The 144,179-nt window shown below is 40.8% G+C and overlaps 1 protein-coding gene across 3 annotated transcripts; it reads right to left on the bottom strand.

The window, feature by feature from the left end:
- Window positions 1-36,829: 36,829 nt before the first annotated feature.
- On the bottom strand, window positions 36,830-140,356 carry igsf11 (immunoglobulin superfamily member 11). Of its 3 annotated transcripts, none has more exons than XM_028573423.1 (8): window positions 139,826-140,356; window positions 108,438-108,467; window positions 52,075-52,238; window positions 43,870-44,077; window positions 43,269-43,424; window positions 41,433-41,555; window positions 39,603-39,750; window positions 36,830-38,729 (listed from the first exon to the last, which is right to left on the bottom strand). In XM_028573423.1, the coding sequence occupies exons 1-8, from the start codon at window positions 139,884-139,886 to the stop codon at window positions 38,177-38,179; spliced, it is 1,443 nt and encodes a 480-aa protein (XP_028429224.1). In that variant the 5' UTR covers window positions 139,887-140,356; the 3' UTR covers window positions 36,830-38,176. The 3 variants fall into 3 exon arrangements, with proteins under 3 accessions (XP_028429224.1, XP_028429225.1, XP_028429223.1); XM_028573424.1 differs by lacking the exon at window positions 139,826-140,356 and adding an exon at window positions 121,505-121,602; XM_028573422.1 differs by lacking the exon at window positions 139,826-140,356 and adding an exon at window positions 114,510-114,621.
- Window positions 140,357-144,179: the final 3,823 nt, after the last annotated feature.

Here is a 144,179-nt window from a genome sequence, read left to right as displayed (position 1 = left end):
ACACCTGGATGTATGGATGTACTTGTACAATGTGTCTGTTGCTGTAATGCAGGGGTGTCAAACTCAGTTTCCCTTAGAGCCACACTGGAAAATGAGAATCATATCAAGGGCCAGACATGTAGTATTTATTGACATGCTTTTATTTAAGAGAAAAAGTCAAATATTTTGACTGTATTATTGCATGTCTCATTTACTTTAGTCAAAAAAGTTTGGCAAAAAAGTTCCTCAACCAGCGACAAATACGTTGAAAAAAGGCCAAAAAAAAGCATCAAAATTGGCTGAAAAAGTGACAATAACATCAGAAAGTGCCAAAAACATCGTAAAAAGCGCCAAGATTTATCGAAAAAGTGGCACCTTGAGTTAAGCGTCAAAAAACGTTAAAACAAAGTGCCTAAAGCATTGAAAAAAACGTCAAAAATGTCGAAAAAAAAGAAACAAAAACTAGGTATGCCTAAATTTATTGTGAACCTAAATTGAAATGCGGGCCGGATCAAAACCTGCGAGGGGCCGGATTTGGCCCTCGGGCCTCGAGTTTGACACGTGCTGTAATGCATGAGGTCCATTGTTTTGTGTTGAGTTGCTTAAAAAAATGGGATGTTTAGTTAACCTTTACAAGTGTAATGTGAGACACTAAATTGTGTTAGTATTACCAAGTAATGTCACATTCAGGTCAATATGCCCACCTGTTGTCGCTTGATGGGCTTGAGTGGTGCCATATTAGGCTTTCAGCATATTTTCTTAGCATACAATACCTTTGAGGTTTGTTTTTAGGGATGCACCGAACCCAGAGTTCGGTTCTGAATTCGGCAAAACTTTGGGCTTTTTGACGGAGTTCAGGTACTGCCGAACGTTAGAATTTTTTTTCGACTGAACCGATCGGTACCAAAGAGAAGTAACGAGAGGCGAAACTCGAGAAAAAGAGGCGAACGTTGTGTTGAGTTTCTGCTCTTGCCAAAGAGTATAGAAGTAACAAGAGGCGAAACTCATTACGTGGTAGACGTAATGACGTAGTTGGAGCTAGACGGAATGCAGTAGCAACCTAGCAACGGCAGTAGGCTGTGAGAAAGTGAAAATGGAACTCGTGAGCAGAAAAAGTGTTGTTTGGCAGTACTTTCAGTCAAGAGAAGGCGATTCAAGTCCAGCTACATGTTCAATTTGCAATGCCGATTAGTCTTGTGGTGACGAGGACCCTAAACAATACACAACATCGCCGCTGTTAAGACATTTGCGTATGAAACATCCGAAAGAATACGAGTTGTGCATGAAGGAATCTCCAGACCGCAGCCAAAATGCAGCAACTTCAGGTACGGCAAAGGAAGGACAGTCACAGCTAAAAACTGGTGTTAACCAGACCGAGCCTCTCCCAGGCTGTCAGCGTTCTCTCTGGAAATGAGTCTTCCTACAGCGGGAGCGGAGCGACCAAACGGCCGGCTGCTGCTCGTTAGCTAACGGTAGCTTTCTAATTTCACCCACCCAACATGTTATAGAGTGTGGTCTAGACCTAATCTATCTGTAAAGTGTCTCGAGATAACTCTGTTATGATTTGATACTATAAATAAAATTGAATTGAACATGCCTTCATCAAACACTGGTTAGCGAAAGTTTGCAAAACAAAATTGTCACTCATCTGGCGATAGCGATGTACTTTCCTACAATGTGAATAGAGCGTGGGGGTAGCCTACTTTATGGGATTATAAATCTAAAAGGCTAATATTTTGGATATTGGTTGGATCTTGAGATAGGGTAAACATAGGCCTTGTCAAAAATAGTTTTTCCCACTTGTGTGCCAGGCATAATGTTGCGTATTCTTTTTATTTTTTACAGTTAAAATACAATGAAAAATGCACTGCTGTGTTTACTGTGTTAAGAATGGGAGTAGGATTCGGTTCGGGGTTCGGCAGAATCTTAACCAGTGGGTTAGGTATTCGGCTGAACCCCAAAAATCGATGTATAGATGTATTGGTGTGGATAACAACGTGTCACACACCGTTCGAACTACTGCCGTCAGGCAGGAGATACAGGTCCATGAAATCAAGAACAAACAGATTACAAAACAGCTTTTATCCAACAGCCATAAGTGCAATGAACAATGCTGCCAAAGTATAGTTCCTACCACTAATCTACCTCAATAGGGCTAAGTGCAATTTTTAAATGTGGATGCCTGTATGAGTGTGTCTCCCATGTGTTTTTAGCATTAATATGTTTGCAGTAGTAGCTTTTTTTCTTCTTTTTTTTTTTTACTATGTATTTATTATTTATTATGGTATATATTACCTCATAGATGTTTGGCACTGACATGGACTGCACTTAATTTTGTTGTATCTGTTACAATGACAATAAAGATATTCTATTCTATTCTAATTTCTGCACTTGTGGTTTTCTGGATTTGGAAGTAGTTGACATCCAAATAAAATAATATTTATTCTGGATGCTGAGGTGGAATTTCAACAGGTGGATGACAGTCTGATTCTCCATGCATTTAATGATTACATACTCAATGTGTAACTGAATCTATAACACAAACACATAAATGTATCTGAATTGTCCTCACATGATGAGAATCCATGCACACGAGCAAAGCTAAGACTAATATAAAATAGCACTTTTATATTTAGCCATATTGAGTAAATTCCTGAGGGTTAATGGTCATTATTTTCATGTTTTTCCTGCAGCATTTTCTCTGTCTGCTTCTTCCCGTGGGAAGGTAGGAGAATATAGATGGCACAGCACTGCTCCTTAATCACAGAGCTAAGGGAATATTCATTAGTGTTCGCAGTAGGTCGTATTCAGATTCCTCACAACCAAAACGATCGCTACAGATGTTTGTCAGACAAATGGCTGAGGGTATGATTCTGCCCCTCTCTCTCCAGCTTTGCTGCACATCACTGGAGAGCCTGGTGCTTAAACACCTGGCTGCTTCCCCTGAAATGTAATCCAAGCTGTAACCGTGAAGCAGCTGCACAGTAGTTTAGGGGAAATTCTCTAGCTTTACACCACTTCGAGAGCTTGTTCTCACCTCATTCTGCTCTATGGTCAAATTTCATTTAACTGTTAACAAAGCCTGTTGTGGAAAGCTCTTTCACAATATTAAAAGTTCTACCAATTACCAAAATACAATTCCATAACACCCTGAAATTGACAAGCAGGATCTAATACAATCTTTTAATCCAGACATAGGATAAGCCCTGATCAGCCAAACACATTTATTCCAGAGACAATTTGATGCTTTGGTTTTGTGTCTCTGTTCTTATTGTGTGATATTGTTCAATTCATGAGTCATGCTAAGTCTGATCTCTGACACACACTGATGCTACTTTACTTTCTGTGTGTGTGTGTGTGTGTGTGTGTGTGTGTGTGTGTGTGTGTGTGTGTGTGTGTGTGTGTGTGTGTGCACTTCCATGTACATCTGCAGTGGATATTGTATGCAAAGTGTGAAATACTTGATGCTGCTGCAGTCCCAAAAGCCAAGAAGCCATTTTCCAGGACGATTTAAGGTTTTACAAAAGACAGTTTATGTCATATCAAAGAGGATGGTCTTCATTAAAGTATTTAGGGAATACATTCATAGCACTTCCCTGTTGTCATTACACAACATATCTCTACTTGGGCTCATGTCTTCCTACACACTAAATCCCTTTTTGATCAACAAAGTGATGGATAAACTAGTGATGGATGAAGGTTTTACATCACATAGGAAACCAACGTTTTACACAGAAACAAATCTAGAAAAAAACAGGACCCATTCAGCTCTGTTGTTAAATTTCACCATGTACCAGTAGCGGCATGTCAATCATTCCAGAAATATTTATGTATACAAAAATGAAATAAAAATAAAAAATAAAATAGTTTACTCATACGATGTGCCAGCTAATGGTAAGCGTCTCAGCATTTAATAAAAATTGGCTATAATCAGTTAACTATTTTCTATGTTTCAATATATTTCATGTGGTTTCATGGGCAGGGACGCCGGACAAATGGATGTCTATCTGAGTCCTTAAACTTTCGGCAAGCATGTGACCTGAAGCTGGTCTCTAATTGGTTTCTTAAAGATTGTCCTCCGGGCGTGCCTCGCTGCGTCCCTGGCGAATCAGAATTGGATACATGTTATTTTATCCAATCTGATTCTCGACACCTGTCAAATTAACTTTACGCTCTTTGCTGCTACTGCGCAGGCGATACCGTCACTCCTCCAAACCTTGCTAGGCTGACATATCACACAGTGACACAGATCACTTTTGTAGATATAATGGCAGCAGTTAAACCAAATTCTGTCATTGATTTACAAAAAACCCTTTCACAAGGTGTTCACTGGAAGAAAAAAAAAGGAGTTGCAAAATGGAGTTGGCTGGCTGGATGTGATGTTAGCAATGCCTTTTTTTGCTTTACCTGTCTTTTTTATTTCTTTTATTTATAAGTGTCGGCACTGAGGTTTTGTGGACAACAACGGGGGTAAGAGTCTACCTAAAACATCTCTCTGAAAAATGCAAACATCATGAAAGTAGGCGCAGACATCTTGATAATAGCATGCACGAACGTTTTTCGGCACAGTTAGCATTGCTGAACAACTAGATGAAGGCTACAGGATTGGCATTAGAACATAGACAATATATAAAATGGACCAACAGGTCCCATTGCTCTGGACCAGTGAAGGATATTAGAAGCACTTTTCCGGTGAGCGCTGAGCGTTACTGCGCAGCCTCCAACTGAGAGAGACGACGTAGATGTGACGTGAGCAACCTGTCTGAAAGTTGTAAGACTTCTGGTAGCTGTGCCAAGAGAAATCGCAATCATTCCCAATCTTGCAGAGACGGAGAGCGTAGGTATATGTAAGGAGATAACATGGGCACACGGTAACTAAAATGCTAGTTATCATTAGTAATTAAACTTAAACAGCTAATGTAAGTTGAAACTGCCTGCGAGCTTCTCCTGTACTATACGGTAATTTCTCTACTGTGCGACAGTAAGTCGCTTGGTTATGATACAATCGTTAGACTATTTTTACAAAAACGCCTACGGAGCAATAACGTGAGATACAAGGTAATGGAGCCTTTTATACATTGTTGTGTTTCTTTAGAAATAAACAATGGACAAAAAAACTATTTAAACGCTTTAGATGTAAAGTTATTTGCTGTCAAAGTGACTTCAAAATGAATGGCAGTCAATGGAATGCTAACGGCGGTTGAGTGATTGTTAGCTTCAAAATGGCGCCATAGGAGCTACGGGTTGTTGACAGACACTTACCCTCTTGCATTAGAAGGCACAATGAAGAGGTGACAAAAAATCAACACATACTGTTCAGGATAATAGACTGTGTGACATTTTGTGGAGCCGAAAAAAACAACGTGCAGGAAAGATTTTTTGAGTTTATCCCTCTGCAGTCAGCTATGCTGAGTCCATTGATACTGCACTATTAATACTGTTTTTGAGCACAGGGAGGATCTCATTCGCTGTTTTGAGAGCATACAAGACTCAAGTGACTTTGAACCCAATACTGTCAGAGAAGCAGGAGCCCTGGCCATGCTACTGGAGGATCAGGATTTTAAGGTCTTTCTGGTCACCACATTATGCCACCAGAGGTGGGTAGTAACGGGTTACATTTACTCCATTACTTTTACTTGAGTAGATTTGTGAAGAAGAAAATATACTCTTACTCCGCTACATTAGGCTACAATGAGCTCATTACTTTTCTTTTTACCTCTGGTATTCTACGCGTCATTGTTTGTATCCCCCCCCCGCGTACGCCTCATTTTAATGTTTTATTTTGACAGAGAGGGAGACTTCCGCTAAAGGCTCTACCACGTGACTGTGTTTCACCAATCAAACGTAGTTGTGCAGTCTCGTCACGTGACCATACTCAATCTCAGCGGCGGGACGGGTTACCTTTACAGTCATAGCAAAACAAAAATGTCAGAATTTTGTCAGATTTATTTCAGTTACCCAGCTTCACCTAACCTAACAACCTAATGTCCCACATAAGATGTGTCATGACGGTGGTTAACAACTAGTTCAATCAACCCATGGTTTCCCAATCCAGCGGCGCGTGTTCACATAAAAGAGGGGATGTTTGCACAATACGACCAATAGCCGCATATTTTACATAAGAAAAGCAAACTATAATTCTACATAAATATGAAGAACACAGACACGGTTTAACAGGCAAAACGCAATACAGTCGCTGCTTCCTAAAACAGGAGGACAGCTGGCAAAAATAAAATAGGCGATGCTGTAGATGCGTAAATCAAAACGCTTATCAATATCACTTCCCCATCAGTCAGGCACAAGATCTGACCATAATTACACTTGTCTTTTCCATAAACTGTCATTGCTTTAGCCTATGATATCAGTTGCAACCCTGGCAGTGGAAGAGATTGTGAGAGCAAATACAAAATATAAAAACATAATTCAAACCGCTGTGCGCACTGGCGACACACGGCTCAAGAAGCCGAGAAATAGCCTATAAGTAATTCCCTCCCATTAAAATCTATATATTTCATAAATATACCCATCAGGGAATGTTAACGGGGTTGTCGGTCTCTAAATGTTTTTTGTATGAGCGCACCCCTCTCCCCCCCCCCTCTCTCTCTCTCCGCGCACCAAGCTCCACTAGATCTTCTAAGAATGGTGACGCCCTTATCAATCGAGTATTGATTGGTCAGTAGGCGGTGCTTTAACACCGGTTGATCTCTAATGTCCAACTTAACCTGCTCCCTACCAGGTTAGGTATTCAGTATAAGTTACCATGGCGATTGAACCCGGTATCAAGTGATCCACCTTTGTGATACAGAAAACCCTGGGTTGAACCTGAAGTTAGCTCGTTAACACCAAATCTTGCTTCGTAGTACAGGCCTCTGGCCTCATATTGAAAGCATGTTTACCTTAGTAAAAGTGCGAAACAGCAGCTCCATTGTTCTAGTTCTGCCTGCAAAGCCTGGTTAAAAAAAAAAAAAAAGTATAAAGGTTTGAAAAAAACTTGTGCTTATTTATTTTTTATGTATTACTATTTAATTTTTTTAAGTAATTGAATTTACCTGGATTATTTTAATTTAAATAACCTAAAGATGATTATTAAGTATTTTTGTCCGTCTGATTGAATTCTTGTGTTAAAAAATAAATCAGACATTACTCAACCGTTACTCAGTACTTGAGTAGTTTTTTCACCAAGTACTTTTTTACTCTTACTCAAGTAATTATTTGGATTACTACTTTTTACTTTTACTTGAGTCATATTATTCTGAAGTAACAGTACTTTTACTTGAGTACAATTTTGGCTACTCTACCCACCTCTGCATGCCACAAGTAGACTTCCATTGATTCAGGATATACAAAAGATCAAGAAACTCTATTCCTGTAATATGATCATTATTTGCTTTCTCTCATTATTAACTCTCTTTCTCTTTTGCCAATATTATAATAAATTATCTTTGTCCATTGCAGAAACTCTCTCCATTCCATTGGCGATCAAAGCAGTGGTTCTCGGCCAACAAAGAGGCACCGGGCGTTCAGTCCAGAAGACCGTGAAAGGATTGCAGCAGAGGTGACTTTGTTATAGAAATCAGTCAAAATACCATTTTACATTATTGTTGTGCTGCAGAGATGTCCTGCCCACATATCATCAAGAAAACATTTTTTGTTTGGTATAAATCCTTACAAAAATCATAAGTTTAATATTATACAACATGCATCCTGAAAAGAATAAATTGGCAACATAAAAATAAATGATCAAATGAAATATGAAGTCATAAACTACCCACCAAAATATATATATTTCTTTTTTCAATTATCTCTATAGGTCTGTGACACCATCCTGGGACACGCTAGGGAGCGTTTCTCCTTCACAGACCATCTTGTCTGTGCCACCTTGTTGTCATTACCACACCCATGACCAGAGGTGCTTCTCAACCTTGAAAAGAATAAAATCTTTTCTCAGAAACACCATGACCCAGGAGAGGCTGAATGCACTGGCCATGCTGTCCATGGAAAAGAGACTTGTTACTGAGATGACTGACTTTAATCAGAGAGTCATTGAGAAATGTGCTGGCCAGAAGGAAAGGAGAGCAAAATGTATGTTCAAGTAGTTAACATGCTTTTTGGTAGTGGGTCGGAGGATATAGTTAAAAAAAACTCAGTCGGAGTCACTATCTTCTTATGTTTGTAACTTGAATCTTGTATCATATTGTCTTGCTCTTCTTAAATACAAAATACATTGTTGTTTAAATAAAGTAGTGCTGGTTGTTTGGCACAGTTTCAAAGTACTGCTTTATATTTATTTGCCCCTCACCCCAAAAGAAAATGTATTATCACCAGCCGCCACTGCCATGTACATCTTTTCATTACAATTTCCAGTACAAAAATATATATCCAACTACAATGTGAGACATTTTTGCTGACATAGTTTTTGTCCCATTCATTGCCCCTACGTTTGCAGTGGGGTCAAATTAAAATTAGCAGAAACTGACTTTAACAGCAGCATTTATTAAGAGACAAGCATAAATGTTATAGTTTCCCTCAAGCTGGAAATAAAGAGTGTTATATCACTCTAGCTGTCTATTCAAATTTCAAAACCTTTTCTTCAATTCATTTATTATGGATTCATCTTCAGAATATGGAAGGAAATAGTCAAAAGAAATGAAAGTCATACTGCAGTGCACAATTATATCAGATACACTCAACATTATCCAAATGCAGCTCATGTTTTAGTCAGTGAAAGCACAAAAGCACAATGCAGACAAAGATGTCCTCAAATGTGCAGGTTTATATTGTCAAATGCCCTCAGAGGTTGAATCCCTGACAGCAAAAATATGTCAGACTCACTGAAGCACAACCTATACAGCACTTCACCGGTTTAAAGCTGCAGCCAGAAAGAAGAAGAAGACAAGGACACTTTGATCCTCCACCTTGGGATGTAAAAACTAAAGCCTGACATTAAATATCATTTAGCTCCTCACCTCAGAGGACCGTAGTAGTTAAAATACATGCTAAGTCTGATCCAGTAGCGGAGTGGCAATCGGGAGAGTCGGGACTTTTCCCGGGAGGCCGGTAGTGTTTGGAGGCTGCGAGGGCCAGTCTGATAATAGTTATACATACATAGCAAGTTCTTAGCAACACCAGCTGGTGGCCTGGTGTGCGGCCGCTGTATGGCAGACAGCAGAAGCCTCTTATTTCAATACAAACGCAGGTTAATCAGAAAGCACTAACACAGTGCAGGTCACAACCATCTAGGATTTTCAGAAATATAGGGGGATCAGTGAACGGCCCCTCCCCAAATGGCATAGCCCTGGTCGGCCTATGACGTAAAGCCATCGAACACCTCTTTTTTTCCTCGTTTGGAAGTCTATTGGTACAGTGTTGCCAACTCAGCAACTTTTCAGACCCCCGTAGCGTAAATCTGCTGACCTTCTGTAGAAAAGACAGCAACTTTCTGTAACAAAAAGTTGCCAGTATTGTCCAGCAAGCACTCAAGGTATTGCTGCTTTCATAGACACCGGAAAAAGAAATTTCCGAGTGAAAATGTCATCATTCACATCTCTTCCTGTGGGAATCAGAGGTGGGAAACTTTTGCTAACCGAATTTCCCAGTTGGTGCCGCGTTTGATGTAGGCGACGTTGGTTCACTGAAAATATTTCAATGACAATAAACTGTTTATTGTGGAGAAATGCCTCTGCCAAGAAACATACACAGACATAATATGTTTCAAATTATTCATAAATAGGCCTATGTATAAAAAAACAACACATTATCCGTGTCCTTTCCCGTTGGTTGTCCTGCAGATAACACAAAAAAACACCTGTCCATGAGCTGTTTGGATGCTCGTATAAGAAAACAGCAGCAAATCTTTTGTTATTGTGGCCTCCATGTTTTCACACACCTGATGCTCTAGGCTATGACCAACCGTTGGTGGCAGTCATGCAACAAGTTGTTATGTCAAACGCCAATATAACAGAAGAAGAAGAACACGCATCCCAACCATGTTGGCAGTCGGAAAAACCAACGTAATCACGGGGGCGGTCCCTGTTATTCCCAGGTGGCATGAACGCAGCATATTTCTCTCCTGTGGCCGCCAAAACAGTCACCACTCTCTTCTGTTCTGTGAATGAGGAGCAGAGGAGCAGCCCCTCCCCTCTGTGCTCTCTCCTCATGTGCAGCAGCACTGTGCGCAGGCAGGTAGAAAGGGGAGAAGGGACAGGGTGCGGGGGCCGGTGTAGGTAGGAGATACAGCAGAACGCGACGGGAGAAAGACACCGCTGAGCTGGCCTTGCCCTAGGCAAGCCAGCCTTCTTTATCGATCTTTTTCCCTCCCTTTGTAGAATTAATTTTTTTACTTCAAAGATAGGCTACCTAAGTAATAATTCTAAAAAGGTAAAATAAATTCCTGTATTGAATTTGTGATTATTTGGCTAAAGATTTACATTCCTATCTACCTTGCTGACACAACCACTAAGCTTTATGCAAATTATTGCGAAATGATGTCACACATATGCAAATGAGCATATGACATCATCTAGCTACTTTTAGCGACTTTTTGAGCTGGTGCTAGCTACTTTCATTGGAAAATAGTTGGCAACACTGTATCGGTAATGTTAACAGACAGTGTGTGAGTCTAATGATGGAAAGAAAAGAAAAGGGAAAGGTGGCGCTGAGAAGGTCAGACTCAAAAGGAAAATAATTATGGAGGAGGAGGCAGCGAAATGCTCCAAAATAGCAGACATGTTTCGGGCATCAACGAGTAAAGGTACTACAGGTGAAATAAGCCAACTTTTCTAAGCACCTCATGTCACAGCTAGGCACAGATGGGAATTAGCACCAGTTACCAGCGAGCCAAAAGCTTGTGGAATTTGAAAGTAGCTTGTGTTAAATATGAGACAAATTAATGATGCCACATGTCTACCACTTCAAAAGTTTGTTTAGATCCTGTGAAACTACCATTTCGATACTCTATTCAAAATTCCAAAATAAAAAAAATTATTAACAGGTAGTGGAAGGAAGGACTTAGGTTGTTTGTTTTGGTCAAATCCGTAGCTGTGTGTAGCCTACTGTCTTGAGCAACGAAAGCTAGAAGTACACATTAGGTTATGAAAACATTACACCTAAATCAGTTTAAAACTCGGACCCTCCACTCGCCTTTTCTGGAACCTGTAAGGTAGGTCATACCCCTTTTCCACCAGGGCAGAGCTGGTGCTAGTTCGGAGCCAGAGCCTAGTTTCAAATCGTTCTGTTTTTCGACCACCAAAGCACCAGCTCCGGACCAGTAAAAGTGGTTCTTAAGTAGCACCAAATCATTGCTGGGCCAGAAGTAAGAACCGTTTATGTCAGCGGCTGGGGGCGGGGTTACCGTGACCAACAAGACGAACAGAAACTTGTGACCGCCATTTTTGAATTAGCTGATAAACACGATGGAAGCAATCAAACAAAAACAGCAGTGGGCAGAGGAGGAAACAAGCTGCTTTCTTGCACTATAAAGGCGAGCCGCGCGAACACATTGGATCCGCCGAGTTTGGATGCCGATATAGGTCCGCAAAGCCATGAACATCAATAGCATAGCAACGTCCGCCATTGTTGATGGTGTGTTTGTGTTCGGTGCCGCCCCGCTAACGTTGCTGGGAAAGACGAGACGTATACAGTGACGTAAGACCTGGCTCTGTGCTGGCTCTTTAGCCTGTGGAAAAGCAAACCGGTACTTTGGAGGCTTGTCAGTCAAACCAACTCCGAACCGGCACTAACTCTGGCTCTGAACCAGCACCTGGTTCTTGTTGGTGGAAAAGGGGTATCAGTGGCTTTCCTTTTCTCAATTTGGCCGGCTGTGGCATACGTTAGCTTGGCAGTCGGTTCCAATACAGTCAGTCCTGTCCCTGTCCCCAGAGGGCCGGTGGTCAACGACATTTCCCAGTAGATTTTTTTGGTCCCACTCTGCCCCTGGTCTGGTCTCTGCACACACTAATGCCACTTTACTTCCTAGGTGTGTGTGTGTGTGTGTGTGTGTGTGTGTGTGTGTGTGTGTGTGTGTGTGTGTGTGTGTGTGCGTGCGTGCCAGCCTGCCAGGGTCTCACCTGAAATATGCAACAACCAGAAAAGTAACAGTTACCAGTTACCAGTAAACTGATGGAGGAGATCCTCTTTCCCATAGAGCTCACAGTAGCTGCAGTGTTACTCAGTGTTATAAGCATGCAGACACGCAGTGTCATATAATAGGACTATAAAATACCAGCCACTAAATGACAGTAGCCAGTTGCCAGGAGAGACACCGGCCCTCAAAGCTCTCCTCCTCACAGGATGAGAACCAGAACCTGCTGCTGTAGACTACATGAGGCACTCACACAAAATGCAACAGATTATTGTCTAGCTGTCACAGGTAAGTGCACATCATAGCTTTGATCTTACCATTTTGGAAATTGCCTCAATGTATTTGAGTCTCCCTACAAAACAAAGGCAGAGTTGATGTGTATGTGCCACTCCTCCAGCCCTTACACATATCAAGTTTACAAATGAGTGCGTCTCCACCTTGCTGAGCACCGGCGGTTTGTAACACACACACACAAGTCATTTTGACATTTCAAGCACGCACAAAACGCAGATACAATATCAGAGATGCGCAACAGCCAGAGAGCCAGGCATTATTAGCATGAGCCTGGTGAACCACCACAGGCACTAGAACAGTCAATCAAGACTGCCCCAAACAATCCCCAAAGACTCCAAACTGCGCCATACCACATTACTACACATCAATTGCAATCTATATTAAAAAAAATATACTGGTAACTACAAAAGTAAAGAATGAAAGAGCAGAGTAATTGCCTTGAAATCCGAAGAGAAAAGCGGCGCCGGGGATCCAAACGCTGTATATCCAGAAGTAATGCATGGCGTCCTTTAATCGGGTCCTACGCTCCTCCAGACGAAACTTGATGTCCTGACGAGGGTCGGTGTCCACGGGTAATGTCTTGACCACGAAGGTAAAGCGTTGTCCTCGGGGAATAATGCCTTCAAAGTGACACAGCTAAGCAGCAGCAGCCGATGCGAACCGCACAAGTGCTGGAGAACTAAACACTGGACTCTGTTTCACTCCTGCGGGCTGCTGTGCGCTCATAGCCTGGCCTGTCCTGCCATCTAGTGCTTTTAGAGAAAAGGAGCATTTGTTCCGAGGCAGAACTCAAGCTTGCCGTTCATTATTAGCTGAGCTCAATGAGCCACTGCACACATTATATCAGTCTGTTGTCTCAGGACGGGTTTGAAGAGCGTGTCTCGAATAAAGCAAGGTTAATTGAGGTTACCATGGAGATATCTTTTTAAGGAGCCTATGCTGATTAATATTGTTAATATGTTACATAAAGTTGATAACAATGTCTAATATATAACCATAAATTTAAAAAAAACAACAACAATATAATCGGGTTATTATCTTAATTAATGTAATAAGAGACAACAGGATATTCAATAGTTTGTTTAGAACAAGCACAGCCTGTGCCGTCCACATAATGATGACAGAACACCACATATGTATAACACAATTCATATAATTAAAAATGTACGTTCACATTTATTATTAATATGTTTTTAAAATCTGTTCAAAGCATTTGTCTTGGTTTATTCCGAATATCTTAGTAATATTTTGCATAACCAAGTTCAACGTTTTCAAAAAAGGCCTCCATTATCAAATATTCATAAATAACTACCAAATGATTTGTGAAGCATGAATAATTAAAGTGGGCCCCTGTTGTTAAACAGTGTTTGGCGTTGTGTAAGGGACTTTGGCGGGTTCTGCTTCTTGCTGATGATCTCTTGGGCTGATCCACTGCATTACAAAAGGCATCACGGTTACAGTCAGCAGCAACCTGGAAATTGTAAATAACAACTCCGCTTTTGTCAGCAGCATCTATGCAGGAAGCATTTCATCACCCTCAGGTCACCAGCCATTGTGTGCTGATCTCTTCCATCCTTAACAACGGGCCTGGTACTCACTTGACCTGGATCAAAAGATTTCCTGTCTTTTAAGTAGGAAGTCATCAACCAAAAGCTCTGGAAAGTCATTGTGTATATTATATCATGCAATCAAACATTCACATTAGTAAATAGTGTCAAATGTTAGGAGGATTGGGATCCTTATTACAAGCCCTTAGTTTTTTTATTCCACCTCTGCATTGTATTGTTATTGTATATTTCTGTATTGTATATTTCATTTTATTGTATATGCACAAAGACAGAAAGCTAAATACAGCAACTGTTAGCTTTTGTTGTCAGTCTATGTCTCTCTACACTGTATGTATCTGTTTTATTTTGTCATTGTTTTGATAGTTAGTCAGTCTCGAGTTTTTTTAAGGACAACAGTTGGTACAGATTGATAAATGCAGAAATCTGCACAGTCGGTATAGTCCCAAAAATGTAATGTAAAATTCCAATTAATGTTTGCTGCGAGCTTGCCAGCCATATGGACATGCCCTTGCTTTTACCAAGTAGAAATGTTGAAAAGTAATTACAAGCATTAGAGATGGACATATTTTTAACATTTTTGACGCACTTTGTACCTGAATCTCAACTTCTGTCCCATGAAATTAAACATCCCTGTGGACTAGAATCTTCTGGGTGATGTATAGTAAGGTCTTGAGGCAGCTTCTCTGCCTCTTCAAACAACTCCACCATGAGGTATCTACAGTGATTTAAATCTGTGAATGAAGCAGCAATGAAGAAAAGTAACATTGAATAGTAGGCTGAAAGGAAAAGTTAGCCTTAAGGCCAATTTATGCTTCTGCATCGTAGCTCGACGCGCATCTCCAAAACATTGTAACTTCGCGTCGAGGCTACGCAGACCGCAAGGACTGTGATTGGTCAACTCGTCCTGTGTGTTGATAGTCGGTGTTTCAAGCAGCCTACTGTGGGGAGTAGCAACATGCTAGTTCACTGACATAAGATTTGCAAATAAACGTGTTTTGGTTACAATGACGGAGTTAACCTTTTGTAAAGTGTCTAGATGTCAGTAACGTTTTGAAATTAGCACTTCGCCAGCAAGCAGTACTTTGTGGGCAGTTGTGCTAAAGTTTGCTTGTTAACATAACAAACTGGCTAGACGCAGAATTCCAAAAGGGTGCCATAGGAGCGACGCTGTAGCTACGGCGTGGAGTTGGCGCAGAAGCATAAAACAGCCTTTAGCCTTTAAACATTAGCCTTGGTCATGAGGCATGGTTTCCACATGTGATTTTACATTTGGGCTTTTGAAGAGCTCTGCAATAAGCCTTCAGAATATCTCCATGTTGTGGTTATGGACATTTCTGTTGCCTGTTTGTATATATTCCCTTGTATGTATTTATCCTGTTTTGTATATTTCTGTTTACCCTGTTTTAACCGTGTTGTATTTTGTGTGTTTGTTTCCCGTTTTTGTTATTCTGCATTGTGTTCCTGTCGTCTCTGTTATCCCTGGTGTTGTCTAGTGTTGTGTCAAGTGTCTGTATTTAGGTTACGTCATGTCTGTTTGTCCTGCTTCCTGTTTTATTTTGATGGTCTGGTCTTCTGTCTTGTCATGTCTAGCTTTGCTTTCTGTTTCCTGCCTTTGTTGATTGTCCTGCCCCGCCCTGATGTGCTTCACCTGTTGTCTCACCTGTTTCTGATTTACCCATCACCTCATGTATTTAGCCTCTGTGTTCCCCTAGTCTTGTGTCAGATCGTTTTGTAGTCATGCCCTTGTGTTTCCTCCCTGTGCCTTGTGTTTGTATCTGCGTCAGTTTGCTCCTGCCTATGTTTTTCCCGTCAGTTTATTTTTTGTGAGTTTTCCAGTCTTTGTACTGCCGCTTTTTGTTTTCAGTAAATCCTCCACTTCAACGTTTGCCTGCCTGCCTGCTCTCTCTGCACTTTGGGTCCGCCATTCCCTACTCCTCCCTGCTACACGTAACACTCCAAGTCATTTTCAGTGATTTTCAGTTTCCATGTCAGTATCCATGCAGCTGAGGGTGCCTCAAGTTAAACACTGACACTACCAGCTACAAGGGAGCTTTTGTGTAATAATGAGCTCTGACATTTCCAACATTTTACTATCCTTCGGGGCCATGCAGTGTTTTTCAGGGGCTTTGATCTGATGTTTTCTACAGGCATTTGGATCACAGTCTTCCTTGTGAGTACAGCAATGGGCACTTAAGCTGAGGATGGAATATATCATACACTGTGCATGGGGAACAACCGTGCAACCATGCCATTTAGGAAACATATTGTGGAGTCTAGGGACACCTACCTATGTATCTTGGTTTGGTCCAAGATGATGATCATCAGTAAGTTTGTCAACGGGAGGCATACAACTCTTTTCAGGTTTAGGAAGGAGAATAACAACAAGCAGTTCCAATAACAGAAGCCCTTACATATTGTATGAGTTTTACTGACCTCTTTTGCTGCTGAGAGACAGTTCTGGCTTCTTGGACCCACTTGGGCTGCATTTTAACTCTGTTTGGATGCAATGCAAGATTTCCCTGCAGGATAACTCTCCACACTTTCAATGACAGGGTAAGGAAATGAAGATGGATAGATGGATGGATGGATGGATAGATAGAATTGGTTCTATAGGAAATTTGGCTGGCAGTGTGTCAGTGTTTTTCTTCAGTAGCTCTGCATTTACATTTTAACTTGTGTCTCTTTACACAACGCACATTGGCATAACACCCATTCCAATTTTTTCTTAATCTTTAACAGAATACAAAAGTACACATACAACACTGGACATATATTTGTGTAGGGGTGTCTTTTCCTTGAGGCTTGTTGGGTCTCTTCAGGAGAATACATTGTGGTTTAGAAATGGCAGAATACAGCACAATACATAAATGTATTCTTCAGGCGACAAACACTTGATAATTGAGAGAGCATATAGAGAATGGCACAACACTTCTTCAAGAACACAGAGCACAGTAGCACTGAACATTTGCCATCAGTCAGCTTGTAAATGTCCTGAATTATTTAGCACAGATAAGGGCATGTGTCGCTTTACTGTGAGTAAGTACATATAACTAGCTTTAATAACAGCAACTGTTCTGCTGTGCAAATTAATTAGTGAATATTTGTGCATGTATGTTATTGATTATTGAATCTTTCTTGCATGAAGAATTTTTTTTCTTTGTACCCGGCCTTAGTATGGTAACTGTGAAGAAGCCATCATCAACAATCGCCCATCAAAATACTACTTTACTGTCTCTGCAGTTAGGGTGGTACAAAAGAGACAAAGCAAATATATGCTCACAATAAGGCAGAAAAGGAGGAAATAAAGCAGAGGACAGTAAAAGATGACAGGGGAAAAAACACAATGCAAAGATTGGATGGAATGAATCAATAAATATGTCCCACAAGACAATTGATGGTTTAAGTCTTGTTTCATGTTGGAATCAACAGCCACAGACCAGACAGATCTAAATATCTTCTTCAGCATACACACTGCATGTTTTCATAAATTATTCATGACAATACCACTATTCTGTGTTTCTGTGTGTGTGTGTGTGTGTTTCTGTGTGTGTGTGTGTGTGTGTGTGTGTGTGTGCGCCTGTATGTGCTTGTTATCTTTGCAAATGCTGAGTACCTAAAAGCATAGGAATAAAAACGGGAAATGATCAACAAAATATAATCATTTCACCCAGACTGGATCCTAACTTTCACTTTTAACATGCCTCCTTTATCCACTTTTAGCAATAAATATAAATCCACTGTGACAGCATGGTAACCTCAAGAAATTGCAAAACAGAATTAATTATTTCCTGGTGTGAAATTACTTTTTTAACAAACCTATTAAGGATTAAGAAAAGTGTTTATCACGCAGTTAACATGGTGAATTTACCAGTCCATTCAATGTCACACTTGCCTACAAATCAAAGCAGTCTGAGACATTTAATTAGTGTAGGTGAAATTGCCTTATTGCATTCTGTCAACAGGGTAGAAATGGTAAAAAGTCCAATGGTTTTCATAAGCATTCTGTGTCATCCCCCAAAAAATCTTGCCACTGAGGTGACCTCCTTAGAGATGTCTTTTTACTGTTTATGCAGGATGATGAACTGCTGTGTGAAGGCATTGCCAAAGTGAGCATTCAAATCCAGAAATACTGAACTGAGCTGAACTATTGTAATGGATTAAGGCTGCTGCTCATTCAGCAACACAGTCCTTGGATAGTGAATAGAGAGCAACTACAGTGTATGCTGTTGCAATAACTGTAATAACTATGTTGAAACGCCACAGGAAGTGACTTTCTCCAACCTCCAATTCAGCACCATGGACAGAGACAGTGCAGTGGCAGAGCACAAAGCTCAGCTCTAAAGAAGATTGTATTCATAACAGTATATTTGCAATCAGTACTAGCAATTAATGAATGTACTGATGTATTCACTAATGCTCATTTACAATATATGGAAGAGGATTAGGGCCACATGTGAAACATTTTGGTTTAAAGTCAGATTTCTGAAAATTCTGAGACTTTATTCTCAGAATTCTGACTTTAAACTCAGAATTCAAATTTATTTTTGACATGTGGCCCTGATCCTCTTCTGTAAATATAGCCTCCAGTACATATTCTCATTTAAAATGAAATATTATCAAGAGCTACAGGATCTTGGGCAACACATATTACAGTCATTTGATTTTTCACTCCCCTGTTCTGCTTTGTCTACACTCCTTACACGCTTTATCATACTCTTTAAACAGTCCCCCTGAATTTATGTGGAATTAAATGATCTAATATGAGTAGTGTTACCTGCCAAAAAGGGAGGGATAGTCCCAAGTTGAACAGAGCAGAACATAGAGCTATTCTGAACTTTTCATTGGGTCCATTATTCCCAGCTCGTGGCCAAGCATTCCTCAAGCATTCTTCACACCCACCGAACTTTAAGCGGCAATCATTTTTAGAATAACAATGTATCAAACGACGATGTGAAAACAATGTCACAATGAACAAACAGCAGACAGACACCGTTAGCAACTAGCTAGTGAACATAGTGGGGCTTTTAGCAGCTAAAAATCCATATATTTCCCTCAGCCAGACATGATGAGTAGCCTAATGACATAATCCAATAATATACAGGTGGTGCAATAGACCTGCATCATATCAAAGTCCAGCTGGTAACCAAAACCATTCTTGCATACTTATAGCAATCTGGCTTTCTACCACAACAGCCAATGTATTGTCCAGTCTGCTGAGCAGGTTATTGGCTGTCAACTGTCCTTCAAAGAATAGGTTCACAGCGTCAAAAGGAAGCAAAGCCCAGGTAGAACTGCTACAGACCATGCTCACTCAGGCAACCGAAACCTCCCTTTGGGATATGGAATCACTGCATCAATGGCATGGTGATGCCCGCACCATCTGCCTTCTCACACTCTGGCTCTTTACTTTCCTTGTATCTGTGTGTTCAGTGTTTATTCAACAGGCTCACTGGTTCCGGAGAGCTTCTCTCCTCTCCTCATTATGTGATTAACTGTGTCACCTGCCACCTGCCGGCACAGCTGTCCTGCGTTTGTTTATCAGTGCTCTCAGTACATGGAGAGGTTTTTGTGGCACTTATCAATTGTCTGAGATGCCAAAGTTGTCCATGTTGTCAGGTCTGTGGTTCTCTGCATGGTTCTGTTCAATTGTTCTTTTGACTGTCCAGGACTATATTTATAAAGCATCTTAGAATCATTCCAAGGAGTCATGCTGAAAGATTTAGTGGGGCTGACATTGGAGGTTATTCTGAAGCTTCCAATATTTCTGTAACTAAGGAAGACAACTTGGGAAGTGAAGAGACTGACGTAGTTAAAGTAATCTAAAACTTGAATGTTTTGAATGATGTGAATTTAAGATTGTAGAATAATGTTAGTAATTCAAGTTTTAAGTTTAATTTTTGGGAAACGTTTAAAGGAGAACTACATACTGAATCCAAACAATAACATGATGAAAATAAGTGTAGAACAATGTTTAGGAGGTAGAAGAGGGATAAAGAAAAGAAAAGAAAAAAACCTCTCTGGAGAGTTTCTGTATTCAGATGAAGTCAGAGAGAGTTTGAGCTTTCCGGAAAGACTAAAATGACAAGATTGGAGCTGCCTGGAAGGAGGTGAATGAAAGAATCAGAGCTGCATTTTTTTTACCAGATGAGAACAGCTGGAGGGAAATCAAGGCAGATTGGGACAGCTGCTGGCGCTTTAAAGAGGCGAGAATAGCTACTGATCTGAGAAAAATGCAAGCAAGATGTGGTAGCTGAAAGTTGTGATTGTGAAAAAAAATGAATAGCTGGTCATCACCTTCAGACTTCGGTCCAAGGCAATGAGAGACAATGGCAATGACTGAAACAAGAGTACGAAAGAGAGAGTGGAAACCAGAATGTAAAGACTGCATCTGTATCTGTAGCTGTAGACTTATCACTACGAGCGACCCCTTTTACTTCACATTACGTCACATTGTTTACATATTATCAGTTGATACATTGTTATCATAAAAATATCAGCCATTTTAAGAAGTGAGAAGTAGGAGAGAGAAAAGACTTGGCTCAAAAAGGACTGCTGATTGTTCAAAATATTCAGCTCAGTCTGGTATTTCTTATTCACCTCACCTTCTACTCTATGTACCAGACAGACAAAACATTGTATTCAACAGCAAACAGCTGTCTTGTCTTACTGCCATACATGTATATGCTTCCTCTAGGCAATATTATTAGGAAACACTCAATTAACTTTCACTGTTATGCGGATGACACCCAATTATACTTGTCAATCAAACCAGACGAAACCAGTCAGCTAGCTAAGTTTCAAGCGTGCATTAAAGATATAAAATCCTGGATGACCTATAATTTTCTGATGTTAAACCCTAACAAAACTGAAGTTATTGTACTGGGACCTAAACACCTCAGAACCTCATTATCTAAAGACATAGCTACTCTGGATGGTATTGCCCTGGCCTCCAGCACTACTGTCAGAAATTTAGGAGTTATTTTTGATCAGGATATATCCTTTAATGCCAATCTAAAACAAACCTCAAGAACAGCCTTTTTTCATCTTCGTAACATTGCCAAAATTAGGAATATCCTGTCTCAAAACGACGCTGAAAAACTAGTCCATGCATTTGTTACGTCCAGGCTGGACTATTGTAATTCCCTACTGTCAGGTTGCTCAAAATAAGTCCCTTAAGACTCTCCAGCTGATCCAGAATGCTGCAGCGCGTGTTCTCACAAGAACTAAGAAAAGAGATCATATTTCTCCTGTATTAGCTTCTCTGCACTGGCTCCCTGTTGAATCCAGGATTGAGTTTAAAATCCTTCTCTTGACCTACAAAGCTCTAAATGGTCTAGCACCATCATATCTAGAAGAGCTCCTAATACCCTATTGTCCCACTAGAGCACTGCGCTCCCAGAATGCAAAGTTACTGGTGGTACTTACTGGAGTCTATAAAAGTAGAATGGGAGCAAGAGCCTTCAGTTATCAGGCTCCTCTCCTATGGAACCAGCTCCCGATCTGGGTTCAGGGGGCAGAAACTGTAATCGCTTTCAAGAATGAACTTAAAACTCTTCTATTTGATAAAGCTTATAGTTAGGGAGTGAGGAGTTGCAGTGTTCACATAACTGGCCCACCTGCTTCTCTTCATAATTGTTGGATTAATAATACATAACAAAGTAGAGGGAGGCAGGCCAGCCAAGCCCGATCCGGCAGGGGGAGAGTTCTAAGCCTGAAAAAGCTACCTCTCCTTATGACCTGTCTCTCTTAGTTACGCTGTTATAGTTACGCTGTTATAGTTCTAGACTGCCGGGGGACTTCCTTCCTTTGACACACTGACCTGCTCTCTCCTCTCCCTTTATATTACAATTATTATTACTATTTGTGTGTATCCCGTCCCAGAAATGCTTGTTACTAATCCTAGCTTCTGGGGAGTTTACTCCCGGAGTCTTATATTTTTTCCCCCAGAGTATTTCCTTGGAGAACGTTGGCACCAAGATCCTGGTTCCAGCTGTCGCCGTGGTCCTGCTGCACTCCCTGCTGAGCTCAGCGGTGCCCTGCAATGTCATGCAGCTTCCTGTTGAACCCTGCTGCTTCCTGTTGAACCCTGCAGCTTCCCGCTACATCCAGTCACTGTTCCATTATTAATGTGACTACTTTTGCCACTGTTCATCACACCCCCAACCGGCCCGTCAGACACCGCCTACCAAGAGCCTGGGTCTGTCCGAGGTTTCTTCCCAAGCGGGAGTTTTTCCTCGCCACTGTCGCACTGCTTGCTCTTGAGGGAATTACTGGAATTGTTGGAATTGTTGGGGCTTTGTAAATTATAGAGTGTGGTCTAGACCTACTCTATCTGTAAAGTGTCTCGAGATAACCTATGTTATGATTTGATACTATAAATAAAATTGAATTGAATTGAATGTAAAGTGTTAAAGTGTCCACCACACTTCTTTGTTTCCCTACTTCTCTGGACAAATACAATATGGCTGCAAGTAACATAAGAGAGAGGCAAACAGAGAGCAAAAGGTAGAAATAGATTGGGAACAGACACAGAGGGGGAAGCTGAACAGTTCTTGCCTTGACACAAGGCTTAAATTTGATTTCATCATGCTGTTGCAATATCCTCTCCTCTGTGTAATGCAATCATCCTTTTCTCTTTCTTCTCAGCGCAAATGGAGGCCTCTGAAGGGAGGAAACATGTACTGTAGTGAAAGAAAAGACTCCACCACTTCAACACTTATAAAGGGGATAAGATGGAAGCAATAATGATCAACCTTCATTCATTTCAATTGTCTCCCCAAAAGTGTTACATTAAAAGGGTATTACTGTACCAAGAGGGGATGTTCTCTCACTCACTTCATAGAGATGTAAAAAGTGGAAAAATATCACCTTAAGAACTATAACATTGTTTATGTAGGGCCCAGTTTGAGGTTACATTGTGTGTGTTTCTTATTACTGTTGATACCCAAACACTGATGTCAGTAGGTCATGTTGAGATATTTTATTATTATTATTATTTTTGTTTATAATTAGTCAGTCTTACTGAGCTTTGGAGATGCAGCCACTGGTCACCTCACATGTACAATCAAGTCCTATGCTGGAAGCATAAGAAATGATCATAAAACCAGAAAGGCTTTAAACAAACCCAATTTAACCCAATAACCTAAATAATCTATTAGGAAGGGATACTGAACACACCTGAAATTTCACATATGATCATTGTATTGTAACATTGCACAAACACACACACACACACACACACACAAACACACACACACACACACACACGGTATAAAGGTAGGAGGAAAAGTAAAGGAAATGTACTTAGATCATTAAAAGGCACTCATATTTCATATATCTATTGATTGCTTTCATGTCAAGTTACCTGATTATTGTGAAAGCTCTGCAGTTTTCCCTAAGTTGCACAAGCCAACCTCCATCTTATACCCAATTGGAGCTCTGATCCCATATTTATATTCCTATGACAGAAAAAAGTCATTTTTTTCTAATCACTCTCCTCTTTCATTTAATCTTAATGAAAGAGGAGAGTCATTTCATGAGAACAGTTACTACATTATAGCTTCCAAAAGTTCATATCTACTCTCTATCTCCAGATTCATGAAATTATGCAGATACAAAACTCTGTAAATTCCGGCTCCTTTCACGACTGAAACAAGTGGAGCTGGTGTTTTGTTTTCAATGAGACTTCAGTTTTTACTTTGCTCTCCTGACAATGTTGAGCACAATTACCCACAAAATGTTTCATCCTTAGCTGTGTGAATTTTCTATATGGTGCCTCAAGATAAATGAGGCACAAGCAAAACGCAGCATACCTTGAGAATTCATGTGTTTGAATTTTGGTGTGTGTGTGAGCATATGAAGAAATGTGTGTGTATGCCTACGGTATTGTGTGTCATGATAGTCTAAAGTACATTCTGGTGTTTCAGAGCCTACAGGCTGTTTCCCACTGACTGTCCCGTCTTCCATCAGACAAACTGGAAATTAATTCAAAAAAAGGTTTTAATACATCCCCAGCTTTGCTCCTCTGCAATATCATCCATGGAATATTTTCACACAGAACACGTTTACAGAAAAGTAACCATTAAAGACTACAAATGTAAAATGGAAAGTTTAATATGCATGTGCTGTCACTTCATTACCTTTGACATACAGCAGCTGGATTCTCGCGATATCGCTGTCACAAGATCACCAGAGAATCGTGGGATCACATATAACACGAAGATCCATCTTTTCAGGCTTCAAGTAACGCGTTTGGCTCTCAACTACCAGTTTAGCAAACCAATTAGCTACTGGCAGCTACGGGCGTGTGTGTGACAGCCGCAACTGTTCATTCAAAACAACAACAGCGGAAGTGATAGACAGATGGTTCATCCAATAAGTAAGTATTTTAATTGAAAATGCCCGCCCTTTTCCAAAGTTATTGACAGCTTTTGTACTGTGTAACGAACCATCTGAGGCCTGTACTACGGAGCAAGATTTGGCGTTAACGAGGTAACTTCAGGTTTGGGGTATCACAACGGTGGATCACTTGTTACCGGGTTAAACCGCCATGGTAACTTATGCTGAACACCTAACCTGCTCGGGAGCAGGTCATGTTGGAGATTAGAGATCAACCGGTGTAAAAGCACCGCCTACTGACCAATCAATACTCGATGAACAACGGCGTCACCGTTCTTAGAAGATCCGGTGGAGCTCGGTGCACGGAGAGAGAGAAGGGCTCTTAGAAAAAGTTTAAACATTTAGAGACAGACATCGCCATTAACATTCCCTGATGGGTATTTTTATGAAAGATATAGATTTTCAGCGGAGGGAATTCCCTCCGCTGAAAATCTATATCTTTCATACGTAGACCTATGGTATTTGTGAGGCTTCTTGAGCCGTGTGTTGCCAATGCGCACATCGGTTTGAATTATGTTTTTATATTTTTTATTTGTTCTCACGGCCGCTTACCACTGCCAGGGTTGCAACTGAAATAATAGGCTACAGCAATGGAAAGCAGAAGTGTAATTATGGTCAGCTCTTGTGCCTGATGGGTTGATGATAAGCGTTGTAATTTACGCATTTACAGCGTCTGCTATTTTTTTGCCAGTTTTCCTTCCTGTTTTAGGAAGTAGCGACTGTATTGCATTTTGCCTGTTAAACCGTGTCTGTGTTCTTTATATTTATGTTGAATTGTAGTTTGCTCTTCTTATGTGAAATATGCGGCTCTGGTAGATGTTTGTGATTGGTCGTGCTGTGCAAACACCGCCTCTTTTATGTGAATGTGCGTGCCTCTGGATTAGGAAACCCTGGGTTGATTGAACTAGTTGATAACCACCGTCGTGACACAGTTTATGCAGGACCGCGGTTGTTAGGTTTGGTGAAGATGGGTAACTGAAATAAATCCAGGGCATGTTGATCTTGATTCGTAGTACAGGCCTCTGGCTCATCAGGTAAGTCACTTTATGCACAACTGGGGCACGTTCAATCTCAAAGTTTTCGCACCGTTTTTCTACGGTTTTCTGGTGTGAAGCGGTGTGCAACTGCTTTGATATACGTTTTCTCTCGTTTGGTGGGTGTGTCTCCCGTTTATTGGCTGTGTCACAGGTGATACCCAATCAGCAGTGACGTGTCTGTAAACTCGTGGTAATAAAAAGGCAGAGCACTTGCGCAAATAACAGGCTGCACGCACCCCCGTGTCTGTTTAAAAAAATCTGTTGTTACATTTTGTCGGGGCTGAACGTGGCCCTGGGCAAGCAGCATTTTGTAGCTGAATTTGAGAGAGATTACATTATCATGTTGTTTCAGTATTTCGCACATTTCATTGCTTTAGCAATATTATTGTCCTGCCCATGAGACCCCTTGGAAATCAGCTCACCAAAAGTAACAGCAGCAAATAATTAAATGACAGTGCTTATGAATGTAATTACTTTTAAGTTATCTCCTGTTACTGTTTTTGTCTATTTCCTATGACTGCAGTAGATACACTACACAATACATTCTAAATATAATTTACAATATATTTGCTATTTTTTTGTTGTTGTTTTACTTATTTGTGTGTTAAGGAAACAGCAAAGTATTGTATTACTTTGAAAGTCACAGTTGGAGGTTGCACTCAATACATTTCCAAGTTCTAAAAATAAAGTTTAGAATTACCCCACTAAACTCTTGATGGAAGTTTAAATTGTTTTGTTTTTTTTCTAAGACCATTCTCCTCCTCTAATCTCTGAACCTGCCTATCACTGTGCTGAATTTGTTTTCATCACCTCATTCTTTCTATTTTCTTTTTTCCCATTCCCCATCTCTCCCAGATGGACTGCTTTGACCTCTGACTCAGGGGGTTAACAACATCTATAGAACTTCTGCATTTCTATCAGACCAGAAAAAGAATATTGCTGTCAAACAAAAAAGGTGCTTCTCTTCCTCTTTTATTTGGATCCTTTCTGTCCTCATCTTTGTCTTGTATATTATATGTTTACAATTGTAATTTATTGTGTAAATAAATTTCATACCATTTTTTTTGCTTTGAATACATTGCCCTTTCGGGATAAATACAGTTATATTATATAAAACTCATTTTCTTTATTTCTGCCTGTCTTTCTTTGTTTCTTTTCCTTATTTCATTCCTTGATTCCATTTTCCAAATGGGTTTCAACTGATTCCAAGATTCTTTTTTGCATGCAAGTTTATTTGCTGTGTGGAAAGCATAGAATGCACTGTTTTGCAGTTTTAGCAGAGGCACAAAGGCCTGAGAAAAACAGAAAGAAAGAGAGTGAGGCAGTGAGCCAGTTCCACAGCTCAGGACTATTATGGGATGGCTACTCTATAGACAACAGAGAGGATAGAACATTTTAGATAGGGCCAATGGATGGATAATGGATGTCCAAAGTGATTTCTCAGAAACAGCATTGTGCATTCAGCCTGCAAACCAGAGAGGCTTGATTTGCAGCATTGAGCTCCATAGTTGGTCACCTCTCTGCCCTGCTGGGAAATAGGTCTCTCTCTCTCTCTCTCTCTCTCTCTCTCTCTCTCTCTCTCTCTCTCTCTCTCTCTCTCTCTCTCCCTTGTTCCCCATCTTATTGGTCAATGTGTTCACTTTAGCTTCAGTTAGTGAATCACAGAATAATGAATAGCAGTACTATCAAGATGAATATGCACTCACATAGTTGTACTTTCTCCTGTGCATCTCAAATGCATGCTTCCTACTTAAGGTACCCATCAACAGCTGCTGTGTCAGCTTTGGCAGGGTGTAAAAATATATAGTCTAGACTAGTACGAGAAACTGTAAAGACATCTATCAAAGCTACAGAAGACAGAAAGATACTAATAATGAAAATCACATTATTTAGGTAACACTTTTCAAAACAAGGGATCTGCAAGACATGAAACAAAAAAAATGGTCAATTATAATTTGCGTTATGTGAGTTGTAATGGAGGATTTGTTATGCAAATGATTCATAATGATTCATAATGATGACTATGATTCTAGAAAATCTCTAACCCAATGAAGAAACTTTCCCAAGGTTTATTCATTGGGCTAGAGCTTTTATTGTAAAGACTGAACCCTTGACTTCAGCTTTAACATCAGTCAGCTACCAAGTGGCCACTCACGTGAGCACAATAACAGCGGTCAAGAGCACAGGGAATATTGAAATGGAGATTTCTTTGATTCATCATAATTCACCTCTCATAATATAATTAACCCAAAGCTCTACTTAAGAGTGTGAACACACATAGTATGCCTGCTTCAACACAGACCCTCCAAGCTCCACACACACCAAGCATGGCCTCATGTGCAAATAATGAGCACAATTCTCAGGAACTCAGGTCCATTTCACTTTTTGCATCCTGCCTTTCACCAATGCACTCCTGTTGATTCTTAAAGGAATACTGTTTGAAATTCAGATGACAAGAGAAACCACCACCATTGAGATTGCATAAAGACGTGTTCTATCAACTGCAAGTTATTCCCCCTCTATTCAAATGAATTTAAATAAATCCATACACATTTAATCCACCACCTGTAGCTACCATGTCTTTTATCATATAATGACGACTCAGAATTTACTGTTTTGCCTCGTATGATGGGTTTTGAGACTGAATTTGACAACAGCTTTCTGTCCTGGCTGCCATGAGTGTATAAACACTGTCCCCTAGTGGGTCTTTCAGTAACTGCAGTTTTGGATAATTCCAATACAGATATTCAGATCACTACTCTCCATTACAGGAAGGTTAAAGGTTAAAATGATAATAGCCATGAATAAATCAGCCAAATACACAAAGGACCCACCGACAGAGCAATGCCATGCTCACAGAATACAACCTCACAAAAATACAACTTAAAACATAACAAATAATTACAAGCTTTAAAGGGGTGATAGAATGCAAAAACGATTTTACCTTGTCATAGTTGAATAACAACAGTTAAGTGGGTAAATAGGATATATATAGAACCTCAAAATCCCATTGACACCACCTGCTTCTGAGAACTGGCAAATCTCAACGAGACTTCAGCGCGAGACTACAGCTAGCCGTCTAAAACACTATTTGTACAGGGCACAAACATAATTTGGTCCGTTTTCATGTAGTTACATAGTCACTAATATGGTTATAACCACTACAGTGCTCAATTACCTATTTTTGAGGGTGAAATAAAATAGCATTTTTCACAGTGAAGGCTTGAACGGTCTTCTGGAAGACATTCACCAGACCAGCGGGCACACGTTGGATTGTTGTCAGTCGCGTCAAGCGAGGAGGGCGGGGAGGAAGCAGAAGCAGGGACGCCGGCCGGGCCTGCTAGCCCGGCTAAGGAAACCACAACAATCGACGCTGACAAGACTCCTACTCACCAGCGCCAGATGGATCACACACAAAATGCATATATATGCTACAAATACACACGGAACTGCTGTGTGATGATTATTACCTAAGTATGGCTGGACACACTCAAAGCTGTTATATACTAGACGCATCCAAGATGGCGCGCAACATTGTGACGTCAAAATGACGTAATATCCGGCCGGCGCGTCCGATTTACGGCGTGCGAGCCGAGGTCGCGCACGGCTCTTTTTTTTTCAGCGGCGCGCGACAAAGCGGAAACAGGAGGCCTGAATGAGTTCGCTGACAACCGGATGCCAGGACTCTCAGAGTGACTGCAAGTCTCTCTTGTAAACTTACTGGGTTAAGATGAGCTCTTTTATGGTGAATAAAAGGCTCGACCCGACGAAGTAGGTCATTGAATCAAATCGAAGCATTGACGGCAATGCTGCTACCAGTTCTGCCGTTGTTTACTTTACAAAATTCAAACTGTATATACAATAGTTATGCCGAAAGAGTAGCTGTGATCTTTTCCCATAGGATTAAATGGGACACACAGCCTAGCTAGCAGCTCCTCCTAAGGAGACCCCTCAAATTCACAAAAATGTCTTAAATTGAAATCGGACGAAAGTATTAGCTTTGTTAAGACCTTAGGCTCCAGCCCATGGGCCCACCACCTGTGGGAGGAACCGTTGGGGTCGGGTGCGATGCCACATGGGTGGCAGTGAAGGTCAGGGGCCTCGACGGACCAGACCCGGGCGGCAGACGCTGGCTCTGGGGGCGTGGGCGTCACCTCTCTGGGGAAGGAGCCGGAACTGGTGCGGGAGGTGGGCGCTACCGGTTAGATCTGGTGGGGCTTACCTCTACGCACAGTCTCGGTTCTGGAACCATACTCCTGGATAGGGGTTGGACTCTTTTCTTCTCCGGAGTTGCCCAGGGTGTGAGGCGCCGGGCGGGTGTGGGGATACTCACAAGCCCCGGCTGGCGCCCGCTGTGTTGGAGTTTACCCGGTGGGCGAGAGGGTCGCCTCCCACGCCTGCGGGTTGTGGGGGAAAACTCTGACTGTTGTTTGTGCATATGCACCAAACAGGAGTTCGGAGTATTCGGCCTTCTTGGAGACCTTGACTGGAGTCCTGCATGGGGCTCCAGTGGGGGACTCCATTGTTCTGCTGGGGGACTTCAACGCACACGTGGGCAATGATGGAGACACCTGGAGGCGTGATTGGGAGGAACGGCCTCCCTGATCTAAACCAGAGTGGTTGTTTGTTGTTGGACTTCTGTGCTAGTCATGGATTGTCTATAACGAACACCATGTTCGAACATAGGGATGCTCATAAGTGTACCTGGTACCAGAGCACCCTAGGCCGAAGGTCAATGATCGATTTCATAATCGTTTCATCTGATCTGAGGCCGTATGTTTTGGACACTCGGGTGAAGAGAGGGGCAGAGCTGTCAACTGATCACCATCTGGTGGTGAGTTGGGTCAGGGGGTGGGGGAAGACTCTGGACAGACCTGGTAAGCCCAAACGTGTAGTGCGGGTAAATTGGGGAACGTCTGGAGGAGGCCCCTGTCCGACAGACTTTCAACTCACACCTCCGGGCGGAGCTTTTCGTGCATCCCTGTGGAGGCTGGGGGCATTGAACCCGAGTGGACAATGTTCAAAGTTTCCATTGCTGAAGCTGCGGCGAGGAGCTGTGGTCTTAGGATCTTAGGTGCCTCAGGGGCGGTAACCCACGAACACCGTGGTGGACACCAGTGGTCAGGAAGCCGTCCGACTGAAGAAGGAGTCCTTCCGGGATATGTTATCTCGGAGGACTCCGGAGGCAGTTGCAGGGTACCGAAGGGCCCGAAGGGCTGCAGCCTCTGCCGTGAAAGAGGCAAAGCAGCGGGTGTGGGAGAAGTTTGGAGAAGACATGGAGAAGGACTTTCGGTCGGCACCAAAGTGCTTCTGGAAAACTGTTCGCCACCTCAGGAGGGGGGGGCGGGGAACCATCCAAGCTGTGTACAGTAAGGATGGGACACTGTTGACCTCCACTGAGGAGGTAATAGGGCGGTGGAAGGAGCACTTTGAGGAACTCCTGAATCCGACTAATACGCCCTCTATGTTAGAGGCAGAGCTGGAGGATAACGGGGATTGTCGTCGATTTCCCAGGCGGAAGTCACTGATGTAGTCAAACAACTACACAGTGGCAAAGCCCCGGGATTGATGAGATCCGTCCAGAAATGCTCAAGGCTCTGGGTGTGGAGGGGCTGTCCTGGTTGACACGCCTCTTCAACATTGCGTGGAAGTCTGGGGACGGTGCCAAAGGAGTGGCAGACTGGGGTGGTGGTTCCCCTTTTTAAAAGGGGGACCAGAGGGTGTGTGCCAATTATAGGGGTATCACACTTCTCAGCCTCCCTGGTAAAGTCTACTCCAAGGTGCTGGAAAGGAGGGTTCGGCCGATAGTCGAACCTCGGGTTGAGGAGGAACAATGCGGTTTCCGTCCTGGTCGTGGAACAACGGACCAGCTCTTCACTCTCGCAAGGATCCTGGAGGGAGCCTGGGAGTATGCCCAACCGGTCTACATGTGTTTTGTGGATTTGGAGAAGGCGTATGACCCGGGTCCCCGGGAGATACTGTGGGAGGTGCTGCGGGAGTATGGGGTGAGGGGGTCTCTATTCAGGGCCATCCAATCTCTGTATGACCAAAGTGAGAGCTGTGTCCGGGTTCTCGGTAGTAAGTCGGACTCGTTTCAGGTGAGGGTTGGCCTCCGCCAGGGCTGCGCTTTGTCACCAATCCTGTTTGTAATATTTATGGACAGGATATCGAGGCGTAGTCGGGGTGGGGAGGGGTTGCAGTTTGGTGGGCTGGGGATCTCATCGCTGCTCTTTGCAGATGATGTGGTCCTGATGGCATCATCGGCCTGCGACCTTCAGCACTCACTGGATCGGTTCGCAACCGAGTGTGAAGCGGTTGGGATGAGGATCAGCACCTCTAAATCGGAGGCCATGGTTCTCAGCAGGAAACCGATGGAATGCCTTCTCCAGGTAGGGAATGAGTCCTTACCCCAAGTGAAGGAGTTCAAGTACCTTGGGGTTTTGTTCGCGAGTGAGGGGACAATGGAGCGGGAGATTGGTCGGAGAATCGGCGCAGCGGGTGCGGTATTGCATTCAATCTATCGCACCGTTGTGACGAAAAGAGAGCTGAGCCAGAAGGCAAAGCTCTCGATCTACCGGTCAGTTTTCGTTCCTACCCTCACCTATGGTCATGAAGGCTGGGTCATGACCGAAAGAACGAGATCCAGGGTACAAGCGGCCGAAATGGGTTTCCTCAGGAGGGTGGCTGGCGTCTCCCTTAGAGATAGGGTGAGAAGCTCAGTCATCCGTGAGGAGCTCGGAGTAGAGCCGCTGCTCCTTTGCGTCGAAAGGAGCCAGTTGAGGTGGTTCGGGCATCTGGTAAGGATGCCCCCTGGGCGCCTCCCTGGGGAGGTGTTCCAGGCACGTCCAGCTGGGAGGAGGCCTCGGGGAAGACCCAGGACTAGGTGGAGGGATTATATCTCCAACCTGGCCTGGGAACGCCTCGGGATCCCCCAGTCGGAGCTGGTTAATGTTGCTCGGGAAAGGGAAGTTTGGGGTCCCCTGCTGGAGCTGCTCCCCCTGCGACCCGACACCGGATAAGCGGACGAAGATGGATGGATGGATGGAAGACCTTAGGCTAGCTGTGATATACATGCCTTGACGAAATTCAAACTGTAAATATACGATAGTTATACCGGCAGCTGGCAGCCGGCGATCGTTATTAAAGTGAATTTAATAACGAAATAGCAGACAAACAATTTATAACTTTGCAGTGTCCAACTCCAATGTATGTGTATGTGGTTCGCTCAACCAATCAGCGCGCAGCTCATCTAAATATTCATGAGCATACCATATTTGGAAGAAAAGCTGTAATTGTAATTTAAAGAAAATAATAATAAATATTGCACTTGTCAATACAGAACGAAATATTCTGTATCCTATTTTTCCGTCAATGCTGCCGACGTTGTCTTTTCTGTAATCAAATCAATATATATTTATGTTTAACATGAAGTATACTACTGCTTGAGTGCAGTTTATCAATGGGAAACATACACGTGTAGAGACAAGGCTAGCAGCAGCAGCGCTGCGTCAGACACGTTTCTGGTGTGCAAAGACAGAAAAATCCACGCATCTGACACACAACAGAAACGCCACGCTCACGCTATGCAGGCAGTGTGTGGCCGGCCCCAAATTCATAAATTATCATTGCTACATTGCATAGTATGCTACTGAGTCAATGTGCAGTAATGAGCAGAAATAGTATAAATGTATGGACACTATGGACTCAGTCGTGTTTTCTAAATGTAATAAACTACACCATGAGATTCAGAAGCACTGCACAGAGCAAGAGTGTAAACCATAAGCATTACAAAGAAAAAAAATATAATTGGTAAACACGTATATCTTAAAGTATCCCTTCAGGTATTTCTTTCTGAATCGCTATCTTTACTTGGAAGACATTTCATTTTTGCAGTATTACACAATTTGTCTTGGGAATAGAAACCACAAGAGCATGAAGAAACTAGCACACTAGCATATTCTTCATATTGTTATTCTGTACAGCTCTCCTCTGTATGGTTGTCTTAACAGCCTGCAGGAGCACCAACAGCTCGATGAAGGAGTTTCATAGAAAGCTTGCTGAGCATGGAATATGTTATTCATATTACAGCAGCAAAACCCCCTGAAGAGGATAACTAGTGTACATGACATTTTATGCAGAATCTGTACACATTATACTTACTGTACATGTAGCTAATGCTGAATGTTTCCATTTTCCAATGATGATCCACTAAAACATACAACACACAAAGAAGCAGGAAGCCGATTAGAATGTATTAACAATATTTATTTACTACAATTTTCAGTGTTATTTTTCCTATTTCATTTCAATCCAACAGTAAGAACAGAATGTAGTTGTATACATATTTACATATTGGTTTTACTATTGGCAATATATCACGTCATTATTTATCTACAGAACCCATATACCACCTTGTGTACCACACGCCAACCTATGGCCAGGGTAGAAGATGAGATGTTTATTTAATCTGGGTTAAAGCCTCAGTAGTTTTCTACTGATTGTGCGCTCTTTTCTCCATTGCTCCTGCAAACGGAGGGCAGAGTTAAAGCAAAAATAATCTCAGTTTAGCTTTTCCAGCCTGACATTTTCTCTGGGAAGAATAAAGCCAGATATCTATGAAGGAAAGTTTTTTTTTAATGTTGTCAGCCAGTGCTCAAGGCAGGTACACTTGGAGAGATGGTGAGTGAAATCTAACATAGACAGAAGACTTTATTCAGAAAACACTGTCAGACAAAGAGAAGGGGGAGGTGATAACTTACCTTGGATCAGTTGACCTCTTTAACTGTATTTTACTGTACTTATAAATCAATGTGTGTGTGTGTGTGTTTGTGTGTGTGTGTGTGTGTGTGTGTGTGTGTGTGTGTGTGTGTGTATGTGTTGCAGGTGAATTTAAACAAAGTACTGTAGCTCTCCCACACATTAGACAGCCTTGAGACAAAAGCAAAGAAAGAGTAAATATGTTGGATGAATGTGTCTGTAAGACTGAGCAGGTGTATCTGTGGTTAGACTGGGGTTAATGTACAAAGATGATCAAACATATTTCTGAATGATCTGGACTGGTACATAACTGAGAGAATAGCAAATAAATGAATAGCAATGCAGATATTAAACTATGAGCCGTTTATGTCATGACGCCAAGGCAAAAAACAGGAGAAATTCAGGATTACCTTTATATCCAAACAGCAGGCCTACATCACTGACAACAAACTGTGATGGAAAACCAGTAATGACTGGTACTTATGGGGTCTATTTTGTGACTCCATAAATGTGTGAAATAAGGGATAACATCAATAACACAAAAGTACACCTTGGCTAGTAGTTATTGTTCAAATGATCCAAAATATTTGTAGGGATTAAAGAGCATTCTGTTTTATGTATGTTTCCAGTCTAAAATAATTAAACTAATACCATTCTAAACTAGCTGCCAACCCTCCCAGTTTTTTATTTTTTTTTGTTAATTTTCTAATTCAATTAACTGTATTTGAGTGCATATAACACCTACAAGGAAACGGCATGAAGACATACATAAATGTATTTTAAAACGTTTTTCTAAAGTCAGTGAAGCCCTCTTGACTAAATAATATGAATGAAAGAAAAATGTTTCCACCATAATTCTCGAGATAATGTTTTAAAGCTGAAAGCAGTTTGTATTGTTAGCACATCAATTGTCTTTGTATTTAATTAAAACTCATATATAAGACGCATAAACGAAATTGCTCTGAAGAATGAAAAACACTTTCCAATACTGCATTTAACACAAATAATTGCTGAATCAAATATTGCATCATAGCTACAAGAACTTATTAGTGTTGTGCATTCAGGTAATGCACAACAAGAAATAAGGATTGCTTAATTTGGGAACACTAACAGTTATTTAACAGACATGTGAGATTTGGTCAAAACATAAATACAGTAGGTCAGAAACACAGTGAAACGTTCTACCATACAGCATAGGTGTCTATTATTTATAAACATATGGCCATTCATGTTAAACCATACTGTATTTACCTCAGACCTTGTAATGAAATGGCAATACTCATTAGAAAATGAAAACATAAAATACAAAAAAATTCCTTCATTGAAACCAATAACACTGACTATCAAACCCAGCTTGTTGTCTAATGTAACAAAAAGAGTTTAAATTTTTTTTAAATTAAGACACGAGTTGTAGAATATGTATTAGTCAGACGCAATGTACTGTATTTTCTTTGATTCACAATCTAGCCTACTGTTGAAGTTACAATATGTACAGTAGAAAACAATAGGTGTTAGCCTTTGCCAAAAAAAAAAAAAAAGAAAAAATCACCTTTAAATATATATTTGTCTCTTTATAAAGCATTTATGAAATAAGACATCCTCTTATCCACGTCTTCTCAAGCAGCACTAATTTGACATGAACCGGATTAAGACAACAGCGAGGATGAACCCAGCAAAGACTACGACAATATCCATCTGGAGTTTCAAGTTTAAATCAGGGGGACAGTAGCTTTCTGTTGTGAAAATCCAGTGCTTGTGCAATCTTTATATCACCATTTACAGTATATGCTAATAAATATCACCAGTGTTTTGTATGTGGATAAAAGTTTAGATATATGTTGTTTGGTAAAAGGCCTTTGCACACCAAGTCTGTATTTTTAGTCCGAAATTGCCGCATGTTTAAAAATAAATATGACCTCATGTTGTGTCAATTGCATTTACACACTGATTCCAAAACTTTCATCCGTTTTCAGGACAGGTTCCATTTTCCTGCGCTTTTTTCGTATCCGGTGATCAGGGATGGTAGGTAGGCCTACTGATCTCAAAACAAAGGATGTACGAAAGATTAGACAGCAAAATGCAGCAAATTTTCCAGCAAAAAGTTCCAGGACTTGGGTCCTTTCAAAGAATAAGAGGTTTAGCAGAATGATACCTTACAAATGACCATAGACTTTTAACAGAATACAACGCTGGCCACCTACAGTAAATGCACCACAAAATCGTCCTCACTGCTTGACAACTCCATTTTGTCTTTCATAACAAATAGTAAGGGTGTCCTTGACTAAGAATTTTCATAGTCTAATCAGAATTGTCAAGTGTTGCCTATTGTCGACTGATCGTCGAATCATGTGTGGGGGCGACCGTCAGTCACGGATCATGGAAAGTGAAACCTAAATCTGTCATGGGGTGGTTGGATTTATTTACCCATAGTCTTGCATTGCCAGACCTTCCTCCACAGCGATGCCCAGGAGGGTCTGGCTAGTCCACACAGCATTCTGGGATGGGAGAAAAAACTGCTGTGTTTATTGTGGTTTATTCTTTTAAACCAATTACAATTGTCTTCGGTGGTGCTAAGCAACGGACGGAGCAATGGTGCCTCTGCAAAATAGCCTCGGGAAGGAACTTGTTTTGGTGGAACAGTTGTGCGTTCAAAGGTTGTTTTAGTTGTGCAACAGAAAACTCAGATTGGACAGATCGTCTAGCTAGCTGTCTCAATATACCCTGCAGAGATCTGAGGAGCAGTTAGTCCTCATAAATCAACCAGAGTTTAAAAAAAGCAGTCTGAACTGGCCCGGAGGCTCAACGAGCGCCCTCATGCACAGTATGGTCGAACGAGCTAGAGAATAACTGAAGAGAGCAACCGTCGTTAAAACAAAGCAGTGAATCAGAGAAATAAAATGCTGTTTTCGCCGTTTCAGCTCCGCAAGAAATGCAGCTGTAGCAAGAATCTCACTATCACTAATGTTATCCACATTCATATTTAGATGCAACAAATGATATCAGCTACAAAAAAAGCCTGAAAGTCGGAATGTATGACGAAAGTACAAAGAGTCGCGCTATGAATATGTTACACCGTCTCATCTCGTTGCATTGGTGTAAACTGGCAGGTTTCAGAACATTGCACATTAGAGGTAGCTGCAAGTTTTCACTCGTCTTGTCCAGAATCTTTGGTCTGACCTGGACTTTACGGGGCGTAATCAGGCTCTTATTTATTTTTAATATTCAACATTATGGATAGAATAATAAAACGCAACAGACTCAGTGTGCAAGGTGTCTGTGCATAACGATTTTAAAAAATACGGACTTGATATGCAATGGCCTTAAAGTATGTCATTATTTAAGACTAAGTAATTGTTTATAAGACAGCAGTTTTGATAGAAAATTGCTCTGAAAAGTGCGAAAATGTAATTAAAATGTTTGCTTTCAATGAAGTAAAGTATATTATGCAATGTATTGCACCCAGTAAAACCACTCTCCGTAAGCTTCTAAGGCCATTTCACCCAACATAATTTCATTTTCTGTCAATCAAAATTACAACTGGGAAATTAAATTATTGGAACTAAAATTGATTTAATTTGTTATCCTAAAACAAGAGACACACGCATTTATGTGGGAATCCGAGCTCACTTCTGTCTGACCATTCAGTATGAACACATTGAGATGAAAATGCTTTGTGTTGCTTTGAGTCCCCCACAATTAACCCAATTATCACAATGATCCAGCCCTGAAAATGACCAGGGAATCCAGGTTCTGCAGGAAATTTCCAGCTTTGTTAAATCATCCAAGTCGTTGAAAAATAGTTCCCACCACACCGGCCAGGAAAATCCATCCAATAAGGGGATGATGCTTGTCTACAAGGGTTCCGCTCATCAAGGAATTGGCATTAAATGAACTCTGCACTGTAAAATCCCAGTGTGTTACATAAATAAAGACACAGTTGTAAAGGGCAGCAGGCTGCTTCAGCCCATATTTAGTTGGGTTTTTTTAATCAGTGGGTTTCAAACGTCACAACCAAACACTATTTTAGTCTGGTTTTCAAAGAGAACAGTTTACCAAATGAGATTTCAAACCAGCGAGCCTGCTCTGCTTTGGGCGGGCACCATGACAGGCACCGCTCCCATCCGCTCCAGTGTGGCCTGGCTCACTGCGTAGGAGTGCGTGTGCTGCCCGTGTGTGGACGTCACTACTGGTTTGAGGCTCACAGAGCCGTTGCTGCGCACCATGGCGGGAGGGGACGGTGCAGAGTTTGTGGTGACCACCAGAGTCTTGGGTGGTGGGAGCGTGTGGCTGCCATTGGCAAACGATGTCGTTGTTGTTGTGGGCTGCGCGTGGCGGGACAGTGGAGCTGAGCCTGGCGCTGTGACCACTGTACTGTGGCCGTGTCCTGGGTTCTGGGCCTGTCCGTGTGCATGTGAAATGTGAGCAGCAGTGGAGAAGGTCTGGCGAGTGTCACCATTGTAGCGTGTATAGGAGTTGGTGTCGTAGTTGGGTTTGGGGTTGTGCCAGTAGCGGCTGTTGTAGGTGTTAGTAGACGTCAGCGTGTCGTTCTCTGAGGATGAGGCGTCTGCATGGAACGCCTTCACTGATGATGACCTCTTAGGAGGAAGGTCATCTTCTCTGTGAAGAAGATATAAGTGGAAGTTGTGAAGATGTCAGTGATTTCATGAATGATAGCAGTAAGATAGTCAATTAGTTCATCTTCAAATATTTAGCACAAATACTTTATTGGTGCATTAAAAATGAAAATAGCCCCTCTTTGCATTCAAGTTGCACAATACTGATTACTTTAATACTATATATTCATTAATTTTTGCTCTTAGATTTTTCTGGACTTAATATACAGTGGGTGGTCACAGTAACTGGAACACCTGTACAATTCATGCAATAGCAACACAGGTGCCAAAAACTACAAGTCTACATATGAACACTGATTTGCTGTTAGTGGGGAAAAAGCAGAGCCCTCAGGGTAGAAACTGAAAGCGGGATTGCATATAAGCCCAAAATGAGGCAGATGTTATCCCAATCAGCCAAAGCCTCAAATACTGTATATGAACAATGATTCATCTTCCAAATGATTCATGTAGTGATTTAGGGGAGAAATTGCAGCCTATTTAATCAACTGACAGAGCTTCACAGAGTGTTTGAACAGACCAATTAGCCTGTGATGATGAAAACGTTTGCTGTGCGCAGATAAAACTAAGCTGAATTCTCCAAACTTTAAATCCAATTGGTCTGGGTTTCTTTGAATTCAATCTGTGATTGCCATACTGACACACTAACAAAGCTGCCACTGCATCTTAACTCCTTTTGAAATACAGCAGAGAGGCCCTAAATACAGTCTCCACCCTGCCACAGTTTGGAGTACATATACAAGTAAAGAAGACTCTTTTGAAACACTACATCCAATACATCCATTAATAGTATGTCTGTTCTTTACGCACAGGAGACCACAACAGCTTTTGGTTGCAAAGCCACAAATCAAAGCCAAACCTGATCTCATTGGGGATTTCCTCCTCATCATATTTGTTCTTGTTCTTCCAGTAAAAGAGTGTGACCACCACTAACAGGGAACAGATGATGACAGCTAGGACTCCTGTAGCAATGGTGCCCGCTATCAAACCCACACTCTGAGGCTGGGCTGCGGGACAGAGACAGCAGAAAATATAATAATGTTGATAGATCATGTGGGCACTTTAGAGACAAAAAATTCTGATGAAGTATGGCAGTCTGCTGTTTCAATATTTCATTTTACATCCATTTGCATTAGACATGGTTTATTACAGTTCAGGGTAATACATAGAGACTACACTTCAGTAAAAGCAGATTTGCAAAGATGTTTCCCGGATTTCATAAAACCTGTTCCTGCTGCCATCAGGATTGAGCCACTCTGTACCATTTGTTTTGGAGTTGCTTAAGTCTTTTGACATTCTGGTTGGCCATTTTTTTTATATTCTCTTAAATTTGTAACACGGAGATAAAACCGGACCCAGGAATCACACTATTTGGAGTGGCACCTGGAAGGCTTTTTCTCACAGGTATAGTGTGAGATGCCTTGGCCTTGGCAGTTAGGAAATGGAAATCTGTCTAACCACCATCACACTTTAAGTGGACAGAAAGTGTTATGGCACATCTCAAGCTTGAACAACTTAGAAACTCTACAAAGGGGCTTTGTGCAAAAATGATTTAGAGTCTGGAAGCCCTTCCTCTCTTACTTCAAACAAACGATTATATCCAAGCAGTAAGCATAGATTCCCTTTTTTTCTTCTTCTTTTTATTGATTTTCTGTGATGTGTGTTGTCTTACTTCATAATGTGGTTTTACACGTATGTTAATCTGTTTGTATGTAAAGCTTAGTGTTATTTTTTCTCTGTGGCGTTAATTACTGCGATTTGTGTTGTAGTAAATAAGTATGTTGAAAAAGTCAATAAAAAGATTTTAAAATGAATAAATAAATGTGTGCACTTTAAAAAAAAAAATGGTAGACACAGCAATCAAATCATTTTTGGACAATAAATTTAATCTTAAAGTCTTAAAATACAATTTCAGAACCAATGGGAAGTGTTGGGAGTTGTTTAAAAGGTGCCAGTGTGTGCATTAAATAATATGTGAGAGGGGGTGCTAATGCTACAGTAAGATATACTCAATGTGTCTTTGGTGAACAACAGCTATATTATGTCCTTCACTTTAGTCAATGCCCTATGGTAAGGAAAGAAGAGAAACTAAAATAAATTGAGTATTGATTTAAACATGTAACATATATATTTTTTTATAAATCCTCAGATAAAATAGAAACAGCAATGGAACGGAATTGTTTTGAGTAACACTTATTCTTTCTGAGCATTTACATCTGCACCATGTTGGCAATGACTGAAACCCACTGTTGTCTCTGACAGACAGACTCAGCACTCTGCTGTCTGTCTGCTTGTATGTCTGACACTGAGCGTCATCCTGTCACACGCCATGGTACAGTCCTTCCTGTCAAGCTATCCAAACTGTCAGAGCCTGTATGACCTGAATCAACTATTTGTCTTTTTTTATCTGATTGGTGCAGCCGTAGGGTGTGCTGCTATCTGCAAGATGTTCTGCTCTTGTTCTTTGTTTAGTTGTATAGTTTGTTTGCTTGCATTTATGTTTATCTGTCTGTCTGACGAGTGTCGCTCAAGGAGACTTAACTTAACTTCCCATCTGTCAAAGTTTGAGTGAGACGAGGCATGTCCATCTATAAATGTGAATCTGTAAACAAACACAGCCACCTGGTGTATATATAACAGTGTCACGTGGATCTGGCAGTAAAGGAGCAGTGTGTTTAAGTGTACTTACGTGCTACAACCTGCAGGTTAAGCAGACAGGTGCTCTTGCCAATAACATTGCTGGAGGTACACTGATAGAGTCCTGAGTTGCTGGTGCTGATGTTTCTCAGTGTTACAGTGCCCTGCATCTGGTCTGATGGACACACACAGAGCCACATAGTAATTAAGGTGACTAAAACACAACTACATGGACGCACAGAGCACAATGTGAAAGCACACATATGACCTAATGCATATCATAAAACATTTACGTAACGAGTGCAAAAGTATAACAGAGTTAATTTGAGAATTGTATACTAATCGTCTTTATAGTATGACAATACATTCAACTAAATTACTTCTACTATCTAGCAACAGAGGGTGCTATATAGCTTTAATAGAAGGTGTGCAAGTGAAGTATACTGTACAGTTAAAAAGTAAAGCTGCAGATTACTTTCTTTCACAAATGATGAATGGGTTGTGTTGTGAGTTTAGAATCATAGAACTGTACACTACTGGGTTCATTAAAAAAGGCCTCAGCATTTCCTAGATATGAGTTATAGAAAGTGAGCCAGATTTCACCTGTTCTCTTGACAATGACATGACAGATGACAAAGCTGTCTGTGTCTAACTAAACACACATAAAACAAGAGTCACGCTGACAAATCCAGGATCTCATTTCAATATGAATCAAATGCAAACAGCAAAAGAAGACTCAAAACTCAATGTAAAAGGTCAAATATGTCAAACCAGGTGGGATCTGCCATCAAGAGGAGGAGATGTATCATAAATGTAGAGTAGACATATAGTCCATTTTACTGAGAGTTTTGAAGGACTACGAGCACAAAGTTCCACAATACAATTATTAAGTTAGTCTATATATTGATTTTCTCATATAGCTTGAATTGAAATATCTCAAAAATCTCTCTCAAAAATTTAATTTACAGAATCAGGGTTTAGAGAAAATAATGTAAACAGCATACAATAAGTGTAATGTAACTATAACATACCTCAATTGGTAAGTTTTATTTTGTGACAGTTTTTTTTAACCAATGCAGCTGCAGTTCTGGTGAGATACAATTTAGCCTCTTTGACAGAAAAGTCATTAGCATCTTGCAAATACTGATAATTGACATGTATTCAATCTCCTTTTGATTCAGCTTCAAATTTACAGTAATTTTACAGTGTCTACAATATTTGTGTCAGGATCTATATAAGAAAAAATGATTAACTTAATTGTTGTGGGAATCTGCTATCTGCGATTAATATTAAGTTTTTTATATTTGCCTTCTATTGACCAGTAGTGTACAGACAAAGACAGTGACTGGTAATGAAGATTTTTTGACAATGGGTACAGCTGGAAAAGAAAGGAGAGTCCACTACACCAGTTCTCTCTGATGCTGAAAACCAAACGCAACTCTAATACATCTGCTCCTGTTATACTGACAGTAGCTGGATGGATGTTAGGTCACGGCTTAGCTAAATTTGATGCAGTATGGCCATAGTGATTGCACCAGTCTGGTACAAAAGAAATAGTCAGAGTTGGTATTCAGCTTGAGAAAATGAGGAAGGACATAAAAACAACACAAATCCTGTGGGCCAATTACACAAACACATTCCTGACCCACTCACTCACAAATTCACATGGATTGAATCACTCCATCCATCCATCTATCTATCCATCATCAGCTCTCAGCAGGTTCAGTTGGGGAGGGTGGGCCTTGGGTGGGCAGTAGTTTGGGCCTGGCACATGACAGGTGGCGGTGATGGTGGGATTGTTGCTGAGTCTGAGCTACGCTATGTGTGTGAGATTTACCAGCAAAGGTGGGGCAAAAGGGAACTCCGACGGCCAGCTTGTTTGTAATACCTTGCATGGCGTTGTGCGGCAGCTTGGGCAGCGCATCCAGCTTCTCCCAGGAGTAGGACGGCGTGGGAATGCCTTCCTCTGAGCTGCAGAATAGCATGATGTCACTGCCTACATCCAGCGTGCCCTGGATTCGACATGCTGGTATTGAGGGGGGCACTGGCAGATGGAGAGAGTGGGCGGCGTCGTGTTAACCACTTTACAAAGCAAATCTAATGTTTCCCTAATTGCAGAGGGAATTTCATATTCAAAAAAGCTGAAGACTCATTAATCCAATAGTGCTTGCATTCTGCTTTATTGCAAACTGTTTTAAAATGTCTGTCTTAAAGGATTTTTCTGGTTACTTACAAACTGAATAAAATGATGACTATGTTTTGTTGTTGTTTACCTGTCTTTATAGCTCTACAAAATACTGAATATCAGATGAAAGCAAGTCGAAAAGCAGCAGTTCTTGCAAACTCCACATACGATAACATCTATTTTCTTCTCTACATGGCCTCAGTTAATGTAGTGACCAAAGCATATACAAATGTTGTTACTGTCTTCTAATAGAAGAAACTGTTCTTATGTTTTAATACATTAGAAAAAGAACAATTCTATTTACCCAAAACGGTGAGCCCAATGACGCCAATGTTGCGCCCCCCTCTGTCTGGGAGGTTGTTGACCAGGCACTGGTAGGTCCCAGTGTCGGACAGCTGGGTGTTGTTGATGAAGATGGAGGCACTTGTACTTGGCATGGTGGCCACGAAGCCCACACGGCCATTGAGGTGGTTGGCGAGGCTGAACACCTGGCCTCCCTGGTAAATTATCACCTGGATTGGGATGTCATGGAGAGGGCATGGAAAAGAGACAGAGAAGGTAACATATGTAAACAAGTAGAGAGAGAGTGTGTGTAGTGAATTGGTAAATTAGATATTAAATGGGAAAGGGTGGAAGGCAGAAATAGACATTGGTGGCAAAGAGGTCAGAGGAAAAAATGTGCGGGAAAAGATAAGAGAAATAAATATTGAGAACCAGCAATTCAGTGCTTTTTAATTATATCAAGAAAATCTGCTTCTATTGTCCAAATAAATGTAGCAGATGGTGCCCATGTTTTTAAAGTCATTAGAACTCAATGCCTTTTGTCACTGAGGATCTTATGTGATTCTTTGACATTTACTCTAGTGGCCTGTTACAGATATCTCTCACTAGAGGGAGACCTTGTTCTACCAAGAGGCTGAAAGACAGCTTGACAGTGGACAGAGAAAGTGTGGAAGTGAGCAGACTTGTATGTCCTGAGAAGCAAACAGACAGATAGAGAAACAAACCTTTTATTTGTAAGTGCATGTTTCTAGCTCAGTGGGTAGATTCCAGGGTAAGGAGTACATACTAAAAATATGCTTTCATAGAATAAGGCTCTTCAGATAAAAGCATCCACTAAATGGTATGCATAATTGAAAACATTTTAACTTGGAAACATACAAACTGCAATCTGATGAATCCAACAGTAGCAATGCAGGAAGTTTTCTGCACAAGGAATCAAATTCAGCAAGAAATTAACCCAAACCTATCTCTGTATCATTACATCAGTGACCTTTGAGAACAATCACAGTGAGAACACACTTGTAAGGACGAATTCACGCCTTCGGGCTGAGGTAAGCTTGTCTCGGGTCCAAATTAAAGAGCAATGAAGGATCAATTTGTTCAAAAGCTTCCCTCAGGCCTCAAACTTGGGGCTAAACAGCTCGTTTGTGAGGCTGAGCCACATGCAAAACAGCTCTCTCCCCTCAGCTGGGCCCACACAAAAGATGAAGAGGACACACATAAACACATGGAATGTGCACACAAGTCACACACAAACACGCGCGCTATCTGACACACAGACGTGCACACACACATACACACAAAGCATGGAGGGGAATCAGAGGGGCTATTCACTTTGGTGAAAAGAGCCCTCATTGAACTGTTCAAAGACCCAGGCAGGGAAACAACCAGCACCAGTGTGTGTGTGTGTGTGTGTGTGTGTGTGTGTGTGTGAGAGAGTGATAGTTCTGATGAAAATGCAGGAGTGTGTATGTGACTGTGTCCTCCACCACTGCTTAACGGTTGTAAATTGCACGGCTGCAATTTCCTGAGTGCAGTACGCTCGCTTTGTCCTCTTATGTGCAGATGAATAGGCAGCTCCTCAGCTGTGATGAGAGCCTGCAACTGCATCTTTTGCGTGTGTGTGTGTGTCTATGTGTGTGTGTCATGGGGAGTGTATCCGTTTGGAGTTGTGTGTGCAAGTGTATGTGTGTGATTGTTCTGCTACATAATGTTTTTCAGTCTAACAACTGTATGGTCTCACTTATATCTTGTCTTTCCATTTTTTTTCCCCCTGTCAATTTTTTCTTTCTTCCATTATCTGTCTGTCTGTGCCTACCTCTCTGTTTTCCTCTGTAACAGACGGCACCAGTATGACCTGGCTCTACACATTGCTGATGACCTAACAATATAATCTGCATGCTCAATGAAAGTGATCCAATCAATTGGCCTGACACGCAACAAACACTGTGCATGCGTGTGTCCATGAGTGTGCAGAGGATTAAAGCAGTCCCTTAACTGTGGTGCATCTTACACCTGTCCCTGTTTTTTCTGTGTTCATGTGAGTTTTAGTCTTCCGACATTTACAAAAAAGCAACAAAAGGGAATAACTGTATGTTGAAAAAGAAATCCTGTAATGAACATTAAATTGTACTCGGTGTGTATTTTCCAGCTTAAAACATGTCATACTCTTGATTTTATGTCTTATGTCCCCCATGTTGATCCATCCATAGCTATGTGTGTAAATCACCTCATACTCTCCCATGACCCGGTTGGCTTTGTAGCTGTGCGCAGGGAGAAAAGAGGTCATGGCTGGCACTCAGATGGCGCACAGCCCTAAGAACTCTAGCTGGACTAGCTGGACGTCCCACTGCTGGCCCAGCGGGTAACCTCTGCTACATCCTTTCCCTCCTTAAACCCTACACACACATATACTGCAAGCATTCACTCACACTCTAACTAAATCCTATTCTGTTGCTCTACAATCCAGCCTGTAAGTGTGAGTCACAAGTGGATGCGCACAGTAAACCTTCATATATTCTCTTGCACTGTGTTAGTCTCACAACCATAGCCTACTTCTGACTGACCCTAAGGACCCTGTTGGCCCCAGAGATGAGGGACACTGCCATCGCCTCAATAAAGCCTTAATAAACCTCTAAACCCCCACAGCCTCCCATCAATTTACTGACTGTAAGCTGCCACTGTTATCTCTATCTATCCACTGAGACATGCTCTGAACTATATGGACCCAGATCCATTTCACTATCTCTTCAAACTGGTGGTTTTGCATGATTGAGCCCGTAAACTACATAATGCGTATATACTTACAGTAACCTCATTGCCAGTCATTTTCCAAAGTATACAGTACAGTAAAGTGTTTAGAATAAGCTTAAAGCTGTGTTTCTGTTTTCTCTGTGGTGCATTCAAGGATACTACAAAATGTTTGTGTTTTAGTTCAATTTATCATTGCTTGGGAGTGCTGATTTAAAAAGTCTCAATGTTGGTCAAATCAAGTAATTGAGTAATCAAGTAACTAATTGTGTCTCATTGGGCTTTTCAGGCCTGCATTAGAAATAGTTTACAACCCAATGCAAGGTACTGTATCGAAGAAGACAAGGGGAGCAAAAAGCTTTTGTTGTAATACATAAAGAAAAAAATGGAAGAACCCTCATGAGAGAGAGGAAATTCAAAGAGAAATTCCATATCCGCAGACAGCTGGGGTTGGAATAGAAGCCAAAAAGACATTTACAGAAAATTAAGAGCGAGTTTAAACAGTTGGTAGATATACAAAATACAACAATAGGATTAGAATTGATCCATTGATACTGCAGTAATTGCCAATAAAGAATGTCCATGAAATGAATAAGTCTGTTATCAGATCTTTATGGTTATAACAACATCAGAAAACTACATGCAAATGATATCGGAGTATAATGTACAACACATCCTTACAAGCAGTGACTTTCTACGTTGGCATTACCATGCAGTGATACAGTAAAAATTGATCACTGTGATGGATAAACTTTCTTGAGCAAGTTTCAAGTCCCTAAAAGTTACAATACATTTTGGTGTCAGAAAAGTGTGAATCAAATTCATTGTGATAGTAGGCTTGATGGTAGATTGGCCACATTTGATATTTTTATCTTGAAGGTGTGCAATGTTACCAATGGTGTGAGTATGATCTTGATTTGGCAGCAATCAGGGTGGTTTTGTGTTCTTCAGCCTTCGGGTAAAAGGTAAGGGTTCAAGTCCTATCAGTAAGAATGTATATGCTCAAATGTCCTTAAGAAAGACACTTCAAACCCTAGTGGTGTAAATGACTGTACTGTTGCTGACTCTGCATACTGATGTCTCTGGAGGTAGGCAAGCAAATAAAAAATAAATTTCCTCCCTACAGATCAATAAAAGATATCACATAGTGTATATGAGAGAGTGTGTTGAAGCTGAGCGTGTGATACAGTATAACCTCTCTTCAGCCTCCCCACAGGGAGGAGTTACAGCCTCAGACAAACAGAATGTCATGTTTGGCTTCGTCTGAAATGGGTTCTTGTTCAATGTTTTTTTTTAGGCAGGGTTGAAAGGAGGCGACAAAAGTTCATATTAAGAGCGTATGTGAATGCAGCGTCTATTTGATCTATTCTTTGGCAGATTGTTAGGTCCAGATAAGGATCAGATCATCTAAAATACTGTGACAGATGTTCTCAATTACAGATTAACATCAATTCTGCACAACAGATTCTCTATGACCTCAATTTCACCAGAGCTTCATTTCACCGCAAAGTGCACCATTTTCACTTTATAATTTACAAAAATCAACACAGCCCCCTTTCCAGGAATTGATAAAAACATATTTAATTATTTTGTTTTCCAGACTGACAATCATTTAGAAAGGATACACTGACACTGCAAAAGGTTTTCATCAGTCCTGGAGTGATAAAACCTCCAACAAATGTCTCCCTTCAACTAGAGCAAGTAAAGAATATGTATCAAAATTGGATTTCAGGCACGGACAATATAAAACTGCAAGGATTAGCACATTGAAGAAATGTCTCCAAAGTGTTGGATATAATTGTTTGATACATAAACTATTTTAATGATTGCAACTAGAAAATCTGTTTCAGGAATTATTCTCACAGGTGGTGCCAGAGGCGAGTGTGAACCTGGAGCTTTTATTAGAGCCTAAACACAGATATCCAGCAAACAGTTTAGAGAGGATAAACAAAAGCTCAGAAACATAAAACCATTGTCTAGTGTGTGTGTGTGTGTGTGTGTGTGTGTGTGTGTGTGTGTGTGTGTGTGTGTGTGTGTGTGTGTGTGTGTGTGTGTGTGTGTGTTTATCTGGATTATCTCACACCTAGCGGCCCAGAGGAAAGAGGTCAGGACGTTTGATCACAAAAACGGCACGATAGACAGATTACATACACAGAAAACACTACATGAACATGCACACACCCAAACACACACACTGGCACTCCTCTGATCTACATGCCTACATGCTGTAATCCTGAGCTCCTGAACAGGACTACAACCACAACAAGGCTGAAGTGTAGACATAGTTTCTACTTTGAGTGTTAAAGGCATTTAACAAGACTCCACACTACGCAGCAGGATATTTCCATACACCTCACGGATAAAGTATTACACTCAATTGCATTGATTAATTAAAAGATAAAAGTCAAGTCAGTACATCTCTCTCCGTCTTTCTCTTTCATTGAGTTGGTTGAAAGATGTGTAAACATAAACATCATTGAATTAATATATTAATGGGTGACACAGTTGCTCAGGGGTTAGCACTTCTGCCTCACAGCAATTTGGCACTGCAGAGTTCAATCTTCTGTCAGGGCAGGGAGTTTGCAAGTTCTACCCATGTTTGTGTGTGTTTCCTCCCACCATAAAGACATGCATCCTGGGTTACTAGGAAAATTAGCTATCTGACTAACACTGGCACATTTACAGAAATGTTGATTGATGTGCATATAAAATAAAAATATATTTATTTTATTTAAGTTTCGGTCAGCTTCAGACCTGCGCCATACCCTGGCTGTGTTGAGGGTCATGAAGAAGGGTTGGTCAACGTGTGTTGACCCCTTCAGATGGAACCCCGACATGTTTATGATCACCTGGTAAATCCAATATTTAGTCTTTTAGCTCTGTCTCTTTAGCAGCTAATTGCTCCAATTTCTTCATCGGCTGGTTGCTAACTGTGTCTGTCTATTTTGGTGCTGGGTGTATGGTGAACAGTGGGTTTTTGCAACGTTTTCTCTTGAAACAGCTGTGTTAAAAACGTTATAAGAGCGGTGATGCAATAAAACTCAGTGTAGGTGAGGGGAGCTGACGGGAACTGTGACTTCTTGCACATTACACATTATTTGATCCATTGTTGAAATTGTCTAAAAATATTGATTGTAACCGCTTTAAAAAAAAAAAAAAAAAAAAAAAAAGAGTATAGCTTTTTAATGGAAATAGTTGGTTTAAATAGCCTATCATCTGTACTTTGTATTCAGACTCTAGATGCACCAGGCTGGCACACTTTCTCCACTCACAAACATAATATATAAAGCTCACACTTGACTCATTAAGTTATATAGCCTATAATGTGGAGTCAACCATGTAGGCTTAAGGCTGTAAACCACAGAGTGAAGTCTTAAACAGCATGGCAAGTCAAAGCACTAAGCAAATACACAACAGCATTAATCTGGGCTACAACAAACAGCCATGTTTGCAAAGTCAAAAAAGCCAGCACATCTCGTGCTGTTGTGAGTGCACTTGCTAAAGTGCTAACACAGGTTGTGAGGGTGTACAAGCTTATAGAGTTCTGTTCAGTAATTCTTAATGGCTTTTAGCATCAACTGTAATCATTTTTGACATTCTCTTCCTCTAAAATGACCTTGTACTTGTACGGTCGTCCCACGCAGCACTTTATTTCATCACTCACGTTTTAGACAGCTCACCAAATTCACACTTCACAACTTGATTGCAGAACTGTAGTTCACCCTGTTTTGTGTGAATGCATGGATTGTGTGTGTCACTGTATGCATGTCATTTCATTTTCAATTTATAACAATGCACCCTTAGAAACATATGTGTGCAGCACTGTGCTTGTACTCAATGTCCCAGGTATACATCTATGTACAGTATATATCACATGTGATACAATACAGTGTGATGGTGTAGCATGGGAACACGATAAATGTTATGCAGCCTTCTACATGTTTCAGCTCCCATGATCACTTGACTGTCATCTACAAGTCACATGCATGCATCAACGAGTAAAGTGACTACACGTGTTTATGTTACTGTTGTTTTTAGTTTCATTAGCCCTTATGCACAGGTGTGCACAAGGGAGCATTACTCGTAATGTGGATGTATGTCTTTTTCATACTTTTAGTGTGCACTGTGCATGCAAGTAGGCTATGTGTGAAGCCAGTAAATATATATATGAGCCCTGCTTGTATGCATGTGGATCTGTACACCATTTGGACTAGCAGTGTAATGCCAGTTTGTGTGTGTGTGTCGGTGTTTGTGTGTGTGAACAGCTGCGATATAGAGCCTGTCGTGGGCGTGAGGTAATTAGTGCAGAAGATGATTGTATTATTTGGACGGCCGACCAGCGCCGGGGTTCAAAGTGAAGGGAGGCAGGTGAGCTTGTACGGCCTGCAGCTGCATGTTAAACAACTCAAATGGAATCACAGAAGTCCCGCAAGGGTGGAGGAAGAGTAAGAGTGAGAGAGAGAGGGGGAGGAAAGGAAGGTGAGAAAAAAAACAAAGAAAATCAGAGTAGCAATGGTAAGTAGGGGACAATGGTAAGAAGCGAGTGGGACAAAATTAACGCCAATAAGACAAAACTGAAGCCTAAATCATGTTTTTTTTGTACTAATTAAACTGCTGCCAATGTTCCCAAACAAATCTACAACCATAAAATGAGCTTCAGGATGCTGTTTGCTTTACATTTAATTGATGAAAGGGAGAAAAGTGCTACATGACATTGCTGTCCTGCAGGCTACACTTGGAAAGTGAGAGTTATCTAAACTATGGACACACATCTATATTACTCTAATATAGTCATCTAATATCTATAACTTACATAATTAATACCCTACAGGTGCGTTCAGATGCACCGGAAAGAGAATATATAAAAATTATATATATCATCTTAGCTTGGACTTTTGTTAATGACCATAATCATGATTGAGAGCCATTGCTGCCATGTAACTGCGCTGGATGTCCCTCAAACCCCAAAGATTATCTCTCTGTGGATTGTGCATATTTCTCAATTCTAAAGCTTTTCAATTCTCTTTACGTTGTATCTGAGCACACCTTAGTACAGACCAAGTCTTGTGTACCTGCTTTGACTAACGTTGGTGTTGGGAGGCAGCAGAGACATCCAAATGATGCGTATGCAGCAATGTTGCATTAGAAGACAAGTTACATGCATCTCAGTAGTATAGTATACATCTCTGTAAGTACCTAAACAGTGCACTGCAGCTCTGGCTGTTTAAGATCTACATACTCTCTCTCATATCGCTCATCACAGTTAATACATTGATTTGAAGAACTCTGTCTGCTGGGTCCAAATATCAACAATATATATATATATATATAATATATTATTATTATATAATATGTTTTGCAACACTCCTTCAATCCAGCCCTGATTCTCAATGCTTCTTTGCTGAAGAAGTTCAAGGAATACTCTCTGTGTCACTGTGATTGAAGGGGTGCATCAGTGACGTATTGTACACGTTACCTGTTCTGGCTGGTTGGCATTGGACAGTGGTATCACCATCCAGATGATGTTGAGGTTGTTGAGGGCAGCGCTGGTGGTGAAGGAGCAGGGCAGGACGGCTGCTTGGCCACGGGCCACCTGAATACTGCTCTGGGACACCGTCACATCCAGCGCCCGCACACACACTGCAGAAGGAAGGAGGCAGTGATCAGTTTCTTCTGCACAAGCACATACTGAACCAAGGCGTGAACAAGTAAAAGAGGAGAACAGACTGAGCAAAGCTGATATTTAAACATATCAATTACAACTCCCAACAGATGCATCTTTCACAATTGTTCTTATAAATCTCTGCACTTTGTGAGATAGGCTTGCGAGTCTTAATGCAAGCTATTTGACTGACCTATATGAGTGACATTGGAAATCTTGCCTTTAATGGGTCAGAGAAAGACACATAGACAGAGGAGGGGATGTCTGTAATACAAGTAATAATGGGCAAAATCTCTGCCAACTACATGTGACTGTACAATATTTTTAAATCATGTTTAATCTCTCAGTGCGTCCCGCTGCCTTTTCATCTTTACAGCAAAACAAACATGATTTCTGAACCAAGCTCATTTTTTCTAAATGCTCTCAGCAGCTAAACAAACATCTACAGTAGACCACACTGTGAAGGATCACATGAAATATGTAATAGTTAAATGGGGAAACACGATAAGCTGTCTCTTGAGTTATTCATTTCCTAAAACAACTTGCTTCTTGCTGCTTTCATGGGAACACAGTCTGTATCAATACATACTAAATGAACATGACAAGTGGGGATAGTGATGGTTATTTTGCTGCTCCCTGTGCTCATGCAGCATACTAAAACATGTTAGCTTTTGTCTTGTGCAAAAAAAGGTATATCCTCTCAAACTTAGAAACTGAATAGTTTCTTTCCTCATCTGGACTCAGCTGTCAGCTACAACAGACCCACAGAGACAAATATGTACATGCAGGATCCTATTTCTAGACCAGCTAAAGACATTAGGCTGCAGCCTAAATTAAGTTAGATCTCCCCCACAAGCATGTATCCATGTCCAAAAAACCCAATGGGAAGTAATCGTATCTAAACATGGTGAGGAGGAAGATGGCACTGATATGATTACAGATAATTGATCATGTCCTGTGAATCGTCCTTGTTAGTGATAATGTAAGATGATGTTCTTGCCATAAGCCAATAGTAGAAACCACCAGCATGTCATTTGTGTGGTACGTAGAAGTCAAGCAAAATGTAAATGATCACCTTGAACAACAAAATATAAATCTCACAACCAAACATATAAATTAAGTTATCTGAATTATATTTTAGGTCACAAAATATAAGGCATCTGCTATGAATTTCAGGCTTTGAGTGTAATTTCTGCCGATTTTGGGTTTCGAATATCACCATCATATTCTAGCTGACAGACTGCCTGTTGCTCCCTCTCTGTCTGTCTGAAACCAGCAGACCCCCTACGCTTTACTTCTGCTGGCAGACACCACACACCCTGCAGGCTCACTGCTGGCACAGGGGAGATAGGCAGCGCTTGAACTGCTCCGCTCAGTTATGGTTCATAAGAGCTATATTCATGAAAAGACTTACCATAAATTATGCAAGTGATTTCACTTAAAGACATTATATTCCACTGGAATGTCTATGTATGTATAATTTGCAGTACTTTGACTGCCCACTGTAACTCAATTGCTTAAATAATAAGAAGTTGTATGTTAAGCACCACGACAGTCTCCTCAGCATGTACGTCACAATGCAGCTAATGAGCTTCCATTATGACATCTACAATTTCAAGACATCATTAGAAATTTAATAAATAACAGTCTTAGGTCACCAGTAATCTGATCTGCTTCTATCCTCTGTGTACACAATGTTCATTTCATGCGCACAATCAACCTATGTTCTTATTGGAGGATTAACAGCAACGTGGTGGAAGTTCACACAAAAGGTTACGACCATAACCGGATGTGTAATTGTATTGGCAGCATGAGCTCAGTGTGTTTAATCTCATGGCCACATAGATATTAAATGTGCTAGATTACGTGTGGAAAAAAGACGAAAAAGAAAGAAAGAAAAAGAAAGAAAGAAAGAAAGAAAGTCCTAGAGAAATGAAGATAGAAGGAGCATCTTATCGTCCCTAAGCCTCCTCCAAGGCAGCCGTCTCTCAAGCCCACAACAGCTGGAGGGCTCATTTCAAAACACAGGATTAGGGAACCTCTTTGCACAGAGCCTGTAAGCTCCCATGACCAAAGAAGAAACACACTTACACACACTCAAAATCACAAACAAGCAAAAAAAACATACACAATACAGTGTGCACATATGCACTCACGTGCCATCCAACACAAACACATACCACCCACTGCCATGTACAACTCATCTGTGTATGTCATCGGTAACATGTACAGTAGCCCTTTAGGGACACATCTGAGAGACAAAGAAGGGAACGGCTCGACAGCTCACCAACTAAACTGCACAGTTGCCTGGCATTGCCTCAGTATTGCATACACTTCTGACAAAGCTTTATGCCAGCTCTTCAGTGCTACTCTGGGAGCATGTCCGGTAGACAACCGCTCTTCCAGAATGAATACTGTAAAGGGTTTGATATGTGAGGGATGAATGGTGAACGGATCATTGTCAAATTTGGCTACCAAGATAAAAAAGAATGTACCGTATTCACACTTCAGTTTTCTGCTATTGTGGTACTAAGAATATAGCCATAGGGCTGGGCAATATATCAATATTATATCAGCATTGATATATGAGGCTAGATATCATATTCAATTTTGGATATCCTAGTATTGGGATATGACATAAGTGATGTCTTTTCCTGGTTTTTAAGGCTGCATTACAGAATGACGTCATATTCTGAACTTACCAAACTAACTAGTCGTTTTATTATTTGCTTTTCCCCACTTAGTCGTTGTAGCCACATTATTCGTGATTATTTATCAAAACTCTCATTGTGTAAATATTTTGTGAAAGCACCTATAGTCAACCCTACAATATCACCGCAATATCAACATTGATGTATTTGATCAAGAAGACCATGATATTTGATTTTTTCCACATCGCCCAGCTCTATATTGCAGTGCCGTCTAAATTACATTATTCTAGTCCGAAGCAAACTTTACTGATTAGAGGAAATACTCTCAAAGACAAGCCAGTAGTGGTTAATTTATACATTTACTTGTTTTTCTTTTCTTGCATGTTTCTTTTCCATTCTTGCCCAGGGCTGAGTGAAGCACAGTTCTGCAGTTGTCTTCATGTCTCCAGGCAGTGCATAGTTGTGATATAAATGACCTGTCCATCTCATTGGGTTTACCATCCAAGAACTTTATTTTTCTGTCGAAAAACATCTTGTTCCCTTCTGCTCTTTTTTCCTGCCCTGAGCTGCCCCAAGGCACAGCTCAGCAGGACCCAGACCAGCCTGACTGTTACCAAATAGCAAAAACTAACCGTGCTTGATCTCCCTGATTCTGACTATCCACTGCCCACAGTATATATACCTGTAATAGGTGAGTGCTGAAATGTGGCACTCATTAGGCCTCAATCAAAGACGAAGAAGTTATTTTGATTCAATTTAGTCAACTGCCCTAGTCACCTGACTGCCTCACTAGAATGGCATGATTTAAATCAACAAAAATATGTTGACTGCAGCAGCTCTAGCTAAATTACCTCTTCATGGTAGACTCAGTTTGTAAAATCTAAACATTTGTCAAGTTATCAGTTTATCTGTGAGCAATCTTCCTGGTGTTTTTTTGGAACACTGTCAAAATGAGATTGCCTGTCTGTGATTGGATAATAAACCCTTAACAAAGCCAATAAAAGCACGCATTTGCTAATCTGCACAGGTAAACGGAAGTTGTTATTGTTGTTAACTTATCGCTTTATATTCATTTTGCATGTTTTTGTCAATTCATTAATTTACAATAGATAATTGTGTACAAAATATTAAAAAATACTAAGCATATAAGACAAAAATGAGCACCACCTGAATAGATGAACCATGTACATCATAATAAAGCTAACACATAGGTTTTTACCATTCTACTGTTGTTTGATACCATTTTCATTAAAAAAAGTACTTTGAATCGTTGACGCATAACTAAGACTATAGACAAATGATGTGCTACGCAGTATTTTCTTTTATCTTAATGTTTTGTATAGAGTAAAAAGGAAAAAGTAATGGAAACAGAATGAGGGAGGAAGTAACAAAGGACAAACTGAGGAGTAGGAGACGAGAGAGGATCAAAGTGGTGTGACGGGTGGGCACAAGGAGGAATAAGAGAAAAGCCCAAGAGAAGGATGCACAATGAGAAAGGAGGGACAGAGAGGAGGAATGAATAAGAGAGAAAAGGTGAGGAGTGAAATAGAGAAGGAATAGAGGAAGAAGGGAGGATGCTGCTGTTTCCAGAGAGGCCTAATTGATAAAGTCACCCCAGGCAGTGAAAGAGAGAACCAACACCGTGGCTCTGTTGAAACAGCTCTCTCTCCTCATTCGGGAGCCAAGTGTCAAAACTGCTATTGATTAATGCATGAGAAAACCATCCACCTCAGAGAACATGGTAATGTGTGTGTGTGTGTGTGTTTGTGTGTGTGTCACTCAGTCAAGCTATGGTGCAGCCATGATGAGATGAAGAACAAATGCAGGATGAATAAAACACTTCTCTCTCTCTCTCTCTCTCTCTCACACACACACACACACACACACACACACACACACACACACACACACACACACACACACACACACAGCAAGTCATATGCATAATTTGTTTTTATTCATGTTGCTCTTTTATTCATAGGCTTTACTTTTATTTCAGTTTCAAACAGATGCCCCTGATGTTGTGATGTGATGAGCCTCTGGCAAAGCTTCAGTGGTTGGGTTGGGTCACACACAGAGACACACCTACACATGTATACACCTGTTTAAGTGAGATGATTGATGGTGCTAAAAATCTGACTGAAGAAAGTCAACAGAACGCACATTAATACATATTTAAAAGTGACATATGTCCTTTTTGTTTCTTCAGTGAATGTCTGAATTCTCCAACTTTGATCTCGTATTTACACCCAATTACCACGCCACCACCACCATTTTCCGTGACATACCATAGTATTCCCCTTTTTAAACCAGAAAGCAAAATTACTATCACAGTTGACACGCTTCATGCGTGATAGCCACCTTTTGTCAGCTGCGTTTTCTCCAAGCGTGAGACATCTTAAGACGTGAGAGGAGAAGAGTAAGAGGCAGCAAGGAGAGATCGAGCGTAAAATCACGTCGCTCCTGCTTCAGGCGTGTTAGTTGGCAGCTCTGATCACAATTCATGTTTAATCTGCATCCTTTTAGAATTTCTCCTTGGACTCAAACGCCATTTGTAATTGCCATTATTTGTGCTTTAAATTCTGCATTAAATATGAAGCTACAGAAAAGGACAAAAACAAAAGCATGAAATTGAACACAAGCATGCACACGTCCACACAAGAATTCATGTGTACCGACACCTGTGGCCACACACAAACAAAGCTCTGTGTCCCGTTCTCTAGCAGTAGACCCAGGGGCTTCATGATGAGCTGTGTTCATGTATGGCGGACCCTGTGATGTTGCCGCTGCCCTTGAGGCACCAGGGCGTACCAACAAGTGAGCAATGACATCCGCGTGAAACTCAGGTGGTGTAGTTTTGTACCCAGCTGCTCGGTGGCAACACATCAAGCACCATTCTCAAAGCACTGCTGAGGTGAAAACAAAGTCACAAACAAACTCAGTTTTCATCCTGAAAGGGTATTTAATTGCTGTATTCTGCTTAAACAACTCTTCTCATTTTGCTTTACTGTTTTATTATCTTAACTTTCTGTGGCTAAAACCACAACTTAATTTTGTGAACAAATTAAACAAACATGATACAATGTGTGTGTTCTTTATCCTAAGCTCTGCTAAGCGGCAGCTGGCTGTGGCTTCATAATTAATGTACAGACATGTGAGTGGTTTGAGTGGTTTCTTCTCAACTACTTCTCAAGAAGAAAGAGTAAGCGAGTAAGCGTATTTTCCAAAATGTCAATATATTCCTTTGAGCTTCTGATGCAAGCTATGCTGTCATCTACCTGCCAAGGTCTTAATGCTATATACCATATAATCTCAAATACAATCTTTTTCAATAACCACTCAAACTACTATGAGCAAACTGAGTAAACAAACAGAGCCTTTAGGACAGGCCTGTTTATAACCATAGTCCATTGTGACCACATTATAAAAGGTCGTCATTCATATTTCACAAAGAAGCAAATGTTGGTTCTGTCTACTGTGTACAGAGCACACAGATTTTGCTTACAACAGAACTGCATAAACTAAAGCTTCTGACTGCGTGCATGTCCTAGTTCAAAGGTTATGAATTTTTTATTATAACTGCAACATCAGAACTAATGATTATAAATGCAAAATGATGGTGTGCACTGTGCATGCAACAAGTTGGTACATGAATGGCTATATGAAAGACTACTTTCTTAGGTTAAATTGCGTGAGGGATTATAGGTGGGTCACAGGGAACTCATGATGTCAACCGTCTGCCAGAGGTTTTGCTCACATGACTTTGCCGATTTAATCTCTCCTTTTCTTCATTTCCTTTCCTCTCCCCTCGTCAACTCCATGTTTCCCTCTTTGGTCCATCCAGCAAACCCTCACACAATAAAAGAGCCTTAAAAATCTCTTGCTCATCCTCCTCCTCATCCCCTGCCCCAACCCTTCCAGTTGACCTATTAGCCACAACAGCCACCTCCCTAACAGGGCCCACTGACTAGCCTACATAGCTTAATACTCTCTAAACTGTACTGAGTCTGACTAGCCTGGCTTACTGTGCTCCTAATGCGTTACTACTATAAACACAAGACCTCATAGCCCACATACAAGCTATAGCATGTAGCATTGGTCACACTATTTGCTTAAAGCCCTGCTTTCAAAGTCTCACAATTATGAATGGAGAGTATGTCACATCTGTTCAACAAAGCCATAACTTTTTATATAAATCTGAAATGCATTGCAAAGATCTCACATTTACAAAATAGTAGCAAAGCATGTTTTTCTAGAAAATGTGATTCATGCTCATTTGAAGAATATTGGTGATGTTTTGACTTGTGATAACTCCCCAGATGTTTTTTCTACTCCTTATGTACATGACACGAACGCTGCACACAATTAGTCTGGTGGTCCCATGTTGTGCACAAACAAGCATATATCACATGAGTAGCAGAACGTCCCCACTCACTCCTCATGAGATGGCCTTTGTTTGCGGCTCTCTGATATGAGCATACAACATCACAGGGTCCACCACCCTGTGATGTTGTACAAATATTTTTTGTAAAGCTAGATGAAAAGAAATACCAATTTTGTGCAGACAAAATGCACACAAGAAATACTAAGCAGCAATTAGACAATTAAGGGGCCTAACATACTATATACTATGTTAATATTATTTAGCAATCCCATAGAGTGGTAAATATTATTTTTAAAATAGGGAACATTTGACTTTTTAAATTATTAATATCAAGACTGATTGCTAATGCAAATTAAGTTTTAGAAAGTTATTGTGAACAAGCAACGGGTAATGGACCAAACTAGTGTGTTCGGCTGTGTGCAATGAGCGAGCAGAAGGTTAAAGTAGGCCACTGCCCTCGTGCGCAGATAAGCCTGGGCATTGGAAGACTACTGCTAAAGCATTAAACAGATGGCTCTGCACATGCAGCCCTGGACACATCTACAGACACACAATGTCCAAAAAAAACCAAGTACCAACTTCAGCGGAATACACTAATCGCAAATATACAGCTCTAATCAAAAACATTGCTCCCAAGGTATGTTGTTTCAAATGAGAGCTGAGGAACCAGACCTGGATTTCCCCAAACAAACAGACTCTTTTCCTGTCAGCCACCAGCCACCTCACAGCCTCCATACCCTCTCTGTGTGGAGTAACTCCATTCCCTGTCAGACTTGCATGTTTGGCAAACCTGTCACAGCTGTCTACACGTAAATCTAACATCCTGGCAAACATACTGATCTGCCAGTAAGATGACATGATTGGCAAGGGGTTGTGTTTTGCCATTTGGCAGCTGCCATCATCAAGTCCCTTTTAAGTGGGTAACAGCAGTCTGGTTCTGCCAAAGATGTCCAAATGAAGCAGCAAAGCGTGTCTATTATAGGTAGGAGGTAAAAGTTAGCAGGATAGGACAGGTGTAAAAATTGCAACACTCCCAAGATGGAGTGCCTTTGGTTGACTTAAGAGTATTCTTGCATTGCCAGACAGTGCCGTGTCAGCGCTGCAGTATGGTCTGGCTACATCATCTATTCTAGGATAGGGGAAAAAAAGAAAATGCTCTGGCTTGTTTGTATTTCTTAAAAACCAATCACAACCGTCCTGGGCGAGGAACATCCGATGTCAGACTTTATCCCAGCAACATCCATTGAGCCAGACTAACAGCAATAGGATGTTATACAATAATTTTTGCTTTTTCATAAATTGTATTAGGTATTTTACCCTTAAATAAATCATAAACACCTGTAGACAAAAGTATTATCTTGAAGTTTTCTGCTGCGTTGTGAAAGGTCATCACTGTTTTCCCTTACTGTACTACATGTCAGCAGGTAAGGCCAGTCGGTAACGAATGACACTTAATGACAACAGTCATGAACACTTAAAATGACTCATTCATGTTCATGAAAGATGTCATGTCATAATAATGACAGTGTCATGTCAGTCTTATGAACCCCCCTTCAAATAAAGTGTTACCGGCCAGTCTACTGGCACTCTCTCCACTGTCTGCACGGCACAGGTTAACGCAAACAGAATAAGCTTCTCAGTCAGCCAGCCAGCCAGAGCCTCACAGTGCCAGCCAGAAGATAATACTAGAAGACTATTCCTGGAACCAGCATTTAGCCTAAGGTAACCTTGTCTGCTGCCCCTCAGTTGGTAATTGGCTTGTAGGCAGAGATTGCTCTCTTACTAAACTCTTACTCTTCTTTGTTCTTTCCTTTGCTTCTTTTCCCACTCATTCTGCCTGGTTTGATCTTTCCCTCATTGTATTTATCGCTCTTTCTTCCTCGCCTTCACTACAGTTGCTCTCCAATTGAAGACAGGGATTTTAAGCCCGCCAACACTGGCCAGGCCTCCTGGGAGACGCAGCGCTTCTGCAGGTGATTTGGTCAGTACAGTTCTCCAGCAATAAGGGCCCTTAATGATTTATCGTCCATTTGAGTCCCTGTGTGGCTCACCTTCAGGATGAACCCCCGCTCAACTCAGCCACTGATGTGTATTATTGGAGGAGAGCAGAGTGAGGCTGGTAGGTATAGTTGAGGCTGTGACCGGGGGAACGTACGGCATGTAACACATCTGATTTGAGATAGTTTTAGATTGTTCAATTTAAGAGTCATTTGTTTTGCTGCTTAAGATATGATGTATCTTTATCTTTAATAAATACACAGTCACAAAAAAAAAAGGCTACATGAGTAATGAAGCTATACCTTTACTGTCAATGCTTGTTTTCATTTGTTTTCATTAGCCAGGTAAGTTTTGCTGAACACCCTGCTCCACACTCAAATGGTGGTGTTGTCAGCCTTCATACTGTGACTGAAATGACTGCATCCTGGGACTGTGGACCTGAGTAAACAATACCTGCATTTTAAATAAAATACATACAATGTGTTTCATTTAATTTCATTCAACACAGAGCAGTGTAATGCAATATAGGGGGCCATTGTCTGGGCAAATACAGGTAGGGAGAAATGTGGGGGGAGAATACACATAAACTGGGGAAAGTGTCAGAAAAAGGTTCAAGGTTCTTTATTAGTCATGGACACAACAATTGCAGAAGCACTTGTTGACCATGACAATCTTAGGCCTGAGGTACCTCTAACAATGCTCATTAAATAACTAATAAGAAAATCACACAAGCAAAAGTAAAATCTGAACAGACAAAAAATAGTACAAGATAGTAAATAAACATATGTTTATTTTTACACAAAAACACACTCTATAAGATCAGTCTTGTCAAACTTGAGCTATATTTGAATAGAGTGAGAACCCATTGATTGCACTTCACCAGCTGTCCCCCCCAACACACACACACACACACACACACACACACACACACACACACACACACACCTTGAACTTTTCAGCCCCACTGTCAAAAAGGTTGTGGGCAGCTGCTCTCAGCTGACTCTGCCATGACATACGACCAGCAAAGTGATGCATGTTGTTATTTAGAGAAGTATTAACAACAAATATTGATTCCCTTTAAAAAAAAAAAGAAGGAAAAAAAGACATAATTTCTCTCCATTTACAGATCAGCACTGCCATCTTTTGATTAATTGTTTTAGTTGATCCAAGAACAAATGCGAGGGTGGGCTGACATAACCTGACTCCGCCAGATGGATTGCTTTGCTCGGCATATCCATCTGGGACCTTTCCGTTGGAAAACTTTTGAGAAGGGGTGAAAATACTGGTTAGCTGATTGGCTAAACCATCTGTCTATCACCACCAAGCTGCCATGTTGTTTAGACTAACAGTCGCTTCTTGTTGTGTCACACCTAAACCCGCCTCAAAACCAACACTGATTGGTCGGTCGTTTGGCGAACGGCTCCAAATTTTCTCTATCTCAAGATGCCAGACTGATCTGCGAGTGGAAAACTGGAGCTCGCCAGATCAGGACGGTCTCACGAGGCTAGGCCTGACATGGATTCTTTCAAAATAGACATTTCCAATTTTGTGTGCTCTTGATGAATAGTGCACTGATGCATGGATGACATTTTGCAGTGGCAAATACATACATAAAGGAAAGTGAACTCCACTTGGTATTTCATTACTTGCAATATTTGAGCATTTCCAATTAAAGTAAAAGTCAGCCTTCTTCTATTCAATTTATTGCATAGCAAAATCAATCTACATATAACTGTATTTTTACCCTTAGTTAAAGGAACACGCTGACTTATTGGGAATTTAGCTTATTCAACGTAACCCCCAGAGTAAGACAAGTCGATACATACCCTTCTCATCTCCATGCGTGCTGTAACGCTGTCTGACGGTTCCAGCATTAGCTTAGCCCAGCACAGATCCTGCAGGTAACTGGTTCCAACAAGCCTACTGCTCCGAATTGTGACAAAAGTGACAAAATAACGCCAACATGTTCCTATTTACATGTTGTGATTTGTATAGTCACAGCGTGTACAAAAAACAACGTAACATGAGACACAGCCGTCTTATAACAGTAAACAAACTGGGAACTATTGCTGGAACCATTCACCTGCATGTTCTGTGATGGCCTGATGCCGCTGGAGCCGTCAGACAGCATTACAGCACGCACGGAGATGAGAAGGATATGTATCGACTTGTCTAACTCTGGGGGTTACGGTGAATAAGCTAAATTCCCAATAAGTCGGCGTGTTCCTTTAAAGGAAAAGAAATGACCTGAGTATATGATGTTATGTCATAGCTGACCAGTCAAACATTATTTTAATATAACTGCTGACACTGCTGCCATTCTTTTCATTGATTCCCATCTCAACCAGCTCTGATCTACTTCTACTAATTTGATGTTAATAATAAACTGACATACCGGTACATTTGAAACAAACTCCAAAAAGTGCTTATGTGTGAGGAGTTTTCTTTTTTGCCTGAATCCTTTGATGTGTGCTTGTGCCTAGGTGTTGACCAGCATGTTTGATGCTTTCTAACTAATTCTGCTTCTGGATGTTTGATGTAGGTCAAATGCTGGCTCAGCAAACACTGGGAACCAACCAGCCTATATCCTCATTCTGCACACTGGTCAAATTTACATCCCATTTTATTCAGAGGAAACGTTACTGTACTGTAACACACACATACACTAAGACACACACACACACACACACACACACACACACACACACACACACACACACACACACACACACACACACACACACCTCCATCGTTCTTCTACTATTCAGCAAAAAACGGCTCTGGAAAAAAATCAACACAAACACGCTGAGTCTGCGCTCTTAAGGCAACGGCTTTTTCCCAGACAGCAAGGGAAACAGGAAGTCAAAAGCACTAAATTCTGATCGCTAAAGAGAAGTTTTCTTACACTCTGATTAGTTAAAGGCAACTCTTTGAGCCGCTGACATGGAATAATCTTCATATTATCTTGCCAAATTGATACGTTATGATGTATATTGAAAGTCTCATTGAGGACTCAGAGGTTGCTCCCTGTAGGTGTTGTCCCTCCTGCAGGCTGCACTTTGGGAGTTAGATAACGCTGTTGTCAGTCAGTGACCTCTTCCTTGGTAACAGGCGCTGCCTAAGCGTGTGTGTGTGTGTGTATGTGCGTGCGTGCGTCTGCGTGTGTGTGTGTGTGTGTGTGTGTGTGTGTATGTGTGTGCGTGTGTGTGTGTGTGTGTGTGTGTGTGTGTGTGTGTGTGTGTGTGTGTGTGTGTGTGTGTGTGTGTGCATGTGATGAAGCATGTGATGGAGCAGAGCCCCAATGCCGAGCACATCTGCTCCGGACGCCCCTGGCACTGCCATATGGCTGGCAAACACGCCTCCGATTCCTCCTCCACAAAAGAGAGAGTTTGCAATGAAAAGAGAAAATGGGTGAACATGAGTATGCGTGCATGACGGAGAAAAAGGAGTGTGAGAGACAGCACGAGGGTAGGAAGGCAGAAGAGAGTAACAGCTGATAAGTGAGGAGCCACACGTGCTGCCCATTAGGCTCAGCGGACAGATTCACTCTACCTCCAAACACACTAATGTTTTAAACACCCCAACATGACTACATTCTTCTATCTACACCAGGTCAAATTCTCATTACATAACTGCATACATCTTAGCCATTCTTAGCCAGAGTCTTTAGCTGATTGGAGTAAATAGGAGGAGAAATAAAAAGGTGTTATGGTATATATATTTTTTGATGTGTGGTCAACTTCTTTTTTTAACCTGGTTAAACCTGGATAAGAGATGCCTGCCCAGTGAGTAGAGAGAACCACAATACTCTATGAAGCCCTTCCAAAATACACTAGAAAAACAAACACGGAACCAAAAGCAAATTACTAGAAGTAAAGATCTGAATGACGTGGGACACGTTTATAGTGATGCTTTTACAGTACATGCTGCAAGGCTTGTAGTTGAATTTTTAGAGGGCCTTTTATAATTGTGGCTTTGTGATAGTTTTATTTTTCATAATGTTGATTGCATTTAAAAAAAAAAATTGTTATTGGTGATATAGAACAAGACAGAACATATAACATCAAACAATGACAAGGGAAACAAAACATAGGGGTCATAGTGTTATTGAGAACAGACAGTAACACTAAAGAATTAAGTTGAATTAAAGAATTATTGGGATTGGGTGGGGAAGATAGTAAAAGAAGAAAAGGAATAAAAAAAAAAAAAAATACCAATACTGAGGTTCAATTGGTTAAATGAAGATAATAAAATAGTTTTAGTCAATGTTAATCATTACCGTAATGTTAATACTAAACTTTTTAGTATACTAGTTCAATATTAATAATAATAATAGTGATCAACAAAAAAGCAAGGTGAGCAATAGGTTATAGGCAAGCCCCTATAACCCCACGCAGCACAAACAGGGGCCCCAGTCTGGGACAAGTGGGGCAGGCAGGCGGGCAGGACAATCCTCTTTGTAATTTATTTATTTGTCAATTATTTTCCCCTTTTCAACAGTTTTTCTTCATCATTCTTTTTCTCCTTTTCATTCATTGGTTTAGCCTATATAGAATAGGCTTGAGCTGCTCCCAGACCCTAAGGAGGGCGCTGGCACAATGCTGAGTCCATCCATGTTGAACTATTCCCAAACCATTTGGAGGGAGTCTGTCCACCACAGAGTAGCTCTCTTCATTATAAATTAGATTTTAAATTTCACAAAGGGAAAGAGATATCCGTGCTAACTGCATTACTTGTCCCCACCAGAGATCCCCGCCACACCATGATAGGGCCACTAGCCAAGCGGTAAAAAAAGGATGCAGCACATACTGAAGTTTAGGCCTCACTTATATCCAACATGTGAATCTTTCTGAGCACGCTGTACGGTATCAGAGGCAGCAGGTGTTGCTTTACACTAATTCTTCCTGCCCTACTCTTCGTTCTCCCCGTGTCCTCTTATCTTCTCCAGCTCCCTACTTTTCATCCCATCTCTCCATTTCTATTCCATCCTCTTCTCCTCTACTGCCTGGGGCTTTTCATGAAGGCTGAGTTAATATGAGGAAATCAATATCTTCACCGCGTCGGCTGTCAAGGGGCAGGTCAGAATCTTGGTGGTGGGTATAGGAGGTGATGGTGTGGTGGAGGTGTGTGCTTGTGTGTGGGAGGGAGGGGGGAAATGTTGCTCGATAAACGCAAGCCCATTGATCTTTTTTGCACGTCTTTGTGTGAGCGAGCGTCCACTGGGACTCCTCAGGGCCTGACTGACAGGCAGTGAGCTGGTTGTGAGCCGACTGAGAGTTTGTGTTTGTGTGTGTGTGTGTGTGTGTGTGTGTGTGTGTGTGGGTGTGTGTGTAACCGTGGTCCTGTCAGTCTTGTATACAAACTATATGAGAGCCTTTATTACCAGTGGTGGGAGAAGTTCAGAGTCAGATACAGTATGTAGTAGAGCAAAGGGAATTAAGGGTAAACAGATTGTATTTATGTAACACTTTTTAGCAAAGCACACACTAATGCACCATCAAACCTCTAACCATTTGATTTGTGAATGGTTAGCGCCACCCCATGCTGTAAAGTATCATAAAATGTAGTGTAAAATGAAAAATGAAAAATATTTGAGTACAAGTATCTCAAAATTGCAACTACAACAATGGTACTGAACCTGAGTAAATTACCTTAGCTAATGCTGTACAGTGTATTCCTTTTGCATAGTTAAGAGGAATAAGGATCTTCTGGCTCCCAGAGCTGGAAATAAGACGAAAACACACCTGACATTATTTGGCCTTCCCACCGGCCAGGTCTTCCAAACACATCACAGCTATGTTTGGTAAACTCCAGCCCCTGGAGGCTTACAGTAATGTAGCTCTGTTCGGGGTCTAGATATGGGAGCCATTGTACATTATCCTTCTATGATCCATCATGCACTCTCTCCAGATCTGACTCCCGAGCTCTGTCACTCGCACTATATCCCGTCTATGAAGGAAAATCCATATGAGCTGGACAGCAAGACTGCGGTATTATTAATGGAGCTTAACATCCATCTGAGGGGGTTTAAAATATTGAAGGCTTGATGTGTTAGATGTAACATTTTACTCAAAGCAGAGAGAAATGGTGTTGTCACAGAAATTGCAAACTGGCAGCTGGCTCAAATTCCTGAATGTGTGGTTGAAACAGACACAGTAGGTAGGGTGTGGGACTAAATGGCCCATCTTTTGGCTAACAAGACTTTAATGAGAAGTGCCAGGTTATTTGCCATTTTTGTATGTGGGAATCTGCTACGATTCATTCATTGATACACCAGATTTGTCTGCAAGTTAATCAGAGTTGTGGAGAGTTAACTATATGCACAATGTCGTCTTTCTTTGAGATTCTTTGAGCCTATCTATTCTCATGTGCACACATAGACACACATAGAACACACCCCTCAATAATCAGTTGAGCTATTCACTGCTCGGGGCTACACACAGAATGAACGCATTCATCACATAATTACTGTGGAGGCAGTCACACACTTCATCAGTCTATTCCTGTCTCAAAGAGCCCCGGAGAGAACAGTGAATGCATATGATTACCAAAAAATGTTATTTGATTCTTATACCTCCATCTAAGGAGAGTCAAAAGAGAGGAGCAGGATTTCCAAAGCATCAAAGTGACGTCTTGACTGATTCACAGGTCTACGCCCAGGCCATATAGTTGAAAGAGGAGGAGGATTCAAGGAAGGCGGATGCTTGCATAATCAAAAAGGCTGATAAATCTTTAAGAACCTCTCCCATACTAAGAAATATACTCAAAAATGTAACTGTCTTCCTCACAAAGGAACCTACGTGGCAATTCAGAGGGGCATCAGTTTGAAATCAGGGGGGCTGTTTGCAAGGGATATGATGATATAAGGAGAGAGATGTAAAAGGTGAAGCCTTAATGCCGGTTGATGTATGATGCCCGGGGTGAGCGGGCTGAATGCTCACTTTGGGAGGATACTGGAAATCAATGGTGGTGTAAAAGATGTGGAATGGTAAATGTGGCCATGTTAGACCTCTGAACATGCAGGAGGCTGGAGCTGCCTAGTAAAACAGTGATTAGTGGGAGAGGGGTCAAGTGCAGATGTTGGCATATATAAATTGTGGATCTATAGGATATTAAATGGGTCTAACATAGACTGAGAAGTGGATACATGCATAAATCTAATTATTGTGGCCTATAGTCTCTTCTTTCCTCAACCTTTCTTTCAGCATATTTCTGGTTTTAACATTGTATTTTCAAATAAAAAAGAGCATCTGTGTCTTACATTGCTGCTTGTCCTGTTAAAATGTATGGATCTCCAAACTGATTTTTTTTTTCTCTCCATGAACTGATTTAAACATAGTGTCAATGCATTTTTCATATTTTAATGCGAAATTCTTTCTCCTACGAAGAAAGAGTTAATCCTTCAGTTTATCTGAACAATGCTGAATCACCAAATTTGGAAATACATTAGTATTTGTAGAAGGTGCCAGGTGGATAAGGGTGAGAGAAACGTTTTTGTAAAAATGACATGACAAGAAGATAAGTGAAGGTAGAGAGGATGAGGAGAGAACGAAACATATTTAGGTGAGACAGAAGGTATTTTTTGGTTACTTTTTTCTTTTCCAAAAATAAAACCTACATGGTTCCCCACTTACACTACATTAATAAAAACAGAGGAACTCCATAATGCAGGGGAAAAAAAATCAAAACTAAAATAGGGGCTTTTCTTAAAGTTCACCTTGGTGAGGCGCATGCCATGTAACCTGGACTTGTTCTGCACATACATCCATCCTGAGATTGTTTCACATGCTATCTTTGTCATTGATTTTGAATTGTCAAAATAATACAAGAACACTCAATTGCAAAATTATTAAATTAGTTTTCCTTTTCTGTACATGCAGACAGGTGTGCAGAAGATGTGCCTCTGTATTTTGGAATTGAGGACACACTTCCACATTCCACAAGTATTTCCACCTGTAACATAATTTATTCAGAGATCTGTCCTGCATTGAGAATTGTTTTTCTCTCATTTTGACCAGATCCACACAGTGCTTCCTTCTCTTGTTTTGTTTGTATTCAAGGCATTTATTTAGCAATGATGCATCATTTCACAGTAACTAGTCTTGTTATTCCAATTTTCATTTGCATTTACTCTTTCGATCTTATTCCTTGTCTTGTTGCCTTCTCCTCTCATTTGAGTTACACTGTACATTTCCCTTTAGAGTAGAATCTTACTGTGTAAAATGTCATTTCAAAAATTTTTCAAAATATGCTGTTTGTTGTTGTTTGATCCGACCCCCTCCCTTAAAAGCCGTAAAGACGCAAATGGCCCCATTGGCAGAGAAGAAAAATTACAAATTAAGAATTAAGACATTATTACGTATTACGTATTGATCAAATTATTGACTAAAATCCAGTGAGTGACAATGTAATTTCATTGTGTTCCGCAGCTGTTAATGGTTTTAGAGAAAGTAGTAGCTCCATATTGTTGTAGCGCTTTGTTGTTTCTCTCTCCCTCTCTGTGGACGACTCAGACATCGGGGGGTAGTGCTGGTGGTATCGCTGTGTGAAATTTTGCGCTGGGGCCAATGAAATATTTTCCGTCACAGCATCATTTACATTCAAATTAATTCCATCAAAAGCAAAGCTGAATGCTCAATGAGCGGAGAGTGGGGCTAGCTGTCACCCCCCTCAACTCTTGGGAGAGGGGAGAGAAAGAGAGAGAAGAGGGGGATGCGGTGAAAGGAAAGTAAGGTGATGGGAGAGTTAGAGGGGGAGAGCAGCATCTGATGTTTAGCATTTGAAGAAAATAATTAGAACAAAGAAGCTCACAAATGAATGATGACACATTCCTTCGGTGAGGTTTGGTGCTTAATGAAACAATGCAAGTAATTTTCACAGCATATAATTAATCCATCATTCATTGTTCGCTGATATTATGCCTGTACCAGAACAATCATCACAATTGATCTATTTAAATCAATATTAGAGCTTTAAACTCAACCAGTGCCACCACACAGTCACACACACACACACACACACACACACACACACACACACACACACACACACACACACAGCTTTAGGCAGGGAGCAGCCCAACAGCCTGCCTGCAGTGGCAATATTACATAGCATGTCAAAAACACTAATAAATAAATCAGTGATTACTTCCCTTTGTGAAGTGGTGCAGCCCCATTATTGAATATTCATGTAAGTAAATACATTCATGCAAGCTTCTCTCCTGGGTTTTACAGTTTGCAGGTTTTTTTTTGTAGTTGTAAAGCCATCTCCTCTCTCACTGTGCGGGGAGGAACCCAACATAAATGCTTTGAAAAGACATGAGTGCTCTTTATGTGTTTATGCATCATGCATATGCATATTTTAAAGGCTATTGCTGTATAATTATGTTCGCCCTCAAACTTTCTCTGAATGCATTTGCTTTTTTCACCCTCTGTGATCAATTTATACAGAAGTTCAAAGCTGATTACTATTGACAGAGGGTTATTGATTTTTGATCCCCTGAGGCCGATATCCATGTAGTGTGAAATACACAGTGTCCCACTCCATTTTTTCTGTAATATCTCATTGGCATGAGGACAAAATAATACCACCTTTTTGACCTGCTTGTCTCTATTATCTCTTCCTACACCACTAACACAATCTCTCCATGCACTTGCAGCTTTGCTCTCGCACTCTCTCCCTGTCTCTTCTAATATCTTGATTGCACGAGAATGTTTGCTCCATCTCTTATTCACTCTCTTTCTCACATTCTATGATGTCAGAGTTTGTACACAAGCATGCGTCAGCGCAGACCAAGTTTAATGCATGCGATGCAGACGCACGCCTAAATGCATGCAACACACACACACATACACAAACATGCACATACACCATTGATGGCAACTTAGCCTGCATGATTACTGTGACTCTAAGCTGCTTAGGGGTTGTGTCCCATCTGGCTCTGGTGTTTGCGGCATCATTCAAACCCCCTACTCCACCCCCACACACACATCGCTCCTTTTCCCCTTCCTCCTCCTGTTTCATCACCCGTCATCCACTCACCCCATACACACACACACACACACACACACACACACACACACACACACACACACACACACACACACACACACACACAAACACTCATAGACACAGAGGGAGAACAGAGGCGGAGCAAAAGGGATGATAATCCTGCGTAATCTGGGTTTACCAACTATTAGGGCTCTGCAGTGTTTTCTTACGTAATCTAATCATCCGTAGAAACGTGCAGTCATCCACCGGAGTGAGCTTGTGTGTCTCACTATGTATATGCGTTCAAAAGTGGAAGCCGGAAGGGATGCCTCCTTGTGCCACCTGAACCATGTGGGAGAAAACACACACACACACACACACACACACACACACACACACACACACACACACACACACGCACACACACACCAAAGTTTCACAAACAAACACAGATAAAGATTATAGTGTAATGAAACATGTGCTTAATCTATACGTGTGGCAGTACATGCCATACCCCCACCAAAACATACGCGCACACACACACACACACACACGCACACACAAAGAGTACATGTGGCCAGGAAAGTCTGTAATTTAAAGTTTAGTGCCACATTAGAGGGCGTTCAGACTCCAGCTGCTCTAATAAACCTCCTGCCTTCTGGTGATGGAGGAAGCACGCACACCCACACGCACACGCACGCACACACACACACACAAACACACATTAACACAGCAAACACAACAAAAGTTTGAATGTAACAGTATGGGGTGAAACAGATTGAGAGGACAATATATAGTTTCATGTTGCAGCCTTACAACATATGGATAGAAGGGATTGAGTTTAAATATGTACTGAATCATGCAACACTGATCTGGCACGGTGCACATGACCTTTGAGAAGATCTAGGGATGATACAGAGAGCAAGGAACAAATCCTCAGAATACTTTGTGTCTGTTGCAGAAAACGTACTCGAACGTCTCGTTGCACTTCACACAGCTGATCCCGAGAGGATTTAATGTTCTACATCATGACATAAGAGAATAAAAAATAAATACAAGGGTCACCATTAGTTCCTCTCAAAGGGAAAGGTAAGAGTGATATTTACTTGCCTTTGCAGCAATATCTCTCCTCAGTCAGTGCTGCTCATAAAACATAGCAGTGCATCTTGAGTTTCAGCTTTCTGCGCTTTTACTCCAAAAATCTCCCGAGGATTTTCCAACATGACTATTACAGATTCTATTTCAGTGAGAGATGTCATTTTCTCGTTTTGTCGCTTTCTGTCTGCCTCACTGTCTGACTTTCTCTCTCTCTCTCTCACTCACTCACTCACACACACACACACACACACACACACACACACACACACACACACACACACACACACACACACACACAGTATATGAACTTCAACAATCAAACAAGAATCACCTTACATACAGACAACTTCATTTGAAAAAACCTGCTGACCGAGAAGAGGTGTTAATGACACAGCTGGGGGTCCAATCAGTAATACTTTGTGACCTCAATGGTTTCCCAGTGGGGGGCAACATCTAAAATCACACATTTGTTTTTTGTTGCTTTACGCTGGCAGATGGAAATTTCCAAGTTAGAAATCTAAATTTTCTATATTGTTGATTAGGTTACAAGCGTACAATGTTTCTTTTAATAATGCCGTATATGGTGGATGATTTGATTTGTGCATCTCTGAGTTGATGACACTTGAGTATTCTTTGATATGAACTGCTTGCTCAGTTTTATTTTCACTTTAATACAGACTTTTGAATATATTCATTAAATGCATTCGATAAATACTGACTAGCAGCCATATTTGTGTAAAAGTTGAGAAAAACTTGATTCCCTGTTATCCTGCTGGTCTCATTTATTAATTGTGTGAGTGGCGCTTATTTTACTAACTCTATTTAAGGTTATTCTGGTAGTCTCATTTAGACCGGAGAACAAAAAAAAATTAGAGTAAGAATACCACACAGCCCACAAACAGGAAACAATATGCATGTTTAAGACTACCAACAATCAAGCGACAAAGCAAATAAAAACAATTACAGGGGTCATAAAAAAAACATCAGACTATACAATTTAAAATGTCTCGTTTATGAGCAATTACAGTCACCACCTACATGTGAATATTGTAGGAAGAAAATCTGGGCCTTTCATGTTTAGGATTGAGGCGTATACACAGAGGTGTCCAAGCATCACCTGTAACATTCTGTTATCAGCATTGTCGACAACATGACACTCCAGAGATGTGGGTTGAGTAGTGCAAGCAGAGCAAACTTTGACCAGGTCAGAATGTTGATATTAACCAGGGTTTCTCTCGCCCCTTTCCCAAAGACATTCAGCAACATCCAGAGCAGCATTTTTATCTCGCATTTACTGTCCTCCATCGGTGGTCCCAGCATAGAGAACAGTCACAGTAACTGCTGAATTTAGAGAGAATTTGAGTATTTCTTTGCAAAATTTAATTTAAATTTAATTATTCGATATTCTTTTTTTTTTTTTATGAAAATGAAACAGAAGTGGAGGGAAATGAGATTGACTTCCACTTGTGTTTGTGCAGACTTGAGAAAAAGAGGCAGAGAAAATGTGGGGGCAAAAAAGGAGTGAATTAGTGGCAGAGAGAGAGATAGAGGGACAGATGAGGCACCCATCATGCTCAGAGAGGCTCACATTATAAATGATTTATGCGTTCATCTTTAACGATATTTGAAGAACCTTCGATTACTCAAATGAATCACTTCACATCTCCCCACTTCCCCAGAAGTGAAAATGTCTTTGGTTGATATTTCTTATGAGGGGACAGAGCAATGTGTATTTGTCACATCCATATCCATTATATATATGTTTATTTCACACACTTTTCTTTCTGACACATATTACAAAGGACATTGGTAGCTCTATAAGCTAATTTGAGCGCTAACCTTGGAATGAATAATGAAGAAAATGTCATATGGAGCACTTGATGGAAATATTTGAATAAACTCATCTGGATATGATCATATTAGATTATTAAGGATTGAAGAAGAATGACAGTGGGGGATTGCTGTAAGGCTTTTAACAGCTGTAATAATGTACTGTCATTAAAAAGGATTCATTGTAGTGTACAGTCATCATACAGGAAGAGAGACAATGGGAATAAAACCAGCACAGTGTGTTTGAGGGACAACATTATCACCATTCAGCACTCTCCACAGAGAAAGAATTAAGATATCTTGGCTGAGATGCTCCTCTCTGCATAAGTCTGTCCAATGTGAACCTTTAGTACAATATAGAGATAGTTACAGTTTATACATTGTTATGTGCTACATAGCAAGTGCTGTAATTGGCACCAAAGTGCATCTGTGCCTCGCTGTTTTCGCATTTCTATTCACATTAGTCCCATGTCGGGACTACGCCTAATGAAGTTGTGATTACTTAGCTGTCTGTGCTCTAAACGAACAGATAATGAGAAAACCAATCTGTGTGGGTTCTACGTGGCATCATTCACCTGTAAAATACAGACTTGTGTATGTGACAGTGACACAGAGGAAATCTACTAGCTTGGAGCGTGCTGTTGCTCCCGTTGCTGCCACCCTGATCAATTTAATAGGCCTCCATATGGCGCTGCAGAATCAATGAAAGATCATTGCGGATTCCTCTCAGCACTTAATGTTGGTAGGGAGCACGGTAGTCTAAATTTAAACTGGAATTCCACTGAGATGTCTTAGAAGAAATAGTGACTATATATGTACAATATCTGTACAACCCCTTTTCTCCTAGAGCCCTATAGCGGAGGGTCAGGGAGAAAAAGGGGGAGTACAGCTACACTCAGAGTTTTGACCTATATCTGTACCACAGATCTGTCACAGGCTGGAAAATGAATGGGTGACCTTGGTTGAAACTCGTACCCACATCTTGTCTTGGGGATAGTCCTAGAAAGACAGCGTTAGCTGTGGGCCCAGCCAAGGAGATGAAGGGAGGGATGGAGGTACTGAGGAGGAGGAAGGATGGGGGGCAGGTAATTTTATCCACCCCTGCAGCGTGTTATATGTTTATTCAATGGCAATTAGAGTTGCCATGGATGGCTTTTTCTGGCAAGGAGTAAAGCTGGTTAATCATACACTCAGGTAATCAGCATGCTCACTTCAAGCGCATGTAGCCATTTTAATGCATGTAGAGTAAGTAGCTAAAGGAGCAGTCCACACTATGCAGATGTGAAAAATGTCTGTTGATGCACCATTTTTCTCAGCAAGTTATCGCTTTGTCCATAATGTATTCCAAATGGAGACCGTTCTCCCCCAAAAAACGACCCCATACTTTGTTTGTTCAAGCAGCTTATTACGACCTATATCTACGTTTATTGTGGCAGCGAGCTTTAGTCACTGTAGTAATTACTGTATAAAAGGAGCAAAGGAGGAGACGTAGTATAAAGAGTGCATAAAGACCACGTAGGGAGGAGGTCAAGGTGGATGAATGGGTCAAACAAGTTCTGTACGTAAAAACATTACACTACATTTTGCACTGTATGTTATGCGTTCTACGTGATAAACTTAATGTCACGTACATTAAACCGTAACTGAAGTTATGTAACACTTCTTTTAACCCAAAACATGATCTTTTATGTAACACTTCTTTTAACCCAAAACATGATCTTTTCCTAAACCTAAGTAAGCTTATTGCCTAAACCTAACCAAACTGTGACCATTTAACAACACTAACTACATGTTTAAAACTGCAACCCTTATGTTTAGGTTTGAGGATGTGTTGATCTCCTCCACCGGTAGGGGTGCTAATTTAGCCACCCCTTAATACCCTGCCTCTATAGAAAACATTAAAAAGAGAAAAATCTTCTATCATCTGGAGCTCATCCTCTAGAAGTCCTCACTCATGGTGGTGCGCTCAAATTTTTTGCTTAGATCGACAAGAAAGGAACTTTTGTTGGTTGTCCTGTATCGTTTAATAGAGACGTGATTGCCTCAGGGGCAGACAGGCAAGTTTAGAATATCAATTAGTATCAACCAATTCTGAAATTCAGCTTGGGGTAATGCAGATTTTTTTTTCTCCTTCATACAAAGAACAAGCTGCACTAAAGATAAAAGGCCGAGATGTGGAGTGGGAAGCACAGGGAGATACAGTATCGCTTAAGTTAAGCTACTGTCTTATGACTGTCTGAGATTTTTATTTTTACAGCAAAGATAATTGCCACGTTTATGGGGTGCATCAAGTGTATTATCATCATGAAAGGCCAAAAGTCATGAACCTCAGAAGTTATAAAGTGGGTCAAATAGGAAATACACATTAAATGTCATTTATAAATGTAACCTCTAAATACACATTTTACTGATTCTAAATGTATTACCTTGGATAAGCAAATGACCACCACTCCAAAAAAAGACAACTACACAGAAAGCTTGTCCCTTTGCCAACCTGTGCGTCTGGGGAAGCAGTTGGCTGTTGTGTAAAAAAACTGAAATGTGCAAGAAAAGCAGTGACTGTTGAAGCCAAATAATATGGCTCTCCTATTATAGTATGTGAGAGTGTTCTCATGAAACAATGCAACCCTGTCTCCTAGAAAATTCCGTTCCCATGCCTCAAAACCGCATTCTCAATTATGTTTCGACGGTAACATATTTTCCTGTGATTGGCGTGGCCTGTGTTTTTTTGACCCAACCATCCCCAACCTCCTCCCTACACAGACTTTCACAGACTTTTGCGGACTTAGCTGACTTTGATTAGAATTCTATGTGTGAAGTTAGAGCACAATATGTTTCCCTCTAAACGTGATTGCAATTTGTTTGGATGGGAATATAATTGTTAGGACACAGGTAGTGAACAATGGTACCCAATTTGATTAATGTCTCACTTGTAACCTGCTCGTCACAGCATATTGCCTGTCTGAATTGTTGCATTACAGCAGCTACAGCATTAGTGGGAACTGATTTTAAACTTCAGCAGTTCTAGCAGATGTTAATGAAGTTAGAGCCATTGTAACACAAGTAATAGTAAAGACAGAGAGGCCTTACAAAGTTCTGGAGAGAGAGAGAGACATTTGCCCTGCGGTCAGAGAGGGGGATGATCAGCACATGATGCAGCCCTATTTGACAAGGTTATGCCTTGTAAACTCAGAAATACACACATACTCAAATGCACTGAGACACAGATGGAAAAGCACACACAACAATATAAAGACGTAATTCCGGGTAATCCGAGACAGCTGGGTCATAGTTCACGTGTAGACAAATCCTCTACAAGGAAAATGTACAGCTTTTCTGCCAAATATGCCACAATTAAAAAGCAGAACAAATATGACACATTGTACATTTTCACCTTGTTATAAAAAGAGGAAGCACATTCTAATTCAAGTAGTCTATATCAATGACAATTCATTTAGGGGATTGCTCCGGTGCCGCCAGAAGACCTGCCCGGATGTCCCTCATTTAGGCCGGATGTCCATTACCTTTCGCTTTCTTTGTGTTGGCATTCTAAACTCCGGTCGATTTATGAGGACTATGGTTAACTGCTCCTCAGATCTCTGCAGGGTAAACTGACACAGCTAGCTAGACTATCTGTCAAATCTGAATTTTCTGCTGCACAACTAAAATAACTTTGGAACGAGCACACTTTCCACCAAAACAAGTTCCTTCGAGAGGCTATTTTGCAAAGGCACTGTTATTGCGTCCGGTGCTTAGCACCGCCCAAGACGATTGTGATTAGTTTAAAGAATTGCCAATAAACCAGAGCACGTTTTTCTCCTATTCCCGAATGCTGTGTGGACTAGCCAGACCTTCCTTTGCAGTGCTGTGGAGGAAGGTCTGGCAATGCAAGACTATAATTCAAGCTTTGTGGAAATGCCTCAGTCCTTGTTTTGAGTTATTTCAACAATAGATGTTCCAAAGAAATAAAGGAGCAGATCACTTGGGACAAAAAAAACAAGCTGGTAAAATAAACAGTGTGAAGTCCATTCATCCGTTTGTCCTTTAATGTCTCTGGTGGTACTTCAAAATAGAGTATAACCACATAGAAGAGAGTGAGAGACACTGAGGGGAGATTGTTAACAAACTTGCCATCTAAATATAAAAAACTGACAGTCAGTTCCACTTTGCAGTTATCTCTCCATCACACATTCAGTTTCACACATGAATCCCAGAGAGGCTGCAATTCAGCCATAAGTCTATCCAAGGATCGTTTTCAACCCAGTGGAGGTTTAAAATCATACACCGCTTCAAACACATCCCACGATAGCTCCCAGGAAGAATCATAAACACCTATGCTATAACATAGGGTCAGATTCAAGGCCAAGTATGGAGTCGTGAGAGGTCTGACCAGAGACAAGCATTTCGTGTACACTGTAAGGATGTGCAGGGAGTGAAGGCTATAGTCTCCAAGCTATTATATACTCACAATAGAAACGTGGGTGAAAAAAAACACCAGTGTTTCTTATTGTTCATAATTTTGTTAATTTAATGAGGAAAATGACTGCAATTGCACACAAAAATGGACTGTGAATATTTATAGATTCTGGCCCTTGAAATTCTTGTTCCAATCTCTCAATATTTTATCATAAATTGAATCAATGGCAGAGCTGCATAGAGTAATCATTAATCAATTAATCCATTAGTCGGCAAGTCTTAAATTAATCGCCAACTATTTTGATAACTGATTAGTCGGTTTGAGTAATTTTTTTAAAACAAAAGAAAAAAATTCTTTGATTACAGCTTGTTAAATGTGAATATTTTCTAGTTTCTTCTCTCCTCTGTGACAGTAAACTGAATATCTTTGAGTTGTGGACAAAACAAGACATTTGAGGATGTCATCTTGGGCTTTTGGGAAACACTGATCCACATTTTTCACCATTTTCTGACATTTTAGAGACCAAACAACTAATCGATTAATCAAGAAAAAGATCACCAGATTAATCGACTATGAAAATAACCGTTAGTTGCAGCCTTAGTTTCCAGTTCTCTTTCACCTTAATGTAACTGCTGAAACACAAATTGCAAGTAAGTGAAATTGCCAGAATTAAAACACATTCCTTAGGCAAATAACCTAGAGAGGCTTGTTTAGATTAGAAGATTTACTGTAGGAGCCTGTTTCAGTCTCTGAATATAGAGTTGGTGTAATTTCTGTCCAATCCCTGAGATTTCACACTCGCTCCTGAGAAAAATCACACTTAAAGGGCTCCATAAGCAGGGGCTTAATTGGCTGCGACGTGACATGCATAATGTCAGCCAACTCTCCATTTAAAGCACACCGCACTAGACACAAACACACAATATATTCACAAACACACACACACAGGCAACCACATACCGATTCTACAAAATTACTCTATTCACCCACATGTGGGAATACCAAATCTGATCGAAGCATCTATATGCAGCGAGAAAAGCAGGCATCCGCAAGTCATGCAAATATGTTAAATCACACCTATCGCCTGTAAACGAGAGAGCGAGAGAGAGAAAGATAGTGTAAGAGAGAATGTGTGTGTGTATGAGCTAGGTTAGAAAGGCAGTAATAAGCAGGTTAACTTCTGTCATAAATCACATTGATCATGTAGCACAAAGAAAACATGTCTGGCCCACAACAGGAATAAAAAAAAGGCTATTACCGTTTCACTAGTGCAAGCAGCTCGGAACCTTTACAGTATGTGGAGTTGTTTTATGCACAGATATTTAACCTGTAAGATATTCACACACTTTACAGTAAAGCCCTCATTAATCATCAGTAACACTGGCTGCTGGTTAAACTGTCTGAAGCTTGAATTCTGCTGATTTATTGCATTCCCCTTTGATTGATGGTATTCAAGTTTTCTCGCCCTTTGGCATACGCTCTAAATGATTGCAATGGAAATAGATTCTGAATTACAATGTGGTTAGTAACGACTAAATACTCATATATTCTGTGTAATCCGGCTGGTAATTACATACTTGTAATGTTCTGTGGATTTAGGACTAGTATGGAAGCTATTTATGTATTCACGGTTCACTCTAAGCTGATTAACGAGCGCGGTGATCACTGGTGAAGACTAATTATTTTGGCCCGTTAGTTCCTTTAGCTTGTTAGGCATGCTCACGGGAATGTGTACTCTGGTGTTGGTGTTTTACATATTAAAGGACATTTATAAAAGCATGTTGACTTCATTACTTAAAAAAAATAAATGGGAGGCCCTTAAATTGTATTTGATCATCTACAGTATGCCTTATGCAAACTGCTTTCACAGAAAACGTGCATTGTGAAACAACCCTTAAGGACGCAATTAATAAATCATGCAGGATGTCTCAAAGTAATGGTATGCCAGTGGAAATGCTATTCAAGGGAGAGATTCAAAAATGATAATGATAAAAGACACATTATTTGGCCCTGTGTTGCAGTAAATCTTTAGAGATATCAAGTAATGGACATGGCTTATGCTATCAGGGCTAATTACAGCCAGACCACCAGAGCAGCTAGAAACAACATATAGCTGCAGTGATCATAATAAACTCCAACATTAGGAGGAGAGATCACCTTGACACATAATGGCTGACACAAGTGCAATTTCCTGGTAGGGGATATGTGTGTGTGTCACTCAATCTAAAACAAAAACCCACACCCACTATCCCTCCACACCTCGGCTAAGGCTGAGACGCAGAATGAGACTTCTCGACACATGAATCCAGCGGTATGTGGAGACGTCTGGGAAACAGCTCTGAATTAGCACAGGGTCTTTGAAAGACAGACAGACAAGACCAGGCCTGGGCTTGGTATTTCAACATGACAAAGATGAAACTGTACACCGTGTCTTGGAATAGCCACCTCACTTAGCGGCACCGGCAACTTGATGCCTTCCTCACTTTCACTTGGGTGAAAGAAGTCTCTCTCACCTTCTCGTTTTCTCTCTCACTAACACACAAACACACGCAGAGAAGTTGGTTTACATGGCCTGGCCTGGTGTGTAAAACTCTCAAAATAAACGTTGACACAATTCCCTCTGCCATTCAAATGCCCCAGCTGCTGTTTTGTAAAAATAGTACCGTCGTCTTGAGGTGCCTCTCAGGAAATCATTAAGTCAGATGTGAGGTGCTGATAGGTGATAAGACTCAGTACCATTGGAAACTGTATGGTTAATCACATGCCTCTGACTCGCAAAGACATGCAAATCACAGGGATAAAATCCTGATTAAGCTGGTGCAATGTGGAACCTTGAAGATAATTTTCAAGTAGAGCTTATTTATGATCTGCTACCATCTTTCATTTTCCTCAGTATGTGTAGTTTCACATAGCAACACTTCTGTATTCCTCTCATGTAACTGTAGACATAAAGTGATCCTCTTAATCACAAATATACAACTAATCAAAACAAGCCACTGTTATCTCAGGAAAATTTCCATATAGCGCAGGTCTAAACCACACTCTTATTTACAGAGACCCAACAATTCCCCCAAGAGCAAGCACTTTGTGCGACAGTGGAAAGGAAAAACGTCCTTTTAACAGGCAGAATCCTCAAACAGAACTGGACTCTAGGTGGGCGACCATCTGCCTTGAATGGTTGTTAATCCATTAGAAGTTGTAACACTTGTAAGTGGTACAGTTATCTAATCCAACTCCAACAAAAGATGAAATAGAGTTAAAAAACATTGTTAATTTGGGCTTGGTATTGAATCTCAATACGATTTTTAAAATTAACCAAACTGTCTCCATAGCACAGAATGTAAATGCACTCTCACAAATGGGTCTGTATGATATACGGAAATGTATGCACATCATAATGTATGATATCTTACGAAATTAGGAGATGCCGGGTGGTCACGTGATACCAGGTGGTCACTTGACGCCGGCTGACTACGAGCTCCAATGCCGCAGAGCGGCGGTTGCTAGTTGTTTAAACCGCTACAGAGCGTCGCGACGCAGGCTACGGACCTCTGTCACAGTTTGGTCGTATCAGCTGCAGTTAGTAGATGTGTTTAGCCGAAAATAGGTGACTTTGAGAGCACCGCAAGCTGCCACTCATTTTGGCAGATATTACGGTTAAATTTAGTCCACAAAATAAGCGTTTTGTGGACCTATAAGATTAGGCACCAAAATGACTAGTTAAGATAAGGAAAAAATATCGTGGTTTTGATTAAAACTTTCCCAAGGAACATGCATTTCCTGGGTGAAAGGCTTTAGTTCTCCCCGGGAAGCAATCTTTGCTCTCTGGCTTGAGGTTAGCCTTCTTAGACCAAATCCTGGTATTATTTTACACATGCTAAGGGCAGCTGGGCCACTAGTGAACATTACAGTGAAATGGGAGCGGAGGAGGCTGAAGAGATGCTCAACTGTGATGGGGACTCAGTAGGTGGTAGGGTAAAGAGGAAATGGATGCATAGACATGGTCAGGTGTGAGGTGAGCAGATCAATGGGCCGAATGACCCACTACAGGCTTGACATCACACTGTGCACGGCACAAGGTGGAGCAGGAGGCTGCTCATCCAGGTCTACACAGAGCATGACAGGGCTGCTGAACAGCTGGGTTAGGTCACAACCTGTAAAGCCACACTGCCAAAACATCCAACAGGACAGAATAAAACACTGTAAAGCAGAGTTTCAAAGTCACACTACAGAACGGTCCAACCACAGGCCGGTCGGGAGGAGGCTAGGCCTCGTTTAGCTGGACAGACATGGCATTGATTTGTACTTCTCATTATTATATAATGTCTATGGAAGGTCGGGACAAATGGAAAGATGGGAAAAACCCTGATTTCATTTTGCTCCACCATGAGGAAAACAGCCACCAAAATAAAAAGAAATCTGTGATATTTGTATGAACTTTTATGGACTTGCTTAACATACCATAATAATGACATAATTAAAACACTATCTTATGTATGTCAGCTTAAGAGTGGGTCTGCTGTATGTGTCTGTGACATAAATTACGCTGACAAACGTTTGCTATAAGTGTGAAATCTCACAAACAGACAAAATGTATTGATTATAAGATTACAAAATTATTATAAAATTGACAAAATGTAAATATATACATGATGGGAAAAAAAGACCAAATGCTCCATTGCACAGCATCAGTCCAACCTCTACACTCAACAGCCAGATGTCAATATCCAGCAGCAAATCCAAGCCCCTTTTCACTCCTAGTTTTATTGTGAGTGTATAATTATGCAAAATAGATCCAAAATATTCTATAAACAACACATATTTGAAATTCTGCTATGCACAAGCCTGATTAGTTAAACAATTACTCAAGACAAGCAGCTCTGAGTAGAATCCTGCTTCTACCAACACATGAAATGCAGCAGTGCGTTCAGTTAGTTCGAACTTTCTGCTTTTTCCTCCAGGCATAACCCCCCCACCAAAGAACAGAGGGGTGAAATAATTCTCTCAACCGATGTCACTCCATTGTTTATCTAACCTTCCCTTTGAAGTTGGTGCTTCATAATAATGTACACTGCACTTCTGCTTTCTCAGTACAATACATGGTGTTACACCCTGCAAAAAAAACCCGCTTTTCACTGAAGACTAGTTGAAAGCACACATTATCTCTCTTGTATTGGGAGACCAAGCGAGGGAGGGGCTACAAATAAACTCCAGCATCTGCTAGCTGTGGGACTAAACTTAAGCACATGCAAAGTGATGACAAGTCGCTGCTTTAAGTGCAAACTTCTAATTCTACCACAGAGCCTATGAGACTGCGCTCAGGATATATGGATTCAATATACACCTAAGAATATTCAATATATTCCCAAGATGCAGAGTTTGCAGCTGAGAAAATGATTATGCTTTATTATCAGGACTCCTATTAAGTATAATAAAAAAAAATCCTGGTTATTAGTTATTAGAGCTGAAATACAATGACACCGCAGTACTGTGGGTGTGATCAAGTGGGGGGATAAGTGTGACTTCCTTTGGTGAAATTTGTCAAACTCAAAAAGCTACACTAGATATGAGAAAAATCCACTGGTATGTGCATACACGATTTTGTGCATGCTTGTGTATCTGTGGGTGTGCAGGTGCCACATTTACGCATCTGTACAGCTTCATCTGCAAAGCAAACAGCATGAGAAATTGGCTGTAATTTTGTCCGTGGTCTTTGAATGACTCAAAAACAAAAGTGGTATCACAGCCGAGCAATAGGCGATACCATGAGGAGAGGGAGAGTTAAAGGAACACGCCGACTTATTGGGAATTTAGCTTATTCACCGTAACCCCCAGAGTAAGTCGATACATACCCTTCTCATCTCCGTGCGTGTTGTAAGGCTGTATGACAGCTCCAGCATTAGCTTACCCCAGCACAGATCCTGCAGGTAACTGGTTCCAACTAGCCTACTGCTCCAAATTGTGACAAAAGTAACAAAATAACGCCAACATGTTCCTATTTACATGTTGTGATTTGTAGAGTCACAGCGTGTACAAAAAACAACGTAAAATAAGACACAGCCATCTTCTAACAGTAAACAAACCGGGAACTATATTCTCAGACAGGTTTGCTGCGAGCATATCACTCCGCCCAAGTACTATATTCTTCCGCCTGAGAATATAGTTCCCGGTTTGTTTACAGTTAGAAGACGGCTGTGTCTCATGTTACGTTGTTTTTTGTACATGCTGTGACTCTATAAATCACAACATGTAAATAGGAACATGTTGGAGTTATTTTGTCACTTATTCGGAGCAGTAGGATTGCTGGAACCATTCACCTGCAGGTTCTGTGCTGGCCTGATGCCACTGGAGCCGTCAGACAGCATTACAGCACGCACGGAGATGAGAAGGGTATGTATCGACTTGTCTAACTCTCGGGGTTACGGTGAATAAGCTAAATTCCCAATAAGTCGGCGTGTTCCTTTAAGTGTTGCTATCAGAGCGTTAACCGGAGAGGCTACCCAGAGCCATTTAGCCAACAAGAGAACAAGCACTGCAAGCCAAGCAGAAGAACTGCCTGGAGCAAGAGAGACAACTGTATGTCTGTGTGTCTGTGTGTGTGTGTGTGTGTGTGTGTTGGGTAGTCCACTGACACCGCAGCATTGCTCTTTTTATGTATTTAACTAGAGTTCTTTGAGGGTGCAAACGTGCTCTGAAAGGCCTGCGATATCACAGACATTAACCTCAGAGAGCACCATACCAGTACTGTATATTATTAACACAAATGATCCAGTTATAGTGGGTGGGGAGCAAATAAGGACTTGCTCTTAATGTTTCCACCCTTGTCAAGTGATGTGTGAGGAGAAACTGGTGCATGAGCTGATGCTGAGTTGGCACTGACAAAAACAAAAGGTTTCTACATTCAGCTCTTCCTCCATCCCTCAATCCATTCGTCCATCTATCCCTCTGAAGAAAAGCATGCATGTCACAGACATAAATGAACCTAAACGGGCACTTTGAACAGTGTTTGTAGCTGTGACGACAATCACTCTGATGTGAGTTTAAAATCTGCACATCATAGTTTGATTTCAGTGTAAACCTGGCCTTTTTGTGTCAGACTCTGCATGGTTTCTCTTTCTTCCCAATATCCCCATTAATCTGACTTGGCACAGGCCATCTGTAGCTGACATCAGGAAATCACTGCTCACATGGCGTCTGTGTGTCTGCGTTAGTCTGTGTCACAGAAATGCTGCAGGGGGAAAGGAATGAGCAGTGGCTCGCTTTCTTTCCCCACTTGATAGAAAAAAAAAATAATTAAAACAGAGTAATTTGCATTCGAACCAGAGAAGCGTTGTGGTCGAACTCTCTCACAGGAGCTTCTTTAATTCCCTCCTCAGGGAGCCAATCATTGCAGCGGCTTGAGCCAAATTTAAAATTTGGCCGGCTAGGAGTTACTGCAAAGTTAAAATATAAAACTGAGTACTCTTTAACTGAGTTATCAACAGTGTTTTGTATTATTCACCAAAGGAACTCACAACAATCTGTTTAATATATACTTAATGAGAACAAGAAATAACAGCGGTAGCATCTGTAATCCAGGATGTTTATATTATGTTTGCCAAAATAAAACTACTGCTGTTAAGAACACTGCTCTTCTAGGCAAGGCAAGGCAGCTTTATTTATATAGCACATTTCAGCAACAGGGCAATTCAAAGTGCTTTACATAAAACATGAAAGAGCATTCAGAAAACAATTAAAAACAATTTTAAAACATTCAAAGTCAAGAATAAAATTTACATTGCAGTATAAGAATTTAAAAAAAACGGACAGAAACACGAAAGAGCAGTTACAAAATAATTAAAACAATAAAAACAATTTAAAAACATTAAAACAGTTAAACTTCTAGCTTTATTATCTCAATGCTATAAAGTATATGACATAAAACTGGGGAAACATGTAGGTGACTCAATACCCGTCTATCTACTGAATCACATATGCCATTGCCCGCTGTGTATGAAGAAAGTGATGGCAGTGGTGGAACAGCCTGTATTGCCTTTCTTTTCTCCCTCCCGTTGTGCTTCTGTCATAACCCAGCACAAGGGCAGCCTTGTTTAGGGCTGATAAATAGCCAACTTCACCCTCCTGTGCTTCCCTTTCATAGGAAATAAAGCTATGATGGTGCTGAACCCTCCCCACTGAGCCTGCTGGGTCAATCTCATACCATTACAGTATAGTCAGCCTGCCTGCCTCATTTCAGTTCAGAAGCGATAAATATGAGACTGTAAATGGTGTCATCTGTGTTTGAATGAGACAACGTGACACAAGCAATAATGTGCAGTAACAATAATAACAATTGGGTTCTGTAGTCCAATACACAAGGGTCATTAAACTTCAGCTGGTGATTACTTAGATTGATTGTTGATTTTCTGTCTATACCATCTTGCATGAAATAAGTCCAGGTTAAGTGAGCCAACTCCCTGTTAGGATGCTATCATGACCTTCTGCTCCCACTCGGATGAGCTCATTACATTTGAGAGCTGACTAGTGAAGGCATTTTACTGTAAATCTAGATTTTTATAAGGTAGATAAAGTTGCAATTAAAAATGACTGATGCCATTCTTATATCTTGCACCTGCTGGTAAGCTTCATATTTACCACACAGACATGAGACTGGTATCAATATTTTCATCCAACTCTCTGCAAGAAAGTGAATACACAGTTCTATTCAGCAATCAGCCTTTTTCCAAAAATGTCAATGTCAATATATAAAAAAAAAAAAAAAAATCCCTGTCACTTATGTAAACATTTCCAATTACACCAAAGCAGCTTAATTTACCTTGAGAAAGAACAACTTTATGTTGTGACCTAAAGAAGTAATATCTGAGACGTGAAGAAATGCAGGGATTTCTTTTGCCTAAACTTGACGTGTTAGCAACTAAAAAAAAACTCAGGAACTCAAATTTAGTGTAGTGCAGAAACAAGGCTGGCAGAGAGAAAAAGACTAATGTCGTCACTGGAGCGGGAGTATTGTACTGTGTGTGTCCGTCCACTACTGTTGAACAGGTCTGTCCTTTTACTGTGGACTTACTTACTAGACACATAAAACCCCTTTTAGTTTTTAATTTATAATGTTATAACATCTTATTTTGATCAACAAGATACTTGATTGTGAGGAGCAGTTTTTTATTTGCCTGAAACAATACCAAAGATTTACAGTAAAATCTATATAGATAGAAATTTGTAGGTATTTAAACCAGTCATAACAGGTGTTTCACAGTCTGAGATGAGCAGCTAGTTCATATCATAGGCATCTGTTAACTGAGCTAAGACAGGCTATTCACTGTTTTCCATAGGTTCAAAAATCACAGACATTAAAATGATCATGACCTTACGTAGGTGGGAAACATTCCTACACACCAATCTATTTCTTTAAAGTGGCTATATGTAACTTTGTGTTGATTCTAGCAGCCGCTTAGGACAAAAGTGATAGTGTTTTTACCACACCACCTGTAGATTACTGAGTTAGTGTTAAGTCCCGGACACTCAGAGTCGATAATCGGCCGTTGGACAGTCTGGCAAGGTCAGTGACTCGAGTCTGTTCGGTGTGTTCCGTACGGTCGTCCGTCCGAGGGGCCGTCGGCCTTCATTTTGGCCGATTTGACATGTATATTTGGCGGGGCGGGCACTGCCGGCAGTCGGACTCAAATGACCCATCTGATTGGTAGAGTGCTAAATCTGACAAAAATCTTTTAAACTGACCTTTGTTGATCTGAAATGAAGACAGATTCAGCATGTCCTATTTCTCGCTTAAAATGTTTTCAGAAACACGGTTCGGTGAACTATTTTAGTACAATATGAGATCGTATTCTGAACAAGCTGCCGTCTTTGAATTTCCGGAGAAAACAGACCCACGTGACTCGTTCGTCCAATCAGCTGTCGGTTTTCATTTTTGGGCGACAATACAGATTAGCGCCACCTGCTGTTATGGAGACGTATTACGTCTCGTCGCTTTGGTGTGTTCCGAGGCACTTTTTTGACCAACTTGGGGAGACTGATCAGTCCGACTGCCTTTTCTGCCAAAGTTTTCTGTGTGTCCGTGCCTTTACTGGGAGGTCATATAATTGCGATGAATGTTTTGCTCAGACAGAAAATCATTAATTTACAATAACAGAATAAGTTACAGATGCATCGTTGCATTTCAAGTGTTGCTTACGGTAACTTAGCCTACTTTGGATGTCTCGTGAGCTAAACCGGGTATCACTGTCACCGTGTCACGAGCCAAAGCATTAAGAGATTGTTGTAGCAACCACTTAGAACTTAGATTCATATAGCGCATTTCATGAAGGACGCTTTACACAAGTAACGCTACATGGGGACAAGGGAAAAGAAAATAGTAGGCCAACACAAACATGGAAAGAAATTAAAAAAACACGGGCACTAAATGGAAGGGGAGGTAATTTCATTTTCCAACTATTTTTATTTAATTCTCAGAACAAATGACATACATCATACAGGCAGTGGTGAACGAAGCATAGGAGAAACCGCATGTCAATTCCCCCCAAATCCCCCAACCCAACCCAGATCAGTTCCAAAACAGATAGGGACAGACCCATACACACAGACAGACACACACCAGCAAGGGCGCACAACATCCAAAAGGCTGATGTCGAGTGGAGCGAAGGGGACGTAATTTAATGTTGGCTACTGACTTACAACCACATTGTGCAGTATAAGGTTATTTTATGAATGAAATAGACATATTACATACCTGAAGGCCAATTCAGGGTGGGTTTGAAAATTTTACAATCCCGTAATCTGTTGAAAGATCAACCGAGCTGTTGGGCTTTTCGGCAGTCATCTTTCACTTTCCCTTTTAGCTTTTAGTTGTTCTTCGTTTATTTCCTTCTTTTCTGTGATGGTCCTGACCCAGTCTCAGCCATAACTACAACAGATAACTTCTAAGATAACATTAAAATACAATTAGACTTAGCCTATATAAAGATTTATCCTGTTACCTTCTTACCTGGCTGGATATGCTAACATAGGCTTTTCCGGTGTTCAAAAAAATCAGTGAGCCATCAGAATGTGTTACTGTAGAGCCGGTCTACCTGCTGCAAATCATACTGTGACTTCGTGAAAAAAAAAAAAAAAAAATCAGACCCAGGCAAAGGCATTAATAAAAACTCTAAAAATAGCGTTCTTTTCACTGTTAGTCTGGTTTGCTGTTCCAGGTCATTTAAGATCGTTATATGATAAATGAGTTTCAGAAACACTAAAAAGTGACATATAGTCACTTTAAGCACCAGGCAGGCCATAGAAATAATATCTCCAGCGGGTAAAGAAAACTTATTTAATATTGTTACAGCATTTCTCACTCATGTACAGAACCTAACTGGACATTTCTGAGCAGTGTGGTCTCTCTGAGTTTGAATTTTCATCCAGGATCGACTCTATCCAAAGTGGCATTAACCACCCTAGGTTTCACTCAAGTCTGAGCTGTGTCTCTGCACAGCAAATACTAATAGAGTTTACATCAAAGATTTCCCTCCCACTGTGACAGCCAAGGAGATACACTCAGACTATCCCTCTCTTGCCTCACTGTTCTCAACCAACTGCCATTTTCTCCCTCTTTCTCTGCTTCCCTCCTCTCTCTCTCTCTCCTCTCTCTCTCTCTCTCTCTCTCTCTCTACTTCCCACCTCTAGAGTGTCACCTTGCTCTGTGCCCAGTGGCCTATGGCTACATGATGATTTATAGCTGAGAAAAGCAGGGGTTTGGGAGATGAAGTTGGTGGATGGCTGGATTTAAAATCACTTGTGGCGGTGCATGAAAGCCATGATGAATGACTGTAGTCTTTGCACGTCAATCAAAATGATCTTTCTCCAGCGTACAGTAGGTTTTAGATTCATCCATAGGCTCTGGGCTGCTTTGTATTCTTCTTATAATCTTTTTTTACTCTGTTCAACACTAATGTCTATTAGAATGGAGATGCAAGGAAGAAGGTAGACAGCTCACTCTCAGAAAAAGCCTAAAGATGCCCTCAAAAATCTTTTTTTTTTAAACTGTACAAAATCAGGTATAGTATTTGTTTAAGTTTTAAAAATGTGCAGTTCATTCACAATTGTAAGAGACCAACCACAACTCATATTTTGAACAAACCAATCTGTTGGTAAATTCAAATGCATCTGTGATTCAATGTCTTTCAAGAAATATAGTTTGTCAGCTAACACCTGCAGCCCATTGTGTAGAAATCCTTAAGGAAAAAAAACATCTGTGATAAAGAAGAAAATCCATTCAATGTTGATGGTAAAAAAAAAATGGGGTGGTCTGAACAGAAAAGCCTCATTCTTTATTGTTCTGCTTGACGGTAAGGCGCAGTGCACACGGAGACGAGTGTACGTGTGTAAAAAATCAAGACCACTGACATTGGTAAAAATGGACCAGGATAGTAATGATACCCCCTCTGTCTTACCTGCAAATTATAATATATTTACTAATTTAAATGAGTGTTTTTGCTGATAAGGTTACCCAGGAGCAGGTTGATGTTTTGTATGCTAATATGCATTTATTCTATATGAATAAAATCATACATATCAACGGCAGTGGGAACCCCTGTGATGTGTGGATCTCAGTAAGGAGCCGCTCCCTACAGCACACTGAACAAGAGTCGCAGGCAGCATATAAAACAGCTTGTGACTCCTGGACATTTACAGTAGTGACAGTGAAGATCTTGAATTTTCTGTTACATGGTAAAAGAATCTCACTCTGAAGACTCCTTACAGTCTATTATTAACTCCAAGTGTTTCCTTTAAACCTAACTAGAACACATTTGGCCTATTGAGATGTCAATAGTGAATATGAGTTTAAATGATTTCAGATGATTATTTGGTGTCATACTAATCCTTTATCACTCCTTATGTATTTGAACTACAACAGCATAAGTGGGCAAATTGTTGTGGCCAAAACAGCCCAGCGACCAGTTGTCCGTAAGCATACTGTGTGAGTCATACAACAGCAAGTCACACAGACAGATTGTGCTTTGCTCTCCATCTGAGTCTGTTTATATGTCAGTGATATCACAGCTACATAATGTTGCTCTGCCATCTCCCAGTGGCCGTAATTGTCTGTGGTGCAAAACTGGAAATCGGTTGATCGAGAAATTTATTTAGTGTTTTTTAGTTATTGCCGAATATTTAACCACGAAAATGGGACCAGGGGTTCGTTTCAGAAAGCAGGTTTAGTGAAAACTCAGAGTTTGTTAACCCTGAGATGAGGGAAACTCTGGGTTTTCTGTTTCAGAAAGAGAAGTAACGTAACCTCAGAGTCAGTTACTATGGTAACTGAGCCTGTGAACCTAACCTGGTCGGGAGCAGGTTTTCTTCAAGAAACCTCAAGTTTCTCTCAGTCTCCTCCCTCTGACACAGCGCTCTTTCATTTCCTCATTCATTCAGTCTGTATCAGGCGCATTTTAGCGCAGTTTGTTATATCTGCATGAATAAAAAAACAGGGTTGGTTTATTAACTGTGTTAGGCAGACTATAAAACGTTTTTGTTCCGAAATGGCATTTCCTTTTGTTGACTATCCCGTTGACGAAGAAGCTGTATTACTTCGTTACTTTAACATATGTCGGGAGATGATATTGAGGCCCCAACTATAGATAGATTTTCATTTCCAGATAACTACCCATCTCAGGGTAAATCAACTCAGAGATCAGGTTTAGACTCAGAGTTTGTTAAACTTCCTTCCTGAAACGGGCCCCAGTATTGTTCTTGAAGTCTGGTGATATTCTATATTTTTTACTCTACAAATCCTATAAAAAGCCATCAATAAATTGATACTTAGTACTGCCTGTATAGCAAAAGCCCGATATATCATATTCCTCTTGCTCCAGCGTAGAACAATTTGCTGTTTTATAGAGGCATCTTATGAGCTTTTACTGTAGAGCCAATATTTGTTTCTCTATAGCACTCCACTAACCCATAATGTGCTGCACAGCATCAGTCCATACTGTTGGCTGAGTTCAACTTTCATGGACCCCATGGGCTTGGTTCTGGTTGGACTGAATTTCTACTAACAATTTGTTTTCACAATTTGCTCTCACAATTGGTTCACAAATATGGTGAAAAATTGTGGTAAAAGGCAATTTGCAGTTAAGACTGGGGTCGGGAAAAAGCTACATCAGTTCACTTTTTTTTTTCATACTGTGTTGACTGTCCTCTCCTCCATCAGGATATTGCAAAGCTGTACCACTGGCCCAGTTCCCTGCATGAGGCGACAATAGCGTCACCATGCAGTAATGAATCAAATTAAGTGGAATGTCAGCTAGGCTAACAGAACCCTCCTTCTCCTCCCAGCATGAAAAGGAATAGTTTCATGGCTCCAATTTGTCTCTCCCTGCCCTCGCTGGCACATATTTTTGCGTTTCATCTAAATAAAAAAAGTGTAAAAATATGCTACTGGCAAAGACGTGAGTAGAAGAGGTAAAATTCCAATTGGAAATGTAGAATCTTTATTCATGTCCAGAGTCAGAGCTAGAGCTAAGGGTTTGATTGGTCTAGAGCTTGGCCTTACCTTTCGGTTTGATGTAAATATATGCGATAACATAAGTTATATCCCAAGGGGGCTGCACCTCTACCTCTTTCTTACCCTCTCTCCCTCCCTTTCTCCTGTGAAGATTAAAGTACATAATGGTAATATGAAGGGAGAGTGATGCTTTACAGTGACAGAAGAAAGAGAACGACACAGCAATATGCTGATGATATGGTGATGAGCAAGACAGAAGACGAAAGTGTACGAGGAGAAGACAGAGAGCAAGAAAGAGTGAGCAATGTTTTTGAATGAATAAATATACAGTGAGGCTTGTATACAAGTGTGTAAGTGACAACTTTTGTGTGCCTACTAGCATACTAACATATATACTCACAATACATGCAAGTATAATAATGCGATGGATAAGAAAGGGCAGCTGTCTTGGTTTTGTAATGCAAATAATCAACCTTCTAAGCAGGGGCTAAATCCTGGATAGAAAAATCTTATAATTTAAAGAGAAAAAGGGGAAGTAGAGTGGGGTGGTGTAGAGAGAGGAGAGAAGACTGAGAATGACAGAAAAAAGCAAGACAGTGGGATTATCTCTGGCCTTTCAATGTGGTTTTAATCCATACTTTACAATATTGTCGCCCAGAGCGAGGAGAGCATACATCTGTTTTTTGACAGTCCATATGAAGGAACACTTAGCAGACAAATGGACAGGAGGGAACAGAGGATATTACACTGTAGGCCATAGAAATCTCTCTCTCAATAGATAAGTTACTATATGCTTCCATGGGTAAAAAGGTGTAACAAGCATATGTGAGAAAAAGTGACTATTTTTAAAGTGTGTGTCAACATGTGACACCATCCAAGATAAAATAATGCTAATTCATGATTTTTTTTTTACTGCCTGAGCTAATAAGATGATGTCATATCTGTCTATGTCTTTAAATTGAACACAATGAACTGGGGTTTACCATTGCAACAACAATCCTCTCCCATTCAAAGGCTGTCTAAGAATCAACCTCACTGTTAATTTGTCTTCGCCCTCCTGCTATCACATCCTCACCGCGAGGCTCTGTGTACCATTTAAAAGGAACCCCGACTAGTACGACATGTTGGCCTTATAAGATTAACGTGGGCGTCAGCTATAAAAAGGTGCTACAAAAACACTCCAAATGTTTTGTTTTTTTGTTAAAAAATGCAGAAAATATGTTCCCTCGTAGGCCGCCATGGTTATTTACGTCGCAATGCATTCTTGGGTAGTGACGTGTATTGGTTGTGTACCCATGTACTGGCTATTGACAGTACAGTAACAGCGAGATGAACACGTCTGCCGTTCAGCCTTTTCAGTTTGACTGTAGGCTTAAAGGACAAACCTAGGGGTTAATAACAGATGTGTACCCACTCTGTTGTTCTCTGGGACATGTTTTCATGCTGATTGATTGTGTTTGGAGCTCCAATGAAGCTAGCGTTGTAAGCTAGGTTAACCAGCCGCAACAGAGCCTCGTACTTCGGGAAACCAGTCATGACTTACAGCTGGCAATGCCAACTAAAATCAAAAGCAATTTGCACAATATATCTGAAATAATCGCACCGATGTAAACATAACTTGTCTAGCTAGCTAGTTTACTTACTCAGTGGATAACTGTCCATCTTGTCCCTCCGGTCTGGGTCGCCGTCTCCAATTTTTTTTCGGGACTTGGAAAAAAGTTTCCCTGTTCATTAGAGAGGGGGAGTCTTCAGACTGTACAAAACACAGCGTCTCTTGGGTGTTGTGATGCAACAGGTCCCACTCCGTGCAACACAGACACTCCTGTCCGGTGGCCATAGCTTCACAATGTCCGCAGGTACACCACCAGTTTCCCGAAGTACGAGGCTGTGTTGCGGCATTGACTACCGGTAGCTCTCTCTCTCTCGTAGCCCTTTCACGGAGCTCCCGCAGCTCTTTGTCTGTACACTTACAAAGTTCTCAGTGCTTCGGTTAACATGTAGGGACCCTCACTATGCAACCGTTGAAGTTTGGTGATATTTTGAGCCTTTTTTGTGGTATAAATAGCGATTTGTTTTTATTTCCCTGTGCCCCGAATACTAGCTAGCGTTGTTAGCTAGGTTAACCAGTCCGCGCTAGCTTCGTTGAAGCTCCAAACACAATCACAATCAATCAGCATGAAAACATGTCCCAGAGAACAACAGAGTGGGTACACATCTGTTATTAACCCCTAGGTTCGTCCTTTAAGCCTACGTCAAACTGAAAAGGCTGAACGGCAGACGTGTTCATCTCGCTGTTACTGTACTGTCAATAGCCGGTACTTGAGTACACAACCAATACACGTCACTACCCCAGAATGCATGGCGACGTAAATAACCATGGCGGCCTACGAGGGAACATATTTTCTGCGTTTAACAAAAAACAAAACATTTGGAGTGTTTTTGTAGCACGTTTTTAAAGCTGACGCCCACGTTAATCTTATAAGGGCAACATGTCGTACTAGTCGGGGTTCCTTTTAAAAAAACATGTGGCTCAAGCCATTGAATTACAAAGAGCGCTGTGATGAGAAAGAGGGTCTATTTGCATCGCCAGTCGCTAACTAAAAAGGTGTATCGAATGTCTTGAGGGTGCTGGGAGAAGATGAATAAGAAGCGGCATAAGACTGGCTCTATATATAGCAGGTAATCTGTCATCTCATTTTTGTCATCTCCCTTCCCCTCGTTTTTGCTTTGAGGAATGAGGGATTGATGTTCAGAAGATCAGAGGAAGTAAGGAGGGAATCTTGGAGGCTTGGAGAGAGGAAGAAAATAAGGAGAGAGCAGGGTGTGTGTGTGCGTGTGTTGCGAGGAGGAAGGAAGGAGCCTGCGCTGAGCGACTGATGACTGCTGTTTTTAGAGACCTAGTTGCAGCTGGCCGAAGTCCAAGCCAAATAGTTGAACTTTCAGAGCTACAATGAAGAAAAAAAAAAGTAAAAGCTATACATCTAAGACTTTAGTTTCAAAAGATTTCCGGCGATTCCCATCCTACACTGCAAAAATTTCATTTCCTGTCGACCTGCAACACCACTGCTGCCTGAAGTCAGATATTTCTAAAGTGGATATTGTTTGAACGTCCTGTCAGATCTGACAGGTTTGTATTCCCTGGCAGGGAGATCAGTATCACCAAATATGCCTTGTTCACTCACTCACACACACACACACACACACACACACACACACACACACACACACACACACACACACACACACACACACACACACACACACACACACACACACACACACACACACAGTGTTATGAAGCTCTCTTTAATAAGGTCCACCTTGTGGTCACTTCAAAGCACAGATGGAGTGGACAACAATGGCGCAAAGAAATAGAGGGAGAAAAGAGAGAAGGTGAGGATGGAGTGAGGAGTGAGACGTGAAGCAGGATAAAAAGATGGAGCCAACGGCAGAGAATGACACAGGGAAGTAGGGTAAAAAAAAATTAAAACACAGGTAGGGATAATACTCTGCAAAAACAAAATTTGCAAGAAAAATGTAGCACGACACACAAGAAAAAAGGCACAAATAGAAGATGTTCACATCATAGAAATAAAATGGACCATTTGGTTCACATTCATGCTTTCACACCTCACACACCTGGGGAGATGAATCTGGAACATCAGTGAGGTTTGGGAGGCCGAATCTTGCCCCTCTGTGCAAGTCCCAACTAAAGCAGCAACTTTTTGCAGAAAGAAAATCCTCTGCTCTCAATCCAGAAACTCTGATGAGTAGCTATGGTAAAGCCTGAAGGCATCCACTTATACATATGGGAGAGAGGGGGGATCATTAGAATAACTCAACCATTCGTAGATAGATAGCGAGCTAGCTCCATCTAGAAACACTTTCCCTGAATAATTCACAGAGGTGTAAATAAAATATATCCAGTGGCCTTCACCTAAAAAAAATTTAGTAACAAGATAGCTGCCATGCTGAGTAATGAGTTCTTCTCTATCAGATGAGTTCAGATATGACATGCAAGAGGATGTGTATAACAAAAAAAAGACCCCTCAAAATTCAGTTATTCACATTGATATTCAAGGAGGGGGCCGTGTCGCTTGATTTTAAACAGAATATTTCATTTATATAGCTGCCTTCGATAGGACAGTAAAACATGTTCTTTCTCAAATGTATTTCTCAAAACTGAAGTAAAATCATAACATATGTGATTGCAATGATGCCCAAAAGTGTGACTCTCAAAGAAAATGAAATAAAAGGTGGTGGGTGTTCGGCATGAACATTGCTATCCTTTAATTGTCCCAGATTAAAAGATGATAGCAGAACATTTATTGCTTTTTTCCTGCAGCCAAGAGTGCCATATATTCTGCATAATGCATGAGGGCCACGACATGGCCCAAACCAACCCCAAAACAAATAGCCTCATAGTGAATGGGGTGGCGAGCTCTGTGTGCATGAAAGATATCAGTCGGCCTCACAAACTGTATATGACAGGCTGCCACACAGGCAGAGGGAAGGTGGAAAGAACAAGGACAAGGAATCAAAAGTGTACCTAGTCAGGAGAAGATGAATAGGCCACAGGTATTTTCTATGTGCCACTGCTGTGGGCAATGCAATGTGGTGTAGTCGTCAACCGGTGTGCCAGAACTACTACAGACTGAGCAGAAATCAATACGCGCTCCAGTTTATTCCTCATCGTTGCTCTTGTGATTACAGATTATGACAATCACTCCAGGTGGTCGAAGGATGGATCATGTGTTGCTCTGCTGGCTCAAGGGCGCTGCCTCTGGCACACAAAAAACATTTTATTTCCAAAAGGTCAATCAATGAGAAAACTCATTTCCACTGGCCACCTTTGTATTCCTGAAATTATGCAATAATATTGTGAATCTCCCTCAGCACATACTGTACAGTAGCAGACCATGCAATTCTGCTATTCAAATTTAAAAAGCAAGGAGAAAAAAGTTACAGAACTTTACAATTCATTTTACCTATCTTGCATAATAAACCTCTGATCCAAAAACGTTTTATGGAACATATAGAGCTGCTATTTAAGGATACTGAGTTGTTTTTTTTGTCTGAATGAGTCAGATATCAGATAATATTCTCCATTCTGTCTGTAGACCTTTATTTCAGGACCCAGTTTTCACATCTTTGCAGTCCTGTTGGTGTCCAAATGCCAAGGTTGAGAAACATAAAAGATGTTTCTTGGTTGAGCCTTTAGAGACAGACATCTAAGGACAGCTGCTCCCCCCCTCTTCCCTCCCTCTTTCACTCCCTGCCTTCTTCTCTCTGTCAATCAGAGACAAACTTTAAAGTCTCCTCTACCTCTCCAAACTCTAACTAGATTCCCTCCCCATCTTTTGTTTTCTGTCCTCATAAAGCACTCTTACTCCTTTCTCCTTCCACACACAACTTTTCTTTCATTTACTTACAATAATTGTGTTGAGGGAAATGGGTCAAGTGTGTAGTGTCAGTTAGTCAGCCAGATAGGAAGGGTGTGTGTGTGTGTGTGCGTGTGTTTGATATGTATCAGGAGTTTCCTCTTAGCTCCTATTACTCTGACACAACACTTTCTAAATTAGCCGCCTGACACTAACCACTGGCTGAGCCTTACCCTTACCCACAATCTCTCCCTCACTTCATACACACCTCAGGTTGGAGCTAAAAAAAAATACCTCAATGTGAAAATGGAACTAAAATCACATCAGATCAAAATTATCCAAATCTCACTGTAACATTGTTTTGTGTTGATAATCTACTGCTTAATATATTTTACACTGCGCAGAAAAACTGTGCAAACGTGACTGTAGCTTATGTACGTGTAATAGAAACAATACTGTATTGGTTAACAAATAAAGATTTTAGTTTTAAAAGACACTACAGTCGCTGACCTTGTTAAAAACAAACATGCTGGGGCAGCCTCTAGCTCACCCAGTAAGAGTCCTTTGCAGCGGCCTGGGTTTGAATCCGACCTGCGGCCCTTTGCTGCGTGTCATCCCCCATCTCTCTCCCCCTTTCATGTCAATCCACTGTCACTGGGGGTTTCTCAATACCAAGAATGCAAAGTACAGACTTGTGTTCTTGGGGAGAACGTTCTTGCTGGTTGTTCTTGGAAGAATAAACTCGCAAGTTCACAAGCACAGAAAACGCTGTTAACAGTTTGAGACGATGCGTTCTTCCTGTTATTGCTCAACACCCCCAGCACAGAGGCTACCTGCAAGGCTCCAAAATAACAGCTAGATATAAAAAACAAAACAATATAACTACTTTGTATTAAAACAATCTCCGGACAAGAAAACCTCATAATGCTACAACTATTGCAATAATATTGAAAAATAAAACTAATTGAGCTTTAATTTTATTGTTTATGGTTTAGCTCAAACACCCTTTACTTATTCAAAAGAGTGGAACGCAATCACTATTATTAGTGTATAAGTTTAAGTCAGTTTAAATTAAAAAAATAAATAGGCATATGCACTGGTGTGTCCTATGTGTTCCTATTAGTATTATGTGGAATTATCCTTTCTATATTATTGTAGTGCACTGTATATGCCCAGGGAGATGGAAATTAGAAATTCAAATTATAAAGGTTGGTGTCTTTAGTCTACATAACATGTCGTAGCATGTTACCACTTTATGTACAACTGTTCATTTATCATACAGACTGAAACTCAACTTCTAATAAATCAGAAAACAAATACACCAAAAATATGAACTAAATACAAAATATAATGTAGGTTATAGCCTATGGCATAATTTAAACAAGTCTCCCCAAAAGAAACGGGTATATCTCATAGACTAATAATATACAGTCTATGGTATATCTCTCCTCTGCCTGCTGCGCTGTGTGTGTGTGCGTGTGTGTATGTGTGTGTGTATGTGTGTGCGTGTGTGTGTGCTTGTTGAGTTTAACTCCAAAAAGACAGTTAACACAGGTTCCCGTTAATCTTATGATGGACATGTGTTGTGATATTTAAACAAACGAACCGTCAACGGCGAAATAAAAGCCTCTTATTTACGGGAACGGTCTAAAAGACCTCCGGGGTCCTACAGCGGGGTCTCCGAGTGCGACTGTCCGAGCGCCGAGTAAGTGGCCCCGGCAGGCGCAAGCTGGCGGCCGCGTCAATTTATGGAGCTCCGAAAACTTTGGAGCAAATTCTCAATTCGGCAAAGATTTTCGCAACACTGCCTATATTCGAAATCTAAACCTTTCATTTCTCGCCTAAAATGTTCTCAGAAGTGAATTTAGTGATGAATAAGATGGCGAAAATTGTTAAAATTGTCGCGTTTTTGGGCTGTCTATGTACTGGAAATCCAACCATCATTGAATGCCGAAATGAATGTTGGGATACAGGTGCTGCGAAGTTCATACAAGTCACCAACCGATGTATCCTCGGTAAATGGGCGTGTCAAGAATACATCCGTGAATTTTAACTGTTCTTGGCGAAATGGGAACTTGTGTATTGGAACAGTACTTTGGCAACACGAGATGACGTTTCACAGGGACACAAGAACACAATTCAATAGAAGAACACAGATTGGAAAACGCCCACTATAATAAAGGGAAAAACCCCCAAAAGTAATCTTAAAAAAAAAAAAAAAAAAAAAAAAAAAAAAAACATGCTGTTTTCACTTTGTCATGGCCTATATAGGCTAACGGTAAATCCATACCAAATTGCCGCTACCCTTTGAACCCAACTTAGTTTATATCCTGCAGGCTTTAGATACTTGAAGGCGTGATGATTAATGATAGTGTTGTCCGCGGTAACGAGCAGTGGGACTTTGGCTGTGCCCTTTTTCTTCCATTCCTGTGGTTGGCATCTGCCCACCTTATACATGTAGAGAGAAAGTAGTCCCATCTGTGGCTGGAGGGCAGAGCAGATAGAGCTAACATATATTATATTTTTGGCACATCTTGAGAGAATACAATGAAAGAGAATGGCGCACAAGAGAACGCAATGTTAGATTCTGTGGTGTGTTTAATCTGCAAAAATAGTGAAGTAGTAATAGCAGTGTAGTCTTTTTCTTTTGGGGGGATGTTGATGTCATTGGCACAGGTGTTAATATGAACAAAATGGCCTGTCACTACACGTCTAATAACTTTGGTCCGTGTTGCAAATGCAACACATACAGTAAAGTTCCTATTGTTACAGGCGCCCCCTACCGCTGTGTTTGCATTCAATCTGGCACTTGCTCTCTCATAGGCTGTTGCTCGCTGACAGGTCCAGATGTTTAGCGTGCTAGATACACAGAGCTCGAGCGCTGATTTGCAAGCGCTGAGCCAATGCTGATTTGCCTCTGATCTGGGGCTTTTGTTGGGGAGCTCCAAAAACTGTCGGTGAGTGGAAACTCAGGGCTTAGGTTGTGTAGCGTGAACTAGGCATTAGCTAACTGGCGGTGGGTTTGTATTGAAAAGACGGACATGAGATGTTTTAAATATTCTGATCTAACTCTCAACGTGAAAACAATTAAGCGTATTGCCAAAATGTCAAAGTATTCCTTCCTAAGTTCACTACCTGTAATTATATTCAGAGTTTTTCTTAGTTTAAAATGTTTCCTATACATGGAAAAAATATAGGATCACATTTCAAAATATAAAAGTCAGATAGTATGAAAAATGCAAGTAAATAGTGTCATGAGGAGCTCCGGTGTAGTGCCAACTATGAGGACAGCCAGTACAAGGACAGGTTCATTTAAATTGGACATCTGATCATACCCTTTAATAACTGTGGCTCACCACTGTTAATTCCAAGTGGTGTTTGTTTCAACTTTAATTGGATTAGGATATTATAAAATACATTCTTTAGAATTGCTAAATTGAGGTAAGAAGAGTGAGGGTCACTTGTGTACTTTAAGGCAGATTACATGTCATGCTTTTAGCACAGTAGTGAGCTGCTTGGAAAGGTGCTAGTATGTTCTGTGTCATTGGGTCATTGCTCATACTGCACAGCCCTGACCTCTGTCTGAGGCTTTGGAGACTTTGTGTGCGTGGAAAGGCGAGGTTGGAGGGTCAGAAAGAGTATGCAAGGGAGTGAAAGTGAGAAAGAGATGAGTGACAGACAGTCCAGAGAGCGCGTCCTGTGGCATGTTATCCTGGCACGTTGATGCACTGTGATGTTAACTGTACTCACTGCCGCACCGATTTCCCAAGATACATCATGTCAGAAACAAAGTGCATTATTCTATTCCACAAAGCAGCCTCTCTGTGGTGTTTACTGCAGGAAACAAAGTAGTCAGCATTTAAAACTTACTTTTATTGGAGCTTGAACTTGTGAGGTTCTTTGGTGTGGCAATATGGAAAAATATCTGACATAACTAAAACAAATATTGTCCAGTGTACGGTAAAGATATTATTTTATTTATCAAGGTATGTAAAGCCACCTTTTACCTTAGTTTATTTTAGCCATATTGGACATAGGCCTATACATGGTCAAACTTGGGCTGTCATCTTCTACTGTAATCACAACCTTTTAGCCATCATTCTGAGAGAGGGCAAAATTGTGTAATGTAATACATCATATTAAAAAACAATCACAAGCTATTTTTACACTTTAGAAGACACATGTAGGAGTTAATTGTTGACATAACCTTAGCCTTAGTATCTTTGAGTGTTATCAATTTATAATTGATTCAGGATTACGATTACTATGCATTTGTGAACATTCATTCATGTACAGCACCCACACTCAGTCTTTCACCTTGCATCAGTTCACCTTGTTACATTAGTCACATCCTTTAAAGGAACATGCCGACCTATTGGGACTTAGTCACAGTAACCCCCAGAGTTAGACAAGTCGATACATACCCTTCTCATCTCTGTGCGTATTGTAACTCTGTCTGACGCCCCCAGCGCTAGCTAAGCCTAGCACAGATCCTGGAAGTAACCGGTTCCAAATAGCCTACTGCTTCGAATTAGTGACAAAATAACGGCAACATTTTCCTATTTACATGTTGTGATTTGTATAGTCACAGCGTGTACAAATAACAAGGTCACATGAGACACAGCCGTCTTCTAACCGAAAACAAACTGGGAACTATATTCTCAGAAAGGCGAAGCACTGCTACTTCTGCTACTTGGGTGTAGTGATTTGCTCGCAGCACCTGAAGCCCTCTGGGGAGTAGGGCTTGGACTTTTGCCCAAAAATCATATTCGAAGTTTGTTTATTAATATTTGAATATATTCAAATATTTATTAATAATATTTTGACCATGAAATGCCTTCAGTAAGACCTATATTTATTTTATATATAACTTAAGTTGTATATGTTCTGCCCACCAGAGGGCAGTGTATCAGTCAATGTCAATAGGCAGACAATGTTTTTCTGAAGAAAAACACAATTATTAAAATAGTTAGTATTATTAAAAGTCAGACCCTGGATTAAACACAAACAGTATGCTTTCGACAGGAAGTTCGGAGCTTTCACCGTAGCCTACGTAAGTGGTCTAATGTTTATACGTGTGCACTGCTGTGTGCGTCGAGCCACCGTGTGTGTGTGTGTGTGTGTGGGTGGGGGTGGGGGGGGGGGGTTGGGGAGTGTGTGTAATAGAGTGAGAGAGTGATGGTGATTACTGGTACCTTCAGAGTGAGTAGCGACTCTAGAGTCATAGTGAGAGGAACAAAGCATCTCTCCTGTTCTTTCTGACCACGGTGAGACATCTGTAGCAGGTAAAGTTAACCCTCTCCTCGATGTCATGTTGTTTATGGAGAAGGAGAACCAGGAAATGAGTCGGGGGAAATGCAAGCCACGGCCGAGTGACGTGCGTCACTGCGACGTGTAGTTACATTTTGAAATGCGTGAAAAAGCCTCAGAATCTGAATTGAAAACAACGTTTACAAGCAAACACATTTACAAAAAATAATGCCCATAACAGGTTCGAAGAGCTGCCTAATATTCATTCGAATATCTTTTTTTTTTATATTCAAATTATATTCGAATAACGAAGTTCGGAGTCAAAGCCCTGGTGGTGAGGAGCAGAGAGTTCACCTGGAGTTCGCTCAGATTTGGAGTGATAGAGTCAACAATTACTAGACAGTAAAAGCAGAGTGACCTTGTTATTTGTACACCCTGTGACTATACAAATCACAACATGTAAACAGGAACATGTTGGCGTTATTTTGTCACTTATTCGGAGCAGTGCCCCTTTAATTTGATGTTTGTCTTTTTTTACCCCTCTTTTTGAACAATGGGAGCCATCTCCACAGCCCTTTACTCATCCATGCCTGCCACCCTATCGCTCCATTGTCCTCAGATCATATTCTGTGAACTCTCATTACATGGGTGGTAATAGACTCTTCAGCACTAAGATGCTCTTTATTATCCGTCAACTGTGGACTACATCTCTAAGCTGATTAGCCAGAGCTGTCTTTTCAGCATTTCAATTAGTAGCGTTTCGAATAGTCAAGCAGATTGCAAGCCTTATATTCATTACTGACATTCTTAGAGCACCATGCGATCAAGTAATCCAAGCAAAACAGTGCAGCAGTGAGGATACAGAAGAATGACATCATGGTGGATTGTATTAATGGACTCACAGGGAAATATAGCTATTAACAGCAATCCAAAGCAATTTAAAGCAGCAGAGAGGCATGCAGTTTTAGAATAAATGGCCCAGCTGGCATCCATAGTACTGTCACACATATGCACACACAGAGAGTAAATGGCATTCTTTAGAAAAACGACACAAGAGAAATTAAATATTTCAAGCAGCATCATCATTACCATTAAATGAAAACAAAAAAATGGGCCTAGGGGAGGACTTCAGCCTTCAGAGAGTCAAGATGCCTCAAGATGCTAGCGGTTTAACACAAGAGGACGTCTGTATTAGCTTTAGCTGTGGTTGAAGTTATCTTTATCTGCTTTTATATAACTGTCTGCTCTCAAAGGACTGTGACATGATAAGAACTGATTTTTGTCATTCTGAGTGGTGTAAAGAGAGGCTGGCACTTAAAAAGCTGCAACATAGGTGCCCACCAGGCTGTCAACACCTACATGCTTAACCTCACTGGTCGACTGTTTCTGTTCATGTCATTTTCAGATTAGCTTGCAGAGGAAATGTCCCACATGGGGAAAGTTACGTCTTGGAAAGAAGGAGAGAGGAGGAAGTGGAAGAGGAGGAAATTGAGGGAGGAGAGCAGGTGGATAAGGTTGTGACTCCTAGTGCTAATGGATTTGGATCAGATGACGAGGATATGATCAGTAGTGTGTCTGTGTCTGTGTGTGTGTGTGTGTGTATGTGTGTGTGTGTGTGTGTGTTCTCACATGTACATGTGGAGTGCATGGTTTTGTGATGTCATTAGCAGACAAGCCAAAATATGATGATCTCAGGGTATTATCGGTATCTGTTTGAGGTATCCGGCTTTATCAAATACCCACTTGACACAGGAGTCACCACTGTGTTTTATCGTTCTCTCTCTGACTCTCTCGCTTTCTCACACACACACACACACACACACACACACACACACACACACACACACACACACACACAAATCCATTCAGTCATTGTTAATCCAGCTGTGTGCAGGTACAGAGATGTGCTGTACATGGCTGACAACTATGTCACTGAGGTGCGGATGTCAAACCTGTCTGTGTTTTGGTTGCTAATGTTGTCATTGCTGTGAGCCACTCAGGGGCCCACACAGTATACTGGAGAATAAACCTACCCTTCACATTATGCACACTGAATGTCTCTCTATGGACATTATGTATGTTATAAATGCAAACATCTCTGCTCTAAGTGAAGTGTCGTTGTCATGTTCTGAATTGTATTCATTTGACAAAGAGCTCAGCCTCACTTAAAACATCAGTCTGAGAGAGGAGGAAAGAGCAAATGAGGGATACAGTTGTAAGCACTTGAGGATTTCTGCAGTAGTCATGTACCATTTGCCAGAGAACAACTGCATCGGAGCAGCTGAGAGTCAAGTGCACCTTTTCCTAGGGCACCTTATTGCTACTTTTAAGGAAAATGAGGGCCATCTATATTTCACATGAGATTTTCCAAGCAAGCAGATAATTGTTTTACAGTTATGATTTCAGTCACAAGCGCCTTTATCTATCCTCTAAACTACTCACGTATTCAGATCACAAGTTAACTGTACAATGAATATGGATCAAAAAGCTTCATCCTTGTTGTTGTTGTGTCTGTTTGATTCATTATGCAAGGAGGGAGATAAGCTAGGAGGTAAATAAAAGTATAGTGTTGAAGTGCTCAAAAGATCTCTGATCAACAAGTCCCTGTTTCATTGCTATCCTCAGTAATGAACTGCTCCATTCTGTCCTGTTAAATTTAGCCAAGTTATAACGTAAGAGTTTACTAAGTGTAGATTTACACATTACTACATTAAAAAGGGGTACATACGTAGATTTGTTAGTTCATATTTACCCCACTGTAGGGTGTAAGTAATACCACTTACTGAAACTGAGCCAATTGACAGAACTAGTTCAATATGACAATACATGATCCTTTAGGTTAAATGGAATATGATCACCATATCTGATCTGTTATGTGATTGAAATGCTGTTTTATAATCATTTAAGCTGGTAAGATTTAAATTATATTTCACTTAGGCTATTAAACACAATAACCCTCAAACAACAAAAACACATTAACATTAAACTAAGTGACTTGATATGGCCAGTTATGTAGTGAAAGTAAAGTATGATTTAGGTAGGTTTAATGTATTATTTTAGGATGTTATTTTACAGCTCATGATGCTGAATTGACTTCCTGTTTACATAGTTGATTGCTTTTGATTGGATGGTGCTATAGATGTTTCCTAGCAACTGATTTGCATGGTAATATAGCTAAGACATTCCTTAACTTTGAATGGGGCAACTCAATTTAGTTAATCACTTGTTTGAAACTAACTGCAGTTACAATGAATTTAGGAAGGTCTCAACACACTAATATTTCACAAATCGCTGATGAAAGCCTATCCTGAGGAGCAGTTGTGCTCCATACATTCCTAGGGGGATGGATTTTTAGGACTTTCAAACTAGAAACCGGAGGGTATAGTTTGTGTTCATGAAGCCCAGATTAGGATTTGACAGACTTGTGGAGAGTGGTTGCTGTGGGGGTTTATATGTGTGGACAGAGAGAGGGATAAAGAGAGAAACATGGAGGAGTTGAGTATGTAGTGTAATCAGTTCAAGTGTTTAGTACCAGTATATATGTATGTGGAAGTAAAGTATTCAATTTTGGCCTAGGCGGCTTCTCATAGTAGAGTGTGTACAGACATCCAGAGATTTAAAACAGACAGAAAGCAAATATTAAAAGGAGGAGGAAGAGGAAGAAATCATGGAAAAGTGGATGGGAGGAAAAAGGAAGAGAATTGAGAAAGGAGCAGTCAGATTGGGATTGAGTGGAGGACAGAGAAGGAAGGTGATGGAGATTGAGAGCCTGAATGGAAGAGGAAGAGTCATCACAATTAAAAGTTGCAGCTGCAAGGGATCACCGCAAAATATAGAGAGAGCAAGAAGATGAAATGCAATAGGAAATAAACTAGAGAGATACTGAGCACTAAAACATAGTAGAGGAGACAGCAGATGGTGGGGATTATTCTGGACTAAAATACTCTGGGATCTACAGAGGGAAGGCCGCAGACATAAACCGTTACAGACTCCATCTGCCAGAAATAGATCAAAAAGGGCTAGGTCCACCATCGGCATAATGATCAACTGCTGCCTAGATGGCAAAACCCAAAACGGCTATAACTGTCATCCTAAACAACAGACTAAATACTTTGTCAAATCTAAGGATAGATCAAATTATGATGTTGTATTATTCTTGTGGTTTTAGTCAAATCAGTTGGGAAAGACATATTGTTGAGTCATTAGCTAAACACACTACTTTTTATGCAAAAATACACACAGCATGGGTCCTTTGAGGACACTTATATCAATAACAAAAATGTAGTTAAGCAAAACAGCTAAGCAAGCATTACCATCTCTCATATGGCATTTGTGTCGAGACATAATATGGGACATGAACACATAGTTGCATTCTTTATTTTGCATCAGTTGCATGTGTGCTGGAGTATTTCAGTATGTGTTTGTGTGTGCGATTATGACTGATACCATAAGACATCCCTAATCCACATTTTATGTTCACCATGATTAGGATAACAGGCTGCGCTAACAATCTGTGTGTGCATGTGCACAGTGAAACCGAATGGTCCACAAATCTGCCCAGTAATGCCTCTGTATCCATCCACACATGACCTGAACACACATAATTGCAGTCGGCCAATCAAATCATCCCATAGAGAGTAGAGAAAAAGCTAAAAGTAAATTAAAGACTTTGTTTTACCTTTCCCCGTGTGTAGATCAAACCTTGACCCTGCAAAAAAAGAAGAAACATAATTATTGTTCTGAGCGTGCATAAGCGAGGCTGCAGCAGTACAGTGTGCTGCTGCACGGATGAAGCAATTCAAACAAACAATCAACAACATTAGTTTCTCTCTGTAGGTAGTCAGAACCCACACCATGCTTGGTTCCTGTCTGCAGCTTTTCTCAATACCCCTCTATAATTGCCTATTGAGCTGTGTCACTCAAGACTTCATGTTCTTGCAAAAGCAAGTCATTGTTTCACAAGATACATTCTAGTCTCAACATTAGTGTTTGCATGGCAAACATATTGACTTTATCTACTGTGTTTGAAAGAGAGTGTGTGCATGTTCATGTGCATGTGTTATTGACAAATTATCTACCCTGACAGGGGACAGTTAATTAAATCCTTCCCTGGAACTAAGCATTATGAAGTAATTATTGGGCATGTATGCATATCAACCAAAAAAGTCAACATCCACATGTGCTAAATACATCACATGTGCGCACACACATACTGTATGCACTTCTGTAACAGAGACAGACGCACAAAAACGCATTTCTATTACATGCCTGCACACACACTCAGATACACCGATACTCGGATTGCAAACCGGCAATAAATTTTTGCATCATCACCTTGTCTTGTGAGCATTCATACAAAAACATCGGACATCTTTCTGTCACCATCAGGTCCTTCACAATAGCAAATGTGCCCAAACTAAGCATCTCTCTCTGCCAGGCAAAATAAACTTAGATGGCAGCTGGATGTGCCGCCATTGACTTGCATCTGACAGGCCGTCATTATCTTTACTGCTATCATCATTACAATTGGCAGCAATCAACCTATTTGACTTCTGCTTGTATGACAGCAAAAACAATGCTCCTAACAGTTCACTGGTACAGTATCAAAGAATAAAGTCTATTACAGACACTATTGCAAGGGCACAGCAGATACATTGTTACAGTGCAAAATGTGATTCATTATTTCAGCTCCATGCATGAGGTTTGGTAATGCTCACTGGCCACACAGGACAAAACAGGAAATACCTTTTAGATATTTGCACAAGTTGTTTGCATCTTCATTTTGACACATAATAAATAATGGATTCACTGGGAATTTGAATTAATGTTTTATACGCCTCCCAGTGCCAAACTCTGCCCACCAACGCTGCCAGTAGTAAAATCCCCAAAAGAAAAAAAAAAATCCCAATTCCCAGAAGCACTCTACACTCAATTACTGGTTTCCAGTCTTAAGCCGATGAACTGGAACCAAACAGCTCATGTCTGCTGGATCTAGACCTGTTGTCTAGTTGCTTTTACATGTGCTAACAGATGCTTGCTACATCTGCTGCCTGATAACAGGATATGCTCAGTGGGATGGTCCAGCAAAGGCTCCAGATTGACTGGTAACATTTTGATAAGCTGCAGTGTGTGTTTTGAGATTCTTTACCTTCCCTGAAAGTGCTTTGAATACTATCATCAGCGATCATAAGCTTTTTGCTCTTTGGGTTTGGATGGAACTCCTGGACATGGCTTCTCCTGGGAAACATTAATTTAGCTGTGTATTTCTATCTCTTTGCGTTCTGTCAAGGAAGTTGAGATCCCTGCAATTGAAATGCCTATGGGAATACTCATAGGAAGGCAAGGGACTTCCCAAGTGGCTTCAGCCTGGGAAGCCAGGTCTCTACCTTGGAGACCAAGGTATTCTCCATCCTCGTAACTGATGAAATATACAATGGGTAACAGTTAAAATATGATATAAATGTTGATTCTAGGGCTACAAGCAAAATATGTATAATGATTTTAACATGATTGTGGGATAGGTAACCAATATTAAAGTGTGATTATTGTTCAATTGTGTGAAGAAGTAACAATGATGAGGAATCATGTGACATGAGATGTATTAGGCAAAGAAGGGAGTAGCTGAGGCCCAGCCTAAGGGTTACAATTGGATTCTAAGGAGTACTCTTTCTGCCATCATAACTGTTATGGACAGAGACTTTGCGGACTTTGGATCGGGAGTTTTGTTAAGGTTCGAGCAGTGCGGCGGGCTAGGAAGGACTGTACAGTACTCTCTGTACTCTCTGTCCATAACAGTTATGATAGCAGGACGGACAAAAGAGTACTCCTTAGAATCCAATTGTAACACTTAGCCCAGGTGGGGATGGTTAATCCTCCTTCTGCCCGACACTCCCGTGCCGGCCGTAGGTAATAGGAGATCCTCTCTCTGCGATAGTGGCTCTGTCCTTTGCTCTGTCTCTTGAGTTGAAATTCTAAGTCCAAAGATGATTTGCTCCAATGTGGTCAATCGAACAGCGAGTCTTGAACCCGAGAGCCGGCTGGAGGACTAACCCCGAATCACCCTTTGTTGTTTTCTTTTATACTTCCCCAAATGGTTGTTTGTCCATATGCACGTGCGTCGCTTCCACTTTCTCTTGGATTACGTGCCTTTTCACCAGTAGCTTCAACATTTCAACACATCCTCAGCTATTCCCTTCTTTGCCTAATACATCTCATGTCACATGATTCCTCATCATTGTTACTTATTCAAACAAATGAACAATAATCACACTTTAATATTGGTTAAATACTCCATAATCATCTTAAAATGTTGTATATTTCATCAGTTACGAGGATGGAGAATACCTTGGTCTCCAAGGTTGAGACCAAGGATGAGGCCACTTGGGGAGTCCCTTGCCTTCCTATGAGTATTCCCATAGGGATTTCAATTGCAGGGATCTCAACTTCCTTAACAGTTCCGAAATAACAGTACTTTCTCAAGACTACAGACTTACTTTAGTCAGACCGCTGATTTATATGACCAGGAAATAAAGTAATTCTTAATATACTTTTCAATTTCAAACCATCAATCTCTTTTTTTTTTTCATGGAAAACACTGCTTCATTGTTGTGCACTGTAGATCCATTTACAGAATTGTGAAAAGAGGAGACACTGGCAGTGGCAGTTACGATCTGTCCTGTGCTGAACACCTTTGACTCTCTCAGGCTGAATAGAGACTGGCCACCCAGGCTACAGGAGCCCTGGAAACAAAAGGAGCTGCTGTGGCATACAAATAAGCTTTACAATCTGCTTCGGACACGGACACACGGACACACACACACACACACACACACACACACACACACACACACACACACACACACACACGGACACACACACACAAATGCTGTTCATGTGCAAGTTTATAACAGGGGCTTTCATCCAAACAAATGTGTACAAAATATATTGAGTCACAGAATCAAATCTAATTTAGCCATAAATACCCCTGTGTATTTGTCCTTATGGTACCTTTTTGACTCAAGTAATGCCTCAGCATTGCTGTTTTGTGTTACCAATGCAAATAACATTTTGTAGAGAGCTGGTTGCTTATAATATTGGAAACTGGTCATGCACTCACTCCTATTACAGCCCGTTTATCTGTGACAAGATCAAATTCAACAGCAGCAGGCCAAAACTTGTCTTGTGCTTGATAATTGTTAATTCAGTGGTAAAAAGAAGAAGAAGAAAAACAAGCACACAGTAATAATTGTCCATATTTTAAGCATGAGCTTGCTGTGCGGGCAGAGGTGTGAGGCTGACGCTTCGCTTGGTCCTTTTCAGCTGCTGACGTTCACAGGCCCATCAGCAACAGGCCTTCACATTACATACGGCTAAAGTGTTCTGGAGATGGAGAGGAGCGCTGTTAAGCAGCGGTGCCTGACCACTCTTATTCAGATAGGTCTGCCAGATGGAGCAAAGGCTCATGGGAAGCAGGGAGGGTGTGCAGACATGACAGAAAAAAAATGTGCTGTTATTTGTTAACAGTTGACCTGCCTTAAATGAGGTTGGAACAGTAGTCTAGTACTGAATCATTGATATGCCTCATACCAGGAATATAACAATGATCACTGAGTATCGATGCAAGAAGGTCTTCTTAATGCATGACAAGTACTATTTGATGGAGTGACTGACAACCAAGAACCAAAGAGCTAAAGTAAACATTTGACATCTGAGCAACAGGCTACAGGCCTATATTTCCCTGCCATTAAGCTCCATCTTTCCATCCCTCTAAAGCGATTAGTCACTGTGAGTCTACGCCGAGCAGGTTGAATGTAATCTCAACCTCTGAGGCACTTTACAGAGAATTTCAAACCATTACCCAAGCTCAACAATTGCCAGTCGCTGCCAAGCACCTTCAAGGGAATGTCAGTTTCCATGGAGACCAAGCCACCCCAGCTGAAGCCCCTGTCTCTTACCCATTGACGGGCACATATCACAAACCTCTGTAATTGTCTCTCGTGTACTGTCTCGGCTTTTTCTTACTCTGCCTAACATCATGTTTGTGTTAATCTATGCGTCTTTGTTCTCAGTTCAACCATCTGCCTCAGTGTTTGCCAGTGTTAGTAATTGCTCAGTTACAGCTTTGTGGGAACACTTGAAAGATGTATACATTTTAAAGAAAGTTGGGGAGTAAAAAAAAAATAAGTAAGGAGAATTAATGCTCAGAGTTGATAGCAGATGGAATCCAACTTAAGAAATAAAAAGTAGTTTTGCCAGTGGTTGTAATTGGCTGTTTAAAGTTTTGTAATCAAAATTGAATTAATAACAATGGATTGAATGAATATGTGTATGTGAAAGGCATCACTTGTAGTACAAAAGATTTTATCTTCTTTCAGATCATGGTTTCTATTTTTCAGTCAACTTCAACTACTGGTTTGGTGTACTCTCAGCGCTACCTGCTCAGTACCAGTCAGCAGACAGACACAGTTAGCAACTAGCTGGTAAACATAGCGGAGCATTTAGCTGATAAAGAAACATATTTTTCTCAGTAGAAAATGGAGACCAAAACAGAGCTAAACAAGAGTGAATATTGGTCACACATTAAAGACACAACTCCAAATGAATAATAACGTTTCTCCGTAACTGCTGGATGTGTAAATAAGTGCAACTGTATCAACTTACATGGTGAAAATATGCCCTTATTCACAGCTTGCTGCTGCTGAGCAGGGGTTAATTTGGGTCAGAGAACACCAAACTGCACCCTGATGAAGCTTAGCTCCGTCTCCTTCAGTATTACAGCGTTGCCAACTCTCATAAATTCAAGCAAAAATTTAAAATTGCCACTGGCAATGTGTATTTGGGTATAGGCCTATATATTTGGGTTGTTGTATTATTGTCATTTGGGACTTTAAGGTGAATTAATTTAAAGGGTTTGCCTTACCCAATTACCAAAACATATATTCAATTAAATATACATACATTAAAATGTCATTGCTTCTTCCTAGTGGTATCTGGCCATTTAGATAGTTAGATTCAATTTGAGATATGTGTCTATTAAATTGTGCCAATACAATGGAGGTGAATGGAATTTAGTTTGTGCTACAGCATTAAAAAAGTGACATTAAGAATATGCAGGATCTCTCTCCAGAAAAAAATGGCATTGTTACTCTGGACAATTCACAGAACGTCAAGAGTTTTCATTTGAACTACTTTCTACTGAAGAAATTATCCCTCATTGGGCAAGGGCTCCCGCTCCTCAAAAATCTCATTTTAACCCCTGCTGCTGCCCCTCAGTGGCCAAAAAATCCCCATCTAAACAAATCACTTCTCCAGGAATCTGCTGTAATAATGTAAAATAAAATAGAATAAAATAACAGGAATGCCTAGCACATGCTTAAACAAAAGCAGTCATGTTCGCACACACTGTGATGAAGGTTGAAAAACTGCAGCTTAGTCTCAGCAACAAAGGAGATAACATTTACTGTAGTTAGAGGCTGAGAAGACTTATATGCCCACAAAGGTCTTCTATGTTGTGTCTGATCTTAAATCACATCATTATCCTTAAAACATATCTATTTCTAATTTTCCTCCTTATTTTTATCTCCTAGCTTATCTCCCTCCATAGCATAATGATGTGTATTAACCCAGCTCTTTATTCTTCTTCTAAGAGCACTGTCACACTTAGGTCCTTTCTGTGACCCAAGTGTAGACAATAGAGGGGGAGTGATAGAGTTCAGAGATTTATCAAAAAACTGGAGGTACATAAGCTTACGGAGCAATGAGGCGGGCAAGGGTTGAAACCTGGAAGGCAGTCCAAACAGGTAAACAAATCCAAAGTCCAAAAATAGCATGGAGAGGCCTAAAACAGGCAGTTAACAGGTCTCCTGTCTAAGACAACAGATTTACAGAAAACAGCTATGGACTGGTATATATAGTGAGTAGCTGATGAGGGAAAAAGATGCAGGTGAGGGTGTGGGCGGGGCCAGACAACTGCAGAACTAATGAGGGAAGTGGGGAAAAGGAGGGAAAAGTCTGAGGGCATCTGGTGGATGGATGGAAAATGGCAATGAAGGGGATTAGGTAATAAGGAACATGGTTGGACAGGAGGGACAAAGAGACAGACTGCGGTTGATTAGTCAAAAAACAAACGTCTGTCCCCAAACACTTTTCCTTGACCTCGATGGTAAACGTCAATGAAAGATGTGAAGGAGAATTCATAAGAACCTAGGAAAAGACAACTGCGGTGTTAAGAGAATCGGACTGCACTTACACCGAAGTTATTGAAATGGGTTTGCCGTGACGAAACTACAATGTACTACGAAGATGGACAAGCACATCTTAGATATTTATTGTGTTGTGTTATGTAGCCTATATAAACATGGATAATTCTTTGAAAAATATTATATTACCTAAGCTGGAATTAAAATTAAAAAGGAATATAGGCTACCAGTCACAAAAGAGGAAAATGGTTCTTACATTGAGAATGGTTGCTCACACTCACGGTCCTGTCCACTCATATTTATCGACATGAATCCCAATTAGTATGGTTGTATGAAAACAATTGTTAGATTTTAGCAAAATAGGCAAATCCTTTGTTACATGAACAGCCAATGGTGTGTCACGTTAATTGGAATTGTGGGACGGCATTATCTCCTTTTCTTTCATAAAGGATGGTGCAGTGTACCCCATGCTAAGGAGATAAGAAAAAAACTTTCATTAGCATTTAGAGAATTGGACCTGCTCTTATCATAGCTGCCACTTAGATACTTCCAGCTCATTTCACATAGGAACCATCCTAAGCAAAAAACACACTGACGCCAATAGAGCAAATCACTCTGTTCCGCTGTTAGTTTTGCCTGCATTCCTGAGGACACTATTTGAGCAGTGAAAACAAGAGTTTGAAGATTTTACTGTTAAATACATAAGTGCTGTAAGAAGTGAAATATCTTTAAATTATTATGGTGAATCAAACTGTATGTCCTAAATTGGTGTAAAGGAGAAGATTTACTCTTGATAATCTAAAAAATGATATCCTATTAGAAGAATCCTTTATATACAGTCAGAAGTGTCTTTTTTATTTTGTTTTTTTTAGTCTCCCTTACTCTTAGCGAGGACAACAGGTAAAGTAAGAGAACTGCTCAGTGGACACTAAAGAAATGTGGCTTCAAGGAAAACAAAAATGTGTCTCCCAGAGGCAAACCTACGCTCGGCTCTCCTGCTTGTGTGTTCAGCCAGAAGATGATCACCAGGTAAGCGAGCAGCAATGATGGAGATAACATGCCCAAACAAACTCCCTCAGGAGGTGGAGCATTCCTTAAAAAAAACATGCAAACTACATCTTTCAAAACCCATCCTTGGCATACATTTACACATGATTTCATGACCCACGGTGTTCACACCTGATTCTCTTCCCTCTTGAGTCTTAATCAAGTTGTTTGTTATTGGTTTGTTTTATCTTTGATTGTGTAGGTGTGAATGCCTCTGAGTGAGTGTGTGGGCCCACTCATGTGTGTGTATCAAGCATCAGAATGCACACACTGTCCTTGAGAGTGCTCCAAAAAAAACAAGTCAAACAAAAAGGTCTCATGACTTCATCACATTGATCATTTTACATCGTCAGCTGTCTTTGTTATTGGGAATGCAAGTCAATGCAGACTGCATTGGAGAGGGTGTTAAAACATGTTTTCTTTTATGGAGAATGATTTGTTTGATTCACATTCCAGCTCGCTAGCCTCCTGGGCCCTAACCTACATTACAGCACAAAGACTATTAATCATTGATGATCAGACCTTTTAATATTGCGCATAATGTATAATGTAAATGTATCTGCACGTGAATAAAACAAATGAAGAGTTCTGTTCCGAAACACTGGATGTCCATTTTGTGGTACAAATTATTACCTGAGGAGTGTGTGGCCTGTCCTAGTTGTTGTTGTTGTTGTTGTTTTTGTCAACTATATTTATTTACAGTACTGTAATTTGTCTAAATGAGGTGTGATTTGGGCATTTTCAATGTATGGTGGTAGGAGAATAATTATAAGTCTTTAAATGATACATATTCAAAAAAGGAAAAGCCTCCACATGCACATACAAAATCTAATAATATTATGGCATTATTTCTGACACAGGCATCAAAGAAGAATTTTAAATATGAGAGATGGTATGTTCAAATATCTCATTTAAAAAGTAATGAGCCACCTCAGAACTCAAAAGCCCTTACAAATCTCACATCTAAGGCAAATGCAGATTAATCATATCATCCAGACGTTCTTTATCACTGAGGAGAGAAATGTCTCCAGAGGTCAATTAACCCAGTGTGTGAACTAAGAAATATTGGCACAGGCGTCCAATAAGCCGAGATGACACACTCAGAGATAAAGCACACATGCACACCAACAGGCCGAGATAATAAAGACAATGACACTCTTGCCAATATGGCTCAACTTGCACTCACACACGTTTCTGTTTCTCTCTTTACTTGCATACACTCACACATATATATTACCAAGCAGACTGCTGTCATTTAATCACAAGTCATGTTTTAATTGGAAAAAGTGTGAAGGAAATAAGAGCAGTTATAGAGCTGCTCAGTCTGGCACAGATATGTTAAGACTGCTGGAGCCAACTTAGTAGATTCACATATGCTTTTATTAAAAGGTCATTTTACACTCAATTTGTAAGTGGAGGTAGCCAGATTATTTTTTATATTATCTCTCAATCATGCCTCCATCACAAACCAAAATAAGGTGTATGCAAAGTAAGTGTAATTTCCCTTGATTTAACTCATGGACTGAAATAAATAAAGCTACATTTACAGGACAGAAAACACTTGTGTGTACTGCGAAATTGACTCTTTTAGAAATGACCCCCACATTGGTCTGGAAAATGTTTTTTTCCTTCTGTGTATTGGAGAATATACGAGGCTGACCAAAACAATGTGTCCAGCGTGTGCTCAAATTAAAGGAATAGTTTAACATTTTGGGAAATATGCTTATATGCTTACTTGCCGAATGTAGGAAAGGTAACAAACTGTACTTATAAAGCTCACTAATTTACAAGTTATATGTCATCTGTTTAATCTGTACAAAAACCGAGGCATAAAAAGGACATGTTGTGGTTTTATGGGCAATGATATACCTGACTATTTCATGGCCTGGCACAGTTGCTTCCAAGAGTCTTGTCATCATTGTGAGCTTTCCATATTTCATAGTACATTTTTTTTTTAATTTAAATTAAATAAAATGACTTGATTTGGAAGCAGTAAGATTACCGATTATTCATGTGTTTTCTGTTGATATTGTCTGCTTTGCCTATATTGGCCAGAGGCCTGTACGACGAATCAAGATCAACATGCCCTGGATTTATTTCAGTTACCCAGCTTCACCAAACCTAACAACCGCGGTCCCACAAGCTGTGTCACGATGGTGGTTATCAACTAGTTCAATCAACCCAGGGTTACCCAATCCAGCGACACGCGCGTTACATAAAAGTTTGCACAACACGACCAATCGCAAACATCTACCAGAGCCGCATATTTTACATAAGAAGAGCAAACTATAATTCTACATAAATATGAAGAACACAGACACAGTTTAACAGGCAAAACGCAATACAGTGGCTGCTTCCTAAAACAGGAAGGAAAACTGGCAAAAATGTAGCTGACGCTGTAAATGCGTAAATCACAACGCTTATCAATATCACTTCCCCATCAGTCAGGACCAAGATCTGACCATAATTACACTTCTGCTTTCCATAAACTGTCGTTGCTGTAGCCTATTATTTCAGTTGCAACCCCGGCAGTGGTAAGCGATCGTGAGAGCAAATAAAAAATATAAAAATATAATTCAAACTGATGTGCGCATTGGCAACACACGGCTCAAGAAACCAACAAATAGCCTATAGGTAATTCCCTCCGCTGAAAATATATATCTTTCATAAAAATACCCATCAGGGAATGTTAACAGGGCACCGAGCTCCACCGGATCTTCAAAGAACGGGCACGCCTTTATCAACCGAGTATTGATTGGTCAGTAGGCGGTGCTTTTACACCGGTTGATCTCTCATCTCCAACATAACCTGCTCCAAGCTTTTACAAGCCCACTTCAGAAAGTCAGTTCACCTCCACCTGAGTTCAGACCACAGAGAGTCCGTGGTAGTCTTAATAATACATGAGGCTTTCGCCTACAGTAAAGCCATTTTCTGGGTAACTGCATTTCCTTCCTTTCTAGAATATGCTCAATGCTTCATTTACCTATTTATACATAATAAGTGTGTGTGAGCTGCATGCAATCTCTCACAGATGCAAGTTAAAGCATCTCAGTGTTGCATGCATAAGCACTTTGGACCATAGTCACACATGCATAAAAGACCCCCCCACACACACACACACACACACACATATACAAATATACCTGCCCTAACACACACTGAAACACTGCACATACAGCTTTACAACACCTCAGGTTTGCTTTAGCACAGGGAGTCGTGCTGTTGGGCCCCTCAGCTAGAGTTAGACCTCTAACTCTACTCTTGTGTATCAAATAATTAGTCTCTTTAAACCGCATCAATACCCCAACAGCAGCTAGATGTAGTGAGACTGTTGTAGAGTATAAGTCAGCCGATCATGATAATGGCAAAGGCCATCTGATGGGTGGTTTTCTGATTTCATGGAAGGTTTTCCTCCAGTTGGTTGTAAAAATCATCTTGGGATTTGATTAAGGAAAGCAGAATCAGATCATCTGTGATTTTAATGAGTAGCTTGGCCAACCCCTGATACAAGATGGATTTCCCCCTTTTTTGGGGACAATTAAGTCGAAATGTGAGTCGAATATATCTTTATTTACCCTTTCTTTAAGATATCTAAATTAAGGTATAAATAGTCGGTGATCAACTGTATGGTCAAATCGTCAGATCTGCAGCCATATATTTTGGACACATGGGTGAAGAGAGAAGCAGAGCTGTCAACCACCTGTTGGTGATACTGGGGGAAAGAGCACTTTAAGGAACTCTTGAACCCAACAAAAAGGTCCTCTGTGAGGTTTAAAACACTCGGGGGAAGCCTTACCCATATTCGTGTCATTTTTTTATAAGTAAAATTAGGTATTCTAAATCCAGTCCAGTCACTGAATGTTTCTGAATGGAGTTTTCCCATCTCATTCCCATAAACTGATTCCTCGCCGACTGCTGAGATGCCAGTACAGATGGACTGAATCGAGATGAGGCCAACAGCAGTGTCTGTGGAGCTAAACTCCTGGTAAATTGTGCCAGTGCAGAACCGCACCACGTTGGGGCCTGGCCGCTGTGGCGCTCGAGTCCTGGCAGAGAGAACAGGGCCCCTCTTGTTTGGCAGAGGCATGTTGACAGGAAACATAATGCATTCACATGATAATGAGCCAGTGAATACATGTCCCTCGTACTGCACTGCTTTCTCTCCCTTGCATGTACGTGTCTTTACACAGATAGGGGGAAAACACATCCACCAATCTACTGTACGCTGACACAAACACACGCATATTCACACAAACATGCTCAATCACAAGCCGCTCAGTGTGCAGAACGGCCTGATCGCTGGTCTCATCACCTAGGAGACGGGTGCCTGGCAGAGACAGACTGGCTATTTAGCATTTACATAGGACCCCACAAAGCTTTCAGGTCTTTTCCAATGAAGAGAGAGAGAGAGAGAGAAGCACAGAGAGAGATTAATCAAATGGACACATGCAGAGAAATAGAGAAAAGAAAGGGAATTAAATACTGTTTGACAGTCACATTAAAGAGCAGAATGATGAAGAAAAAGTGATAGAGTGAAAGATTGGGAAGCAGAAAGCAGGCTAGCAGCAGGTAAAAGATGCATGCAAATGAATAATTGTGGCTAAGAGGCAGAAAGGCAGGCAGAGAAATTTGATTTTCTTCTCTGTCTCTTCTCTGACTAAATAACTGCTGAGAGTGATGTGTCTAACTAACATAAAACACCTCTGAGCGTTAAGAGGCGCACGTGTGATTTCGGCTGACGTCACGAACGAGGAGAAGCTATTAATACTCATGCCCACCTGAGTCTCCACCAGGCTAGGGAGAGAAAAGGCAGTGCAAATGAACTGTAAAAACAAAGTATTTTTTCCCATATTCATTCACAACTCCCCAAGCTGGGAATAAATAAAGGAAATGAAAAGAGGAGAAATCAAGCATTTGAGTTTCCAAGAGCCCTCTGCCCTCTGAACTGTAAGCAGAAGATCGAGGGATGGCACAGAGAAAACAAGTGTTGAATGGTTTTAGGGGATTTAGGCTACGGTGAGCTCCAGATGTGTTGAGGAGTTGAGGAGAGGGGACTTAAATAAGTGGATAAAAGCTACTAAAGTAATTTAGTGGCAAATTAAACAGATAACCTAGGGTGTATGAGGTTGTCATATCAGCCTCCTTTCTATACTGAACTTAAATTTCTAGTTTTTGTCCTCTTATTTCTTTAGCTTTTTCCCAACCTTTTCTGGTTTTCCTCCTGTTCTCACCTCATTTCAGTTTGGTCCCAGTTCTTTCGTTTTTTACCAACATTTTGTTTTGCAATATGTTTTGGTAAACACCTTATGTCTGTGCTTCAAGACATTGACATTGAGTAAATATGTTGTGTCTTGAAGCACGGACATAACGTGTTTACCGAAACCACAAGCATTCCCTAAGCTTAACCAACGTGCTTTTGTTGCCGAAATCTAACCACAAACAGGGGTCAGGGTGTGAACCCCGGTCTCTAGTGTCAAAGTCCTGCAGTGTGGACACTCACCATCTACCTAGTCCTCCTGCCGATGAGTTCCGTGTAGCACTTCTTTCCCTCCTTTTCCCTCGAACCATAATTGGTAGTATTTAAACATAATGTCTAGGAGACAGGGTTGCATCCTGAAGACCATTCCACTTACTCTGCACTGTCCGTCCCTCTTCATTAATTAATTAATTAATTAGTGAATTTGAGTCACGGCTCCGCAGCATGGAATCAGAATCGTATGCTTCCGTTGCTAGCCAGCACCATGTAGTTAATGCGGACCACCATACTGTAGCTTCTGTAGCTTCTTTAACTTCTGCTAGCTGTCCCTCGTCAGACCCCGAGCAGCCGGGCGAGTGGGTGACTATCCGAGGGAAGCGTAGCGTTAGAGGGAAGCGTAGCGTTAGAGGGAAGCGTAGCGTTAGAGGGAAGCGTAGCGTTAGAGGGAAGCGTAGCGTTAGAGGGAAGCGTAGCGTTAGAGGGAAGCGTAGCGTTAGATCTAGACCAGGGAGTGCACATGATGACGATCGCTCTAAACCGGAGCGTCTTCGCCTCTCCAACAGTTTCTCCCTACTCAGTGATACACCCGCTGAGAAGCCAATTCTGGTTATTGGGAGCTCTATACTGCGATTTGTGAAGCCGGCGGCCCCAGCGGCTATAGTACCTACGGTCATATGTGTCCCCGGGGCTAGAGCGGGCGATATAGAAACCCATCTAGAGCTGCTGGCTAAAAAGAACCGTAAATACAGTAAGATCATACTTCACGTAGGGGGTAATGGTCGTAAATCGGAGATCACTAAATTGAATGTTGAGTCACTTTGTGCATACGCAAAGACAATGTCGGACTCAGTAGTTTTCTCTGGACCCCTGCCAAACCTGACCAATGATGAAATATACAGCCGTACGTCATCCTTCCACCGCTTGTTGTCGGGGTGGTGCCCAGCTAACGATGTGGGCTATGTGAATAACTGGGGGGCGTTCTGGGGAAAGCCTGGTCTGATGGAGAGAGACGGCATTCATCCCACCTGGGACGGAGCTGTTCTCATATCAAAAAATCTGACCGAGTTTATCAGACATAAACCATGACAACCCAAGTTTAATATTAGTAATCAGGGGTGCAGTACTACGCGCCCCTCTGTGCTTCCGTTGGAGCAGTCACCCACTCATAGTCTAATAAGCACGGTGTCTGTTCCCCGACTCAGATCGGTTAAATCAAAGGTAAACAAAAGATGCGCTATACTTAACAACCTAATTGGAATTAAAACGACTGCAACGATAGAACAAAATAGGAAAATTAGATGTGGACTATTAAATATTAGATCTCTGTCTTCTAAAGCATTATTGGTAAACGAGTTGATATCAGATAATAACATTGATTTATTTTGTCTTACTGAAACCTGGCTGGGCCATGAAGACTATGTTAGTCTAAATGAAGCCACTCCTCCCAATCATATTAATACTCAAATTCCTAGAGGCTCAGGCCAGGAGGGGGAGTTGCAGCCATCTTTGATGCAAGCCTGTTAATTACTCCTAAACCTAAATTAAATTATAACTCCTTTGAAAGTCTTGTTCTTAATCTTCAACATCTAAAATGGAAAACATTACAGCCAATTATATTCGTTGTTATTTACAGGGCTCCAGGTCCGTATTCTGAATTTTTATCTGAATTCTCAGAGTTTTTATCATGTTTAGTCCTTAAATCAGACCATGTACTTATTGTAGGTGATTTTAATATCCATGTGGACGTTGACAATGATAGCCTTAGTACTGCTTTCAACTCATTACTGGATTCAGTCGGTTTCAGTCAGAGTGTGCACAAGGCGACGCACTGTTTTAACCACACCCTCGACCTTGTGCTGGCATATGGTATTGAAATTGAGGATTTAATAATATTTCCGCAGAATTCGGTATTATCAGATCATTCTTTAATCACTGTCGAATTCTACCTGACTATATTAAATTAGATAAAAGCTTCTACACCAGATGCCTATCTGACAGTGCTATAGCTAAATTTAAAGAAGATATTCCAACAGCATTCAACTCTATGTCATGCCTTAACATAACAGAGGACCTCTATGTTAACTTCAGTCCCTCTCAAATTGATACATTTGTAGACGGTGCTACGACTTGCCTACGGACGACCTTAGACTCCGTTGCTCCCCTGAAAAAGAAGATGATGAAGCAATGGAAATTAGCACCTTGGTATAACTCCCAAACTCGCAAATTAAAACAAATCTCGCGAAACCTCGAATGTAAGTGGCGTTCCACAAAAGTGGAAGAATCCCGTTTGGATTGGCAAGAAAGTCTCAAAACCTATAGGAAGGCCCTAAGAAAGGCCAGATCAGACTATTACTCATCACTAAAAGAAGAAAACAAGAACAACCCAAGGTTTCTTTTCAGCACTGTAGCCAGTTTGACAGATAGCCACAGCTCTACTGAGCCATCTATTCCTCTAGCTCTGAGTAGTGATGACGTCATGAGCTTCTTTAATGATAAAATTACAACAATTAGAGATAAAATCCATCACCTTTTGCCCTCAACTTCTAACGGTTCACCTTTAAACGCAGAGTCGCTAGAAATAACGACTAGTCTCGACACATACTTAGACTGCTTTTATCCTATAGACCTTCAACAATTAATGTTAAAGATATCCTCAGCTAAGCCATCTACCTGTCTCTTAGACCCCATCCCAATGAGATTACTCAAAGAAGCGTTACCCGTGGTAAACACTTCATTACTAGATATGATCAATATGTCCTTATTAACAGGTTATGTACCGCAGTCTTTTAAAGTAGCTGTGAAAAAACCTCTTCTGAAAAAACCCACCCTCGATCCTGAGGTCTTAGCAAACTATAGACCTATATCTAACCTTCCCTTTCTCTCCAAGATCCTTGAGAAGGTGGTTGCTAATCAGTTATGTGATTTTCTACACAGCAATAGTTTATTTGATGACTTTCAATCAGGATTTAGAAAGCATCATAGCACAGAGACGGCACTGGTGAAAATTACTAACGACCTTTTAACTGCTGCAGACAAAGGACTTGTCTCCATTCTTGTTTTACTAGATCTTAGTGCTGCATTTGACACTATTGACCATTCAATCCTGTTACAGAGATTGGAACACTTAGTTGGCATTAAAGGAATTGCTCTAAGCTGGTTTAAGTCCTATTTCTCTGATCGATCTCAATTTGTTAATGTTAATGATAAATCCTCCAAGTACGCTAAAGTTAGCCATGGGGTTCCTCAAGGCTCAGTGCTTGGAACAATTCTATTCTCCTTATATATGCTTCCTCTAGGCAATATTATTAGGAAACACTCAATTAACTTTCACTGTTATGCGGATGACACCCAATTATACTTGTCAATCAAACCAGACGAAACCAGTCAGCTAGCTAAATTTCAAGCGTGTATTGAAGATATAAAATCCTGGATGACCTATAATTTTCTGATGTTAAACCCTAACAAAACTGAAGTTATTGTACTGGGACCTAAACACCTCAGAACCTCATTATCTAAAGACATAGCTACTCTGGATGGTATTGCCCTGGCCTCCAGCACTACTGTCAGAAATTTATTTATACAAGTTATTTTTGATCAGGATATATCCTTTAATGCCAATCTAAAACAAACCTCAAGAACAGCCTTTTTTCATCTTCGTAACATTGCCAAAATTAGGAATATCCTGTCTCAAAACGTCCCATAAGACTCTCCAGCTGATCCAGAATGCTGCAGCGCGTGTTCTCACAAGAACTAAGAGAAGAGATCATATTTCTCCTGTATTAGCTTCTCTGCACTGGCTCCCTGTTGAATCCAGGATTGAGTTTAAAATCCTTCTCTTGACCTACAAAGCTCTAAATGGTCTAGCACCATCATATCTAGAAGACCTCCTAATACCCTATTGTCCCACTAGAGCACTGCGCTCCCAGAATGCAGAGTTACTGGTGGTTCCTAGAGTCTCTAAAAGTAGAATGGGAGCCAGAGCCTTCAGTTATCAGGCTCCTCTCCTATGGAACCAGCTCCCGATCTGGGTTCGGGGGGCAGAAACTGTAATCGCTTTCAAGAATGAACTTAAAACTCTTCTATTTGATAAAGCTTATAATTAGGGAATGAGGAGTTGCAGTGTTCACCTAACTGGCCCACCTGCTTCTCTTCATAATTGTTAGATTAATAATACATAACAAAGTAGAGGGAGGCAGGCCAGCCAAGCCCTATCCGGCAGGGGGAGAGTTCTAAGCCCGAAAAAGCTACCTCTCCTTATGACCTGTCTCTCTTAGTTACGCTGTTATAGTTACGCTGTTATAGTTCTAGACTGTGGGAGACTTCCTTCCTTCCTTTGACACACTGAGCTGCTCTCTCCTTTCCCTTTCTATTACTATTTGTGTGTATCCCGTCCCAGAAATGCTTGTTACTAATCCTAGCTTCTGGGGAGTTTACTCCCCGGAGTCCTTATGTTTTTTCCCCCAGCGTATTTCCTTGGAGAACGTTGGCACCAAGATCCTGGTTGCAGCTGCCGCCGTGGTCCTGCTGCACTCCCTGCTGAGCTCAGCGGTGCCCTGCAATGTCATGCAGCTTCCTGCTGAACCCTGCTGCGTCCTGCTGAACCCTGCTGCTTCCTGTTGAACCCTGCAGCTTCCCGCTACATCCAGTCACTGTTCCATTATTAATGTGACTACTATTGCCACTGTTCATCACACCCCCAACCGGCCCGTCAGACACCGCCTACCAAGAGCCTGGGTCTGTCCGAGGTTTCTTCCCAAGAGGGAGTTTTTCCTCGCCACTGTCGCACTGCTTGCTCTTGGGGAATTACTGTAATTGTTGGAATTGTTGGGGCTTTGTAAATTATAGAGTGTGGTCTAGACCTACTCTATCTGTAAAGGGTCTCGAGATAACCTATGTTATGATCTGATACTATAAATAAAATTGAATTGAATTGAATTAATCCTGAGTCCTGCATGTTTTCCCTCACTCTCAGGTCTCAGACCAACTGTTACCCAGGTGTGAAATTTGCCTGTGTGGCTGATTTGCTCTCTCAGTATCTCACCTCCCCATTTACAATCAACTGGTCTCCTGTTAGTCTATATACTATATACTCACGTGCCTTAAGAGTTTATATATATTCTGCCACCCCACCACCTCTCAGGGCTGTGATGCTTTGATAACCAGCTATGAAACACTGTATCATATATGCCTCATCTCCAATTTGCAGTATTCATTTTTCATCCTAATTCAAACAAGGATTAATTAAAATTGGAGTCATTTTTTGCCTCCCTGCAGCACATGGCAGCGGTGTAATCCGTTACAGACTTCTGTGCAACCTGTATTCATGAGCTTTTATCTAAGCAGTGTTTTATTATAACAATGGTGAATAGCGTCTCGTGTGGCTGTGCAGGCACACTCATGACGATCTCAATGGGCCCTCCTATTCTCCACTATCCTCATTTTAACAAAGAGTAATTTTTCCATTGTGCTCTTATATAAAACACACATCTCCACGTCTCTCTCATCACCCAGTGGTACAGTAATAAAGAGAAGCTACAATCTCTCTCCGTCTCACACCCACTCTCTCAGCATTACGTAGCCCTATTCTACTTAATAATTACAATGCACAATCGAGGAAGAGCTAGACATTCAACTCTGGCCACCGAAGACCCAAATTCCAATGGGGAAATCATCCTCTAAATACGAAAAAATCGTTTGGGAATGGGACAATGTCCCATGTTAATAAAGCCCCCCCTCCAGCCGAGTACAATGGAGTCACTGATCATCTCATGTCATCATTAAAGCCCTGCGTTTCATCTCACAGCTTTAATTACGGCAAAATGTCAACCGTAAAAGATGGATCACTTGATATTCTGCTGTTGCTTATGAGAAATGTTTATGAAGAGTTAGACTGTGACTCACAGCTCCCCGTGAGAATATTCTGTCCTGCTCTCTCCGACTTAGCTCGCACTGTGGTTTCGATCTATATCAATATTATATAGTGCAGTTCTATCATCTCAGCGCCCTTCTGCCATCTTCACCGACATCACATCACTATAGAGCAATGCCAGTGAACTGTAATTGCACATCGTTGTTGCTTTGCCATAATTATAATTGTAATAGTGCACAGGGAGAAAACGACTTAATAGTCTCTGGGTAATTACCCCAATTGACTAGATGGTGGCTAAGTGGATTGTTTGACATTGCGTGGACGTGTACATCTTCGCATATGTGCATGTGTATGTGTGTGCACATGTGTGTGTATATGGTAGCAGTTGACAATAAACAAATACCCACAGGAGACTGTATTTGTCAGTATGACAAAACATACCATCACCCTTTTCAACCACCAGCCCTGTGTGAATGTTCTGGCACAGCACACACACATTCACACTTTTCACATTTTACTTATGGAATCTTCAATTTTTTCCTCATGTATCAATACTAAATGAGCTATTGCATGTCATCTCTTTTGTTCTGAATTCCTGGACAGAAGAGTTACTACTTAATTAACTGATTATTTCTTCAAGATTAGACTATTTTAACCATTTAAACCACCACTCAAATCATTACATAATGCTATGATCATTCTTGCAAAGGAGGTCAATTATTTTAAATTTTGTTAAGATTCCAAATTGTCTTGCATTGCAATTTTCTTTTTAAATGTTAGGTGTTGGTGAAATTGTATCCATAATCTTCTTATCTGCATTCCTAGACCCCTGGTAGGCATGGGCCGTGAAAAAGTCACAGTTTCAAAACCGCTAAAATTTTCCATCACACCGTTCCTGCAGTATGAGCTGTTTTTTTATGAGATAAATAAATATAAAATCAGAAGATTTGGTCACACTGCACACATTCGGACCTCCCTTTACTGGTTCCCAGTTTGAGCTACATCTGATTTCAAATACTGCAGCTTCTGTGAGCATATAAATAGCAAACAACCCCACACAATCATATTTATCTGATCTCACCATCCCTTATGTACCCTGTCACGCCTTCCGATCACAGGGTGCTGGCTGGCAGACTGTCACCGACAATGAGGAGAAAAATTAGCAGGCAGCAGAGCATTTCCTACCCAAGCTACATATCTTTAGGACCGTTGTCCCCTGGGGAAGATAAACCTGTGTAAATCTTCAAATCCAATCCACTGTTTATCTTGGGAAAGACACACTCTCCTCTTTTACTTTAATTTCAAGAGTAGTACACAGAGGGGTGCACTGGTAGCTCACCTGGTTGAGCGTGCGCCCCATATACTGCAGTGGCCCGGGATAGAGTCCGACCTGCCGTCCTTTTCTCCATGTCATCCCCACTCTCTCTCTCTCTCTCTCTCCCCCCTTTCCCGTCTTCAGCTGTCCTATCAAATAAAGGCCAAAAATGCCCCAAAAAAATAGTATACAGAAATCAGCTTTCTTGAACCAAGTCCAGAGCTGCCTTTCTGTTGATGCATCATTACACTCACTTTCTATCTATCTATCTATCTATCTATCTATCTATCTATCTATCTATCTATCTATCTTTAAAATGATGAGTTGTAAAGTGACACAGCAGTCATCTCCTTCTTGGCACAAATCTCCAAGTGGAGAGAAAATGTAAATGGCTATACAGCAGTTCACATGGTGCAAATTATAATTAATTGCGACTATGTCTACGTCCAACCTTTGTGTATGTGTATACATGTGTTTGCACGGGAGTTCTTGCTCTTGTGTCACTGAACTGATCAAATAAAGCCAAAGCTATCTATAATCTATAAACCAGGGTCACAGACCAAATGACAGACATAATCTGTAGTAAAGCCCAATTTAGCAGATGATTTGGGCCTTGGCTCAATAGTTTACACTGTTCCATATTCACAAATCACCTCTTAGTGGACAAGCTGGGTATGGATCAGCAGACGCGGCTCATCAGAGGAGGCAAGTATGCAAGCCACATCCTCCTCGGTCATATAAAAGCATGAGGGTTTAATTTGGTGATAATACAATTACAGCACAGGAAAAAAATAAAATAAAAAATAGGAAACGGAAGCTGCATGTGAATGTAATAAATCAAAGGTTTGCTGAAAGAACCCAACGGCAGATCCTGATCACCTCACTTCACTTTCTCTTATAGCCGCAGTGATGAGGTTAAACCCATACAGCTTATTTGTCTTGACTCTGACAGAGTAGTTTATGTTAATGATAAGGTGAATCATTTAAATGCCCATGTTCCATGATACAAACACTGTATGTTAATATTATTTCAGTTAAGAAAGTAAAACTGTATGTGATTTATTAATTTAATATTGATTTATTAAACCAAATCATTCATTAAAATAGACAGTCCGTGTTGATTTTGCCATTAGCAATGTAAGAGATGCATTACAGTGGTACAATACAGCTACATTGTACAATTGCTGTATGAGTCTGGCCAATCATCATTTGGTATCCATGCTCAGTAGCACTGTCAGGGTCCTGGAAGTGCTGGGTGCCTCTGTGTATCTACCCTAAGCCCTCCTCTCAGTCGTTGTGATGTGGGACAAACATGCATGGACGAACATTCCATTATTGCGTTTGGCTTATTTAGAGCTCCTCCAATAGCTGGGATCTATTTAAAAGGCTTTTTGTAGGATAGTGGACAAATAAGAAACAAACACACTGTCAGTGGGGTCTGTGACAATACTACTATCTGGAATTATCAGTTGAGTCTGTGCAACATCCCCGTGATATTATTGTGTGTGGGAGGGTGGGGTGAAGGTTCTTTGTGTGTGTGTGTGTGTGTGTGTGTGTGTGTGTGTGTGTGTGTGTGTGTGTGTGTGTGTCGTGTTATGTGTGGGTGCATCCAAGGCTTAACGTGTGTGTGTGTGTGTGTGTGTGTGTGTGTGTGTGTGTGTGCGTGCGTGTGTGTGTGTGTGTGTGTGTGTGTGTGTGTGTGTGTGGCCTTTCAAATTCTGGCAAAACTATCTAGGGCCGAGTGGATTTGCAAATTGAGCACATTACAAATACAAAGCAGTGTGCATCGTACTGTACAGTGTTTCCCTGCCCCCACCACCAGTCTTCAGGCTGTCAGGAGGGCAACCAGTTAAGGCAGTATACGCATGGATTAAGGGTTGAAGGGGCACAGCAGCATATGGTGCCCCCTGATATCCATGCCCCTTACAGTATATTGTTGTTAGACCGCCTACGTGTTTGCCACGAGAAAAAGGTCTCACGGGCCTCCCTAGGCCTCCGTGTAGAACCACCACTGCTCACAGGATGTAAGAAAACATTGCTCATCTTCTCTTTTTTATTCAACCGTTAAAGTTTAGAGCTCTCAGCAACTTTTAGTGGTTAAAGGGTCACGTTTTATAAAAGAGAAAATAAAAATAAAAAATTTAATAGGCAAACTGTGAGTAATTCTGTGAAATATTACTATGAAGGTTTTTTTAAGGCCTCAGGTGTCTCTGTGTGTGCATGAGCATGAGCACACTCGTGCACACAAATGGGCGAATAAGATCTTTTTTGTACAGTATATGTTTGTATAGGCATGTATTGCAAACATATGTCTGTGAAATTTGAATGTGTGTGTATGTGCATGCATAAACTGGTAAACTGTGTGTTTCCCAGTTTGTCAAAGTCCCACCTGTGCCCCCTCCTGTTCTATTGGATACAACAGTGACAATGTTAAGGTGAAGTCTGCTGTAACAATGCACAGATGGGATATCTGGTGCTTGCCTCTCCCCTCTCTCTCTCTCTCTCTCCCTCTCTCACTGTGCGCCTTAACGCACCATTCTTCCTGGCTGTTCACATGCATCAGATTTGACATGCTCATTCGTTGTCTGCAAGGACAGAACAAGCGAGAACCACTTTTCAGTCTCATCCTCATCCCTGGAAAGTCATTTGTGTGTTGAAAGTGTGTAGGAGGACGGAGAAAAAGAGGCAGAGAAAGAGAAAGTGTGTGAAAGAGACGCACAGAGGATCTCAAGAGTAAAAAAGAGAGACAGTAAAAGAGAGTGAAACTGTTAACAGAGTGGTGTAAAGGGAAGCAAAACACGAATACAAAGGTTCGAGGAGGTTAAAGGAAACGTCGCGATATAGGTCAGGAGGATGAAGACAGAAAGTGAAGTTGGACCTGTATTCTGAAAGAATGGCACTTGAGAGAGAGAGAGAGAGAGAGAGAGAGAGAGCAGAAGAACAACACTAGTAAAAGAGTATGGCTCTGTGGCGCTGTACAAAACTAGTATAAAGACTTATAATGAAACTACGGAGAGCTGACGCAAAACCTTTCCTACAGGGAGCGACTCAGGCAGTTAACACACATTTACTGAGAGCCAAAGTGTTTCACACCAAGAGCTCGCCTTCCACTCCTGCAGGGACATTTCATTTTGGTGTCCAAAGTAACACTATGTGGTTTATATGAGTGTGGTGCTGACCCAACATGCACAGCTTTTTGGGGCTAGCTGTACACACACAATAGTTGGCTTTATTGGAACTTGTGTTGAAAGTTAAATTTCAGTTTATTACAACTTGCATCTTATTGTTTTAGTTTTGACCATCCTTCCAATCAGTTATTATAATATTGTACGACAAGGCAAAAAAACACGAGCAGTTAGAACGCGTGTAGTAAGTATAGTAGGTCAAAGTGAGCGCCTGAATTAAATACTGTGGAGAAACATTTTTACAAATGAGAAAAAGTATATAGACAAACAGCCCAACCAGTCACAATAAGGCACTGACATGAGTGACAAAGTTGGAATTGTTGAACGCTCCACTGACCAATTTCCTTGGGAAAACCCTGAAAATTAAACCGGGATGTTGGTTTGTAAACAGTGGTAAATGTTCAAAACTGACATTTGGGGTAATCATCTTTAAACTTCTCTTTGTCATCCAAATAACTAACCTGTGGGTTTGTTTTCTTTTGTTTTCCCTGAACCTGTTCCATTAGGGTCTTAATAACTTAATTCATTGCAGTCCAATTTATTACAGCTTTAATTTGATCTTTAACAGAGATATGTGGCTGTATTTCAGATTTGGCTGTGAGTCACAATATAGTGTTATTTTTCACATCATATATGCTTCAGCTCTGTTTTCATATTCCCAGATCTCAGCAGTTATTGTGGTGAATGGCCAAAACTATCAGATTATAAAAAAAAAAAAAAAAAATGTACCTTTTAAATTTCTGTGCCACCCTGCTGCCTTCCAAAATGTGTTTCTTGTTAATATATTTTGAGAGTAGAGAGAGTGAACTAGATTAAAAGAGCAAAAGCACAAATAAAACAGCAGTGTTTTGCCCCAACAGTCAGTTTATGAATTACCTATGGCTGTGAAAAGCCCTGGGCATATTTAATGCAGGAGAATCTGTCCCCTTTTTCACTTTGTTCCCCTTTTATTCTCTTCACTCAGTATTCTGCATTTTCACTCCATTAGGAGATGTGAGTGTCAGGACGACAAGATGGTTTCAAGTCCAGTTCATCTGCTCACCCTGACCACAAAGACAAACGATTCCACTATATTACATGCTGCTGTCACAGGGATAAAATCATGGTTAAGAAAACTTCCACCAACACATTGTATGAACAGCAGCAAGAAGCTTGTTAATGCCGACTAGTTCTCCATCTTTGTTTGAAAACCACGTCGTGTCTGAGACCTCTGACCCTCAGAAGCTTTTAAAAGCTCAAAGAAGAAAAGTCATTTCTGTAGGTGCTCTCGAACAAGCACCTAACAGTAGAGGTAACCATTACAGAAAAGCACAGACAACCCATAGAGTGCAACAGCGAGCAATTTACAAAATGACATTCCTCTAAAATATGAAAAGTATCTGGTCAAGACAATGACTCAACGGACCACCATGCACTTAAAGCAACTCACAGGATCTGCGTTCTCTCAGTGTGACACCAGCCAGCTCAGCCGCTGGGTTCATCAAGTGCTGTGCGGTCATTTAGTTGTTGTGTGGATCAATTAAGAATCAATTTTAAATTAGTGATGCAAGGCCACAGCACTGCAGGGAGTACAGTTGAAAATACCTATATATAGTCCTTGCTTCAGGACTCCCTCGTGTCAGGAAACTCTGACCTTAAACCACCCATCCTTCCTCTCGGCCTGCTGTGAATGCAGCTACAATATTTAAATTTTTTCTTTATAGACTGCTTGTCTCTCTTAGAGTACTGCAAAATTAGTTTTTGTATTGTGCACACAACACTTGTTTTAGATTAATGGCCACATTATCATCATCATCATCATTATCGCCTGAGATTTGTGATTGGTTGATCAAACTGATGATGTCATTACAGTCTGGGGGAAACCTTGATCCTTTGGGATCCACTGTCATTTATTTCCCTGGGGAATATGAGGGCCCAGACACACACACACACACACACACACACACACACACACACACACACACACACACACACACACACACACACACACACACACACACACACACACACACACACACACCGTGCCGCACACACTTGGGAATAATGTGTCCACAGGAGCATTTCCTTCGCCATTGATCTGAGCTCATAAAGGCCTACAATGATAAACACAGCAACAACTCTTGGTGTTACCAGAAATCAACTTAACAACCCTCTGGCAGACACTGATTGAGAGCCGCAATATATCACTCACACACACGCACACACTAACACACACAGACAGACACACATACACACACACACAAACACACACAAGGAAGTGAATGATTTAGGGGGGCTCCTGTAAAATATAAATCAATGAAAGATAGAGAGAGCGGCACTATTTTTTCAGAAAAGTGTAATTTTGTTTTTGTTGCTGACACATTAACCTTTTTGGTTGATTGTGATTTCTGTTCAAAAACTGTTACATAGTTTTGCAGTCAGATTATTGTTTGAAAACAGGTTTAAATCGGCCATTGTTGTGATATGGATGTGATATTGCGCAGGATCTTTTGCAAGAGTACACAAAAACAACAATAGGAATTCTGTCAGAGCATAGTCTGTGGAAAACCCCAATTTGTGACTGTAGTTTAGGGTGCTGAAACACTCATGACTTTGCCTGGATTAAAGGGATTTAAGAGACTTTTTTCACTCCCTTTGTTCATGCTGAGCCTTTGGAACAATCCCTGACAGTAAGCAACTGTTAAACATGAATTTGCCATGTAACTAAGCAGCAAACCAAAACGTATTGATAATTGCAAAGAGATAAATATTTAAAAAAGGTTTTTGTGGCCATTAATGTCATATCTGCATGTACCAAATATCTCCTGAGACACATGTGTTATGGAAGGTCCTGTCAAACCTCAAGAGCCAGCGAAGCAAAACTGCTCATTTCAAGGAGAGGATCTTCAGTGTGCCGCGACAGGAGGAAGACATCCTCTTTAAATATGTATAAGCCCAGGGCTCTTCACACACACACACACACACACACACACACACACACACGCACACACACACACTCGAAAGGAAAATCAAGTTAAAAGATGTTCTCATCTGAATGGTTCAATCTGTCACAGTATGTTTTATAAACTTAAAGCATGTATATTCACTTATGTGTTGTGGTCTTGTCATGGATTTATTTCAGCTTTTTTTGCATTATACCTTCCCCTCTGTTGCAGGACTGCAGTGATTCATGTCATGCTTTACTTATACAGCGGAACCTTTTGCAGGTTCTTAACTAACATCAGCTTTCACACTTAATCCATAGAGAAGTTATTTTACGACTCAGGGCAATGATCTTGTGCCTCAAGCATACTCAGATAAAACTGGTTACTGCAGTACTGCAACACAGATTTGCATTGCAACTTGATTTGCTAATGAAATAAAAAAAAAAGTCTTACATGTCATAAAATAAAAGTTGAAATGCTTCAGTCACACAATTTCTCTGCATAGAACGATAGAGCAGGGACAATGTTGTTCATCTAAAATTAAATTAACTTCCACTGGAAAGCAAAGTATTTGCCATTTTAAGTGTTATAGATGCCAAACCTGAATCTAAAACAAGTTTGACAAGCGTACCGCCTGCCTCCAGCTCAGCCTCTGTTTAGAGGAGTTCCCCAACACTCGTTTGAATCATCTTACTCAAATGCAGTTAGAAACTCAACTGATCACAATTAAGCATCAACAGCTACGCGCTCATCATTCACTCATGATTCCCTTATTTGCCACTCTGATTAAAGTTACAACCAACCCCCAAACCTCAAAGCCCCAAACCTCTGTGAACTGACCACATCTGATGTTTGCCCCAGATGCTTGGCCAACTGCCGTCTTTGGGGCCTAGTTTAATGTGTGCTTAAGAGACCATGGGACCAGGCGAATGCTGCGCCCTCTTCCTCATAATATCTGCACATCATTTATTCATTCACACTCCCCAGGATTGCGGCTGCCGCCATCATCTGAGCACCCTGTCGTCTGAAGTTCTCTGCGCATCTGTCGCTCAAACGTACACACGCAAATGCACACATGCACTTTGCAAGCGTTCCCAGGGGTCTTTTAATTTTTTGAGAAGCTATTTTTAGCGAGAAAAATAATCGAGGTGGAAAGTTCCATCTGTCCAACACTCTTGTTCCAGCTGCTCCTTTTTAGCAGCAGGCGGAAAGAGGAGGGGAAAAAAACACTACTCATCAGATAAAACTGACACAGACGGGATTTTCTATCATATGAATTCTGCATTAGCAGGATTTTTTTTTGATTGAATGCTAGGTGCATTACATTTAAAAGAATAAAACCTGAGTATGTTTAAATGGCTTACTGAGCTGTGCGGCTCTCTCCACTTTTTATCTATCTTATCAAAGCTCATCCATGCTCTCATCCATCATTATCTTTGACTACCTTCAGCGTTGAAGTAGCAATAGAAACACTAAAGTAAATATGGTTGTGGTGATTTGCAGTTATCGGACCTGCTATAGATGTTAACGTAGTTCATAAATGTTGGTTTTGGAACATTTCCACCAAATTTAGCCCAGGTTTTACCTTGACAGATGTCTTTTGGCCCGCAAATCACCAAAACCAACCTGCATCTGCATGGCATGAATCATATTTGAATGACCAATCGATTGAAATGAGATCAGCAAACTGAGCAAAGGAGACCATGGCAACAACAAACACATCAGAATTGCTATGCAATTTCATACTGACACTTCTGAGCAGATCCTCAAGGGTCAACAAGCTCACAGAGAAAGTGGAGAAAGGAGCTGGTCTAGGTTCATCTTTGATGCAGACTTGAATGCCCTGAATCTCAATGAGCTTAAGAAACACTCCCTGTTGTCTTCTTTCACTCACTGGACATTTCATTGTAAACATACAGGACAGCGTGATGGAAGCCCGGTGGCTAATCCAAACATTTCAGTGTATGCCATTTGAAATGTTATATAAGATATATTATGCAGACAACCAAAACAAACAACTGTTCACAAGTTCAGAGCCACCACCTCTGCTTGAATTTAATTTGCTGAATTGATTCGACCTCCGGATCGGTCCCTGCAACACCCTGGAGGGTTGTTCTGGGTGAATCGTTAAATCGGGGCATCATGGACAGAGCAGCTCTGTGTTGGTATCGCCATGGGCATTTGTTGTGACAACAGCTGAACCAATCAGTTTATTAGCATAGAGCCGCTACTGATTATTCTTCTAACTTTTACAAACTTTCTTCAAACATTTTAAGCACTGCAGATCTGAACAGCCCAACATTTCTTTACTGTGTAGCTGTGAGATGCTGTATTACTAATTGAAAGGAAAGGATACAATATTTATGTGTGACTGGGGAGGGCTGATGGCTGAAGAGGGACATAACATCTCATGACATCTTCTAACTAAAGCTGAAAGTAGAAACCTGGCCATGGCTGACGCCTGTCCAAGTCATTTATAAATTTGACTTCCTCCTGTTATAGCTGCTCACAGTTTTCTGCTTTTAAAACTTTCCTCTTTTCACTTCTTTTTAAAGCTATAGTGCGTAGTTTCTGTCGCTCCCATGAGGAATTCTAAGTAATGACAACAAATCTGTCGGCGTGTCCACATGATACAAGCCTTACGTGATCGCTCCTCCACGCAGTTGCTAGTAGCCAAGGAGGACTCGGAGGATTAAAAAAACATGCTGGACACTCAGAAAAGGTAATTATCTTCACTTGAGCTCCTGCACGGGAAAGTCACCGGATGCCACAATCTTCTGAACATAGCCGTACTGAAAAAACTGTAGCCGGAGGATAACACGGTGTAGGCAAAACCGATTGTTTTCGTTTTTCTCGCTACTGACAGCACTCCAAATTTACAAACAACAGAGCTACATGTTGAAATCTACCGGAACTCTTCCTTTAACTGTTTAGTATGCGTCAGCTACAAACGTATAGGCCTACTGGATGGTATGCTGGATGGTATGCATTGCATTAAAGCCAAAAAACACACTTGTCATAAACACAGCCTATCAGCGATTTAGTTAAAATGAACATGTTAGATAAAATTGAAACTATTCAGGCCTCACTGTTTAATAACCCACAACAATCTGGTGTCAGCTAACATAATGAACAGATCAGATCAATCTAGTGACAATGTCTGACATGCAAAAAGTGGAGGTCAGTACACACAGACAAAACAATCAATACTGACTTTGCTGCATCAGAATGTATTTATAGAAACACTGGCAGCTCCCCACCAAGACGCAAGAGGAGAAAGTCCAGAGAATGCAGTTTTTTTCTGAACAAGCTGGCTTGTTAATAGAGCTGCTGAGCTCTTACATGCTGAGCAGTTTGTTCTTGCTATAAAATCATTTGTAGACTTGAACCTTCACTCTTTGCAATGGCTGATGTTTTTTTGTTTTTTTAATTGGATGAACATGTGAATGTGGCCTCAATCTACAATTGTTTATGTCAAACCGTGTTATTAGACGAAAGGTCAGACTGGTCCAATCAAATAAGCTTGTGTGTGTGTGTGTGTGTGTGTGGTGTGTGTGTGTGTGTGTGTGTGTGTGTGTGTGTGTGTGTGTGTGTGTGTGTGTGTGTGTGTAACAATGAGTAAAGCCGACAAGACACGATACAGCCACTCACTCCAGAGGTATATAGTGAAACAAGTGAGCAGTGGAGTGAAACACCTGGGCAATCAGGACTAAATTCAATCTTACACAATTGTTCTGTCCAAATTGACATATCAGGCTGGTGTCTGTGTGTGTGTGTGTGTGTGTGTGTGTGTGTGTGTGTGTGTGTGTGTGTGTGTGTGTGTGTGTGTGTGTGTGTGTGTGTGTGTGTGTGTGTGTGTGTGTGTGTGGGTGTGTGTGGTTGGGTGGAAATGCTTTTTGTATCCTGACATGAGGCTCCAAGGAGACTGGATTTTCTAGGATTTTTCTGCTCTGCTTTGCTATTTTTCAAATAAAGATGTGTGAAAAACGTTTCATAAACTTGTGCATTTTTTAACATTTTAACATAATGCAATTTAAACATCTTTATTTATACATCATAGTTGCATTAATACATTTACAAATAATGCTCACTTATTGAGTCATTAATCTTGGTACTTCTATTCCTGTAAATTCAGAATTGTATTTCCTAAATTCTTTCCCAGAACTACAGGAAACGTAACAAATATCACAGACAACTTAAGTGTCATTTTCAATAGTCCATGGATATTATATTGTACAACAATGATCTAAAATAAACAAACTTGCATCCACTCCCAATAGCACTATTGCTGGATTACTAATAACACAATTGGACTTAGAAAGATAAGACCAACAAACTTGCTATTAAGTAAACACACACAACACACACACACACACACACACACACACACACACACACATACATACACACTTCCCCATAGGAGAATTGTAGGAGCACATAGTGGTTTTCCTCTCCTGAGCTCCACGGTCATGCTTATCGTCAATCGGGCGGGTACCGCAACCGTTTGAAAAAGCAGTATGTAGACCTTGTGTTGTGTAAGACGCGCAAAGGCGACATCAGGCAGGGCAGGGCGCATTATGGGTAAGATGTGCACAATCAAAAGTGCTTTTGGGAGAGATGACATGGCGACTACTGGGAAAAAGTCATCCTAAATCGGTGCTTTAGTTTTTGTGGAAATGCCGGGGATTTGTCAACCTGATCCAAACATGCAGTATTAAGGAGGAGGGGGGATCAAATGAATGTAGCACGCGCTCTTGGAGAGGAGAGGATGAGCCCGTGGCACTATTTAATTCCAAATACATCTGTTTTTGCAGTAGCCTACTGATGCACATGTATTGCCTTTTGAAATAGTTTCCCTATAACCTATTGTTATTATTATTATTATTATTATTATTATTATTATTATTATTATTATTATTATTAAGCCTATTGTATTATGATTATGCCTATTGTATTATTATTATTATTATTATTATTATTATTGTCTGTGTACAATGTGCATTGTGCTTGTAGTTGAGGATAGCACAAGTTTCCGAGTGTCACACAACTTACCCTCCATGCAGAAAATGACCATCCAGGCTATCCATAGGTCCGAGTTATGAAACTTCACCATGGTTCGTAACTGTTCAGTGACTGGTTCTCAGTTGTAGCCCAGTGCCTCCTTCTTTATGAAATCTCAGCTCCGCTCACAGTTTCCCTTGAATATAAGTAGCCTAACTGTTCCTTCTCAAGGCATGTGGCATGAAAGCAGTCCGGGGTTTTACGCAGCGCAGACCAGCGACATTTCCCTAAAACAACGTGAAATGTGTGGAGAAAACAACACAGAGAGCATTTCTGTCCAACGGGCACTCGTCTCTCCTTCGGGCGCTTTTTTACTTCTCCTCTCCTCCTGTTCTTTGGTAGCTGCTGGTCACTCCAAGACTGTTTTCTTTCTTAGACTTCTCCAGTCAATTTACGCACACTTGGTACAACTCAATGTGTACCTGCTGGTGAACAAAACTGAAAGTGACTTACAAACAGACCAGAAACTGGCACTTTACCCGTCCGCTTGGTGAGTCTCTCCAACGCGTCTTGTTGCGCTCCATGGTTTCTCGTCTGTTCTGCTGTAGCCGAGCTGACCAGGGTGCAAAACAAAGAGAATTGGAAACAACACGACTTCCTCTTGATATTTTTCAAAATAAAGAGCCCATTGGACGTTTTGTCCTCCGCAGCGCTTTGAAAATAGGTATTTCTGGCAATGTGAGACTAGTCACGAGGTGGCTTAAGGACAGAGGGTCAGTCCGTCAGTCAGGGTTCAACCATTTCCCTCCTCTCCTCTAGTGTACTCCCTACACTATTCTGAAATTTTTGAAATCGTTTTCACTGAAGTCACTAAAACTTCCTTTAACAAACAATTCAGTTAAAAATGAAAACCATCCACTCCAAGATAACAACACAACACTTTACTCCACACCACTGATCAGCAGTCTTGAAGACACTATCCAGCATAGTCAGCCAGGATACGCCTTTAAATAGGCTTACAGTGAATGGGACTGCCAGAAACACATCAGCACTCAGAGTGCTTTTATTTTGTAGGTAAAATCCACCTGGCTTCCTGTTTGAGTCTGAGTGTGTCTGTGCGGCTTGACGGCGCTCAGCAGCAGGTGATTGAAATGAGCTCAAGCCTGGCTGTTGCTGGGAGACCGCTGACGCCGACGTGAGAGGGAGAGAGAGAGAGAGAGAGACATTCGTGCCCTCCTGCGGTGCGATCCCAGAACGACCGATAGAATAGAATAGAATAAGGTAAAATAAGATAGAAAAGAATAAGATAGAATAGATAGGGAAGATCACAATGTATAAGAATAGTATAGAATAGGGTCTATATTTGGTATTCTAGTGACTATGTGCATACTAGACCTACTTAGATAAGTGGAACTTTTAACATTTTGTAATAAATAATAAGTACAATAGATAATCAATACTTTAATATGATAAACAAAGGGCTGCATAGTTCTGCTGAGTGGAAACGATTGGAAGGTTCTGCCTGTGCTACAATTCATCAGCCTCTTTGATCGTTGTTGCTATATTAGGCCCTACATTCAGAGTTATTTTCATAATTTGTAATGTAAATATCAGTGCAGTGTCGCTGCAACACAGATGAGAGTTTCACTCAGATGAGTGGCAACAAGAGAAACAGACAACACAGACTGCACTGCAGATAAACTGTTTGTGTGTGCAAGTGTGGGGAAAGACAAAATGACTTTTGAATTACCTAATGATTCAAAGCATTGCATGTAATTGTGTAGCAAAGCAGTAATGTGGCTGTTAGAAGTGACTGAAGGTTGAAAGGAACTACTCAGTGATTAAAAGAAGCAGCTGAGGAGAGTGCATCAAACAACCTGTGTTCAGGCCTCTAATCACTCTGATCCACTGATAACACATAGCTCACCTCAGCACTAAATAGCTGCTTATATCTTTTCTACCTCACAGTATCTGTGAGTAGAGCAGTTTGTTAGCTAAAAAAAGCATCCGAACATCAAAAGAGAAACATTGTGACTGAAGTATTCTTTGAATTTTCTTCCCTAATTTGATTTTTATACTTAGAGAAAGGGAAAATCAAAGGCAAAGACATGATGGGGGCAGTGCTCTACACATGCATCTATACAGCCCTCCATTCTCTCTTCTGCCTAGAAGCTGTTGGCAGAAATTCACAGACGTTTAGCTGTCACTGCAGACAAATAAGGTACAAGTTAGAGGATCTTAAGGATGCCCGGAGGCCTTCACAGCCCTCTCTTTATTCATCTCTCACTCACTTTCTCCTTGTGCCAGAACTTTCAAATTTTCTCACATGCAACCTCAGCTCAATCTTTGAGAAGGTCATACAACATTTGTGATATTGCATTGAAATTTGCGTCAGAGGGAAAACAACATCCAGTGTACCGGGTCAGAGCTTAAAAGTTTTGAGCAGCTAGCACGCAGTAGTTCTGTGTGTGCCAGAAATGCGCTGATGCCTAGTCTTAGGCTGCTTTTAGTTTATGTATAGTGTGTCAGAAAACAGCAAAACTACAAATAACAATTTCCTAAGGCCAAAAGTTACATCTTCAAATGGCATGTTGTGTCTGACCAACAGTCCAAATCCCAAATATCCTCACTTGACTATCATATAAGACACAGAACAGTTGCAAATACTAACAGTTGTGAAGCTAGAACCAGAAAATATTTGGTATTTGTCTTAAAAATGGGCATATATGACTATAAATATCAAAATAGTTGCTGATTAATTTTCTGCTAATCGATTGTTTCAGTTTATGCCAAAATACTGTGGTTGCATGCATTTCTTTTAGGATTTTATAGCAATTTTATGGCTGGTGATTTTACCTGACTGATGTGCTGAACTGCTCTGTGCTATTTCCATTTACCAAAAGCCATGGACATGCAGAGGATACACGTGATGTGCTAAGTCAGAAGGCAGAAGCAAGAAAAAAATCAAACAAGCAAATGTACAACATGACAATAAACAACAGTGAGGAAATATGTCAAAAGAATGGAAAAGTTATGCCATTCTGAAAACAGACACACCGTTTTGGCAAAAATAAAACTTGACAGAAAATGTTTTTCAAATCAATATTTCTTAAAATAAAATAAAGGTTTGAGCATGATGGATGGGTTAAATTTGGTTTCTTCAGCAGCCCCAGAAAGATGCATGCTTGATTTATTATTGATTCCTCTCTGAAAACGCTCCATTTGTCTTTTTTTCTGCAGATTCAAAAGACCTGAAGGAGATCCTCAGTGCTAAATGTCGTAATTATCTTGTACCGACAGTCCGGAGTTCACGACAACTTGAATACTGATGTCAGGTAAACGTGTGATCCTTTAAGTGCATTGTGTGTTTTTATATATAGGCTAATATTAACACTGCAGATGGTCATACTGCATAACCAGTACTTTTACTGGATACTTTACATTTTACTTCTGTGTTTACTTTTTACTTGAGTGGAAATTTAAATGAAGAACTTATTTATGTAAGTGGATTATTTTTGTTGTTACTTTTACTTCTGTAAAGGATTGAAATACTTACTTATATATACTTACTATACACCTCTGGTACATTGATACCTGCTGATAGTTTCCAACCAGGTCAAACAAAGCACTCTGCAGACATTAGACATTCATTAAGGACCAAGGTTTTCAATTTTCAATAGTTTTAGTCCAAAAGAATTTGGCACTTATCCATGTGAAGTGACTAAATTAAATACAATTAATTTGTTTTATATAGATTTTTTTTTCTATTTCCGTTTTGTCATTTCAACAAAATCTGAATCAGAATCAGCTTTATTGGCCAGGTTTGCGTAGACAAACAAGGAATTTGACTCCAGTAATCTTTGCTCTCAAAGCAACACTTAACATATTAAGAATAAAAACAGAGATGACGGTAAGAATATAAAAAAAAATAGTGTACAGTATAACAATACAACAGAATTTACAATTTTACAAAAAATATACAAAAGAGAGGGAAGGAATAGTGAAAATCTCAATAGACTGAGATTTTAGGATTTAAATATGAGTACAGTGCAACGCAGATCAGTGCAATAGTAATATATTAATAACAATATTGTAATTGTAGGATTGAAATAGACATGAGGTAGATGAGCAGAACAGTGTTGATTGCCTTTGTTCAGTGTGAGGGTGGGGGCTATTTCTGAGTGGTCAACAGAGTGACTGCTTGGGGAAAGAAACTGTCTCTGTGTCGGATGGTTTTGGTGAACAGTGCCCTGCATCGCTTACCAGAGGGAAGGAGGTTGAACAGTTTGTGACCAGGAAGTGATATAAATCAATTACAATGTCAAACAACAACATGATCTATATTTTCTTTTGTGTTCTAGAGAAACTCAGGAGCAGCTTCACTTCTGGATACATGAAGGTTCGG

This window comes from Perca flavescens, chromosome 3 (assembly GCF_004354835.1).
Source record: "Perca flavescens isolate YP-PL-M2 chromosome 3, PFLA_1.0, whole genome shotgun sequence".
NCBI classification, from domain to species: domain Eukaryota; kingdom Metazoa; phylum Chordata; class Actinopteri; order Perciformes; family Percidae; genus Perca; species Perca flavescens.
Note: the sequence above shows the minus strand (reverse complement) of the source record. Positions and strands in the feature narration are given on the sequence as shown.

Coding starts and splice junctions, on each gene's coding strand:
- igsf11 (XM_028573422.1), bottom strand. CDS start 114,588: ATGCTATTTTTGGACTTTGGATTTGTTTACCTGTTTGGACTGCCTTCC. Junction 41,556..43,268: donor GCCGCACAACGCCATGCAAG/GTATTACAAACA, acceptor TGTGTCCATCAG/ACCAGATGCAGGGCACTGTA. Junction 38,730..39,602: donor GAAATCCCCAATGAGATCAG/GTTTGGCTTTGA, acceptor TCTTCTTCACAG/AGAAGATGACCTTCCTCCTA.